Below are 141,121 nucleotides of genomic sequence, written 5' to 3'. Positions count from 1 at the left end.
GTTATCATGTGACAAGGTAAGGGTGGTATAGAGAAGACATCCCTTTCTGGTAAATGGCCAAGTCCATATTATGGCAAGAGCAGCAGTCAATGCGGAACATCTCAAGAACTTTGGACATTTCTTCAAGTGCAGTCGCAAAAACCATCAAGCGCTATGATGAAACTGGCTCTCATGAGGACCGCCACAGGAAAGGAAGACTCAGAGTTACCTCTGCTGCAGAGGATAAATTCATTATAGCCTCAGAAATTGCAGCCCAAATAAACACTTCGCAGAGTTCAAGTAACAGAGACATGTCAACTTCAACTGTTCAGAGGAGACTGTGTGAATCAGGCCTTCATGGTCTTATTGCTGCAAAGAAACCACTACTAAATGACATCAAAAAGAAGAAGAGACTTGCTTGGGGCAAGACACACGAGCAATGGACATTAGACCCGTGGAAATCTGATCTGATGATTCCAAATTTGAGATTTTTGGTTCCAACCGCCGTGTCTTGATTAGACGCAGAGTAGGTGAACGGATGATCCCTGCATCAGATCAAATTTTATTTTTCACATACACGTGTTTAGCAGGTGTTATTGCGGGTGTAAGTGAAATGCTTGTGTTTCTAGTTCCAACAGTGCTGTAATATCTAACAAGTAATATCTAACAATACACACAAACTAAAGTATAGGAATGGAACTAAGAATATATCAATATCTGGACGAGCAATGTCAGAGCGGCATAGACTAAGATACAGTAGAATAGAATAGAATACAGTATATACAGTTGAAGTCGGAAGTTTACATACACCATAGCCAAATAGATTTAAACTCAGTTTTTCACAATTCCTGACATTTAATCCTAGTAAAGATTCCCTGTTTTAGGTCAGTTAGGATCACCACTTTATTTTAAGAATGTGAAATGGCAGAATAATATTAGAGAGAATTATTTATTTCAGCACATTCCCAGTGCGTCAGAAGTTTACATACACTCAATTAGTAATTGGTAGCATTGCCTTTAAATTGTTTAACTTGGGTCAAACGTTTCGGGTAGCCTTCCACAAGCTTCCTACAATAAATTGGTGTGAATTATGGCTCATTCCTCCTGTCAGAGCTGGTGTAACTGAGTCAGGTTTGTAGGCCTCCTTGCTCACACGTGCTTTTTCAGTTCTGCCCACACATTTTCGATAGGCTTGAGGTCAGGGCTTTGTGATGGCCACTCCAATACCTTGACTTTGTCGTCCTTAAGCCATTTTGCAACAACTTTGGAAGTATGCTTGAGGTCATTGTCCATTTGGAAGACTCATTTGTGACCAGGCTTCAACTTCCTGACTGATGTCTTGAGGTGTTGCTTCAATATATTCACATAATTCTCCTTCCTCATGGTGCCATCTATTTTGTGAAGTGCTCCAGTCCCTTCTGCAGCAAAACACCTCCACAACACGATGCTGCCACCCCTGTGCTTCATGGTTGGGGTGGTGTTCTTCGGCTTGCAAGCCTCCCCCTTTTTCCTCCAAACATAACGATGGTCATTATGGCAAACAGTTCTATTTTTGTTTCATCAGACCACAAAACATTTCTCCAAAAAGTACGATCTTTGTCCCCATGTGCAGTTGCAAACCATAGTCTGGCTTTTTAATGGTGGTTTTGAAGCAGTGGCTTCTTCCTTGCTAAGAGGCCTTTCAGGTTATGTCAATATAGGACTTGTTTTACTGTGGATATAGATACTTTTGTACCTGCTTCCTCCAGCATCTTCCTCCAGCATCTTCACAAATCTTCCTCCAGCATACTTTTGCTGTTGTTCTGGGATTGATTTGCATATTTTCGCACCAAAGTACGTTTATCTCTAGGAGACAGAATGCGTCTCCTTCCTGAGAGGTATGATGGTTGTGTGGTCCCATGGTGTTTATACTTGCGTACTATTGTTTGTACAGATGAACGTGGTACCTTCAGGCATTTGGAAATTGCTCCCAAGGATGAACCAGACTTGTGGAGGTCCACAATTATTTTTCTTAGGTATAGTTTCTTTGGATTTTCTCTTGATGTTAAGCAAAGAAGCACTGAGTTTGAATGTAGTCCTTGAAATACATCCACATGTACACCTCCAATTGACTAAAATTATGTCAATTAGCCTATCAGAAGCTTCTAAAGCCACATAATTTTCTGGAATTTTCCAAGCTGTTTAAAGGCACAGTCAATTTAGTGTATGTAAACTTTTGACCCACTGGAATTGTGTTGCAGTGAATTATAAGTGAATTAATCTGTCTGTAAACATTTGTTGGAAAAATATCTTCAGTCATGCACAAAGTAGATATCTTAAATGACTTGCCAAAACTATAGTTTGTTAACAAGAAATTTGGGGAGTGGTTGAAAAACGAGTTCTAATAACTCCAACCTAAGTGTATGTAAACTTTCGACTTCAACTGTACATATGAGATGAGAAATGCAAAATATGTAAACATTATTAAAGTGGCCAGAGAGGGACACAGTTCAGAGGATTCATGACAGGAACCTGAAAATACTAAGGTAACACTTTACCTAGAACCTACAGGTAGACTGTATGTCTTAATGCATTGAGACTTTTCACAGGAATGTAGTATAGGAACCAGGATATAGAATGAGACTGGTAGCTGCAAGAAGCCTAGGGGTTAGAGCATTGGGCCAGTCACTGAAAGGTTGCTGGATTGAATCCCTGAGCTGACAAGGTAAATATTTGTCGTTCTGAACAAATCAAATAAAATAACGTTCACATACACATGGTTAGCAGATATTAATGCGAGAGTAGCAAAATGCTTGTGCATCTAGTTCTGACAGTGCAGTAATATCTAACAAGTAATCTAACAAATTCAGAACGACTACCTTATACACACAATGTAAGGGGATGGAATAAGAATAGGTACTGTATATATAAATATATGGATGCGCGATGGAGGTGCGGCATAGGCAAGATGCAATAGATGGTTTAAAATACAGTATATAGATATGAGATGAGTCATGTAGGATATGTAAACATTATTAAAGTGGCATTATTTAAAGTGAGTAGTGGTACCTTTATTAAATCAATTTCTTAAAGTGGCCAGTGATTTGAGTATGTATGTTGGCAGTCTGATGGCCTTGAGATAGAAGCTGTTTTTCAGTCTCTCGGTCCCAGCTTTGATGCACCTGTACTGACCTCGCCTTCTGGATGATGATAGCGGGGTGAACAGGCAGTGGCTCGGGTGGTTGTTGTCCTTGATGATCTTTTGGCCTTCCTGTGACATCGGGTGGTGTAGGTGTCCTGGAGGGCAGGTAGTTTGCCCCCGGTCATGCGTTGTACAGACCGCACCACCCTTTGGAGAGCCCTGCGGTTGTGGGCAGAGAAGTTGCCGAACCTGGCAGTGTTACAGCCCGAAAGGATGCTCTCGATTGTGCATCTGTAAAAGTTTGTGAGGGTTTTAGGAGACAAGCCAAATATCTTCAGCCTCCTGAGGTTGATGTATCTTCTTCACCACCATGTCTGTGTGGGTGGACCATTTCAGTTTGCCTGTGATGTGTACGCCGAGAAACTTAAAACTTTCCACTTTCTCCACTACTGTCCTGTCGATGTGGATAGTGGGGTGCTCCCTCTGCTGTTTCCTGAAGTCCACAATCATCTCCTTTGTTTTGTTTTGTTGACATTGAGTGAGAGGTTATTTCCCTGACACCACACTCCGAGGGCCCTCACCTCCTTCCTGTAGGTTGTCTCGTCATTGTTGGTAATCAAGCCTACAACTGTAATGTCTTTTGCAAACTTAATGATTGAGTTGGAGGCGTGCATGGCCACGCAGTCATGGGGGAACAGGGAGTACAGGAGAGAGAGAACGCACCCTTGTGGTGCCCCAGTGTTGAGGATCAGCGGGGTGGAGATGTTGTTTCCTACCTACCTTCACCACCTGCGGGGTGGCCCATTAGAAAGTTCAGGCTTAATGATGAGTTTAGAGGGTACTATGGTGTTGAATGCTGAGCTGTAGTCAATGAACAGCATTCTTACATAGGTATTCCTCTTCTCCAGATGGGATAGGGCAGTGTGCAGTGTGATGGTGATTGCATCATCTGTGGACCTATTGGGGGTAAGCAAATTGGAGTGGGTCTAGGGTATCAGGTAGGGTGGAGGTGATATGACCCTTGACTAGTCTCTCAAAGCACTTCATGATGACAGAAGTGAGTGCTACAGGGTAATAGTCATTTAGTTCAGTTACCTTAGCTTTCTTGGGAACAGGAACAATGGTAGCCATTTTGAAGCATGTGGGGACAGCAGACAGGGATAGGGATTGATTGAATATGTCCATAAACACACCAGCCAGCTGGTCTGCGCATGACCTCAGGATGCGGCTAGGGATGTCGTCTGGGCCGGCAGCCTTGCGAGGTTTAACAAGTTTAAATGTTTTACTCACGTCGGCCACAGAGAAGGAGAGCCCACAGTCTTTGGTAGCGCGCAAAGAAGTTGTTTCATTTGTCTGGGAGCAAGACACTGGTGTACGCGACGGGGCTGGTTTTCTTTTTGTAATCTGTGATTGTCTGTAGACCCTGCCACATTCGTCTCGTGTTTGAGCCATTGAATTGCGACTCTACTTTGTCTCTGTACTGACGCTTTGCTTGTTTGATTGCCTTGCCGAGGTGCCAGTGTGGTTCCCACCGTGAAACATGGATGAGGAGGTGGGATGGTGTGGGGGTGCTTTGCTGGTGACACTGTCTGTGATTTATTTAGAATTCAAGGCACACTTAACCAACATGGCTACCACAGCATTCTGCAGCGATACGCCATCCCATCTGGTTTGCGCTTAGTGGGACTATCATTTGTTTTTTAACAGGACAATGACCCAACACACCTCCAGGCTGTGTAAGGGCTATTTGACCAAGAAGGAGAGTGATAGAGTGCTGCATCAGATGACCTGGCCTCCACAATCCCCCGACCTCAACCCAATTGAGATGGTTTGGGATGAGTTGGACCGCAGAGTGAAGGAAAAGCGGCCAACAAGTGCTCAGCATATGTGAGAACTCCTTCAAGACTGTTGGAAAAGCATTCCAGGTGAAGCTGGTTGAGATAATGGCAAGAGTGTGCAAAGCTGTCATCAAGGCAAAGGGTGGCTACTTTGAGGAATCTCCAATAAAAAATATATTTTGATTTTTTAAACATTTTTTGGTTGCTACATGATTCTATATGTGTTATTACATAGTTTTGATGTCTTCGCTATTATTCTACAATGTAGAAAATAGTCAAAATAAAGAAAAACCCTCGAATGAGTAAGTGTATCAAAACGTTTGATTGGTAATATATATGTATATATACACACTGCTCAAAAAAATAAAGGGAAAACTTAAACAACACAATGTAACTCCAAGTCAATCACACTTCTGTGAAATCAAACTGTCCACTTAGGAAGCAACACTGATTGACAATAAATTTCACATGCTGTTGTGCAAATGGAATAGACAACAGGTGGAAATTATAGGCAATTAGCAAGACACCCCCAATAAAGGAGTGGTTCTGCAGGTGGTGACCACAGACCACTTCTCAGTTCCTATTCTTCCTGGCTGATGTTTTGGTCACTTTTGAATGCTGGCGGTGCTTTCACTCTAGTGGTAGCATGAGACGGAGTCTACAACCCACACAAGTGGCTCAGGTAATGCAGCTCATCCAGAATGGAACATCAATGCGAGCTGTGGCAAGACGGTTTGCTGTGTCTGTCAGCGTAGTGTCCAGAGCATGGAGGCGCTACCAGGAGACAGGCCAGTACATCAGGAGACGTGGAGGAGGCGTAGGAAGGCAACAACCCAGCAGCAGGACCGCTACCTCCGCCTTTGTGCAAGGAGGAGCAGGAGGAGCACTGCCAGAGCCCTGCAAAATGACCTCCAGCAGGCCACAAATGTGCATGTGTCTGCTCAAACGGTCAGAAATAGACTCCATGAGGCTGGTATGAGGGCCCGACATCCACAGGTGGGGGTTGTGCTTACAGCCCAACACCGTGCAGGACGTTTGGCATTTGCCAGAGAACACCAAGATTGGCAAATTCGCCACTGGTGCCCTGTGCTCTTCACAGATGAAAGCAGGTTCACACTGAGCACATGTGACAGACGTGACAGAGAACGTGGAGAACGTTCTGCTGCCTGCAACATCCTCCAGCATGACCGGTTTGGTGGTGGGTCAGTCATGGTGTGGGGTGGCATTTCTTTGGGGGGCCGCACAGCCCTCCATGTGCTCGCCAGAGGTAGCCTGACTGCCATTAGGTACCGAGATGAGATCCTCAGACCCCTTGTGAGACCATATGCTGGTGCTGTTGGCCCTGGGTTCCTCCTAATGCAAGACAATGCTAGACCTCATGTGGCTGGAGTGTGTCAGCAGTTCCTGCAAGAGGAAGGCATTGATGCTATGGACTGGCCCGCCCGTTCCCCAGACCTGAATCCAATTGAGCACATCTGGGACATCATGTCTCGCTCCATCCACCAACGTCACGTTGCACCACAGACTGTCCAGGAGTTGGCGGATGCTTTAGTCCAGGTCTGGGAGGAGATCCCTCAGGAGACCATCCGCAACCTCATCAGGAGCATGCCCAGGCGTTGTAGGGAGGTCATACAGGCACGTGGAGGCCACACACACTACTGAGCCTCATTTTGACTTGTTTTAAGGACATTACATCAAAGTTGGATCAGCCTGTAGTGTGGTTTTCCACTTTAATTTTGAGTGTGACTCCAAATCCAGACCTCCATGGGTTGATACATTTGATTTCCATTGATCATTTTTGTGTGATTTTGTGTGACATTCAACTATGTAAAGAAAAAAGAAAAAGAAAGAAAAAAGAAAAAAGTATTTAATAAGAATATTTCATTCATTCAGATCTAGGATGTGTTATTTTAGTGTTCCCTTTATTTTTTTGAGCAGTGTATATATACATATATATTTAGATGTTACTGTCCCCACTACAACAAAAGATAACATTTATCCTTGAAACATTAAATTGAAATACTGTAGAATTCCATTAATTCCTATGGAGGACTGCTCTTATTAGGGAGTGGCAATATGGCCACCAATGGTGGCTTCAAAGCCTCTCAATGACCAATACGTGGCATCAGCAATCCAGGGTTTATATACATCATTGATTGAATTAGAGAAGTGTCTTGACCAGGGGTTTCCCAAACTCGGTCCCATCATGAAGCTTTGATTATTTGAATCAGCTGCGTAGTGCTGGGGCACAAAAAGTGCTGTGAGGGTGGGATCATTTGGCCATTTGATTTAGAATTTTAGGACCCCTTTAGGGTCCTATCTTTTTTTATGTATTTGTTAAAATATTGAATTTGGTCTTTACTACGACAGCCCATAGAAACTCATCAAATAACACATTCATAAATGGATAAAAAGACAGTCAAAAAATATATCATAAGGAATAGGGTTTTGAAGTGTCTGTCCTATATCTAGGAGATATAAGAAAGCTTAGGAAATATATATATATATATACTGAACAAAAATATAAACACAACATGCAACAATTTCAATGATTTTACTGAGTAAGGAAATGAGTCTTTTGAAATATATTCATTAGGCCCTAATCTATTGATTTCACATGACTGGGCAGGGGCACAGCCATGGGTGGGCCTGGGAAGGCATAAGCCCACCAGCTAGGGAGCCAGGCCCACCCACTGGGGAGCCAGGCCCAGCTAATCAGAATGAGTTTTTCCTAACAAGATAGAAATTCTCCTCTTCATCAACTGTCTGGGTGGCTGGTCACAGACAATCCCACAGGTCAAGAAGCCAGATGTGGAGGTCCTGAGCTGGCGTGGTTACACGTGGTCTGCGCTTGTAACGCCGGTTGGACATGCTGCCAAATTCTCTAAAATGACATTGGAGGCAGCTTATGGTAGAGAAATGAACATTAAATTCTCTAGCAACAGCTCTGGTGGACATTCCTACAGCCAGCATGCCAATAGCATGCTCCCTCAAAACTTGAGGCATCTGTGGCAAAACAATTGTGTTGTGTGACAAAACAGCACATGTTAGAGTGGCCTTTTATTGTCCCAAGCATGATCATGATGATCCCAAGCATGATCATGCTGTTTAATCAGCTTCTTGATATGCCACACCTGTCAGGTAGGTGGATTATCTTGGCAAATGAGAAATGCTCACTAGCAGGGATGTAAACAAATTTGTGCACAAATTTTGAGATAAATAAGCTTTTTGTGTGTATGGAAAATTTCTGGGATCCTTTATTTCAGCTCATGAAACATCGGATCAACACTTTATATGTTGCATTTATATTTTTGTTCATTATATATAATATATGTTGTTTTTTTTTACACATATTTAACCCCTTAATTTTGTTGGCACAAAACTACCTCCATATTTTCATTCATTTGTATGGGTTACCTTTAGACAATGTTTTCGTCACCGATTTTCGGGATGTCTCCTGGTCTGACTAACAGCGCTGTAGCTCTGCCAATTTCCACCGCAGATGTGGAAGGGAGACATGGGCGGATCTGGTGGATTGAGACGCAGCCCATACAAAAAACATATCTCTAGCTTAAACTGACTGGATGGGGATTTTGTATTATGTTGCTTAGATTGACGCACCGGTGCGTCAATAGACTCTAGGGGTAACTTCCTGACAATTCCCAGTGTCTGATAGGGTGCAGTAGTCACTGCTGCTGTTCACGTTGCTGTACCAGGCACTCTCCCGCTCCAGAGATGTGGTGCTGTGCAGCCAACACCCCGAGTCTGCTTCGATGGTGCTCTCTGGCTCACTCAGAGACACACTCTTCAGTGGGCCTCTGGGTGCCGGGAGTGGTGACCTCAGAGATACAGCATAAGCAATGCCCAGGAAAAGCGCATCAGACGCTGGGTTAGACAGGTTGTCGCTGGGGCCCTCCTGGATCATGTGATGGGGCACCAGTGAGGAGTGGTCATCATCCCGGACCGGTATGGTCTCAGTCAGGGTGTCGATTTGCAAGGTTTCCTCTGTCTTGAATAAGTCTGCCCCAGAGCCTGGGGTCACAACCCAGCTCTACAACCACAATCACCACAGAGTGTGTTAGTGTAATGTTCACGTCTCGTTGAGAAGTATTAAATGCATCAAGGGTGACATAAGTCTTTCTTACCCTGAAGTCCCCCTCGCAGTCAGCGTAAAGGGACTGGAAGTATGGTGCTGGAGTTGGGATGAAGGTGGATTTATTCAACCTGCAATATATGAGACGTATCCACACCCCATGAATTACATGATAAAAGACATGCATCTGTTCTTCCACCCACTGTAGATGTCACCAAAGGTAAGGTAATCCAAACATACCTTACAATTGGAATATAGCACAGAATTAGCAGTACTGGAACCAGCACACATAAGATGGCAGTAAATGTGTTTGTTGGAAATTCTCCGACTAAGGGGACAAAGAACATTGTAACAGCATTAGCCTGTAGAAACACAGCACAGGCAAGGAGTGGGCTCAAATTGTTCTAGTAAAGTGCCTAATGTCTTGACGGAACCATACCTTTTTGTGTGGGATCAGTCCTCCAACGAACCTCCGTTGCCCATTCACTCCACTGGCCTTGATACTGTTGTTGGTTGGGGATGGACCTCACGTTTACAATGTACTCTGTGTCTGGCTCAAAATTTTCATTGTTCACTGAGATGTTAGTTGAGTGGCAAACTTCGACAACCTGTGGGGGAAAATACGAGGAAATAGATCCATTTATTCTCCGGCTTTATTTTAGAAACATCTTTAGCCGTATTTGAGTGTCTTACTTTGTCTTGGTGGCCACTTCTGTAGAAGCAGAGTTGATACTTCAGGTTGTCAGACAGAAGATTGCCAAATTGTAGATATTTCTCATAGCCACTCATCCAGGTAACACGGTGTTGACTTGACATCCGGTTGACGGTGAGATTGAATGGTGCATTGGGTTTGACTGGGGAGAGAAAGACACTTATGTCAAAGATTTGGGATGGAATTAAAGTGTCCACAAAAAGAAAAGCTTCCCACAGCCGGTCTGCTCAATGGGCAGCATTAAGCGGTCGTCTACGGCAGCAGGTTGACGAGGGCGGCATTTTCGGAGCTAAACTGACACAAGACGCACCTCCAACAACAACATTTAAAATCTCACATAATTCTGCCCAAAAACAATGACAATTTCTCTCAACCAGTGGCATATGTGTTTTTTAGGTGAGCGCTGATGCCGCCCTGTGATAAGCAGTGTCCATTCCCAGCGCGCCTATCCAGGGTGCTGTTGGAGAGAAGCATCGCTGCGCCGCTCCACCAACGTTACGCAAAAAAATAATCTCACATAAATTATGTAGCAGATATAGGATATGGTTGAAAGAGTATGTAGACTTTTCTTTAGCTCACAGGCTGGAGATAAAATGTATGACAATGTAATAAGATGGACACTTTTTTACATCGTGCAGGTTTCTCTGATCAAATAGCCTAACCTAAATGACGATAAATCAAATAAAAAATGTGCTGTCATGTTAACAAACAACATCTCCTAAAAACAGGACAGGTCAAAGTAAAATGGACAATATGTCATGGACAATCACAACTGTTGTCCAGGAGTTTCACCCCATTGTCATGATCAGTGGTTTCAAGTTTGTATCCGTATCCAACTTTTATTCAGAACCACAAAATTAACCTGATGTCAACGCCCTGGAAAATATGTAATTGAAACATATGAAAAATACCTTTTCACTTTTCATTCAAGACCTAAATTGAACCTAACTTCAACGTCTGGAAAATACGTCTTTATGACATCTTTTCAACTTAATTTTGCCTACTGGGACTATTCTAGTTTTGGGGGGCAGCATTTTTTGGTCTAGCCTAGGGTGGCAGAATTGCAAGGACTGGCCGGTTATGCTTTACTTCACAGTGCCCTTATTACTGTGTACTGATTCCTGTAATTACAGTGTACCAAGTATTGTCATTATTCATTATTACGCTGTAGTTACAATACTTGTTATACTGTAATTACTTGAGTTAGTTGCACAGTAATAATGACACTGTCAAAGTAAAGTGTTACTTAGCTTCCCGAACCAACAACTTCAACAAGTAGCTATGCTTGTCAATTAAAGTTTGCATATGGGTAGGCATATCACAAAGTCATGTTTTGTATTGTAATTCCGTAATAAGCACTTACTATGCTTTACTGGCATGTATTCCTTATCCAGCAAGGTGGCGCTTACATGTCCATTGCTTCTGTTGTGATAGAGAGTGATCTTAAATCTTGAAGTGTCAAAAAAAAAATCGGACTCCTCATCAGGATCTGGATCAACGTCAGGATCTGGATGGGAAGTGTCCAATGAACAGGAGTAATAGCCATCGGTTGTCTTCAGCTTCCCACTGTGTAATGAGTGGAAGTGAACAGGAAACAAATAAAGCGGGAAACAATATGAAGTCATAACATATCATTTACACACATTGCCTCAGTGTGTACTGTGTATACTATACAGTGGTTCTTAACCTGGGGTACATGGCCTATCCACAGGGGGTACTTGGGAAGAATAATAAGAACATAGCCCACTGCTAAAATGCACATGAGGGGTTACTTAGTCGGTACTCCAGGCAGAGCAAATGTGGTAGGGGGGTAGACTAGGGGTACATTAACCAAAAAAGGTTGAGAACCACTATACTAATACATTTAAATGAATGTACTCAAGTTTTAGCAATACGAAATAGTGGGGGTCTCACCCATCAAATACCGTCCCGAAAGAGAGGTCCTCAATGCGCAGCCAGTAAGAGGACTGGTCTGTATGAGCAACCTCTGGCAGGATGCTCAGGGAACAGTTAATGGTGAACAGGTAATCACTTACACAGTCAAGGCTATATTCATGACCTGGAAGAGTCCACATGAAATACAACTGTATAAGCACTGAAATCACACAATGGTGCTTTACACCAGGGTTTCCCAAACTCGGTCATGGGGCCCCTCCTGGGTGCACGTTTAGTTTTGAAAGCTTAATGATGAGTTGGTTATTTGAATAAGATGTGTAGTGCTAGGGCAAAAAAACTAAAACGTGCACCAAGGGGGGGGGGGGGGGGGGGGGGCTCAGGACTGAGTTTGGAAAACCCTGCTACACTAACCACAATATCCTTATCTCGCACACCACAGAGAAATACACATTTCACATACAAATTCAAAAACAATATGTAAAATATATAAATGACGTGTTTTGATGCACTGTAGGATTAAACAGAGGTGTGACCAAATTAATACGCTTCCTTACCAAGAAATACAAAATGTATTTAGCAAAGAATGAATTACATGTGTGTTACATCACATTTATTTCACACAGAATCTGTAATGGCTTGCAAACCATTACAGACTACACACAGACACCCTCAACTTACAATAGTCATCAGTCAATATTACATTTATTTGATAATATGGTAATATTTTGTTTCTCATATTTAAAGTTGATCATTTATTCTCCAAATTGTTTAACTGTAAACCCATGTCATTTGTTGTTATATATATTTTTTTTTAAAGATTTACTCTTGTTCTTGATCAGTGGAACTAAACCTGACACATGTGATGGTGATAAGTGAGTTAATTAACACAAAGCTTACAAAAAAGAGGCGAGTTCAGCAGGACACATTTTGGAATGTTCAGATAGAAATAGCTTACGTAGAACAAACATGCATCTCTGCCATGTAGAACAAAGGAATCATGTCTGCTCTATTCATGGCATTTCTGTCTGCAACATTCGACAACGTTTAGCAACTGAACGTGGCCCAGGTGTGTGCCAGGTTTTTCAAAAGGGTATGTCTTGTAGGCTTCTGCTAATGTGGTGTTATACAAGCAGTAGAACTGTTTATCAAGTTAGATCAATGTTCATTGTAAATGAGGTGTTTACCTGTTGTGGTATGATTCCCATTCAGGCAGACGATACTGTAAGACAGGACAATGGTGAGGAGCAGCCACATACTTCTGTATTCCCTGGGACACGTCTGTTGTTAACATCGATCAGGTATGGCATTACGTTGCTCTACTTTGACCTGACCTGGTCTTGTACAAAAAGGAGCTTGACTGAGGTCTCTATGACAAAACAACTTGATGCCTGAAACTGAAAGTGGGAGGAGGATCCAGATTGTGACTTTATTCGGATAGCTATCACCCGCCGCTGTTGTATGAGGTGGAGGATGTGTTTTTTTTTTTTTTTATAAGAGCAGTTTGTGGGGGACTTGAAGAGTTGATTAAGTGGGTGGTGTGCTCTGTAACCGTCATTCAACTTTAAATAGATTCAACACTAACATACAGTGTAAAATGTGTAGAGCAAAGAGCTATTGAGTTGTCAGATGATTGACAGTTGCCTGCTTTAATTAAGAGTTTATCATCCACTTTGTTTAAATAATATCTATATTTAATTAAATAAAAACAATTCTGTTGACCTTTGACATTTAGTTTGGTTATAATGGTAATTAACTGTGTGATCTTTTTTGTAGGCAAGCCTGATATTCCTCTATTCTTGGTGGGAATTACATAAACAATAATAACATTGATCATACTGTCTGTACAGTATACACTTACATTCAGTCTCTTACCAATAAACAAACTTCTGTAACTATCCATAGTAATTGCAGTGAGGGGAGTGTTCGTGTTCGAATGACTGTGATCTGTATCTTTAATCTATTCTTGTCACCACAGTATCTTCAGTCTCTTCTTGCCATCTCAGCCATCATGCCATGCCAAGTCTGCTTGTTTGTGAAGATACAAAGACGATATTGGATGAAAAAAAAGCACTCATAATTGTGTATTTATATATTTTCATATGTATATGGCACTGGATAAGAGGAACGAGCACATATTGTAGTAGAAAAAAAGATATAGAATAAGAAGGAGATGTTTGCGCTCTGTAGAGAGCGGGGATGTGTGAGTGAAATAGCGTGAGTAAATGTGTTTTTGTGGTGGTGCATGATTCTACACTGAACAAAAATATGAACCTTTACATGTTGGTCCCATGTTTCCTGAGCTGAAATAATTGTGTTTTATTTCATTTCACCAGGTAGGCCAGTTGAGAACAAGTTCTCATTTACAACTGCGACCTGGCCAAGATAAAGCAAAGCAGTGTGACACAAACAACAACACAGACTTACACATGGAATAAAGAAACATACAATCAATAACACAATGTAAAAAAAAGATCTCCCTCGCCCTCCATTTGGCAAGTCTGACCATATTTCTATCCTCCTGATTCCTGCTTACAAGCTAAAATTAAAGCAGGAAGCACCAATGACTAGATCAATAAAAAAGTGGTCAGATGAAGCAGATGCTAAGCTACAGGACTGTTTTGCTAGCACAGACTGGAATATGTTCCGGGATTCCTCCGATGGCATTGAGGAGTAAACCACATCAGTCATTGGCTTCATCAATAAGTGCATCGATGACGTTGTCCCCCACAGTGACCGTACGTACATACAGTGCCTTGCGAAAGTATTCGGCCCCCTTGAACTTTGCGACCTTTTGCCACATTTCAGGCTTCAAACATAAAGATATAAAACTGTATTTTTTTGTGAAGAATCAACAACAAGTGGGACACAATCATGAAGTGGAACGACATTTATTGGATATTTCAAACTTTTTTAACAAATCAAAAACTGAAAAATTGGGCGTGCAAAATTATTCAGCCCCTTTACTTTCAGTGCAGCAAACTCTCTCCAGAAGTTCAGTGAGGATCTCTGAATGATCCAATGTTGACCTAAATGACTAATGATGATAAATACAATCCACCTGTGTGTAATCAAGTCTCCGTATAAATGCACCTGCACTGTGATAGTCTCAGAGGTCCGTTAAAAGCGCAGAGAGCATCATGAAGAACAAGGAACACACCAGGCAGGTCCGAGATACTGTTGTGAAGAAGTTTAAAGCCGGATTTGGATACAAAAAGATTTCCCAAGCTTTAAACATCCCAAGGAGCACTGTGCAAGCGATAATATTGAAATGGAAGGAGTATCAGACCACTGCAAATCTACCAAGACCTGGCCGTCCCTCTAAACTTTCAGCTCATACAAGGAGAAGACTGATCAGAGATGCAGCCAAGAGGCCCATGATCACTCTGGATGAACTGCAGAGATCTACAGCTGAGGTGGGAGACTGTCCATAGGACAACAATCAGTCGTATATTGCACAAATCTGCCCTTTATGGAAGAGTGGCAAGAAGAAAGCCATTTCTTAAAGATATCCATAAAAAGTATCGTTTAAAGTTTGCCACAAGCCACCTGGGAGACACACCAAACATGTGGAAGAAGGTGCTCTGGTCAGATGAAACCAAAATTGACCTTTTTGGCAACAATGCAAAACGTTATGTTTGGCGTAAAAGCAACACACCATCCCCACTGTCAAACATGGTGGTGGCAGCATCATGGTTCGGGCCTGCTTTTCTTCAGCAGGGACAGGGAAGATGGTTAAAATTGATGGGAAGATGGATGGAGCCAAATACAGGACCATTCTGGAAGAAAACCTGATGGAGTCTGCAAAAGACCTGAGACTGGGACGGAGATTTGTCTTCCAACAAGACAATGATCCAAAACATAAAGCAAAATCTACAATGTAATGGTTCAAAAATAAACATATCCAGGTGTTAGAATGGCCAAGTCAAAGTCCAGACCTGAATCCAATCGAGAATCTGTGGAAAGAACTGAAAACTGCTGTTCACAAATGCTCTCCATCCAACCTCACTGAGCTCGAGCTGTTTTGCAAGGAGGAATGGGAAAAATTTCAGTCTCTCGATGTGCAAAACTGATAGAGACATACCCCAAGCGACTTACAGCTGTAATCGCAGCAAAAGGTGGCGCTACAAAGTATTAATTTAAGGGGGCTGAATAATTTTGCACGCCCAATTTTTCAGTTTTTGATTTGTTAAAAAAGTTTGAAATATCCAATAAATGTCGTTCCACTTCATGATTGTGTCCCACTTGTTGTTGATTCTTCACAAAAAAATACAGTTTTATATCTTTATGTTTGAAGCCTGAAATGTGGCAAAAGGTCGCAAAGTTCAAGGGGGCCGAATACTTTCGCAAGGCACTGTACCCCAACCAGAAGCCATGGATTACAGGCAACATCAGCACTGAGCTAAAGGCTAGAGCTGCTGCTTTCAAGGAGCGGGACTCTAACCCTGAAGCTTATAAGAAATCCCGCTATGCCCTCCCATAAACCATCAAACAGGCAAAGCCTCAATACAGGACTAAGATTGAATCGTACTACACCGGCTCTGACAGGGCTTGCAAACCTTCACAGACTACAAAGGGAAGCCCAGACGAGAGCTGCCCAGTGACACGAGCCTACCTGACGAGCTAAACAACTTCTATGCTCACTTCGAGGCAAATAACACTGAAACATACATGAGAGCACCAGCTGTTCTGGAAGACTGTGTGATCACGCTCTCCGCAGCCAATGTGAGTAAGACCTTTAAACAGGTCAACATTCACAAGGTTGCAGGGCCAGACGGATTACCAGGATGTGTACTGCCAGCATGCGCTGACCAAATGGCAAGTGTCTTCACTGACATTTTCAACCTCTCCCTGTCTGAGTCTGTAATACCAACATGTTTTAAGCAGACCACCATAGTGCCTGTGCCAAAGAACACTAAAGTAACCTGCCTAAACGACTACCAACCCTAAACGACTACCAACTGCTTTGAAAGGCTGGTCACGGCTCACATCAACACCATTATCCCAGAAACCCGAGACCCACTCCAATTTGCATGCCGCCCCAACAGATCCACAGATGATGCAATCTCTATTGCACTCCACACTGCCCTTTCCCACCTGGACAAAAGGAACACCTATGTGAGAATGCTATTCATTGACTACAGCTCAGCATTCAACACCATAGGGCCCTCAAAGTTCATCAGTAAGCTAAGGACCCTGGGACTAAACACCTGATAATGGAATTTACATGTTTAAATTACTGATTTAGAATATTCCACCCTGAAACTGTCACGGTGAGTGAATGAGGACCCAAAAGCGAATTAACTTAACAGAGCTTCTTTAATAACCAAACATAGGTAGGTTCAGACAGACCGGCAGATTCCGACAGGACAGGACAAGGTTACAGCAAACAGGACGATAGTCTGGTTCAGGCATGAAACACAACAAACAAGAATCCGACAAGGACAGGAACAAAAACAGAGAGAGATATAGGGACCTAATCAGAGGGAAAAAGGGAACAGGTGGGAAACGGGGTGACGAGGTGGTTAGGAGGAGACAAGGCACAGCTGGGGGAAAGAGGGGGAGAAAAGGTAACCTAACAACGACCAGCAGAGGGAGACAGGGTGAAGGGAAAGGACAGAGACAAGACACAACATGACAGTACATGACAGTACCCCCCCACTCACCGAGCGCCTCCTGGCGCACTCGAGGAGGAAACCTGGCGGCAACGGAGGAAATCCTCGATCAGCGCACGGTCCAGCACGTCCCGAGAGGGAACCCAACTCCTCTCCTCAGGACCGTACCCCTCCCAATCTACGAGGTACTGGTGACCACGGCCCCGAGGACGCATGTCCAAAATTCTACGGACCCTGTAGATGGGTGCGCCCTCGACAAGGATGGGGGGGGGGGGGGGAAGACGAGCGGGGGCGCGAAGGACGGGCTTGATGCAGGAGACATGGAAGACCGGGTGGACGCGACGAAGGTATCGCGGAAGAAGAAGTCGAACTGCGACAGGATTAATGACCCGAGAAATACGGAACGGACCAATGAACCGCGGGGTCAACTTGCGAGAAGCCGTCTTAAGGGGAAGGTTCTGAGTGGAGAGCCAAACTCTCTGACCGCGACAATATCTAGGACTCTTAGTTCTACGCTTATTAGCAGCCCTCACAGTCTGCGTCCTATAACGGCAAAGTGCAGACCTGACCCTCTTCCAGGTGCGCTCGCAACGTTGGACAAAAGCCTGAGCGGAGGGGACGCTGGACTCGGCGAACTGAGATGAGAACAGCGGAGGCTGGTACCCGAGGCTACTCTGAAAAGGAGATAGCCCGGTCGCAGACGAAGGAAGCGAGTTGTGGGCGTATTCTGCCCAGGGGAGCTGTTCTGACCAAGACGCAGGGTTGCGAAAAGAAAGACTGCGTAAGATGCGACCAATAGTCTGATTGGCCCGTTCTGCTTGACCGTTAGACTGGGGGTGAAAGCCGGAAGAGAGACTGACGGAAGCCCCAATCAAACGGCAAAACTCCCTCCAAAATTGAGACGTGAATTGCGGACCTCTGTCCGAAACGACGTCTGACGGAAGGCCATGAATTCTGAAAACATTCTCGATGATGATTTGTGCCGTCTCTTTAGCAGAAGGAAGCTTAGCAAGGGGAATGAAATGAGCCGCCTTAGAGAACCTATCGACAACCGTAAGAATAACAGTCTTCCCCGCTGACGAAGGCAGTCCGGTGACAAAATCTAAGGCGATGTGAGACCACGGTCGAGAGGGAATAGGAAGCGGCCTGAGACGGCCGGCAGGAGGAGATTTACCGGACTTAGTCTGCGCGCAGACCGAACAAGCAGCCACGAAACGACGCGTGTCATGCTCCCGGGTGGGCCACCAAAAACGCTGGCGAATGGAAGCAAGCGTACCCCGAACGCCAGGGTGGCCGGCTAACTTGGCAGAGTGAGCCCACTGAAGAACGGCCAGACGAGTAGGAACGGGAACGAAAAGAAGGTTCCTAGGACAAGCGCGCGGCGACGGAGTGTGAGTGAGCGCTTGTTTTACCTGCCTCTCAATTCCCCAGACAGTCAACCCGACAACACGCCCCTCAGGGAGAATCCCCTCGGGGTCAGTGGAGGCTACTGAAGAACTGAAGAGACGAGACAAAGCATCAGGCTTGGTGTTCTTAGAGCCCGGACGATAAGAAATCACGAACTCGAAACGAGCGAAAAACAGCGCCCAACGCGCCTGACGCGCATTAAGTCGTTTGGCAGAACGGATGTACTCAAGGTTCCTATGGTCAGTCCAAACGACAAAAGGAACGGTCGCCCCCTCCAACCACTGTCGCCATTCGCCTAGGGCTAACCGGATGGCGAGCAGTTCGCGGTTACCCACATCATAGTTACGTTCCGACGGCGACAGGCGATGAGAAAAATACGCGCATGGGTGGACCTTGTCGTCAGAGAGGGAGCGCTGAGAAAGAATGGCTCCCACGCCCACCTCTGACGCGTCAACCTCGACAACGAACTGTCTAGAGACGTCAGGTGTAACAAGGATAGGAGCGGATGTAAAACGATTCTTGAGGAGATCAAAAGCTCCCTGGGCGGAAACGGACCACTCAAAGCACGTCTTGACAGAAGTAAGGGCTGTGAGAGGAGCTGCCACCTGACCGAAATTACGGATGAAACGACGATAGAAGTTTGCGAAGCCGAGAAAGCGCTGCAGCTCGACGCGTGACTTAGGGACGGGCCAATCAATGACAGCTTGGACTTTAGCGGGATCCATCTTAATGCCTTCAGCGGAAATAACAGAACCGAGAAATGTGACGGAGGAGGCATGAAAAGTGCACTTCTCAGCCTTCACAAAAAGACAATTCTCTAAAAGGCGCTGGAGGACACGTCGAACGTGCTGAACATGAATCTGGAGTGACGGTGAAAAAATCAGGATATCGTCAAGGTAAACGAAAACAAAGATGTTCAGCATGTCTCTCAGGACATCATTGACTAATGCCTGAAAGACAGCTGGAGCGTTAGCGAGGCCGAAAGGAAGAACCCGGTATTCAAAGTGCCCTAACGGAGTGTTAAACGCCGTCTTCCACTCGTCCCCCTCCCTGATGCGCACGAGATGGTAAGCGTTACGAAGGTCCAACTTAGTGAAAAACCTGGCTCCCTGCAGGATCTCGAAGGCTGAAGACATAAGAGGAAGCGGATAACGATTCTTCACTGTTATGTCATTCAGCCCTCGATAATCTATGCAGGGACGCAGAGACCCGTCCTTCTTCTTGACAAAAAAAAACCCCGCTCCGGCGGGAGAGGAGGAGGGGACTATGGTACCGGCGTCAAGAGCTACAGACAAATAATCTTCGAGAGCCTTACGTTCGGGGGCCGACAGAGAGTATAGTCTACCCCGGGGGGGGGGTGGTTCCCGGAAGGAGATCAATACTACAATCATACGACCGGTGTGGAGGAAGAGAGGTGGCCCTGGACCGACTGAACACCGTGCGCAGATCGTGATATTCCTCCGGCACCCCTGTCAAATCACCAGGCTCCTCCTGTGAAGAAGAGACAGAGGAAACAGGAGGGATAGCAGACATTAAACATTTCACATGACAAGAGACGTTCCAGGAGAGGATAGAATTACTAGACCAATTAATGGAAGGATTATGACAAACTAGCCAGGGATGGCCCAAAACAACAGGTGTAAAAGGTGAACGAAAAATTAAAAAACAAATGGTCTCACTATGATTACCAGAAACAGTGAGGGTTAAAGGTAGCGTCTCACGCTGAATCCTGGGGAGAGGACTACCATCCAGGGCGAACAAGGCCGTGGACTCCCTTAACTGTCTGAGAGGAATGTCATGTTCCCGAGCCCAGGTCTCGTCCATAAAACAGCCCTCCGCCCCAGAGTCTATTAAGGCACTGCAGGAAGCTGACGAACCGGTCCAGCGTAGATGGACCGACAAGGTAGTGCAGGATCTTGAAGGAGAGACAGGAGTAGTAGCGCTCACCAGTAGCCCTCCGCTTACTGACGAGCTCTGGCCTTTTACTGGACATGAAGTGACAAAATGACCAGCGGTACCGCAATAGAGACAGAGGCGGTTGGTGATTCTCCGTTCCCTCTCCTTAGTCGAGATGCGGATACCTCCCAGCTGCATGGGCTCAGCACCCGAGCCGGCAGAGGAAGATGGTAGTGATGCGGAGAGGGGGGCGACGGAGAGCGCGAGCTCCTTTCCACGAGCTCGGTGACGAAGATCAACCCGTCGCTCAATGCGAATAGCGAGTTCAATCAAGGAATCCACGCTGGAAGGAACCTCCCGGGAGAGAATCTCATCCTTTACCTCTGCGCGGAGACCCTCCAGAAGACGAGCGAGCAAGGCCGGCTCGTTCCAGCCACTGGAGACAGCAAGAGTGCGAAACTCAATAGAGTAGTCTGTTATGGATCGATTGCCTTGACATAGGGAAGACAGGGCCCTGGAAGCCTCCTCCCCAAAAACAGATCGATCAAAAACCCGTATCATCTCCTCCTTAAAGTCCTGATACTGGTTAGTACACTCAGCCCTTGCCTCCCAGATTGCCGTGCCCCACTCACGAGCCCGTCCAATAAGGAGAGATATGACGTAGGCGACACGAGCAGTGCTCCTGGAGTAAGTGTTGGGCTGGAGAGAAAACACAATATCACACTGGGTGAGGAACGAGCGGCATTCAGTGGGCTCCCCAGAGTAACACGGCGGGTTATTGATTCTGGGCTCCGGAGATTCGAAAGCCCTGGAAGTGGCCGGTGGATCGAGGCGGAGATGGTGAACCTGTTCTGTGAGGTTGGAGACTTGGGTGGCCAGGGTCTCAACGGCATGTCGAGCAGCAGACACTTCCTGCTCGTGTCTGCCTAGCATCGCTCCCTGGATCCCGACGGCTGAGTGGAGAGGATCCGAAGTCGCTGGGTCCATTCTTGGTCGGATTCTTCTGTCACGGTGAGTGAATGAGGACCCAAAAGCGAATTAACTTAACAGAGCTTCTTTAATAACCAAACATAGGTAGGTTCAGACAGACCGGCAGATTCCGACAGGACAGGACAAGGTTACAGCAAACAGGACGATAGTCTGGTTCAGGCATGAAACACAACAAACAAGAATCCGACAAGGACAGGAACAAAAACAGAGAGAGATATAGGGACCTAATCAGAGGGAAAAAGGGAACAGGTGGGAAACGGGGTGACGAGGTGGTTAGGAGGAGACAAGGCACAGCTGGGGGAAAGAGGGGGAGAAAAGGTAACCTAACAACGACCAGCAGAGGGAGACAGGGTGAAGGGAAAGGACAGAGACAAGACACAACATGACAGTACATGACAGAAACCATATAATTGTACGAAATTGATTATAGTCAGTAAAGTTATAATTAATGATGTGTGTAGTTTTAGTCAGAATTAGGGTAAAACAATATATCTGTACAATATATTGTTTATAGTATCTTAAACACAGACTGTCTGAGCAAAATTCGGTGCCGACCTTGGCTAGGGGCCACTGAGAGATTTGGGAGAGGGCAGGGAGTACTTCTCACGGCCTCCCTAATCTTGGAGGAGGACAGGGAGTGCTTCTCACGGTCTCCATAATCTTTGTCGGCTGGGTAGTGATACAGTATGTGTGTAGGATACATACTGTTCGTGTGTATGTATGTGTGTATGCTATCTACTGTTTGTGTGGAAGTATGTGTGCCACTATAAAATGGATGTCTTTGTATTGTGGACTTCAGAACGTTCTCGTGAATAAACTGTACTGACCTTTCGCATAAGCTGAGTCTTTGACTAATTATTATTAAACCCATGGTCTTACAAACCCCGGGGATTGGTCAAAGCTATTGATTGATTGTTATTATCATTGGGATTGAAAATTCCCCTGATGTAACCGCATTCAGAGGTGGAAGAAGGATCGGACCAAAGCGCCGCGTGGTAAGTGTTCATGATGATTTTTTTAAACAAACTGAACACTGAAATACAAAACAATAAATGATGTGAACAAAACGAAAACCGAAACAGTACCGTGTGGCCCAAACACTCACACGGAAACAAACACCCACAAACCAAAAGTGAAACCCAGGCTACCTAAGTATGATTCTCAATCAGGGACAACGATTGACAGCTGCCTCTGATTGAGAACCATACTAGGCAGAACTCAAAACCCCAACATAGAAAAACACACATAGACTGCCCACCCAACTCACGCCCTGACCATACTAAAACAAAGACTAAACAAAGGAACTAAGGTCAGAATGTGACACCTGACAGCTTGGTCCTTCGAGACAGATTTCAATACCTGTTTTCTGTCGTCCCATGGGAGCGGTACACGACAGAAAACAGTGACGAAATCCAACCAACATTGAATTCTCAGCTGCAAGATACGGTCAGTGATCTTTATTCAGTAGTTTGGGGTTAAATTCTAAACTTACAAAAAATGTAAGCATTGATCAAGATAAATGTGAGGGAGGATTTTAACTGTCCATATAATCTAATGTAGAGAAAGTTTATGACAAAAGTATCTATGTTAGTGTTGGCGGCACTGGGTCACAGATCTAATTAAGACATTTCGAAGTACAATATCGAACAGTAAGACCTAAAAGTAAAACGGGTTGAAGTACAGTAACCGGAAAACGTAATGTAGAAGGCGAAATATAATAATACAAATCATAAGGGACATAATTTGTATGAATATAGATCCCCTGTCGAAATACGTTTTGGAGAGGATAGTCGAGATCTACCGGAGGCGCGCAAAATAGGTCTGATTATTCCAAACAGGAGGAAGGAGGTTATACCCATAGAAAGTGAGAATACATATTACAAAAGAAATGTAATAATTGAGTAAGTACACACATCGATTGTGAGAATAAGCATAACAGTAATTGAATAAACATGGGTGGTAAATCCTCAAAGGAGGTCCCGGAATTAACCAGGGACGAGAGGTATATGCAGTCTGAGGATAAGAGGAATGGGTATTATGGTCTGAAATGGAGACAGAAATACGGGTTCATGGGGCGTCTAGATGTGGACAAGCTGGAGGTTTAAATAGAACAGATGCATGAAACCTGTGGTAATAACATCCAGAGACAACAATCAGAAGGTTTGGATACAGCCAGGGTGTGGCTGTCAGAGGCCCGGAAAAGAGTAGAAGGTAATAATAGAAGGGTTTAGGAGAGATATGGAGGGACTGACCGAGAGTTTTAAACTAAATACAGGAGAATTGGAAATGGCTGTCCAACCGATAGTGGGGAAAGACTGGGCAGCAGTGAGGGGAGCCTGGGTTCCAGGGCAAGGAGGAGAACCGGTTTTTACCATGGGCAGGAGATGGGGATTATGCAGACAAATTGACACAGCTCTGTAATAATCTTAGGGACTATTACCGTAGACATGCAGACTTTTCAAAGATACATGAGTGTAAACAAGGGGATGGGGAAACTGTTAGCCAGTATTTATAGAGAATGAGAGACGTGTTCAATGCTAATAGTGGACTGGTAGATCCTAGACAGGGAGAGGACGGACCTTACCACCAACAGTTAAAAATAGCCTTCTTGAGTGGTATGAAGCCTGACATTTGCCAAATCATAAAAGAGACTCTGATAGGGTGGGGAACAGCCACATTAGCCAAAGTAAAGAGGTATGCTATACACCATGAGCATAATGGCAAGGAAAAGAAAAGTAAGAAAGAACAGACAGGAGCAGAACATTTGATCGCCACTCTTGGGGAAATTGCAGGAAAGAGCAGGAAGGCTTTTAAAGCGAAAGGGGGAAACAGGGAGAGTAGAAAGTGGATAGAACCCGAGGACAGAAAGTGCTACAACTGCAATAAAACAGGCCACATGGCAGAGGATTGTAAGGCCCCACCAAGGAACAGTAGACAGAGACAGTTTAGGGAGAGACGGAAGAGGGAACGTAGGCGAATGAGAGAGCGAGAGGAGTAGTAGGAGCAAAAAGGCAAGTGTAGAGAATCGGTGAGAGAAAGTTACAAGAAGGATATCAGCAGGGAAAAAATGATGTGCGTGTGAGACCTAATAACTTATCAAAAGTCATAATAGTAATTATTCCTAAATTCTGAGTAGGAGATAGAGAGAGTGACAAGAGTCAAGAGAGGAAAGGAAAAGAGAAGATAAGGGGACATACAGAGAGAAAGAGAGAGGCAGAGACAATGAGAGAGAGAGTAAGGAGAATCCTCGCTGGGGAAATGCTTGGACCTTTAAATTAGGGCTATTTTCTGGGAATTGTCTCGGTAGTAATGCCTGATTTTATGACTACAGACAATTATAAAAAATAGTTATTAGCGTGGAGTCTCTATCATTTCAAAAAGTGCTGGTGGTCCAACAGTAGATTTCTTGCCTACCATGTGTGAGACTCAGGTTCATATCTCAGCCTAAGCAAACTAGTCAAGTAGTAGGGAAATTTCATAGATTTAAAGTACAGTATTGTGTCCAAGGGTAGCGCATGTTCAATTGAGTACATATAACCATTGAGGAAATGTAAAACTAATGATTGGAGAGAGTACAATGGAATTATCATTATTATTAGGTTTTGTTTGTAGTCAACGTTTGGGTTTCTGAATCGGGATAGTATAATGAATGCTGACCAAGTGTTTTTTTCTGGGAAAAGGAGTGATTCATTGTCTCTCTTTGGAAATGTTTTCTGAGGGCTGTAATCTTGAAGGGAGTGAGTGAGATAGAGGCATATTTCTACTACATTGAAAAGGTCTGGAAATGTTTTGTTTGTTTTTAACCTAGGGGTTTGAGGAGATTTCCATTTTTCCTAGAGAGACGATATCTTAAAGGGGTACACACACATATGGAATTTTAAAAGTTTTATTTTCTGAATTTCAATTAAACACGGGAATTATTTTTGATAAAGGAATGTTTTGGGAACCTGGGATACAACATGTAGAAAATGTTTGATGTTTTTTCTTTAATTTGTCAAATATAGTAAGAAACATTACTGTGAAAGGGTGGTATGACTTTTGACCTCTATCATGGCTTTCCTTTGTGGTCTGATCAGCCTCATGGGAGGGCCATTTGGAAAATGAATTTAAGGTAATTTGTAATACTGATTTTAAGGTGGCTTAAGTAATGTTTAGAAATCTAGCAAAGTTTTATTTTCCTTTAGGTAGTCAGCTGTTGTTGTATGCAGTGTAAGACATTTGACACTTAGAGATTACTACCATAGACGTGATTTTTCTCAAATCCATGAGTTCAGACAGGGACACAGTGAGGGAGAGACTGGGAGTGAGGAGTGAGGAGCAGGAGACCTGAAGCATTACGAAGGTTAGAATCTCATAATAAGCCAGGATTGAGAGAAGACAGAAGTGACACAGAATAATTAGAAGACGATGAGCAGATGAGCAGAAAGACGTTGTGGCCTATGTGATAACGAACTACTTACATTTTTTTTTATAATAGATAAATATAGCAAATGGGTAGAAGCGTTCCAAACTTACTTGGCGGACACGATTATGGCTAGTAAAATATTAGGTCAAGATATTATCCCTAGAGTTGGTTTACTAAGATATATGTCTTTAAATAATGGATGACATTCTAGCTAATCAGGTAGAAAAAAATAGAATGCCAGAGTTAGGGACCAGAACAGGTAGACCTAGAAGTTGAAGATATACAGTGGGGCAAAAAAAAAAAGTATTTAGTCAGCCACCATATTGTGCAAGTTCTCCCACTTAAAAAGATGAGAGAGGCCTGTAATTCTCATCATAGGTACACTTCAACTATGACAGACAAAATGAGAAAAAAAATCCTGAAAATCACATTGTAGGATTTTTAATGAATTTATTTGCAAATTATGGTGGAAAATAAGTATTTGGTCACCTACAAACAAGCAAGATTTCTGGCTCTCACAGACCTGTAACTTCTTCTTTAAGAGGCTCCTCTGTCCTCCACTCGTTACCTATATTAATGGCACCTGTTTGAACTTGTTGTCAGTATAAAAGACACCTGTCCACAACCTCAAACAGTCACACTCCAAACTCCACTATGGTCTGATGGTTACTGATGGTTCTTGTCATTAAAAATCCTACAATGTGATTTTCTGGATTTTGTTTCCGCATTTTGTCTGTCAGAGTTGAAGTGTACCTATGATGAAAATTACAGGCCTCTCTCATCTTTTTAAGTGGGAGAACTTGCACAATTGGTGGCTGACTAAATACTTTTTTGCCCTGCTGTACACATACAAGCACTGCTGCTCACACACACAGAGTTAGGAGAAGAACCGAGTACCAACAGGGTCCGGGTATTACCTCCTTAACGAAGATTCCCTATCCCGACAGTTCATCACTGTGTGTGCCCCTAGAGGTGTGAGTATGGGGTGGTACCTAGCAGATCGACTAAGGGCAAGAGAGGGTTGGCGGTTTTTGGGAAGAGTAGGGACTCTGAGCTGCATCATAGTCTTGGTAATCTTTCTGATACATCCAGATCCACCACCTGCCGGTACTAATTATATGACGCTATTGTCATTGATAAAAAGTAAAAGATAAACTATATAATACACTGATGAGTGTCTTACAGAATAAGGAGTCAAAGAATGGCTGAAAGGTAATCGTTGATGTGACTGACTTAGGTTTGGAAGTACAGAAGAAAAGTGTTAACCTAACAGCACCTATAACTGATGTAGGGTGGGCTCATACCAGCAAAGGATGCATATGACAGAAACTACCAGAAAGGGTTGTTAGGAACTAGTGCCCCGGTGTTATTGGTCCAACCAGTTCGAGTTAGTCATCAGAGGCCAGTTATAAGTGGCTAAAGTAGGCACAGGAGGAGTTTTGACCAGGATGGGAGTAGCTTTGTCTAGATGGATGCTATTGGCATCCTCAGGGAAGTTACAAATTAATACAAAGCTATGAATCAAATAGGTGAAGACTTTACCACTACGTTCTTTTGGTGGTTGACAATAAATAAAAATGTGGATTGGATTAATGACATCTATTATAATCAACAGAGATTCGTGAATGATACTGTGGATACAGTAAAGGGGTTCTCTAACCAATTATCCGCCACCTCCCTCATGACCTGGTAAAATAGACTGACTCTCGATATGTTAATTGGCAGAAAAAGGCGGGGTATGTAGAATGATTGGGGTTCATTGCTGTACGTTTATTTTTTAATAACACAGCTCCAGACGGATCAGTGACCAAGGCCCTGGCTCGTGACAACACCACCCTCTGCAACTGGATCCTGGACTTCCTGACAGGCGGCCCCCAGGTGGTAAGGGTAGGGAACAACACATCCACCACGCTGATCCTCAACACAGGGCCCCCTTAGGGGTACATGCTCAGTCCCCTCCTGTACTCCCTGTTCACTCATCACTGCACGGCCAGGCACAACTCCAACACCATCATTAAGTTTTCCGATGACACAACAGTGTAGACCTGATCAATGACAATAACGAGACAGTCTACAGGGAGGAGGTCAGAGACCTGGCTGTGTGGTGCCAGGACAACAACCTCTTCCTCAACGTGATCAAGACAAAGGAGATGATTGTGGACTACAAGAAAAAGAGGACCTAGCATGCCCTTATTCTCATCAACAGGGCTGCAGTGGAGCAGGTTGAGAGCTTCAAGTTCCTTGGTGTCCACATCACCAACAAACTAACATGGTCCAAGCACACCAAGACAGTCATGAAGAGGGCACGACAAAACCTATTCCCCCTCAGGAGACTGAAAAGATTTGGCATCGGTTCTCAGATCTTCAAAAGGTTCTACAGCTGCACCATTGAGAGCATCCTGACTAGTTGTCTCACTGCCTGGTATGGCAACTGCTCGGCCTCCGACCGCAAGGCACTACAGAGGGTAGTGCGTATGGCCCAGTACATCACTGGGGCCAAGCTTCCTGCCATCCAGGACCTCTATACCAGGCAGTGTCAGAGGAAGGCCCTAAAATGTGTCAAAGACTCCAGCCACCCTAGTTATAGACTGTTCTCTCTGCTACAGCACAGAAATGGTACCGGAGCGCCAAGTCTAGGTTCAGGAGGCTCCTAAACAGCTTCTACCCTCAAGCCATAAGACTCCTGAACACCTAATCAAATGGCTACCCAGACTATTTTAATTACTTGTTACTTTTATTTCTTATTCTTATCTGTATTTAAAAAAAACTGCATTACTGGTTAGGGGCTCGTAAGTAAGCATTTCACTGTAAGGTGTTGTATTCGGCGCATGTGACTAATAACATTTGATTTGATTATATCTGGCACTCTCTTAGGTTCTTTCCCCAGTCAGTATTGTTCCTGTGTTTATGCGTAGACTCTACTGTTATATTGTCTTGTTCCATGTTTGTTGTTTTATTAAATGTTTCACCTGCACCTGCTTCTCGACTCTCAGCGTCTCCGTTACTCTCTGGATTGGAGCGTCTGCTAAATGATTCAAATGTAAAAAAATTAAAATGATCCAGTTCTCCCATGAGCTGCATACTCACCAGACATGTCACCCATTGAGCATGTTTGGGATGCTCTGGATCAACATCTAAGTTCCAGTTCCCGCCAATATCCAGCAACTTCGCACAGCCATTGAGGAGGAGTGGGACAACATTCCACAGGCCACAATCAACTCTATGCAAAGGAGATGTGTCGTGCTGCATGAGGAAAATGCTAGTCATACCAGATACTGACTGGTTTTCTGATTCATGCCCCTACTTTCTTTTTTAACAGTATTGGTGACCAACAGATGCATATCTGTATTCCCAGTCATGTGAAATCAATAGATTAGGGCCTAATGAATTTATTTCCTAACATAAACTCAGTAAAATCTTTGAAATAGTTGCATGTTGCATAATCTATTTAATTCAGTGTATATAGAAGATAAGTGCAGATACAGAGCTCCTGGTCATGTGTCAAAGTTGGTCATATCTGACTATCATCGAGTTTGTATATACACATTGGCACACATAGTGAACACATAATGACAGTGTTGTGTTAGTTCACCTGTTACATCACTGAGCTATCTAAAGAGTCATACTGTGTATATATAGAGAGAGTTGGGCCAATGTGGTTTCAGTCTGATAGTTGCGAGCGAGCCACTTTCACCTACATAGACATTGCTAAGTGATAATTGATGCTTCTGCTTTGTGCTGTTTATTTCTGATAGTTTTCAAAACCTATGAAGATGTCCAGTAAAGATAGATTTGTTGACACCACAACACAGTACAGACTTAGATACACATTATCCTGAATGCTAATCAATAACAACGTCTGCTAAATTCACTGCTCGGTTTTGCTTGTTCACAGCAGGTCATTTCATATGGAATTATCAGACACGCTCTCGTATTGTTACGTCACCAACATTTCGAGAATAAAGACGTTTACATGGCAGCCATTCTAAAACCTAACCGAACTCCCTCTTTATACAGCTCTGATCTAAACTTGTGAATTGACTACTTATTTTTAAGGATAAGAGTTTTTCCTGACCATGTGACCTCACCAGGAAATACTCCTGTCCTAAAGTGTGAGAGATTAATAATTGGCAATAATAGGTAATACACCTTTTTTTAAATATAGGCAAGAAAAATAGACGAATATCCTCACCATACAGCAAGCAAACTGGGATAACTAATATAACTTGGGCCTAAAGTAACCTAAGTTTGTGAGCAACTTTCACTAATCAAGTGACAAGTTTGTGGCAGAGGAACAGTAGAGGTTATTAGGAAACACTTTTATCTCACAGGAAGATGCTTATAAATGTCTTCAGTCATCATTGCCAATATTATTGTCAGTTCAAACGAAACATCATTAACACAGGAAGTGTGTTTCTTTATTGAGAGGAAAGGCATCTTTTTACTCCGCAGACAACGTCTAAAGTTAGTGTTGGTATAAGGTTTCACTTAGAAACAGAATAGATAGGCTACATCAGAAAACATGTTTTGTGGTCAAATTAATTTACCACAGGGCTTAACTGTGGCCTATTCTTATATCTGTGAAACTCAATTGCTCTCTGCGTTCAGCAATACAGTAAGTGCTGAAAGATTGACTGTTATCGGTATCAAAATGACTTTTGTAACTGTTGTGCAAGAGGAGAAATCATGAGTCATTGGTTTTATCTACATCTGAATCTGTTGGATGTAGTGTTTCCAGATCAGCAGTGAAGATTGGTATATTCATTAAGTTCTTTTACTAAAAGTATTTCCGTCCTTGACTGCGATAAAGAGACCAAAAGGAGATAGTGGGGAGAGAAGATACTAACTTCCTGTACAAAAAAAAACATCAACACAGAGTAATGGGTTTACAAGATGTTTTATGCCATGGCTATAATTTAACACATTTAACACATTTGTCCCTAGAAATGTGTTCATTTACAGGTAGAAATGCATTCAACATCCACTGAAGTAGCTAGCAAGTTTACTAGATAGCTACAGTAGTTGCATTGATAACCAAACAAACAGACTTGCTTGTTTAGATCATTGGTTCTCAAAGGCCTTTTTTTTTTACGGAATACAGTCTGGCTTTAAATTTTCTCTTGAAAGTTATAATAGTAGAATGCACAAGGTGTAATTTTGAAATTGGGTAATGCATCAACAGTTTTCCTCTTGTCAAACCAGTCTTTGCATACCTTAGAGAGCTATAATGTGTCAGAAATGTCCAGATCAACTAGCCCATGTCAGCTAGGTTTTTTAGACCATACATTCTGTTGTAATGTTTGAGTCAGTCAAATATCACATGAATGCACATTAGACATGGCAAAATGTATAGAATTGCATGAAAAGTAGCTTTAAAACTGCTAAATGTTCTCTGCATCCCATGAGAACATTTGTATAATTTCAGGAAATAGACTTCAAACTTGCAAAATGTTCTCTCCACCAACAATAGGGGTGTGAATAGTTTGTGTCATGAACAGTGCTTATGCCCATAGAAATAGACGTGGCTGAAAATCGAATTCATCAATGCCAATAATGTTTTCAATTCGACTTTTGCCTTCAAAAGCAGCTCAAACATGTTGAGGATGAACTATAGCCATTGAACGCTACCGTGCTGATATACCATGCATTACAGGAAAATCATGCACGCTCTAAATTGTCCTTCAAGCCAATCAGAAACAAGTATTTAACAATGCCGTAGTATAAAAATGATTAATCAACATGACAGTTTTAAACATCAGTAAATATTCTATCAATAACAATTTATGGCAAATTCCACATCATTATCTTAAATAGAGTCTCTTTGCAGCTTCAGGAATCCAGACTAATTTCCTGGTGGCACCGGTGCTACTTACATTTTCAGCTGGTGGCACCAGCCCATAATTTGGTCGTACCAAACTTGTTGCAGCATCACGCAATAGGAAAAAATGACCAGCCATTTTAAAAAGACGTTCACAGTGCTACTGAGATGATATGATTCAGAAAATAAGTTATTTCAACTAACATTTAAAAAAAAAAAGCCTTTTGTGAACTAACGCTCGCACTTGACTCTTGTCCCTCATACTAGCTCTGACTTTGCTGATAGCTACTTTATTGAGGGAAAAATGTATTTACCTACTATGACTGTGACACAGTATGTGGTTGTCCCACCGAGCTGTCTTAAGATGAATGCACAATCTGTAAATCGCTCTGGATAAGAACGTCTGCTAAATGACTAAAATGGAAAATGGAACATGGAACATGTCCAAGCAGGAATGCATGATCAATATATTTTGACATGCACCCTAAACCAATGATTGTCATGAATGGGTTGACAATTAGTCTATTGTTGCTATATTTTACTCTCAAAATAGGGCTCCAGAACTGCACATTTCTTCTGTTAAATAGATATACATTTGCTTACATCTATTGTGTGTACAAACATCACATAGGCTAATTCATTTGTAAACTCAAAATGCATTAGTTAGATAGCTAAATATAATATGCCGGTAGTTAGTTGTGTAATTGATTAATCTAACAGTAATTGTAATTTCCTAAAAACTTTGCAGCATACCCAATCATTTATATATAGGCCTATGCAATCACCGCAAATGGCAGATGTGTGCTTCCCGCACTCCACTCCGTATATCTCAAAGATATAGCCTACCAGATAGTTTGGTTAAAAACTGTGCTTAAACAGCCAATATTGAGACTTGAGAAATAAATGTAATACCTTTCAGAAACCTTAGACCCTCCTCTCTCCAATAGCCCCAACAGCTTCTACACTTTTATTTTCACGCAATTGAATTTTGAAATGTGACAATCAGAATGCATTTTGCTCTCCAACTAACCTACTTGGGAGCAGCAAGGGAGAAACAAGCACAGGGCAGACCTGACTATTTCATTCAGGGATCAGAAAAATGGTGCACTTTAGATTTGACCAAATCGTGGTTTTTGCCGCCCCCCAAACAGAACGTTTTGAGAGAAGTGAAGTGACCAGCTAGAAATGGCAGCTCGCACCGATGCAACCAATTAAAATGGAATTCGCAAAGCCAAGTCAAAGCCCAGATAACAAATGTTGTTTCTGGGAACGTTTTTGGGAAGGTTATTTTTTTAAGAACCAAAGGAGAACCTTTAGGGAACGTTATGGAAACGTTCGCTGGGAAGATCTCAAAATGCGACTAAATGGTTGCAGTCTAGAGCCCTGCGGCTGTCATGTTACACTGAGTATGCAAAACATTAAGGACACCTGCTCTTTTCATGACATAGACTAACCATTTGAATCCAGGTGAAAGCTATGATTCCTTATTAATGTCACTTGTTAAATCCACTTCAATCAGTGCAGACGATTCCTGTGTGTATCAAGAATGGTCCACCGTCCAAAGGACATTCAGCCAACTTGACACAACTGTGGGAAGCATTGGAGTCAACATGGGCCAGCATCCCTGTTGAATGCTTTCCACACCTTGTAGAGCCCATGCCCTGACGAATTGAGGGCGTTCTGAGGGCAACAGGGGGGGTGTTCCTAATATTTGGTATACTCAGTGTATATTGCACATATGAGATTATGTGGAATGTAGAAAAAAATGGAAAACATGAATACGTTACACTTTGATAATGTGGAGCGGAGCCTTAAGACTGCAATCAATATTAAATAAATGAATTGGACATATTTCTTATACATATTTCTTATAAAAATGTTTCAGTTCAAATATGATCAAACAGCCTGCACAAAACAGGTATGCTGTGCAACATTGTCATTCTAGTGGTTACATCTACCAGACATCTAAGCACAATATATAATTCAGAGGACCCAGTTGCTGTTTTTCAGATAACATTTAGTAATATGTGTTCCTTATTGAGACTGAATCATAACCTATACTCAATGACGTTGATTAGTTGTTACGTATTTTTCGTAAAATCTAAAAAATACTTTTTGTAATCTCAGGTGTTGAAAAATATCAAACACTTATCCAATACTACCTGGAATGCACATTGACAATTAATACTGTGATAGAACTGTAATGGTAAGCCATTAAGGCTCTGCTTCTGCTTGATTGAGTTGTCCACACTTGGTATCACTCACAAGCCAGTTTGCCATCGAAGGAGGAGAGCGTGATGGCGAAGGCCTGCAGGGGACACATAGGGAAGCTATAGTCCATGGAGAATACGTCCTCTGCCACCCGACCAAACTGCATCACAATGTAGTCCTCTGGAAGGGAGTGTAATTGTCCCATAGTCAGCAGGGTGGTGGGGAGTTGGATAGCAGTACATCATAAAAGGGTTAGTTGGCATTGGGGGCGGGTGAATGAAGTGAATTAAGGCATTTTTAAGGCACTACATGCAGAAATATAGAAAGGGTATTCTAAGACAGTTTATAGCCAATCAGGCGGCCTAAAGCACCTCTATTTCTCAGCAAACAATGGCTCTATCTTACCGTTGTCAGGGTGAACGATTTGGAAGTTTTTGACGGAGGCCTGTGTGACTCGGCCGTGGAAATTGAGCACGTAGGACTGTGTCTGTTCATTCCAGCTGGGGGACTTGTTCATGAGGCACACTAGGTTGTCAGTGTTACCATTCTCATAGCGGGAGAGCAGAGACTCTATATCCTGAGAGATAACAGTAGATGAAGGAGAGAGTGGTAAACAGACTGTCCGTACCATATCTTTATTTATATAGGTACTCATTCTATTCTCTTATTCTATTCTGCATCATATGTATTGGTTTAGTGGCCTGGTGAATTTAACCTTAGGTCTCAATCTCGTGAGTCTTAGGTGTCGATAAACATACACTTTTTGGACGAATGCACACTCTCTCATCATTCTCCATCATGCCAGGAATAACCACCGTCATTTTCCTGGGGCCTTTGAAACCTAGAACATTCTTCTCCTGAAAGACAAAAATACAGAAGAGAAGGTTAGTTATTGGTCAGATTTATTTTTTATCAGGAGGCAAACGCCTACAGTAAATTAAGAAAGTCATTGTAAAGATGTAAAATTAGGTTTGACTCACATAACAGATTGCGGCAAGCTCTTGCCGAACTGAGTCACACTCTTTGACGAAAGGCTTCTTATCTGGGTTATCCCCGTCGTCAAACACTGTGAATTTGGTGCCTAGCACATTTGATCTGAAAGAGATTGATCATACGATTTACATAGTACTGTGAAGTTAAACAGAAGAACGGGACAGATGGACACAATAAATAAACAGACAGACAGACAGAATGGAAAAAAATACTAAACTAAATGAAAAGTTGGTCACACATTTTTTTTTTAAATGTTTAATGTATGGTTGAACATAGATCGGTTGGGGGTTAGTTACCTTAGTTTGCCTATATAACTGTCTGTGTCTCTGGAAAGTTCTGTTGGATCAATGGAAATGAGATAATTGGAGGTTTTGCACTTCTTCCTCTTCCTGCCTGCCATTAAAAACACCTGAGAGAGGTAGAGAGAAAGAGGGGTATTAAGGGAGGACGGAGGGAGGAATCAAGAATGGACAATGAGAAAACAGCAGTTACATGAGTGCAATTATTCTGATGATCAAACTGACATAAAGGCTGGCCAATCATATACAGCACAAGGAAAGACTTGCAACAAGAGCATTCACATTGGCCAGCCATGTATTCCATTGAACATTTTCTTTAGCACCCTTACCCTCTTCCCATCCTCCTTCTCCATATGGAGATAGTAAGTGGGGTACATTCCTTTCTCCACGCCCCGCCTGTCCCGAGTGATTCTGCACTGGATTGTTGTATCTCTAGGGGCTGGATGGAGGGCAAACTTTTCAAGATCTTCAACTGAGACAGGAGTTGTCACCTGAGAGACAGAGACAGGAAGGAAACGGGAAGGGTAGGGAGAGGGAAGGAGAGAGAAGAAAGAGGAAGAGATGGGAGGAAATATGTTGATCAATGATTTTTTTTCAGACATAAATTGTCTGAATGAAAGAGATATTTATAAGTTAATGGCTACCATATCTAGGTTAAAGGGAAAATGGTTCATTTCTAAAATGGACAAACACTGTTCTTTTAGAGTGATGTTTTTATCTTACTCTTCCAATGTTGTCGTCGCTGTCTGAGGTGTCCTGCTGCCTGTAGTTGGAGTTAAGCAGTGCGAGATTGGCTTTCTCAGCTTTTTTTGTCTTTTTTTGAGTTTTCTCTTTTTTCTCTCTTTCAAGAATTTCATCTTCCTCCCTCTCATTGTCACTTATTTGGCACCTTGCTGTAGCAGTGGAAACAACATATTCAAAGTTATTTCATGTAAACAAAAGGGAAACTCTTTGCAGTATACCGGAAGGTCAGTTTAGTTTATACCGGTAATTGTACACTGAACAAAAATATAAACACAACATTTGCCTCATGCAGTGCGACATATCTCCTTTGCATAGAGTTGATCAGGCTGTTGATTGTGGCCTGTGGAATGTTGTCCCACTCCTCTTCAATGGCTGTGTGAAAATGCTGGATATTGGCGGGAACTGGAACACACTGTCGTACACTTCAATCCAGAGCATCCCAAACATGCTCAGTGGTTAACATGTCTAGTGAGTATGCAGGCCATGGAAGAACTGGGAAATATTCAGTTTACAGGAATCGTGTACAGATTCTTGAGACACGGGGCCTTGCATTATCAAGCTGAAACATGAGGTGATGGCAGTGGATGAATGGCACGACAATGGGCCTCAGAATCTCGTCACGATATCTCTGCGCATTCAAACTGCCATCAATGAAATGCAATTGTGTTCATTGTATGTAGCTTACTGCTGCTCATACCATAACCCCACCGCCACCATGGGGCACTCTGTTCACAAAGTTGACATCAGCAAACTGCTCGCCCACACAATGCCTTGCACACTGACTGCCATCTGCCCGGTACAGTTGAAACCAAGATTTATCCGTGAAGAGCACATTTCTCCAGCATGCCAGTGGCCATCGAAGGTGAGCGTTTGCCCACTGAAGTAGGTTACGACCAAGACCCTGGTGAGGACGACGAGCACGCAGATGAGCTTCCCTGAGACAGTTGCTGACAGTTTGTGCAGAAATTATTTGGTTGCGCAAACCCACAGTTTCATCAGCTGTCCGGGTGGCTAGTCTCAGCCGATCCGGCAAGTGAAGAAGCTGGATGTGGAGGTCCTGGTCTGGCCTGGTTACATGTAGTCTGCGGTTGTGAGGCCGGTTGGACGTACTGCCAAATTCTCTAAAATGACGTTGGAGGCGGCTTATGGTAGAGAAATTAACATTCAATTCTCTGGCAACAGCTGTGGTGGACATTCCTGCAGTCAGCATGCCAATTGTACTCTTTCTCAAAACGTAAGACATCTGTGGCATTGTGTTGTGTGAAAAAACTGCACATTTTAGAGTGGTCTTTTTTATTGTCCACAACACAAGGTGCAACTGTGTAATGATCATGCTGTTTAATCAGCTTCTTGATATGCCACACCTGTCAGGTGGATGGATTATCTTGGCAAAGGAGAAATGCTCACTAACAGGGATGTAAAACCAAATTTGAGAGAAATAAGCTTTTTGTGCATATGGAACATTTCTGGGATATTTTATTTCAGCTCATGAAATACGGGACCAAACCTTTACATGTTGCGTTTATATTTTTGTTCAGTATACCTTGCAAACGTATGACTCACATGTGTTGAGGTGTTGTTTTTTCTTGGGTGTTCCTGGGATGGGGCTTTTTGACCAATCCTTTCTCTCACCATCACTGTCCCATTCTGGCGTCTCAAACTCTACTACGGAATCTATCTGAATAGCTGGAGACTTAGTGATAGTGTTTGCTGGAAATTGAGAGAAATATAAAAATATGGTAATGCTGAAAGATAGTAATGAAATGTGTTATAAAATATTTTGTGTTGCTCTGCATATCGTGTAAAGTATGTAGCTACAGCATCCAAATAACTTTGCAGTCACATCAACTTTGTTCTGAATATGTTGTGTTTTTCTGGAAAACATATCTACTAGTTAGTCACAGGAAACAGATTAAAGCAGCCAGATCTCTTATGTCTTTACAGAACATGAAGAGAATGAGTTATACAGCACATGACTTCGGGTACTTTTTAAGGTTAGTCCAAGTGCATTGCTGATAGTTCTAGAGTACATCAGTTTGATAGGACGACAACAAACGTGCTTGATCAATGGGTTATAGACATACACCTTGCCCTCCTGAAGAGGATCAGAATACCTGGGTCTATCTGGCTCGGTTCCGTACCTGATGCCCACTGAACAGGGCAGTCAGGCTATCGTGAGCCATTTACTGTTTGCCCTTTCATAGCACAACAGTGGCTTTGGAGCCAAAGTTACGTCTCAAGGGGCAAGGCCTACAGATGCCTTTAGCTGTAACTTACATTCTTCTATAAAACACAAACCAATGACAAAGCCTTCAAAACCAAGCCTTCTGAGCAAGCATTTGTAACCATGTCTGTGCACATCTCATATACGGTGGCAGAGGTTATCATCACACATTCAGCATTGTGTATGACATTTGTATCTCTTACCCTCTTGTTCATCAGTCTTGTTTTTTTTCTCTTTACTTGGGGTGTGTCCTTTCAATTTGTCCTTTTTTGTTTTTTTCTCTCGCTTTTCCTTCTCTTTCTCTTTCTCCTCTCCCTTATCCTCATTCTGTTCTAACTCTAAAACATAAGACAGAATAGTATTTTTTACTACATTTTGAGGAGGACCATCTTTCTATTCCTCCTTGAGGAAGCCTCCTCTGACAAACAATCACAGATACGCACACACACACAGCAAACACACAGCAAAAATACACAACACACGCACACATGACACACACAGGATATTGTGTGTGTGTGTGTTGTGTATTTTTGCTGTGTGTTTGCTGCTGTTTTTGCTGTGTGTGTGTGTGTGTGTGTGTGTCATATCTCATAGGATAAAATGATCTCACGTTTTGCTTGCGCCTTCTCCTTTTTCACACCTTTCTCTTTCTTCTCCTTCTCTTTCACTTCTGCTGGGCCTTCATTTTCTGTACTAAGTTTAGGCTTTGGCTGGCTGTCAATTTCCACGTCCATAGTTTTGGCGATGATGGGTTTCTCGGGGGGCATCTCATCTGTAGCATCAGTGGTTTTTAGGCTGAGCTCTCCCAGAGTAATTTCCTCCAGTGGGTTATCATGGGCTTCTTCAGCTGAAGAGTATAACATGGCCATTACAAGTCAGGCATACAGTACTAGATGGTTATTGGTAAATGAGGTACAACTAATAGTTCTCGCCTACATCTTGACAGAGGTTGTAACCATTCAACAATATTTTATTCTTGATAAGAATGGTGTCAATATGGGGATATGTATTTGTAAGGCTGATAATGCAGCCAACACAGTTGTATGACTGTTCTGTGGTTCAGTATACTGTATTGTGAGAGTACTATACATTAAGTGTTCATATCACCAACCATTTAAGGAGTTGTTGCTCTGGGATTGAGTAATCAACAAGTCTGTGTCATCTGCTCCAGTCTTCTGCTTGCTTTTCTTGGGTCGAGCGTCCCTATTGGCTGTGACCATTTGGGTATCGGCCCTCCTTCTCTGCTGCTTCTTCATCAAAAGTGAACGCTGAGGGAGATTCTGGGCTTAATCTTAATTCCAAGATTGCATCAATGTTCTGCCTCTCCATCGGGTTCAAAAACACAACAACCACTTGCATCACTTTCAAAAGCAGTTTACCTATTTCTTTGAATAGCCTATATGAAAATGTTAACTAAGAGTTCATTCTTATTGTAAGATTGTCATGTTTCATCTATACCACTAAATGTAAAATGTTACATTGTTTCAATATTCACAATTTAAACCACACATTATTTTCTTTCGAATAGGTTAATAAATAGAGGTTTATATAGACTAGTATCTAGAGAGACTGGTTGCTTTTATTTGGCTTATACACTGGATCTGTAGACCACATATTTGGTGACATTTGCCTTTATTACACAATATTGTCATGAATGTCAGTTTAGAGGAAGTCATCTGAATTATAGTATCATTTTGATTTCCTTACCTGATTGTCCAGCTTTAGTTGACGCAATTCTGGGTCCTCCATGGCTAAAGTAATTGTACTGTAAATAACACTCCAATAGGACCGCTAATGACCGTCTGCTGAGGAGAAGATACCACACTATCTAAATAGATTTACCAGGACAAATGTTCAGCCTGCAGACCAATAATACAACTAATACACACAGACAGATTCTCAACGTAAAAACATGAAACGTGTTTCATTCTATCTCTCTCTCCCTGTCTGACATAAGCATATGCACCTGCATGCAACAGAAGGTAAAGTGGATTAAGAGGGATAATGTTCTTAAACTCCATGGCATAGCACATGCAGTATGAACTGGTGAGTGGTGACAGAGCTGACCAGTGATAAATAACATTGAGTCATTGAAAGAGTCATGTTTAATGTGTAAGAAGAAACATAAATGCATTAAAAAAAAACTTGCATAATGTGTCATGCATTTGATATATAACTTATTTCACAAACATCTATACGAAAAGTAGGCATATTAATTGATTGTAGCCTATTATTAATTTGCTATAATGAAGCAAAGACATCCCTATAGGCTATTGGTCTTCTATTTCTATGAGACTTCAAACGAATTACATTGCTACAGCGAAAAGTATGTATTTCAAGCTTTTGTGCTTGAATGCATTATAAGGGGGCTTGAGTTTATTATACTGTGCGCGCAATGCATTGGGAAATCTTTACTGTTGGTGCGCCACCGGAAAAATAAAAAAAAACGGTGTTGCTAGGACACGTTAGAGTAAACAAAAAAAGTGTCATCTAGCATTTTTTTGCTGATGCAAATTAGTTTCAAATCTATTAATTTATATTTAACCAGAGAAATGAATTTGGCTGGGAAAATAAAGGTAAGAGAGGGTCTGACCAACTAATGTTAGCTTTGCTAGCTAGCTAGCTGTCAACTGAAAGAGCTTGGACATTTAGCTTTCTAGGTACAGTAGCAAGCTAGCTAACTGTTAATGTAGCTGTATGCCCCGAATTCATTGCTACTCAATTGGGGGCATTTTTCTTCCATTGCTATATTGTAGATACATCTTAATTTAGTACTTTTTTTTATAGGAACCTGACCCCCTGAACCCAAAAGTCTTGCTATGGTAGGGGGGCACGTACAGCCGTATTCAAGATTTTTCTGCAAACTAACGTTATAGGCTTACAATTCGATTGAAATCCTCTATTTGTGTGTGTTCACAGGGCAGATGTAAGCTACAGTGACATGGAGGAAATTGAAAACACCAAGGCCATACCAGAGCTAGAGAGGTCTCTATCCTTGTTTGTGGCCACACACACACAAAATCCCTGACATTGTGGTTAACTGGTTACTTTTTACTCAGAACTCTATGCTGTGTGCTGGGAGTAAACATTCCTGAGCCGAGGAGGGGAGTCCTGCTGGAGCTCTATGTCCACACAGTGCTGTTCTGTAGAGAGAGCAACTTCAACAGGGAGCAGACATCTGTCCTCCTCTCCATCGTCAAGAGCATGCATCAGGCTAACACTGGTAATGGGCTACTGCTCATAGTTTGGTCTTGTGCTGTTTTAGGAAGAGGAAGACAGTTTTATGTCAGCAGCATTGACTCTGCAATGTTAATAACTTTGCATTTCTTTGTTCAGAAACTCCACTCAACAATATGGGCCATTGCTATGCATACTGCAGTGAACTTCTGCTCTGTCACTCTGTCGGGGTGAGTTTGTGTATCCGAAGAGGCAATACTGTTTATTCCCACATGTTCTATTTACTTTACAATCTCCCCAATGTATGAATTGTAATTCAGTCTTGTGTTTTGGACATTTTCATGGACAAACTGTTACATTTCACCATTATTCTATTGTTTTCTACCTGCCACAGAGGCCTCCCTTCAGTATCAGCCTGTTCAGCTCTGAGGACGTGACCCAGATCTTGAAGTATCTCCTTAACACCTATTTTAGACATTACAATCTGTACAAGTACATATTCACCCCTCAGGTAATCTCCACACATTAGATATCTGGGAGCCATATATTTTTCTAAATAACACACACACATGTTTTTTTGGGGCTAAACTGTAACTTGAAGTTAGTGTTTTGCTCCTTGTCTCTTAGGTTAGATTGGATATGTCTTTTTCCTACTCTGGGATGCCAGACGAAGACCCTGTCACTGAGACTGACGCGGTATCATCAGGTCGGTGTTATTGCGCAAGCTCTGAAATATCCACCATACCCATGTGATCAGGGGAACAGTATGAATTCATGTTTTATCTGCGTGCACCAGATGGGTACGGCAAGAAGGAAAACGAGCCAGAGACGGCAGAAGGGGAGCAGCCCATTGAAGCAATGAACACAGGTCCAGAGGTGGCTAATACAGGTATTACATGGTTGCTCATGCAAGGCACCTGTATAGACTAGAGAAATTGTGTTGTAACACGCTTGTTTCTCAATATCGACACTTCAGTTGCAACTTGTGAAATTTCCTGTTTGTAAAAGTGTCTCTTTTCTCTATTAGATCCATCGCCCAAGTCAGAGTTGAGGACGATAATACAACAGGAAATGAGAGAGGAGATGATACATATGTCAAGGCAACTAGAGCAACGATTGAAGGAAAGTGCAGATCGGCTAAATAGCGCACTGACTTCACTGGAGACCAATCTCCAAGGCAAAAAGTAAACATCAAAGCCTGATTTTTATCTATGCATTTCATTCTGTTCTTTGCACATGCTGTTCTTTGCACTAAAAACACGTTAGTCAAATTTGAGATATAGGTTATTTGTGGGTGTCTGTCAGTAAAGAGGTTGATTGCGTAATCATGCTTTTGTTAACTCCTTTAAACACAAAATCAACACACAAATATTACAAAGTAAATAGGTTACTTTCATTATCAATAAAACATTGGTCTTTCACAGTTGTACAATTATTGTAGGAATGGAATGCCATTTTAATTCAGGCAAAGGAACACTTAGTTGAGTAAATCTCAAACTGGACTGAAAAGGAATGCTATTGGTTACAATAATTGCCGTATTGCACTAAACACCAAACACAGAAAGGAAACTAATCTGACTGGGGTAACAGTTATTTCGTCATTTCCTATACCCTTAACTCAAACTATTAGTGGAAATTGGAAAACTATATTTGGAATGTTTAATGTTTCTTCTGCAATCACTAACTTTCCGCTATGTTATTTTAGATTCAGTAAGAATATATGATTGCTAAAATACAGGTTTAGGTAGCAAATAGAAGTAAACAATGAAAAAAAGAATGTTATGTCAACTCAATAGAGAATGTCATAGCAATAAAAAAAAAAAAAACTTTTTCAAGCATTAACTGCACCATCGGTATGGATTTATGTTCACCTTTTTTGCCCTATGTGTACAATATAGTGCATTGAAGTGGCTTTGTCACTTTTGCTTCCTAAAACCATTGCCAGCTGATTTGAGTAATCTCAAAAGGCACTCTCTTGGACCCTAAAATTAACACAAAATTCTCATCTCTGGATCCACAACGATCTCAAATTCCACTTAACCATAAATAATAATGAGCCATTATTCGCATTAAGGCGAACATGGTCACCGGATCATGAATTCCTCATCCTATGTAACGAGACCTAGCATTCACAAAGAAAAAATATGCACACCAAAATGTCAAACCTGTTAAAGCTAATGCGGTTACTAGAACAAGTATGATCTTTTAAGTTTCAAAGTCCTCTAAACCAAGAAGCATTATTTTAGCCGTATTCTGGAAGAGGGCAGCCCTGTTTTGCTGCTCCCCTTTCTTAACCCAGTGTCCATAGATCCTGAAGGCGCAGCCGTCGATTAGTTTGCGCACTCCCTTCAAGGAGTAGGGGTCTCTGGCCAGGACCTCCCGCGTCAGTGGCCTGGCTCTGCGGTAGCGACAGTACATGCGGATACAGGCTAGCACACTCAGGATCAGTACCTACAGGAACATGGAAAGGGACGTGAATTAAAACAGACACATTAATACTTCACAACATCCCAGAAGATCCCCATCTTCCAGTCAAAGCACGAATCCAATTGGATGCAATGGAAATCTAATTCTGGCTCAGCGGTTTATTTTACGGTCACTGGAGCCAAATAACACAAAATACATCGAAACTTACCCTGAATGTCTTCCGGGGACTGAAGTGACGCACCTCGTCCCTTTGGTACTGCCTAAAGAAGGAATGAGCCAAGGCTTGTTCAGCGTTGAGACGGACAATTGGGTCCACCACCAGCAACCTGGTAATCTAACAGTTGTGAAAGAGAGAACAAGAGAGAAGTCCTAAAACAATGCCAGTCGGAGAAAGTGTATCAATGTTCATATTCAACATATTCTTTGATGACATATGGTATTAAAATCCACCTTGAAATATACAAAATCAGCCCATGAATCATAGATCGGAACTAGAGACAGGATGAGGTCTCACCAGATCTTTGACGGTGTCAGACCGGTCATCCCACTCTGGGGAGCTGAACTGGTAACGGCCCTCCATGATCATTCTGAGCATCAGCAGCTGTTTGCGGTGCCAGAAGGGTGGAGAGCCAGCCAGCAAGGTGAACAGAATCACCCCACACGCCCAGCTAACACACAGAAAACCAGATACAGCGTCAGGAACAGAATCTTCACGGATTCATAAAATAGTTTGGTGCTCTTATATTATAAATAACAAAATGTTCTTAGGACTATCTGATTACTGAAAGTGATAATTTTAAGACTTACAGGTCAACTTCCTTCCCATATCCCTGATGCGTCTCATCCATGGAGCATTTCAGGATTTCAGGTGCCAAATAACCTGGTGTCCCACAAAGCTCTAGCCGTTTGGAGAGAACAAAGAAAGCAATTACACATTTGAGCTATGTGGGCAATTAATGGATTTTGTCTTCAACTTTTTATTTTGTTGATGAGAGTGTAAATCCAAAATGCAACGAGTTCATTTCATTCTTCCCTCTCACCTCTCAGATTCTTGCCTGGCTGAAGCTGGACAGAGAAGCCAAAGTCAGAGAGTTTGATGTGTCCCTGGTCATCCAGCAGAATGTTTTCAGGTTTCAGGTCCCGGTGAACTATGTTGAGGGAATGGAGGTACTGGACAGCTTCCAGGAGACATCGCATCATACACCTGAGAGAGAGGGAGAGAGAGAGAGAGGGAGGGAGAGAGAGAATTGAGAAGATCTGGAGTGTATTTCTGGCTTGGGTTATAACGGACCAAAATCTAGACACTCACCTAGTTTCCTTCTCACTGAGAGTGACCTTCTCTGTCAGGTAGTCGAAAAGCTCTCCACTCCTCATGCTGCAAAAGGAACAATAACGATAGAAAACTCTTGAGTAGGTCGAAGACTACGAAAAGACAGGATAGTTCAAACGCATCACAAAACACAGCTACACATGTAATAATATATTAGGCTATATAAATGCATACTTACAGGTCAAATACCAAAAATATGAAGGTTGTTGACTCATAGGAATCAATGAGAGTGACTTGGAGAAAGAGAAATAAAAGTCTATCATTAGCATATTGCATTTCAAGAGACACAAGTAAGCTATTTTAATGCCCTTCGGTACATTGGTGAAGGTAGTACAAACTCACTGATAGAGGAGTGTCCTTTGACCATGTTGAGAACCTGGATCTCCTTCAGTGTGGAGCTCTTCACCTCTTCCAGCTGCTGTGCGGTCATCTTCTCAGCTGTGATCTCTATAATCTTCACTGCCAACTCCTGCCCTGTGTGCTTGTGCACACATCTGCGCACCACACTACTCACACCTCTGCAAGGACAAAGAAATAGATATCGTAAAGTGTCAATTCAAATTGGCTGAGTAGTCAGGCCAGATGAGCCTGATCTGTGTTTGCCACATGGGGCAATTAATATCATAATTTCTTCCTGAAAACCAAATTGCACAATAAATGCAGTATTTTTAAGTAAAAGACAGACAAGTTATGGCATTGCTGTTTGTAAACAGCTACATTTTCTGGGCGAGTGATCATAATCTTCGGGCAACTGAAAAGTACTCCTGACTAAGGGAGAAAAAAAAAGGTTTTGTGATAGAGGCACCAAATTTCACACACAGCTAGGGCATGTCTAAATAAGTATTTTTGGCTACAGTCCCAAAACAGATTTGGTCCATTCCCCCCCAGCTCCATAGACGGGTTGATTGTTTAGCAACAGAACCGACGCATGCACAACTATGGGGCAAAACAGACAGGGTGGGCTTAGAATGTTGACAACATGTAAACAATATTTAGTCTCCAATGTTTATTGAAAACATAAATACATTTGCACAATGAGCATTTGTGGTCCATCAAATACATCTTAACAGGTTAGCTAGTTAGTGCATTTTAGTCACATTAGCATTGACATTAAAATCAGTCAACTCCTAAAAACAAGGCATGGTATCATGAACAAGATTAAACTACAGTGCCTTCAGAAAGTATTCATACCCCCTGACTTACTCCACATTTTGTTGTGTTAAAGCCTGAAATCAAAATGTATTAAATAGATTTTTTTCCTCTCACCCATCTACACACAATACCCCGTAATGACAAAGTGAAAAAATGTTTTTAGAAATTGTTGCTAATTTATTGAAAATGAAATACAGAAATATCTAATATACATACATATTCACACACCCGAGTCAATACTTTGTAGAAGCACCTTTGGCATCGATTACAGCTGTGAGTCTTTCTGGGTAAGTCTAAGAGCTTTCCACACCTGGATTGTGCAACATTTGACCATTATTCTTTTCAAGATTCTTCAAGCTCTGTCAAATTGGTTGCAAGATAACCATTTTCAGGTCTTGCCATAGATTTTCAAGTAGATTTATGTGTAACTCGGCTACTCAGGAACAATAACCGTCTTCTTGATAAGCAACCCCAGTGTAGATTTGGTGTTGTGTTTTAGGTTATTGTCCTGATGAAAGGGGAATTCGTCTCCTAGTGTCTGGTGGAAAGCAGACTGAACCAGGTTTTTTCTAGGATTTTGACTGTGCTTAGCCATTAGTTGTTTTTTTATCCTGAAAAACTCCAGTCCCCTTTTTATTTATTTAACTAGGCAAGTCAGTTAAGAACTAATTATTATTTACAATGACGGCCTACCCCGGCCAAACACGGACAATGCCGGGCCAATTGTGCGCCACCCTATGGGACTCTGAATCACGGCCGGATGTTAAACAGCCTGGATTCGAAGCAGGAATTGTAGTTACGCCTCTTGCACTGAGATGCAGTGCCTTAGGGCTCCCGAGAATACCCATAACATGATGCAGCCAACACTATGCTTGGAAATATGGAGAGTGGTACTCAGTAATGTGTTGTATTGGATTTTCCCCAAACATAACACTTTGTATTCAGGACAAAAAGTGAATTGCTTTGTTACATTTTTTGCGGTATTACTTTAGTGCCTTGTTGCAAACAGGATGCATGTTTTTTTATTCTGTACAAGCTTCCTTCTTTTCACTCTGTCAATTACAGTGGCAAGAAAAAGTATGTGAACCCTTTGGAAATACCTGGATTTCTGCATAAAATTGGTCATAGATGAAGATCAAATCCAATTATAAGTCCCGACAATAGACAAACAGTCTGTTTAAACTAATAACACTCAAACAATACGTTTTCGTGTCTTTATTGAACACACTATGTAAACATTCACAGTGCAGGGTGGAAAAAGTATGTGAACCCTTGGATTTAATAACTGGTTGACCCTCCTTTGGCAGCAATAACCTCCAACCAAAAGTTTTCTGTAGTTGCAGATCAGATCTGCACAACGGTCAGGAAGAATTTTGGACCATTCCTCTTTTCAAAACTGTTTCAGTTCAGCAATATTCATGGGATGTCTGGTGTGAACTGCTCCCTTGAGGTCATGCCACAGCATCTCAATTGGGTTGAAGTCAGGACTGACTGGGCCACTCCAGAAGGCATATTTTCTTCTGTTGAAGCCATTCTGTTGTCAATTTATTTCTGTGTTTTGGGTTGTTGTCCTGTTGCATCACCCAACTTCTATTGAGCTTCAATTGGCAGACAGCCTTACATTCTCTTGCAAAATGTCTTGATAGACTTGGGAATTCGTTTTTCCGTCGATGATAGCAAGCTGTCCAGGTCCTGAGGCAGCAAAGCAGCCCAAACCATGATGCTCCCTCCACCATACTTTACAGTTGGGATGAGGTTTTGCTGTTGGTGTGCTCCTGCCTTTTTTTCTCCACACATAGTGTTGTGTGTTCCTTGCAAAGAACTCTTGGACCAGGTCTCTCTTAAAAAATTAGATTTTATCTCAATGAGAAAAACATATATGAATAAGGTTGAATGAAAATATAATAGCTTCATGCCACATTGGCTTCAGAAAACGCCAGAAGCTTCTGTTTACCACAGAAAGCATTTGATTATATCCGTTTTCCTCTACCTTTCCTGGCTGGCAAAGTATCAGGATGTTGAAAACTGAATCTGAATGCATCTGAGAAGTTGAATATGTTTAACTTTGAACATTTCTCTGACAAGAAATTTACGAAAGTGCGAACCCTGTGCCATTGGTAGGTTATAAAACTTTTTTTTTTTACCCTTTCACATAATACATTTTTTTTTAACACTTCATACAAAAGACATCAACATAATGAGATATGTCAAGATATAGTAGAGATGAGTGAGGAATAAGTGCAGATAGCTCAAATAAACATGGAAATGAAAGTATCAATTGCCGAATTTAGGGTTAGGAGTTTATCACAGAAACATGTGTTTGATGTATTTAATACCATTCCACTTATTCCACTCCTGTGGAGTATATACAGTGGGGCAAAAAAAGTATTTAGTCAGCCACCAATTGTGCAAGTTCTCCCACTTAAAAAGATGAGAGGCCTATAATTTTCATCATAGGTACACTTCAACTATGACAGACAAAATGATAAATTGTAGGATTTTTAATGAATTTATTAGCAAATTATGGTGGAAAATAAGTATTTGGTCAATAACAAAAGTTTCTCAATACTTTGTTATATACCCTTTGTTGGCAATGACAGAGGTCAAACGTTTTCTGTAAGTCTTCACAAGGTTTTCACACACTGTTGCTGGTATTTTGGCCCATTCCTCCATGCAGATCTCCTCTAGAGCAGTGATGTTTTGGGGCTGTTGCTGGGCAACAGGACTTTCAAGTCCCTCCAAAGATTTTCTATGGGGTTGAGATCTGGAGACTGGCTAGGCCACTCCAGGACCTTGAAATGCTTCTTACGAAGCCACTCCTTCGTTGCCCGGGTGGTGTGTTTGGGATCATTGTCATGCTGAAAGACCCAGCCACGTTTCATCTTCAATGCCCTTGCTGATGGAAGGAGGTTTTCACATGTATCTCACGATACATGGCCCCATTCATTCTTTCCTTTACACGGATCAGTCATCCTAGTCCCTTTGCAGAAAAACAGCCCCAAAGCATGATGTTTCCACCCCCATGCTTCACAGTAGGTATGGTGTTCTTTGGATGCAACTCAGCATTCTTTGTCCTCCAAACACGACGAGTTGAGTTTTTACCAAAAAGTTATATTTTGGTTTCATCTGACCATATGACATTCTCGCAATCTTCTTCTGGATCATCCAAATGCACTCTAGCAAACTTCAGACGGGCCTGGACATGTACTGGCTTAAGCAGGGGGACATGTCTGGCACTGCAGGATTTGAGTCCCTGGCGGCGTAGTGTGTTACTGATGGTAGGCTTTGTTACTTTGGTCCCAGCTCTCTGCAGGTCATTCACTAGGTCCCCCCGTGTGGTTCTGGGATTTTTGCTCACCGTTCTTGTGATCATTTGGACCCCACAGGTGAGATCTTGCGTGGAGCCCCAGATCGAGGGAGATTATCAGTGGCCTTGTATGTCTTCCATTTCCTAATAATTGCTCCCACAGTTGATTTCTTCAAACCAAGCTGCTTACCTATTGCAGATTCAGTCTTCCCAGCCTGGTGCAGGCCTACAATTTTGTTTCTGGTGTCCTTTGACAGCTCTTTGATCTTGGCCATAGCGGAGTTTGGAGTGTGACTGTTTGAGGCTGTGGACCGGTGTCTTTAATACTGATAACAAGTTCAAACAGGTGCCATAAATACAGGCAACGAGTGGAGGACAGAGGAGCCTCTTAAAGAAGAAGTTACAGGTCTGTGAGAGCCAGAAATCTTGCTTGTTTGTAGGTGACCAAATACTTATTTTCCACCATAATTTGAAAATAAATTCATTAAAAATCCTACAATGTGATTTTCTGCATTTTTTTCCCTTCATTATTATAAATGTAAAATCAGTCAGGTTTGAGACCAGGTCACAGCACAGTCTCTGCTGTATCCCTGGTCATACGTTATGTGGTTAATTGTATGGATAAACGGCAACATTGTGTTGCCTTCTTCATTGACCTGTCGAAGGCCATCGATACTATTGATCACTCACTGCAAATTTAGAGGCTTTCATCAATTGGCCTAGACCAGGCTCCGTGTAACTTGGCTGTGTATAACAAATACAACTCAGTGTATATCCACTGATGGTGTTAAATCGGACATAACAAAAAAAAAGTGTCCCACAGGGGTCAATTCTTGGTCCAGTACTGTTCACTAATTACATTAACAACATGAGTTTGTCTGTTAAAAAAAAAAACAATCCCTGCGCTTGTATGCTGATGATCCTGTTGTGTATGCTATTGCCCCCACGGTTAAGCAGGCTCTTTCTGAACTGCAGCCTGTCTTAATGCTTTACAACAAACCTTTATTGAACTGAAATTAGTATGGAATGCAGGTAAAACCAGGTTGTTTTCCAGAACACATAAAAATGTCTCTGTTGATTTAAAATCGGTTTTCAAGTCCGGGCCACTCAAGGACATTCAGAGACCTTTCCCAAAGCCAGTCCTGTGTTGTCTTGGCTGTGTGTTTGGGTTTTTGTCCTGTTGGAAGGTGAACCGTCACCCCAGTCGGAGGTCCTGAGTGCCCTGGAGCAGGTTTTCACCAAGGATCTCTCTGTACTTTGCTCCGTTCATCTTTCCTTCGATCCTGACTAGTCTCCCAGTCCCTGCCACTGAAAAACATCCCCACAGCATGACGCTACGACCGCCATGCTTCCCCGTAGGGTTGGTGCCAGGTTTCCTCCAGACGTGACACTTGGCATTCAGGCCAGAGTTCAATGTTATTTTCATCAGACCAGAGAATCTTGTTCCTCATGGTCAGAGTCATTTAGGTGCCTTTTGACAAACTTCAAGCAGGCTGTCATGTGCCTTTTACTGAGGAGTGGCTTCCATCTGGCCACTCCACCATAAAGACCTGATCCGCCGATTGCTCAGTTTGGCCGGTCGGCCAGCTCTAGGAAGAGTCTTGGTGGTTCCAAACTTCTTCCATTTAACATTTATGAATGATGGAGGCCACTGTGCTCTTGGGGACTTTCAATGCTGCAGAAATGTTTTGATACCCTTCCAAAGATCTCTGCCTCAACACAATCCTGTCTCTGAGCTCTATGGACAATTCCTTCGACCTAATGGCTTGGTTTTTGCTCTGACATGCACTGTCAACTGTGGGACTTTATATAGACAGGTGTGTGCCTTTCCAAATCATGTCCAATTAATTGAATTTACCCCAGGTGGACTCCAATCAAGTTGTAGAAACATTTCAAGGATGATCAATGGAATGGATGCACCTGAGCTCAATTTCATGTCTTATAGCAAAGGGTGAATACTTATGTAAGGTTCTAAAAACCTGTTTTCGCTTTGTTATTATGGGGTATTTAGTGTAGATTAATGAGGAAAAAATATGTATTGAATACATTTTTAAATATGGCTGTAATGTAGCAAAATGTGGAAAAAGTCAAGGGGGTCTGAATACTTTACAAATGCACTGTATATAGACCTGTGGTGCTTACACCCACAAAGCGCTGACTGGCATGTTACGTGTAATTGAATAAGGCTTCAGCGAATGAAAAGCACGATGTGAGATGTCAAAACAGAGTCGACAGAAAGAGAAACCATTTGAACTAAATGCCTTTGTGAGACCATTCAACCTTTACAAACAGCAAGTAAAGGTCTAAATAATGACGTTATAGCTATAGTGCCAATGCAGATGTAACTTATTTTACTCTAGGGCACCAGTTTTGCAAAATGGCTGCTAACCAGCTCCAATGGACAGGATTCACATGGCCATATGTCATAAATAATTGGTACATAAAGGCCAATGATGGCTTAAAATGCTTGAGGTAGTGTGGAGAACACAAGAAAATGGCCCAAGTATGCCAGATATGTATCCTTTAAAATGCCGTCATAGCCCCCCCTTGAACATTGTAAGCCAGCATTTGGGGCTGTGCATTACAAAATGGCAATTTGAGGGCACCTTTTGACCACTATTCTGCATACATTTTAAAGGATACATATCTGGCATACTTGGGCCATTTTATTGTGTTCTCCACACTACCTCAAGCATTTTAATCTCAAATTCAGTTTCCATCACTTTGTCTCGATTTCACATTCACTTTAGATGTCCACACTCATCAAGAATTTGGTAGTTGATTTCAGCAGAAATGGTGGCTTTTAGCATCGTTTTTTCATCTTTACAAACCGGATAAAAATGTATAACCAGAGCATCGCCATACCCTAGCTCAACACCAACAATTTTTTAAAAAGGCTACAAAAATCATTCCAATCCTAATTAAAGGGCAAATGCAGTTTAGCTGACTTTAGGACCATGCGGACGCCTGGGAGCAGAAGGGAAGGCTGTTTGTATGGCTGGCTGGCTTTATGGGAGCTCATCGACACAACTGTAGGGATCAGCGCAAGTTTTTCTCAAAACAGTGCATATATGGCTGCAGTAGACGGCTTTGGCTAGGTAACTGCTGTTTGACTTGACATTAAACTAAACTAGAGTGTTAATCCCAGTGCTGAGCTAGTGCATGGCAGCTAATTCTTGTATGACGTGTTTGGAGAATGAGGTGAAATAAGCTACAGCAAGGTGATAATGGCTGCAGTCAATTCTGCTTGTTTTTGCAGTGCAGTAAATAAGCTTAATTTATACACTTTGCCGTACCCTAGGCTTATCTGAAATGACGTCACTGAGCCAGATCCCTTTGCTCCACGGATTAAGGTAGAAACACAATTACACTACTGCTATTGGGTTTATTGGATATATTTACTTAATATTTTCTAAAATGTATGTATTACAATTGTTATGATGGTTATTTTATTCAGTCTTCATCCATAATCTTTGGTTACACAACACCTGCTCTTTCCATGACATAGACTGACCAGGTGAATCCAAGTGAAAGCTATGATCCCTTATTGACTTGTTAAATCCACTTCAATTAGTGTAGATGAAGGGGAGGTAACAGGTTAAAGAAGGATTTTTAAGCATTCAGACAATTAAAACATGAATTGTATGTGTGCCATTCAGAGGGTGTATGGGCAAGACTAAATATATAAATGCCTTTAAAATGGTGACTGATAGTAGGTGCCAGGCGCATCAGTCTGCGTGCTTCAAGAACCGCAGTGCTTTTATTGTGTTCTCAACACCATCTCAAACATTGTAAGCCATCACTGAGCTGTGTCTACCTATTACTTATGGAGATATGGCCATGTGACAAAATCTGTGATGGCACTATAGCCAAGAACACGTCTTAGGCCGTGTCCCCGTAAAATGTGACACTTAGCCGCTGGACTATAATGTGCTTAGGATCTATTCTTGTGTGAAGTGTGACTTAGTAACTCACCTGCCAATCACCTCTTTCGGGTCATATTTCTGGTAGAACTCCTTGGCTCCCACCCAGTCAGGTAGTTCATCTCCAATCACTATATCTCGAGTCATGGTGACAGCTTAATCTATAACATGATCAGAACATTACCGTGTTATTGCTACTTGGACAGGATGCTCTGAGAGCTTTGACAAGATAATCAAATTGATCAAGGGTGACAGGCTACATTTAGCTTGAATTTATCTAATGCACAACAAATTGGTATATTATATACAGCCTGAGACATTTGTGCAAACTCGTGTAAATGTTCCTTACAAACCAGAATGTTGAATAAAATTAAATTTAGCGTGCTCTACCGGTTGTCTGTGCTGTTTGGCCTTCTGCTACTTAAAATTTGAGACAAAATATCCACAGGAAAGTATGGTTTACACAACTTTTTAGAGAGCAGGTAAATATATGGTTCTTTTGGCACCCAGGTAAAGTTAGTTTTATATAGGATATTCGCTTCTCTCATCAATAGCTATTGAACCAAGCATGCCATGACAGTGAACATTGTATATTCTGAATCCGTTGAGGATGGAGAACAATCCTCACATTTGAAGATTTAAATCTGAATATCCAATATAAAACACATTTTACCTAGCTGCCTAACACATACCTACTGGCGCTATAAAAAGTTGGGTAAACCATACTTTCCTGTGGATATTTTGTCTCAAATTTCAAGCAGCAGAAGGACAAACTGCACAGACAACCGGTCATTTATATGACTTTGCACACAAAACATATCAGGCTATATAACATACCAGTCAAAAGTTTGGACACACCTAATCATTCCTGGGTTTTTCTTTAATGTTGCTATTTTCTACATTGCAGAATAATGGTGAAGACATAAAAACTATGAAATAACATGTGGAATCATCTAGTAACCAAAAAGTGTTATAAACAAATCAAAATATATTTTATATTTCAGATTCTTCAAAGTAGCCACCCTTTGCCTTGATGACAGCTTTGCACAATCGTGGCATTCTCTCAACCGGCTTCAAGAGGTAGTCAATGGGAATGCAATTCAATTAACAGGTGTGTCTTGTTAAAAAGTTCATTTGTGGAATGTCTTTCCTTCTTAATGCATTTGAGCCAATCAGTTGTCTTGTGACAAGGTAGGGGTGGTATACAGAAGATAGCCCTATTTAGTAAAAGACCAAGTCCATATTATGGCAAGAACAGCTCAAATAAGAAAAGAAAAATGACAGTCCATCATTATTTTAAGACATGATGGTCAGTCAATGCGGAAAATTTCAAGAACTTTGTTTCTTCATGTGCAGTCACAAAAACCATCAAATGCTATGATGAAACTGGCTCTCATGAGGACCGCCACAGGAAAGGAAGACCCAGAGTTACATCTGCAAAAACACTACTAAAGGACACCAATAACAAGAATAGACTTGCTTGGGCCAAGAAACACAAGCAATGGACATGAGACCGATGGAAATCTGTCCTTTGGTATGATCAGTACAAATTTGTGATTTTTGGTTCTAACCGCCGTGTCTTTGTGAGACGCAGAGTAGGTGAACGCATGATCTCCACGTGTGTGGTTCCCACCGTAAATCATGGAGGAGGTGTGATGGTATGGGGTGCTTTGACAGTCAGTGATTTATTTAGATTTCAAGGCATACTTAACCAGCATGCATACCACAGCATTCTGCAGCAATACACCATCCCATCTGGTTTGCGCTTAGTGAGACTATAATTTGTTTTTCAACAAGACAATGACCCAACACACCTCCAGGCTGTGTAAGGGCAATTTGACCAAGAAGGAGAGTAATGAGTGCTACATCAGATGACCTGGCCTCCACAATCACCTGACCTCAACCAAATTGAGATGGTTTGGGATGAGTTGGACCGAACAGTGAAGGAAAAGCAGCCAACAAGTGCTCGGCATATGTGGGAACTCCAAGACTGTTGGAAAAGCATTCCAGGTGAAGCTGGTTGAGAGAATGCCAAGAGTGTCCAAAGCTGTCATCAGTGGTGGCTACTTTGAAGAATCTAAAATGTTTTTTATTTGTTTAACACTTTTTGGGTTACTACATGATTCCATGTGTTATTTCATAGTTTTGATGTCTTTACTACTATTATACAATTTAGAAAATAGTAAAAATAAAGAAAAAACCTTGAAGAGTAGGTGTGTCCAAACTTTTGACTGGTACTGTATATATACACACACCAATTAAATTGTCTATTACAGCCTGATTAATCAGACTAAGTTGCCACTAGCTGAGTTTCTCAAATTCACGATATGTTCAAGTACAGAAACGATGGAATTCAGCACCCATAACCGGTTTAACTCAACTATTTATGATGGAGTTGAGCAGCAACTAGTTTGGACGGACTGGATCTCCGATGTCACATAAAATTACGTTTTTATTAAAAACTACAGGTTTTAATACCCCCCAAAATAGCCCACACTTAATACGACATTGTTCTACGTAATTGCGGTCTATTCTTTAAGGTGCTGAAATCAATAGTTTTTTATTTAAAACATAATTTCATGTGATGCCGGAGATCCAGTCCGTCCACACTACTAGTCGCAGTTCAATTCCATCACAAATCGTGGAGTTGTGTTTAGTCGGCTACAACAACCAAATAAAAGCTTGCATTTACAAAGGACAAACATAGGTACAAGGAAACCATTAAATAATTGAATTTTTTACAAGTATCGACTGACAGCGACTCGATGTAGTCGGACTCCAGCCAGCCCACACAACTCTATCGTATGTAGAGTTCGGTAAACTCGGCTAGGTTGCCACTTGCCAGTTACTGTAGCTACCTCTAGCCGGATGATGTAGCTAGCCGGCGAGTGCTGTAACTTGGCAAAACATGTATGGCAATACACCCCCAGCAATTGACATAGATACTTACTGTAGCTAGCTACACATAAGAAGACAACATATTTTAATTTTGACCGATTTGATCACAGCAAGGTTAACTAGCTGCTAACGTTAGCTTAACTAGACATGTCTAACTAGCTGCACACGTTTAAATTGGTTCACGCGGTAACGTTACTTACCAAATGCGATCAAACCACAAGATTGATAGAAGATAAATAGTGTCGAGCATCCGACTGACAATACTACCAAACTGAAGGGCAACTATGTCATTGCAAATATTTCCAGGGTTTCTAACGTTAAGCTACCATCTTGATTGTTTACATTCTTACCTCCTTTACCTACCTTACACATGAACAAAAATGGTTCTTCTTCAATGGGATTTAACTGCTGTTGGCATCCAATGTTAATGGAGCATTACCGCCACCAGTTGGACGGAGTATTGAATGAGAAAATACAAAAACATTGCGGGAAAACGACATCAAACAAAATACCAAATTAGGCACACCAACTAACAAAAATCGTCCAGCTGCATTCACAATGATTTCAACGTTTCTTAAACTTCTTCTCCGCGAACAAGTATTTACATACAACAATGCATATGAAGGGGCTGTAGACTGTAGTGCCATCATGAGGACATAGTGAGGCGTGGCATGGACTAAACATTATTTCACATAATTAATCGTATAACATTGGGATAGTTATTGAATAATGACTAAATGTGTATCGCATGCATTCTATTCGGCATTTAGGTAAATACACAGTAAAAAAACAGCGAGAAACGGACTACAGGACCTTTGATTTTAATAAAACTACTTTCTCATCGGTACACTTACCGTGCCGTACAGGAAACTGCTTAAATAATTGCTGTCGTCATCTCCGGTTAGTGACTATGTTTTACAAATTAATTTTTTTGCTGGTGAAGATTTGTGATAGTTGGTAGTGATCTTTAAATAAAAACATGTGATTGCATGTAGTAAACATTTCAAAGTGATTCGAGTGCATAGGCCGTATAACTCGAATCTGCTTGCCGGGTAACGTTAGCATTCATTACAATTGGCATTAGCCTGTTAGCTAGCTAGATTCTTTCAAACGTTAGTTATACTAGCTAGTAAAATATACACTGTATAAAAATGTATGTGGACACCCCTTCAAATTAGTGGGTTCGGCTATTTCAGCCACACCCGTTGCTAATTCGGCTATTTCAGCCACACCGGTGTATAAAATCGAGAACATAGCCATGTATTCTTCATAGACAAACATTGGCAGTAGAATGGCCTTACTGAAGAGCTCAGTGACTTTCAATGTGGCACGGTCATAGGATCCCACCTTTCCTTCAAGTCTGTTAGTAAATTTTTTTGCACTGCTAGAACTACCCTGGTCAACTGTAAGTGTTGTTATTGTGAAGTGAAAATGACTTAAGGGCAACAATGGTTCAACTCCATATCATAATGCACATAATTTTGGAATGAGATGTTCGACGAGTATGTGTCCACATACTTTTGGTCATGTAGTGTACGTTAAGCATGCAACTACTGCTATTTAGGTAGCTAACATGGATAGCTACTCTGCCAAGTTTTGGATGCCCACTTGCAGGTTTACATATTCCACACTTCAGAAATGGGATAGCTAGCAAGTTAGCTAGCCGGACATTCTGGCCTTCATTGAATTGGCATATACAAATCTGAATTAATTTGCCAACTTGGGCAATTGTAAGCAATCCACATCAATTATTTGTAGTTGTATACCAAATAGTAGATAGTTTCAGTATCATTTTCTAAATTAAACTTCAAAAGTTGGTGACACAATGACAAAACCCTGGTGTTGACACGGGGAAGTGATTAGTCTTGTCATCATAAATATCTCTTCATAGGCAGCTGACAAATGAAGTTGTTCAAATGAAATGCCCCCTTTTCATCGGCTTTGTGTCCTAAAACGGCTATCACGCTTTTGTTGCAGAAGCAGCAACCATGTCTGGCACCGGGGGAGGGAAGCGAGCCTCAGGTGGGGACAGCTCCCCTTGTCCACCTGAGAAGAAGTGTAAAAAAGAGGAAAAGACCACCACCACTCTCATTGAGCCCATACGCATTGGGGGAGTGTCCTCTACGGTTAGTCGTCATCTTTTTGTACCCCACAACTGGGTCTTGTCTGTGCTTAACCATACAGGAGGGATGATTTAATTGATCTTCTTTATTATCACGTGACGTCTGCAGGAGGAGATGGACATGAAGGTGATCCAGTTTAAGAACAAAAAGCTGAGTGAGCGTCTGGAGCAGAGGCAGACCATGGAGGATGAGCTGCGGGAGAAGATCGAGAAGCTGGAAAAGCGACAAGCTACTGACGATACCACACTGCTCATTGTGAATCGCTACTGGTCCCAGGTACGTACGTTCTACAATCATTTGCTGCCGTGAAGGAACATAGACATATTCTCAACTTAAAGTGTAACCCCCACCACACACACAGTCTATTACCCTCTTTCTCTAACTTCCAGTTGGAAGAAAATGTTCACGTCCTGCGCCAACGCATTGACCCCACGGTGGTCGCGGCACCCCCCGCTACTCCTGTTTCTACCCCTACCCCGATGGACGCGGATGGCATGATGATCCTACCACCCCCTCCCTCAGCCCCACTCCCAGTGCCAGAACACGAGGAGAAACAGCCTCCACCACCCGACGGTATGGAGATAGCTCGTGAACCACAGCAGGACTCGACAACCGGTAAAGAGGATTCCTGCTCTCTCTCTCAACCTTTTTCATCTACGCATATCTAGCCTCTGATCAGAAGTAATGATACCTCTTAGTCCATTGCGTTGCTGCCGGTAATAACTGGTGTGAGGAATGGCAACATCAAGCACTAAACCTTTCTGTCACTTATCACTTACTTGTAGGCCGTCTTTGTAAATACGAATTTGACTTGCCTAGTTAAATAAAAAAACACATCCTAAGTCTTCTCATCCTGACTGTTTAGCCCCGCCGCCCACTACTACCCTCAGTGAGAGTACCAAAGCCTTGCTCTCCACTTTGGACAACAGCAGTGAGGAGGAGCTCAGCCTGCAGCTGCGTGACAGGATGCAATTCAGCAAGGAGGCCGCTGCCTGCATGGTCTGCGTCTTCGACAGGCTGCACAGCCGCATCGACGGCCTATGCACCCAGATCCTGTCCTCAGGTAACTATTCAGACTCGCTTATCATGAATCTGGAGTTTTTCACTTTCTGTTTGTAGCATCATGTGGGTTCTACATTTAGCATAATTATGTAGAGGGGTTCCCAACTATGACATTCACTCTGGTCCCTAGTGGGACATTCACTCTGTTCCCTACTATGACATTCACTCTGTTCCCTACTATGACATTCACTCTGGTCCCTAGTGTTACATTCACTCTGGTGCCTAGTGTTACATTCACTCTGGTGCCTAGTGTGACATTCACTCTGGTCCCTAGTGTGACATTCACTCTGTTCCCTACTATGACATTCACTCTGTTCCCTACTATGACATTCACTCTGGTCCCTAGTGTTACATTCACTCTGGTGCCTAGTGTTACATTCACTCTGGTGCCTAGTGTGACATTCACTCTGGTGCCTAGTGTGACATTCACCCTGGTGCCTAGTGTGACATTCACTCTGGTGCCTAGTGTGACATTCACTCTGGTGCCTAGTGTTACATTCACTCTGGTGCCTAGTGTGACATTCACCCTGGTGCCTAGTGTGACATTCACCCTGGTGCCTAGTGTGACATTCACCCTGGTGCCTAGTGTGACATTCACCCTGGTGCCTAGTGTGACATTCACCCTGGTTCCTAGTGTGACATTCACCCTGGTGCCTAGTGTGACATTCACCCTGGTTCCTAGTGTGACATTCACCCTGGTGCCTAGTGTGACATTCACCCTGGTGCCTAGTGTGACATTCACCCTGGTGCCTAGTGTGACATTCACCCTGGTGCCTAGTGTGACATTCACCCTGGTGCCTAGTGTGACATTTACCCTGGTGCCTAGTGTGACATTTACCCTGGTGCCTAGTGTGACACTTACCCTGGTGCCTAGTGTGACACTTACCCTGGTGCCTAGTGTGACACTTACCCTGGTGCCTAGTGTGACACTCACCCTGGTGCCTAGTGTGACATTCACCCTGGTGCCTAGTGTGACATTCACCCTGGTGCCTAGTGTGACATTCACCCTGGTGCCTAGTGTGACATTCACCCTGGTGCCTAGTGTGACATTCACCCTGGTGCCTAGTGTGACATTCACCCTGGTGCCTAGTGTGACATTTACCCTGGTGCCTAGTGTGACATTCACCCTGGTGCCTAGTGTGACATTCACCCTGGTGCCTAGTGTGACATTCACCCTGGTGCCTAGTGTGACATTCACCCTGGTGCCTAGTGTGACATTCACCCTGGTGCCTAGTGTGACATTCACCCTGGTGCCTAGTGTGACATTCACCCTGGTGCCTAGTGTGACATTTACCCTGGTGCCTAGTGTGACATTTACCCTGGTGCCTAGTGTGACACTTACCCTGGTGCCTAGTGTGACATTCACTCTGGTGCCTAGTGTGACATTCACTCTGGTGCCTAGTGTGACATTCACTCTGGTGCCTAGTGTGACATTCACCCTGGTGCCTAGTGTGACATTCACCCTGGTGCCTAGTGTGACATTCACCCTGGTGCCTAGTGTGACATTCACCCTGGTGCCTAGTGTGACATTCACCCTGGTGCCTAGTGTGACATTTACCCTGGTGCCTAGTGTGACATTTACCCTGGTGCCTAGTGTGACATTTACCCTGGTGCCTAGTGTGACACTTACCCTGGTGCCTAGTGTGACACTTACCCTGGTGCCTAGTGTGACACTTACCCTGGTGCCTAGTGTGACATTTACTCTGGTGCCTAGTGTGACATTCACTCTGGTGCCTAGTGTGACATTCACTCTGGTGCCTAGTGTGACATTCACTCTGGTGCCTAGTGTGACATTCACTTTGATCTCGTGTTAAATTCCTGTAAGTCGCTTTGGATAGAAGCATCTGCTACGTGGCAAATGTAATCACTAGTTGAGTAACCATAGTGACTGTGTTGTCTTTGTCAGCGTGTGAGGATGACAGCCAGGAAGAGATGCTCCGTCTGAATCGTACTCTGCTAGAGGAGAATGGCAGACTGCAAGACCTGGCCTCTTCCCTGCAGGGCAGACACCACAAGATGTCTATGGAGGTATGTTACCTCACCCTGTCATGTATAGTGTGTGTGTGTGTTTGGTATGCCCACATCTCCATAGTGTCATCTTTCAAGCTTTTGTATCCTCCTCAATGTGAATGTCTGCTAGTTCTCATCGGTGGTAATACATGGCGATTTGTGTGGACTCATCCAACCAATTTCATAATCACATTTTTGCTCTCATCTCTGCTCCTCTTTAACAGTACAACGAGCTTGTGGATAAGGTGACAAGCTCGGAGACCAAGGTGTCTGAGATGGAGACTGCTGTGGAGGATCTACAGTGGGACATTGAGAAGCTCCGTAAGAGGGAACAGAAGCTCAACAAGCATCTGGCTGAGGCATTGGAGCAGGTGTGTGTAATTTGTGTGCGTCGGTGGGTGTGTACTTAATTTACTTTGTGTGTGTAATGGAGCAGGTGTGTGTGTAGTTCTAGTGTCTTGTCATCGCTGATGTCACTCCGTTATGCATCGATGGCCAGCGACAAGGCTGAAGCAGCAGAGCATGCCGTCCATTGAATACCAGTTGTGGGGGGGGGGTTATTGATGTCCTTCTGTATGTACATGGGTAAAATAATGTCTTGATGTTTTATTGCGGAAATGAGGACTGTAACCACGTCAATATAGCTATTGTAATATGTCTGGGTTTGTGTACTAATGTATGGGCCAAGTTCACTAAACCATCTCTGATTGTTCTGTCCAGTTGACCTCGGGCTACTACACCACTGGCAGCTCAGGGGGGCTACCCGGTGGCCAGATCACCCTCAATATACAGAAGGTGAGTGCAGACTATTGTCCAACCATCCTATTGTCCATTCATCTTTGAGCTTCCCTTCCATCTTGTTTTGATACGTTGTTGTTTCCAACCCTGTCATATTTATTTTAATTTTATTTAACTAGGCAAGTCAGTTAAGAACAAATTCTTATTTACAATGACGGCCTAGTGCCCAAAGTGATACAAATTAACTCCAATATTGTAATTGTTATATCTGTTAGTTTGAGAGCCTGAATGCAGAGTTGGAGCAGAACCAGGAGCTGGCCAACAACCGCATGGCAGACCTGGAGAAACTACAGCAGGAGCTCCAGGAGGCTGTCAGGGAGAGCGAGAAACTCAAGGTACAACAGCATCCCCCTCTGAGGGAATACAAGACAATACGCTGTGCATTCTGTTATGTCAGCTTAACAAAGGAGATGCTCACTATTCAGACAGTCATCAGTCAGATGTCATGTCAAGGATGATTATAATTGTAGAATAGACACAGTGGCTTCAGAAAATATTCATTATCCTTGACTTATTCCAAATGATGTTGTTCCAGCCTAAATTCAACATTGATTAAAACATAAACATCACCCATTTATCTACACACAATATCCCATAATGACAAAGTGAAAACATGTTTTCAAATGTATTCAAAATTCAATGACACTCCAAATTCAGCTCCGGTGCATCCAATTTCCTTTGATCATTCTTGAGATGTCACTACAACTTGATTGGAGTGCACCTGTGGCCAATTAATTTTTTTGGCCAAAGCATGTCAGAGCAGAAGCTATACCATGAAGTACAAGGAACCATGAAGTACAAGGAACTGTCCATAGATCTCTGAGATAGAATTGTGATGAGGCATATATCTGGGGAAGGGTATAAAACAATTTAGACAGTGTTGAAAGTTTCCAAAAGCGCGGTGGTCTCCATCATTGGGAATATATGGCCGTCCGATTAAACTGCGCAACCGCAAAGAAGGATCTTGGTCATGGAGGTGACCAAGAACCCAGTGACCACTCTGACAGAACTACAGAGTTCCTTGGCTTAGATGGGAGAACCTGCCAGAAGGACAACAGACTCTACAGCGCTTCATCAATCTGGGCTTTGATAAAAAAGGCACACGACAGCACACCTGGAGTTTGCAAAAAGGCTTGTGAAAGACTCTGAGAACATAAGGCAAAATATTATTTGGTCTGATGAGACAAAAATGTAACTCTTTGGCCTGAATGCAAAGCTCTATGTCTGGAGAAAACCAGGTACAGCTCATCACCCGTCTAACACCATCTCTACCGTGAAGCATGGCGGTGGCAGCATCATAAGGATGGTAAGGATAGAGGGAACAATGAATTGAGCCAAATACTGGCAAATCCTTGATGAGAACCTGCTTCAGAGTGCAAACGACCTTAGACTGGGGCGAAGATTTATGTTCCAACAGGACAATGACCCCAAGCATAAAGCCAAAGCAATGCTGGAATTGCTTCAGAACAAAAATGTGGAAATTGTTGGGTGTGTTAGGTTCTAAACAATGTTCCAAGTTTAACCCAGAATCTAACAGGTGGAACAGCTTAATCCCAGACTTGAATCCCATTGAACATTTGTGGAAAGACTTGAAGATTGCTGTTCACCGCCGCTTCCCATCTAACTTAACAGATCTTGTGAAAATCTGCAAGGAACAATGGGAGGAAATCCCGAAATCCAGATGTGCAAAGCTGATACAGACATGCACAAGAATATTCAAAGCTGTAATCGCTGCCAAGGTTCTTCTACAAATCATTGACTCCGGTGTCAATTACAGATTTCTTTATTTCCTTCTCAAGAAATTAGCAACATTTTCGAAAAACGTGTTTTTACTTTGTCATTATGGGGTATTGTGTGTAGATCGGCGAGAAAAAATATACATTTAATCAATTTTGGATTTGGGCTGTAACACAACAATGGGGAATAAGTCATGGGGTATGAATACTTTCATAAGGCACTGTAAACACTTAAAACAATTATAAACACTAACATTTGTTTTATGTTATGATCACTGAATGTATACTCTGTATGTCATTTCTTGGCCAATGTTCCCTTGTTTGTTTGCTCTATCCCAAATGAATTGCAGTCATTTAGTTTTTCACCATGTCCCAAGGTGTCTTACAGTGTATGGGGGGGGGGGGGGGTTAATTCACTCACTTAACTACCTTTTCAGTTGGACCTGAAAAATATTCCAGAGGATGTGGTGAAAGAGACCGCGGACTACAAGTGCCTGCAGTCCCAATTCTCCCTGCTCTACAACGAGTCTTTGGGGGTGAAGACCCAGCTGGACGAGGCCCGGGCTCTGCTCCTCACCGCCAAGAACGCCCACCTCCGACAGATAGAGCACATGGAGGTCAGGAGCACTGATTTTGCAGAGAGCGGCTATTTAGAAGAAGGTTTTTACTTGCAATGATTATGATCATGGTTCATTTACCTCCCTTAGTTGAATGGACTGATTGTCGCTCTGCATAAAATAATCTGACAAATTACTGAAGTGTAGGAGGGAGCCACTGATTTTAAAGTAACAAACATTTCAGCGTATCAGATCTGGGTTCAAATAGTATCCCCCCACCCCTGCTTGGGGTACCAGGTGGATGGGTTTTGCAATTTTGGGACTATTCCATTGTTTCCATTGTGCCAGGCACACTCAATCAAGCGCAGCTAAAGTATTTGAAAGAAAACAAATACTATTTGAACCCAGGTCTGGCATGTATATCATGAATACGCTAGGAATATATGTGGTTATAAAGGTATTTTGTACAGCCCGGGTTACAGCGGCCCGGGGAGCTGACTAGCTCTGCATTCCACAATGGTGTGTCATTGCCATGGCTACAGTGCCTTGTGTTTGGGCAAAACATGACCAATTTGGTGTAAGCAGAAACAGACAGGCTCTCTTTATATGTTTGGAAAGTGGATTGTGTCACAATCAGTAAAAACTGGCCAAAACTAGTCAGGATGGTTTTGTGTGACGTTGCCGTTGGACTGCCGCCAACAAAAGCTGTGGCGCTTGTCATCTGTTCAGAGTGACGAGCTGTCCCTACAGAAGAAGCTCCGCACAGAGGTCATCCAGCTGGAAGACACGCTGGCCCAGGTGCGCAAGGAGTACGAGATGCTGCGCATCGAGTTTGAGCAGAACCTGGCGGCCAACGAGCAAGCAGGTAACGTCTCATCTCCACAACACCTCTCACTCCCGAGGCTCGTTTCTATCATTAACAGTTTCCCATAGAAAGCAAAAGTTTCTCAGTGAGAATCTTGAATGGATGATTGTCAGTCTTATTCCTTTTTTTCCCCCCACCCTCTAACCAAGGATGTTGACTGTGTTTGGGATGAATGTCCTATCCTGTTATCACTATCCATATTGCTCACTAGTTTGGCGATACTTCACAAGTTTAGCACACGCAGACTACAGTCAGACAAAACAGAGGGTCTGACTGAAACGCACGGCCGTTGTTTCCTTATCAACCCTTCTGTCCCCCTTTGATCTTTCCCTCAGGCCCAATCAACAGAGAGATGCGCCACCTCATCAGCAGCCTCCAGAACCACAACCACCAGCTGAAAGGTGACGTGCAGCGTTACAAGCGGAAGCTCCGAGAAACACAGATGGAGATCAACAAGGTAGGGCGGCGGATCCTCTACATGAGACCAATAGACTTTCTTCTGAATTTTGATGCTGAGCCACTTGCGTGTGCTCGGCGGCGCAGTACAGTCATATCTGACTAAGATAATAACATGGTGTCAGAAGTACTTCATCCTCGTCAAATATAAGACGGGAGAGATTATTTCACAAAAACTAATGGTCCTTGAGTTGTGTTTGAGTTTAGAGTGACCGAAAGTAGCAAACCGCTAACTGCTTTCTCTTGTCTCTTCGTTGAGCAGAGCAACCCAAGCGGATCCGTTGCTATGGATACTCCGACTCAGAGCTGCAATGAGCAGAGTGAGCTGAGTGCAGGGAGCAGCTAATGGATTTAGTATTGGAGGAAGTTATTTCTGGTTTCGGGCAGGGCCTTGAATTTGCCAGAATCAATCGGCCTGGATAGGGTAGTGCTCGCTTAAAATGAATCCCCTTGCAAGGCTCTACTCTGGACCCTTATTATAGGCTAACTAGAACCTTGAGTTTGCCCTGGTGAGGTGGTTCGGTCATGTGGTTCAACAAAACTTGAGTTGCACAATATTTGGTTAGTAGATGAGGATCAACGTGACTTATTTGAATCATGATATTTGCTATGAAAATCAGTGATCCACACGATTGATGTCCCAAATCCATTTTCTATCCCTGCCTCTATGTCAGTTGCGGTGTCAGAGTGGTGACACCGGGCTTCTGTCGTTGGAGGAGCCGGTGAGCGACAGCCTGGAGGTGAAGAAAGAGGAGGATGAAGACCAAGAGGAGGAGGAGGAGAGGAGGAGGGAGCTGGAGAGACAGCGGGCCCGGGAGAGAGAGAGAGAGACTGAGAGGGAACGAGAGAGGGAGCGAGAAAGAGAGCGACAGCGCAGCGAGGAGTTGAAGAGGAAAGATTCGGACACCCTGAAGATGCTGAGGGCGGAACTTAAGTATGTTTTGTTTTTGATTATAGAACCCACAACTCCCGTTTGTCATATTATGCTGAATAAAGTAGGGGTGTGCAGATCTGTTCATACTCGTATTCGTAATTCGATCCGTTTTATCACACTTGATACTCGTTATCAGATTTACTTGTGATCGGAAAACCTGGAAGTGACCTTTAAATGCAGGTAAGGCGTATACCACAAGTGCACATTACTGTACTATCACTCAGAGTGCATCTCAGAGCACATCGTTATGTTCCTTCACACATTGTTCAAAGTTAAGAAATGATCCTGACAGCTGAAAATGCATATGATTGACTGACTTAGTCCCATTCAATTATCAACAAAATAGACTAATATATAATGCGTGGATGGCTACTGCTGCCTGCATTTATTCCAGACTCAGATTTAGTTGAAGGTCATTTGCTTGCCCCGTATTTTTTATATATTTTTTGCTTTCAAAAGGAGCAAAAATGTTCTCTCCCTACACTTATGCCACAACATTTGTACCATGAAAATGAACTATCTGCATTTGTCATTTTCAAATGTGAAAATGCCTGGGCGAGGAACAAATTATAATAGCAAGCAAGCATGGGCTTAGCTCGCGACATAAAGACAGAGGGAGCGGCGACTTGTCCAGTTATGGCAGCAGGCTCAACCCACACCCCGCCCGTTTCTTGACAGACAGCCAAACTAGCCAATTGAGTAGTACAATTTATAGTACACAACGCTTCATCCACACTGTTTGAGAGATGCGTGCTGGCAGCTGAGAATGACCCTGTCCCCCCCCAATCACTGATAATTTCAAAAAATACTCATCATAATCCTATTCAGAAAATTCACCATATCTGTTAAGGTACTCGTTTTGTCCGATTACTCGGCACACCCCTAAAATAAAATATACTCTCATATAGTAGAAGACCTTAACACATTGTCTCATTCTAAAGTTAGGTAGTGCTAACTCTTCTACTGTTCATTCTCCTTTTCACTCAGGAAAGCCCAGGAGTCTCAGAAGGAGATGAAACTACTTTTGGACATGTACAAATCAGCTCCCAAAGAGCAGAGGGACAAAGTGCAGCTTATGGCAGCAGAGCGCAAGTCTAAAGCCGAGGTTATATTTTTAAAAATCAAGAATCTCACATGTAAAGTTAAATGGTATTTGTTGGGTCCTGCTACTTTGTATGTCTTGTATTCTGTATTAAAAAAATTGAATTGTCTATAAAATCTTGGTCATAAAAAATAAATAAATAATGAGGTGGTAGAGTGCCTATGTGTTTGTCCATGTGTTACATCTAAATCCCTCCCCCCGCGTCCCAGGTGGATGAGTTGCGGGTGCGTGTTCGAGAGCTGGAGGAGAGGGAGAGGAAGGAGAGCAAGAAGCTGGCTGATGAGGACGCTCTCAGGAAGATCCGTGTGGCAGAGGAGACAATCGACCACCTACAGAAGAAGCTCACTGCCACCAAACAAGTACTGTATATCCACTACAAAATCAAAGCTGTTGCAGAGTTGTTGAATATGTTAAATGTCACAATTGCAGTGGGTTTGCCTTGGCTTTGCCATTGCTTTTTATTTTTTTTTACCAGGGATTTCAATGGAATTTCATTTCTTAAGCAATCTCAATGCCGATAAGTGAGGTGTTACGATGCTATTCAGTGGTATTTGAATTAGATTAGATGAGGTGTCATTGTGAAGTCAGTTGATACATGTTAGTTATAATTACATTGTGTGATCCGTTCGGGATACATTGCAAGGTAACACTGTGTGACCTAATGTGTTTTCGTCCGCCGTATTGTACCAGGTCTCTCTCTCTCAAAGAGATTTGACCTCAATTAAATTAAACTACATAACTGACAGTAAAATGGAAAAAAACTAAACAAATGCCAACTCTATTCCAACCCCCCCCCCCCCCCCCCGTACCGCTCCATTCTGTCCAGGAGGAGGAGGCCCTACTGAGTGAGATGGACGTGACGGGCCAGGCCTTTGAGGACATGCAGGAGCAGAACAGCCGGCTGATGCAGCAGCTGAGGGAGAAGGACGACGCCAACTTCAAGCTGATGTCGGAACGCATCAAGTCCAACCAGATCTACAAGATGCTGAGGGAGGAGAAGGAGGAGCTGGCTGACCAGGTGCTCACCTTCAAGACCCAGGTGAGAGCGACTGTGGAGGATGAACTGTCAGCATCGCATGTGTTTATTTTCAGGGCAACTTACAAAGCGGTGGATGTAAAACAGGTGCGTAACTCATTCATTCGGCAAGGCAGACTGTTTTATTTATTAAGAGACCCGTGGGTCAAAAAATAGCATATCTTGGGCTGCATGTTGTTCATTCCTGATGACTATTGAAATAAAAAAATAAAAAACATTTGATTGTAGTCCTGATAATGCTTGTGTTTCTGAGCTAATGAGGAAAAAGGTCTGATTGATTGGTTCCCCTTGCTGTCTGTCACAGGTGGAAGCCCAGTTATTGGTTGTACAGAAGCTGGAGGAGAAAGAGGGCATCCTCCAGAGCTCACTGACCAATCTGGAGAAAGAGTTAGGAGTTCGCATACAAGCACTAGAACTCAACAAGAGGAAGGTAGCAAAACAAATCACTTACAATTTTAAACTCCCCTTCTTCCACAGTTACCTTACCAATACTACTACTCATAGTACTACTACTTTTACTATTGGTATTGTAATAATATCACAAAAAGGAATAACAATACCACTGTTATTAAGGACAATAGTATCTGAGTGTCTCTTGCTGCCCCTCCATCTCAGGCGGTGGAGGCAGCCCAGCTGGCTGAGGACCTTAAGGTGCAGCTGGATCACACCCAGTCCAAGCTGAGGAAGATCCAGGTATCTGTGTCTGAGAACCGCAACGCCAGAGAGAGGGAGTTGGGCAACCTCAAAAGAGCGCAGGTACACACAACTACTGACAAGTCTGTCCTTTCCACATATGTATCCTTTATTTAACCAGGTGAGTCTCATTTTGTAAACGTGAATGCTCCCCCCGAGGGAGCCCTGATGTTAATTTGTCAAACCCCTAAAAGCCTTCTGTGGGAAAGGGTCATTTTGAGTGTGAATGTTAACTGTCGTTTTAGTCTCCTAAAGTATTCGACTGTGTCTGGCTGACTTATAGGAGGACCTGTCCAGGCTACGACGAAAGCTGGAGAAGCAGAAGAAAGTGGAGGTGTACACTGATGCTGATGAGATCCTGCAGGAGGAGATCAACCAGTACAAGGTAATTCAACAAATACACACATCCTGATGGCCCGGCCTTGCTTTTGTTCGATCAGTTACATGTGAGAAGGTTCACATGTTGCGGTACATGGGTGCCACTTTATTTTACAGCGTTAACTGTACATTTTCTGTACTCCACACCTGGCAGGCGAAGCTGCGTTGTCCGTGCTGCAACACCCGCGACAAGGAGACGGTGCTCACCAAGTGTTTCCACGTTTTCTGCTACGAGTGTCTGAAGACGCGCTACGACACCCGACAAAGGAAGTGCCCCAAGTGCAACTGTGCCTTCGGGGCCAACGACTTCCACCGCATCTACATCACTTAACTGCTGAGGAAAAGAAGAGAACAGGGATAAGGGAGGGGAGGAAGAAAATAAAATGGATGGAAGTGAGTGTGGTTGGAGAGCTTAGTTTTGTCTTTGCTTTCTCGAAGGACTTTCTTATATTGCCTCATTGCCGGTTGGTGCTAGTGACCAAACAGATAGTTGTGACTGAGTGAGAGTCTAAAAACCGAAGTGCACATACCAAGGTATTCATACTTCTGGATACTCTGTTTTTGTTTTTCTGTCACATCTTTGTTTTTGATCAGGTCTTGCCCATGTGGTAATTAACTTTTAACTAGGTCGTTGTCGTGGCCCTGTATGATTTGTTTACACTACCGTTAAAAGTTGGGGGTCACTTAGAAATGTCCTTGTTTTTTGAAAGGCAAGCATATTTTTTTTTGTCCATTTTAAAATAACATCAAATTGATCAGAAATAGTGTACATATTGTTAATGTTGTAAATTACTATTGTAGCTGGAAACAGCTGATTTTAAAAAGAATAAAAAATGATTATGTAATATCTACATAGGCGTACAGAGGCCCATTACCAGCAACCATCACTCCTGTGTTCCAATGGCACGTTGTGTTAGTTAATCCAAGTGTATCATTTTTAAACGCTAATTGGTCATTAGAAAACCCTTTTGCAATTATGTTAGCACAGCTGAAAACTGTTGTTTTGCTTAAAGAAGCAATAAAACTGGCCTTTAGACTAGTTGAGTATCTGCAGCATCAGCATTTGTGGGTTCGATTACAGGCTCAAACTGGCCAGAAACAATTACCTTTCTTCTGAAACTCGTCAGTCTATTCTTGTTCTGAGAAATGAAGGCTATTCCATGCGAGAAATTGCCAAGAAACTGAAGATCTCGTACAGCGCTGTATACTACTCCCATCACAGAACATTGCAAACTGGCTCTAACCAGAATAGAAATGGGAGTGTGAGTCCCCGGTGCACAACTGAGCAAGAGGACAAGTACATTAGAGTGTCTAGTTTGAGATACAGATGCCTCACAAGTCCTCAACTGGCAGCTTCATTAAATAGTGCCCGCAAAACACCAGTCTCTATGTCAACAGTGACGAGGCGACTCCGGAATGCTGGCCTTCTAGGCAGAGTTGCAAAGAAAAAGCCATATCTCAGACTGGCCAATAAAAATAAAATATTAAGATGGCAAAAGAACACAGACACTGGACAGAGAAACTGCCTAGAAGGTCAGCATCCCAGAGTCGCCTCTTCACTGTTGCTGTTGAGACTGGTGTTTTGCTGGCACTATTTAAAGAAGCTGCCAGTTGAGGACTTGTCTGTTTCTCAAACTAGACACTAATGCGTCCAGCTACAATAGTAATTTACAACATTAACAATGTCTGTACTGTATTTCTGAGCAATTTGATGTTATTTGAATGGACAAAAAATGTGATTTTCCTTTAAAAAAACATTTCAAAGTGACCCCAAACTTTTGAACGGTAGTGTACATTGACTTCCCCAGAATCGTCCTTGACAAACACCTGTATATGTGCTTGTTTCCAGTATTCTAAGAAAAGACCACTCTGAAGAATTGAGATTCAATCTCTGGATGCAAGTCTAGTTGAGTTGTATACAAATGCGACTCAATTCAGTAAAAATGGACTTTCTTTCATTATCGTAACGATCACGTTATGTTCCTGTGCAGAGATTTCACCAGATAATACTGCAGGGCTTTGACATAAAAAAAAAAATTGCCACTTGTCCTTCAGACAAGTAGGACAGATTTGTTTTTTTTTTTGGTCAGAAAGCTCAAGTCACCAAAGAGTGATACTTAAAATTGTCGTATGATTCAAGGAACCACTTTACAATATAAAAATGACCATTGTTGCTACCGTATAGAGAATCAGACAAATGTAGGCTACCCTCTGCATTATGGGCTTCTTTGCATATTCAAGCCTGTCTCAAAATAGAACACTGCCCCTTTTAGATGCACCTGGAGGATGATTGGCAACCCTTAAATAGCCCCCCAAAATATTGCACAGTTACAATTCCAACCGAATACTTTTTGTCTTTAATAAATAATTGACTAATTTAATGAATCGGGAATCAAATGGCTACAGTAGGTTTCTTAAAAGAACGGTAACTAACGAAGACATGTTTATAACATTGTAAGGCTGAAATATTCAGGTTTCAGTGGAGGTTTATTGACCGCACTGTTCAACCAATCCAATAAATGTGGAGGAAGAGGTGGTGTTCCAATGGTGTTAGATTTATTCCTCAACTTCCAATAATAAATACATTTCAGATATGCTATCCCCAAAATAATCATTTGGTTGTGTTTATGAAGGTCTTTGCTAACATTAGACTGAGTTTTTTATTTTATTTTTTAAGAACACTGTAGCATTTTCATTCATTTATTTTACTGTAGGCTATCTGTAAAAATGAGGGGGAAAAAACCACAAAGCACCACAATTGAAGTGTTGTCATCACACAGAAATCCATTATAAGTACGTTTTGGAAGGTCTTATACAGCGCGGTGCAGTCCAAATTGTGTTTTTCCTGTGTTTTGTATCATTGTACAACAGTTGATGAAACAAACACTGTAAAAGTGTGAACAAAATTGATAAGTTTTATTTTCTGATAGTTCCTGCTTGAAAATACAATATACACAGGACCTTCAAATCAGTCTGTTTGCAAGAGTGGGAGTTTCTGCTTGCCTGGTGACATCACCAGGTGGGAAATTGGTTAATAAATCAATAACAAAGAGTTCCAAACCTCTGCTAATAATAGCAGTTCCTGCCCCACTTAGACCACTCCCACATTGTTCCCTCCCCACTTAGACCACTCCCATGTTGTTCCCTCCCCACTACTTAGACCACTCCCACATTGTTCCCTCCCCACTTAGACCACTCCCAGACAGTCTTAATTAACAAAAAATCTTGCTTGAGAAAGTTTTTTGCGAAAAAATATTGTTGTTCATTTTAATGGAAAACTGTTACAGTAAGGTACTTGTTATCCAGAAATGATTTGATGTTGATATAAACATGGCTGAATTGGAACTTTTTAAGAAAAAAAAGTGACAAAGAAAATGTATTTCAAAAGAACAGAGTAAAATATTTTCAGTTTTATTTTATTACTTAGAAGTTGTTGCTTAGTAGCCTCGGCTATGCTACCTCCAGTACTCTGTGTGGAGTGCATGGAACAGCGTTTTTGGTTGGGAAAAGTTATATTTTGAAATAGAGCTCATCTCGGTTATTTGGCAAATAAAGGTCTTTCTGATAGATAAAAATGACCTGCAAGAACCTGTAGGATGATTAGAAAATGCTGCTTTTTTGGTTAAGCTTAGTTAATTACAAACGCTTCAATGTTTCTCTGTCTCTCCTCGGGCCCAAGCACATTGGCACACATGCAGGTGATTGATGTGCACAACATTACATTTCCAGGATTATCATGACCGTACCTGTGTGCTGACCAACAATTATATAACTGGGCAAATAACTCCCTAACCAGCAAGGAATATCAACACATTTGCACATGTGGCACAGATAGATCTGCTCAAAAGCACATTCTTATTCAAATGATTTTTGTTGATCTTGTGATTATTATTTTTACATGTCTTTTTTTAACACAACATCTTCTTCTTGTCTGACACATTTATTTACTTGCCCCGGACAATCTGAAAGTCAAGCCTCACTATTGTCAATAGGAATCATTCGACACAAAGTAGGCCGTTTTTAGTTTGTCTCAGAATCAGCACAGAAAGGAGTGTTAAGGATCACCTTGGGCTAGATCTTCGTGTGTTAAGCCAGTTATGACCAATCCTGTTGCTACCACCTAGTGACTCAGTCACACACAACATCTGCAGGTTTTAGTGCCTCATTCCTGATGACATCATTTCAGTGGAATAGTCAGCTCATGAGTGTCATACTAAGTGGGCTGTCCCATCCAAGTCCTCCAAGACTACTTTGTTAAAGTTTACTTGTACATTAGTCACAAAACATCTGTTACAACCATATAATAAGCCTTTAATGGAACCTCTGAACACCATTTCCTCTGTTCTGATGATGTTAACAGTATAATGAGAGCTTGGTAATGCGTTTGAAGTTCGCTCCTGTGAGAACTAAAATCATAACTGGCCTCAAAAAACCACAGTGAGACTCTGGTGATCTAAAGTCAATGGCAAAAAACATGTTATGTATTGGTTCAAAATAAGACCTCTATAATATTTTGATGTAATGTTGTGTCTGGGTATTGGGATTGGTATAAATGAGTAGAGTGTGTGGGCTCTGATTGTGTGATATGAACATACATGTCATTCGGAACATACTAGTGATCATTTTGTATTTCACAGTGTAGAAGTTGTTTTCCTAGTAAAAACTTGAACTTGTGCATCATGAGTTGAATGTTGAATACATTTCCTCATCTTAGGGTTTTCTGACCTCTTCTCAACATTTTGGGGAGGTCAATAATGGGAAAGCATTTGATCTTGCTAAAAAAAGCAGAAGTATCAAATGTACACGAGTCTGTGAGTGTTGCAGTTCCCACTTGTGCGCCTAACATTTGGTTGCCCAATACTGTATATAGGAGGAGGGGTTTTGCGTTGTGTTTTTACAGATGTTGCTCCTTTCTGAGGATGATAAAAAAAAAAAAGCTCCTTTGACAGTCAAGTGTTACATTTGCATACAACCACACAAAATAATATATACCATACATGTATACAACAAATATGAGATGGTGAGATAAAAAATAAAAATAAATTAAGTAAAAAAGAAAAAAACACAAACAGTTCCAGAACCTACTAATGTGAACCAAGATGAGAATCCCCCTATGTAATTGTATTAATGTCCCTGTAGTGTTTCTCAGAAAAATACCACTTTGCATCACAAAAGTTCCTCTTCTGTGAAGTTTTAAACAACCCTGAACGTATTCAACCCCAGTGTAAAGTGCTTTTCTTCACTGCTTATGGGATCCATATGCAACTGCCGGATACTTGTATTTTTTGGCAGTGCTCAGTGAATGACGTGACAGGCGTGGTAATAACAATGAGAACACAATTAATTCCAGATCTTTACAGACTTTGCACTCCGAAGTTGGCTAAGGGAAAATCAAAAAGGGTGCGGTCATGGTATTTTAGTTCTGCTGGTTCAAATATACATATTGTGAATGATCATTGACATTTTTCGCTTTACTACAATAAACGAAAGTAAAATGTTTTATCATTCTAAAGTTTCCTGCCTGTCCGGACGGCAGTACTCAGAATGTGAGTACAGTACATAGGAAATGACTCATAGGAGTTGAACTGTTAGCGTGGGTGTGTACTCTATTAAAACAAGGCTCAGACTACTCCGGGTGACTCATTGTGAGGCTAGCTTTTCCATGGTGAAAAACAAAACGGGCTTTTCATCAGATGAACTTTCGGGAATTTCGTTTATACAAGAAACATGGCTTCAAACATTATCTGTGCGCTTTGTGGACTTGTCATTGCGACTGTAGCGAACCTAAACGGCGCGAACGGGCAACAAAGTAAGTAAAATATGTTTAATTGAACTTGTATGGATATAGATAAACTTGAATCATATTAAGTATTATCTTTTGATCTATGTAACGCAAAGACAAATGCTTATATACTTTTCGATCTCAATACTATATTTTAAATGCGAAGAGACGTTATTTCATCAAACTTTTAATCGCATGGGAATTCGTGTTTCATTGACCATCATGGAATCATCGCATGGCTACTCAAATGGAGTCTGATAAAAGAAAGGGTTGCTTATGGAGTTGCTTCCTCTACCAGCTGCCTTCTCACCGGTTCCGCATTCCAATCGCCTTATTTCACTCCGTCCATGCCCATGGGTGAAAAGGACAGACCTGATTGATGGGGACACTTATAGTTGGCAAATCATTATAATTTCTTTCCTTCCTTGAGGGGTAAAAGTAAAGTAAAATTGTGGACTCTTGACAATATAATTCTTCCCATTCCCAGCACAAAAATAATTCCTTTATTGAGGTTATTTTCTAGGGTGGCTCTTATTGCTGAGTGGACATCAGACAAAACTGTGTTATGTCTTAAATGCATGTGAGACTTTTTCGTTATTGACCAGGGCAACAATATAGCTAATGCTGAAATGGGGTTTCATCCAGGCCCCACGGGTGAATTTAGGATTTTGCAGGTGGTGATGCTGTCACCCAAAATGTGTTGATTGCTTATGTTCACACATCAATTTTATCATTACCAGTCCTGGAAGTCAGACACAGATGAGAAATCCACAGCAATTCCCGATAACATGCACAATCTGCTTCTTCATGAATAGTATTTTACCATGGAAACTCCAACTGATTGTTTGATACTGTAGATTTAAGGCAAGTGTTGACTTGTCTCCAATTTCCTGCACACCTTTTTGTCTTACATCATTGTGCCACTCAGTTCTGACCTTTATGCTATTGTTTCATTTAGTTTCAAAGCAGCTGATGGGCAATTCCACGGAACACCACTCCGACGCTGATTTTTTCACTTTCAAATGTATGCCAAGCAAAAGCCGTTGATGCACAAGGACAACATTGTACATTGAACCATTTACATACAACATTTCACAACAACACATTTACTGGAAGAACTGTGCAGATGCAAAGTTTGGTAACAGAATTGCGGCAAAATTTCCCTCCGTTTTTTTATGCGACCAAATTTTCCAGAAACTGTTAAATATCTGCCCTGAATTAAGATTCAAAGATATCTGCAGAGCGAATGGGGTATCAGCTATTACATGACACCTTGAGTTAGAAAAAAACTATTTTGGTTATTAAACTTTAGTAAGTGAAGTGGATTTACACCCGTTAACAGAATTATGGTAATGGATTTATATCATGGCTCTGTACTACACAGAAATGCAGAATTATGCATTCTCTTCATGTTGATGTATCCTGAAAAAGGTACACAAAGGTAGAAATACGCAATATCATCCGTGGCATATATGGGTAATATTCTACACACTAGCTATTATTCTAAAAAGATCCGCCCCCAAACAAGACCCAATTTGGTTGGTCCGGACCAGACCAAATCTGAACCAATCATAGACGTCCATGTTTCACAAGTTTGGACATCACAGTACAGCACAGTAAAGTACAGTACAATACAGTACAGTAAAGTATAGTTCAGTACAGTACATTATAGTGTCCTCTACTCTGTGCTCTACTGTACTGTACTATACTTCTCTTTACTCTATTGTACTGTACTCTACTGTAAAACATAAACGTCTATGATTGGTTCAGATTTGGTCCGGTAACAAACCATTTTCTCAAAGTACATTGTCCATGTGGTTTATATGCTGAACGACAAAGTCACAAATCACTGGCTAGACCTCTAACCACTTGTGTGGCCTTCGAGCTCAAGGAAGAGGAAACTGTAGGCTTTATCGCATTGATACTCTACATCACTTCAATGAGTGAAGCTATTGACGTGGAGATGTCAAACCTGACAAGCAGTGTCAGAGTAACCCTAACTCTGTAAAGTAACAGGTTTTTCATCACATGAACTATGTTAAGTGCTGTGATCACTACATTGAATTTACCATCAGGCTTTATTCTTTACCGGGTGGAATTAACATTGCAGACCCTTTATTCCGTACTTAATCACCTTAGATATAAATTGACACATGCCCCTTCGAAATAAGTCTGGTACTGCTGTCTGTGGGTTCTCTAAAAGGATATGAGGTTTCCGGTGTAGTGTCTCTCAGGGGACACACTGTAGACATTTTCTATCCAGTCTGTGTCTTGTATGTCTGTCAGTTCACTGCTGTTATGGTAATGTTTACTCCCAGTCTCACCACACCTTCTCTAGAAGTCAAACACACCAAAACAATGTGTCAGAACCTCATCTTGATAACACACATCCTGCCATTCACACACAGCGTCTCACCATGCTTGTGCACGCAAAGCCAATGAGTAATGTTGATTTGCATATTAAGTGCATCAGTACGAGAAAATCAAAGGAATTCCCCAACTCATTTCATAAGAAGAGGAAGCACAGTTTCTCGGATCTTCTCTATTTCTTTGGACTTGATGTCATACGATTTCTTTATCATTGGGCAAAAACAATTCCTTTCTCAGACCGCGGACTAAGTGCATACCTTTTTATTGTCAGGTTGTAAAAACATCTACAATAAGATAAATCATATTTAGGTTGCTGTCTAAAGACTATTCAGGCAGATCCGTTGTTCTCTCTCTTCCAATAGTTCATTTGTTTTGGTGAGGTAGAGGAACATTTCCCAATGAGCAAATTGAGTCACAAATTGTTGTCATTCAAACGGGTAAAAGCTGTAAGAGAATTAAGCATTGTCTCTCCATTTGATGTTTTTCCTCACAGACCTATGCAGTAGTTCAGAGTTCTGGAGTTCGGACATAGACCAATGCGTATCCTGCTCATCGTGCAAGCAGTATCCAAAGACCCCTTCGTGTAACACTTGTAAGTCAAATCCTTAGCTAAGGAACATTCAACCTTTATATCCTACAACTAAATCATGCCCATGCTTAATTGTATGCCTTCGACCAATATGTCCCCTTTCAGGCACATTTACCAAGGAAAGATCTGATGTCTGGAGACTGGCAGCCATTTCCAGCTTCTCTGTGCTGGCAGTTATTCTGGTCGCTGCAGTATTGATCATTGGAGTCATGGTGCATCGACGCAAGGCACAGAAGAGGCCCCTCCGTGGTAGGGCTCACGGCTACCATCTCATGATAAACTAACATTGTCAGTCATGAAACGTATTGTAGCACAATGATAGAGGCACACATATGTCTGTAGCATTAAGACACATTGACCTCTTTGGGTTCTGGTGAAAATACATGAAAGAACATCAGCATCGTCTTCTTGTTCTGCAGAACCCATTGAAGAGACAACGGGACCTCTTTACCAAGCGTAAACATTTCAGTAAGTGCGCGTTCCTCAAATGTGTTGATGTGATAACGGCTGTCAATTATTATGCATAATTACATATGGAAGTAGCCTACATAAGTGTATGTCAATATTTCTGTACGAGGTGTAATTATGTTTTGAAATAATGGGGATGTTCAGAGGGAATTAACTAACAAATCTCTCATTACTTCCTCAGCCTCATCTTCCTTCTGACATTGATGTGACAGAACCAAGGGAACATCTTTGGATGACCAACCGAAACAGAATCATTTTTTGTACTATGGATAATACTCTGACCACAGGGTATTATTTGAGTGGAGTTTGACCATTTAATTTATTATACTGTTAGTAAAGATGTGTTCACATACACTCAGTGTGTTACGGAACGGAGCTCTCACAAAGAACTGTGTTAACAAGCGCTGTCAATCCCCTACCTTGTCTGCAGTCAGACTGTACTCTGAGTAAGACAATGTAGTTAGTAAAGAGTATCTCTCACAGCTCTTTTTGAAATGAAATGATGGCCTTTGAGTAGTGATGCTAGGTTGAGCTTGTCTAGATATTCCAATAATCTATCTATCGATAAGTAAGTTGTTCAATCCATAAGTAGTTTAAAAAACAGTAGTGAACATGAGACACATCTTGAATGATGTGGATTTCCAACCGTTTCTGTCAATGCTTGAACACCTGTTGTTTTATTGTAGCTTATTAGGACGAATACCAACTACCGAACTGCCTCGACTTGCCATCAGCAGGACAAAAGTGAATACAGCACAATCGTGCTTCCTGGGCCAGGTTTCACATACTCTACTTCTATAAGAGTAACGTTTCCATTTAACATCCTCGTGATAATGAAAAGTAAAAGGGAAATGTTAGATTATAAATTCATGTTGGGCACATTTTGGCAATTTGAATGTACTTTTAGGGCAATTTATCCAGTCTGTGTTTCCATGTAGGAACTATATGCACTTAGAGCTAGTTGTTTTTTAACTCATCATTTTTAAAGGAGTAGAATTATTTTAACAGTATCGTGCACTGTACTCTCTAGGATCTTCCAATCAAAAGAGGCAAAGGGGAAAATAAGTGAACTGATTATGAAACTGCGTATTGGACATTCTTACATAGGTCATTTAACCATTATACTGTAGTATGTGTGTATGCAGGATAAGTAGTATAACACAGGGGCTTGCAAACTGTCGTGATGGAAAAGTTCAAGGTGGTCCAGAATCCTGTGGGAATGTGTTTGTATAGTTCAGGGATGGGCAACTTTGATGGGGGTGGGGGCCACAAAAAAAATCTGAACACATCATGAGGGGCCACTGTTGTGCCGCCACCCAATTCTACACATCTCGCAATATGGTGGAGAGAAATGTTTGCAGTTTTAATTATATCTAACTGAGACTGACTAACAAAATCAATGCCCCCCCCCCCCCCCTGGGTGGTAATTTGACCACGATTACTACAAGTTTAGATGGCTGAGCACTAGACTAATTTACCAATCTAAAAAATGTTAGCTGACATGGACTAATTGAGGAACAAGAAAAACTGCTGATGCACAACCAAATTTCTAAATGGCACCTTGTGTATTCTCCTATTCTAACTCTCAACAGTAAGTTGAGACCCTGACTAAGCCCTTCCACCTGTTGCCAATCCCTGGTATAGTTTATACTGTTTTTTTCTTATTTTTACAATTAAATCCATTCCCGATGGACAAATAGGGAAGCCTTAGCGTTGTGCTCTCCACAGTTGAAACAATGGAGATGAGTCAATGCTTGTGTGACATTTTTTTTTTAACACTATTAGACACTGACTGCCAACCCAGGAAGGAACATTGCAATTTAGGGAAAAACAAACTGAACCCTATTGAAATGTATAACCATGGTATAACTGTGTACTCATCTTCAAACTAACTCAGAGCACAATTTTAGGGCTTGTGTGTCAGGATAATGTGGGTGGCTGAATATGACTTAATTCATATTACTGACAATATTACTTTCTTATCAATATTAAGTGGATATGTATACCAGCAGCAAGAAAAGGGTCATTGGACAATTTTTATACAGATATTGTTTTCATATATATTTATTTAGAATTATATATTTTCTAATGTTTATGTGGTAACAGCTAAATGTATGAATAAATACTGACGAAGGGACACCTGTAAAGTTGTTTGTAAAACCTCTGACACCAGCTGACCAATTAGATTTGTTACTGAGCAATCATTTAGGGCTCCATTCAATCTATCGGTGAAGTGGTAAAGGTCAATGGCAGTGTAAAGGTCATTTCAGATTGAGCCGTCATATGCAGCATTTACCATGAATGCAGTCTCCGCTGACGCGGAAACATAGCCTTTAAATTTCAACGCTAAACTTCCGTATTTGGATTGAATATTGCCCTAGTGAATGTACTTTTCGTCTGTTTGGGTTGTGTACATGAGTTAGTGTAGTAATAAGCATTGTTACAAATGAACTGACTTTTGTGTTATATAGAATAAAATTATGAATCCCATAGATTTGTTGATGTATAAACTTTATGGCCTTAGATTCAATCCGTAGCGCAGAAGAGCCACGCTATAGCACGATTGAAATTTAAAGGCAATAATCCCGCAGTCACCTTCACCGTAAACGTTGCATATGTCAACTCAATCTGAAATGACCTTTACATTTAAATTGTGCTATAACACGAACACTCTGCTCTACGGATTGAATCTCGCAAAGTTGTTCAACAACTGTCCAAATGCACACATTTTGCACTACAACCATGTACTGTGTTGCATGGATAGAGGCTTTGGTTTGGAACCAGGTACTATTGTGTATGAGACAGGCCTTGGTTTGGAACCAGGTACTATTGTGTGTAGGAAGCAGTACGTTTTGGAACCAGGTACTATTGTGTGTAAGAGACAGGTGTTGGTTTGGAACCAGGTTCTTCATAAAAATAAACTTGTTTAAAACCAAGTTTGAAAAGGACATGAACTCAAAAAAATGACCAACACAACATATTTTAAGTCATTTAATTTGAATAAGTGATTTGTTAAGTTTCTAATTAGCTAAGTTCATAGTACTAACAAGGAAGTAAAAATCTACATCTCAAAGTGACAAAATATATACAAGGTTATATAAATAAAATATTTCAGACTTGAGTTTTCAAACACTAAATTCAAATCAAATGTGGCATATGCTTTTTAATTATACTATAGCCAATTTAACAGTAACTTCATGTAAAGGACATTCTTGCTATGAATGTACAGAGAACCCAGCTAATGTTTCATTTAAAATATTGACAAAACTGTGGGAGATGCACATGACACATGTAGTCATGTCACAAAATGAGGCGTACATTAACAAGTGCCAGAAGAGATCATAGTAAATCTGACACCTTTCCGCTTGCAAGGTTTAAACGGAGATCAACTGGCAACATTCTCTACATGCAGACCATTTCAAATGTTCACGGCTTAAAAATACATGTTGCAATTTCATGTAATTAGGGTATGAGAGCCGAATTACAGAAATGAACCATAATGTATTTATTGCCAATTCAAATAACACACAAAAAAAAAAAAAGACGGTCTCTGTTTAGATGTTGGTAAGTCTGCCATCACCATGCAAGCTATTCTAAGTGTACAGTAGTTCTGACTTCTGCAGTAACCTTTTGTGTGAGTTGTAGAATCTCTGTGTCAGGATGGCCATGTGGTTTGTCTTCTGAATCAAGTAATATAATTTGACCCAGTGGACAAGCATGTCTGATACACAACAATGAGAAAAAAAAAATGTTAACCACAAGATGTGAACTTACTAAAATAACATGTATTGGCAAAATGAGCACTAAACATTTCTAAAATGGCAACCTATTGCTTACAATATTGGTAGAATGGGGAGAACAACTTGCATGCATCTCGACTGCTCACGTGCAATTAGAATGAGGTGTTGGGAGCTGACGCCTTATTAACAATGTGCTCATGATACAGGCCTAGAGAACTATAAAAGTTGTAATTATTACAGTGTATTGTAGCTATATGCTATAATTACTCTTAAATAAACTGTGATAGCTTTAAATATCAGTTTCAGGAATTGGCAAGGCTCTTTGATGAGGTATTTTATACACCTTACCGGTCCCAAAAATATTTACAATTCATAATATATGAAATACAAGGCATAAAGAAAGCAGAAGAAAAACACCTTGTGGTGTACTGATACAACACCCTCAAACAAAGGCCCTCCGTTGTTTTAAACCTAAAAAAGGGCCTCTGCTTCCTACTTGTGTTTTCCAAAACATTTGACATTACAGTGTGAGTGAAAAATAACTGTTTTGTGTATGATAGGCACCTTATTGTTTTCTAAACTTTTTCTGCTAGGAATAGTAAACCAAAGATAATTGCACGTTTATGTAAAGGTTAAGTTATGACCAGAAATTGCTGATTCCAAAGACACCAAAACCATTTTGCAAAATAGTGGTCATCAACACCTGCTTCTTGATAAACGTTGAGGTCAACATGGTTGAAGTTAGCAACCAACGATATTGACTTTGCTAACACTTAAAGCTTGTGATAGGTGAGTGGTTAGAACAAGATTCCGTAGATTCATCTCCACCTTTTCAAAGAAAAAAAAAAAAATCCATAATACCATTTCAACATAAATAAAATAACCATTAAAATGAAAGAAATAGGAGACTAGGATTTCACGCCACGATAATGCTACACTTTTGACTTATATTCTAAGAACTAGCACTCAAACGTGTTTTTAAAAGTTTGAGAAGTCAAAAGCATGCGTATGGTATTGCAACATTCATGCAATTTTTAAAGGGGGGGGGGGGGGGGGGGGGGGGGATTATGGACAAAAGGCTACAATTCTTATTTTAACAGGACATGGGTGAGAAATGGCGCATGTAAAAAAAGAAACAAGTCATGCCCAAACCAGACACCGATGATCTACAATGCTTTGCACGTCAGATATTTTCCTTTTAAAGATGAAAAACCTGAGTGCTAGCAGGACCATTATCCTGGGTTTATGCATTCCTACCTGTATTGGAGTTGCACCAATTGAGAATAATGGAATTATAGATTGAGGAATTTCCATAGTCGCTACATAGTTTTTTTTTTTTTTTTTTTAAGAGTCAAGGTTCTCTTTACATGTTAACATTCATTGAAAACTGTGATCTATCAAAGTATACACAGAAAAATAAATCAAAAGAACAGGAATAAATTATTAAATACGTCCATTTAGCATACAATGCCTCATACATGAACCCAAATATTATCATTATTAAAACCATATTTGATTTCATGATTTCAGTAAATACCTTTGATATCATCCTCTGGGTAGGACTAGAGGTCATCTCCTTTAAAGCGACAGGGTTGTCCTTATTGAAACCACATCACAAAAGGTCAATTGACCACATCTCTCTAACCTATGGCAACACTGAACAGGATTCAAGGGCAAATATACAGCCCACACTTTTGATGAGCACAGCAGAGAAATTAACCTACGGAGGCACAAAACACAGTAATAGATAGCAAGAGGAAATAAATCATGTCCTATAGTCCTCACTCCTGTAGCGCTAAACGATTCAATGGCTTTGTGCAAACATTCAATCCAATCTGGGACTTTTTAGTGTCACAATCCCTACTAGAGGTAAGATCGGAATTCCTTCCACGAGTCCAAAAGTGTATGACCAAAACAAAAAAAATGAAACGTTTGTGAGGCAGCTTTGAAGAGCTCAGCATCAAGACTAAACGCTGTCTCTACTGGGGCTTTGAGGAACACCCGTCACTTTACAATTACTGATAGGGGCCCAGGGGAGACTAATATAAGAAGTATTCCACTCTACAATGGTCTGAGGGGTTGAAGAAAACCCTCACCTTTTGAATCCCGACTCGACTCAGAGAAAAGAACCCATGTCCAAGTCCATGAAACTGTTAGCATCCATGCTGAAGGAGGACTCATAAACCTGGGCACCGCTCTGGTGCATCTTTTGGTGGTGGCGCAGATTTGACTTGCTGGAGAAGCTCTTGTCGCACAGCAGGCAGGAGAAAGGCTTCTCTTTGGTGTGCATCCTCCGGTGGCAGATGAGCTGGGTGGACACGCGGAAGGCCTTGCCGCACTCCAGGCACTGGTAGCGCTTGGGCTCTGTGTGGATGCGCCTGTGGTTCTTCAGGGCCATCAGGTTAGTGAACTCCTTCTGGCACACGGAGCAGAAGAAGGAGCCCGTTTTGTGGCTGTTCTTGTGGTTGAGGAGGGAGCCGGCGTGGCGGTAGGTGCGGCCGCAGTGCTCGCACACGTGGCTCTTCACCCCTGTGCAGTGAGCCTCGTTGCTCTCCTGCTGGTCCTGAGGGTCGGGCATGCCCCCGTGCATGTGGGCAAACGCTGGTACCAGCTTGGGCAAGCCCTGGATCCCCACGGGTTGGTCCAGTTCCGAGCCCCAGCCTAGGTTGTCCTTCAATTGCATGCTGTGTTGTTGGTAATGCCCCTGGGCCCGGTGGTGCAGGTCCTGGTGTTGCTGGTAGCTGGCCGGGTTGGGGAAGCTCTGATGGCAGGGACTGCAGACCAGGGTGCGTTCCTTGGAGTGCACCTCCATGTGACTCTGCAGGTGGGAGACGAGACAGAAGGTCTTGCCACAGTCTGGGCAGCAGTGGCGCTTCATCTGGGAGTGGACATGGAGGGCGATGGGGTCGGGGAAAGTCTGGAGGCACAAGGTACAGTGGTGGAGGTTTTCGGAGTGCGTCTTTTTATGGTTGAGCAGGGAGCCAGAGTGGCGGTATGAGCGTCCACACAGGTCACACCTGCAGTAGAGAGACATTAAAATCCCTGTTCATTAAAATAATTTACCTTGGGCATTAATTGGCAAAGAAAACCTTGCTTTTACTAATCGAATATAAACAGAGGAAATAATTACAGATTTACCATAAAACTAAACAAAAAAATAGCCATTAAAACCATGAAAACAGAAGGGAGAAGACAAAAAAAAGGGTGATCATTCTAATAACAACCATGAAGAAGTAGGACTTACATAACGAGTTGATTATGAGACAGTAACTCACATGAAGCACTTGTCTCCACCACCATCTCTGTGATAGCTGTCACCAGCTTTAGCCGAATCATCCTGACCCCTGCTCTGGCAGCGGTGCCTCTTCAGCCCAGACTTGCCCTGGAAGCTCTTGCCACATTCTGGGCAGCTGAAGTGGCTGGCCACCCTGGTGTGGACTTTCTGGTGGTTATGGAGAATACTGGCCAGCCGAAACGCCTTCCCGCAGGTCAGGCAGACATGCTTCTTCTTCTGTGTGTGAATTCGTGTGTGGTTGCGTAACGCCATGGGGTTAGAGAAGGGCTTAGAGCAGAACGTGCAGCTGAAGTGGCCGGACTTATGGGTGTTTTTATGATTCAGGAGACTGCCTGCGTGGCGGTAGCTGCGATTGCAGATGTTGCAGGTGAATGGTCGCTCCTCTTTTTTCAAGGACATGCTCGTTTGTCCATCACTGCCCTCTGATGAGTTTGCCAGTGACCCACAGGTATGGGCTGTGAGCTGGTCTGCAGATACAAATATCAGTCTGCACTGCTTACATTTAATGTTTCTAGCGCGCCTGCGACCACTTCCCCTGACCCCTCCAGGCATATCCTTTCGGAGGTGTGCACAAATATGGTTAGACAACTGCTTCTTTCCCCGAAAGGCCTTACCACAGTGTTGGCAACTGTGTTTTTTAACTGAGAAGTGGATGCGCAGGTGGTTCTTCATAGCCAGTTGGTTGGAGTAGGTGTTGTTACAAACAGAACAGTAGTATTCACCCGTCTTGTGAGAGTTCTTGTGGTTGACCAGACTTCCTGCGTGCCGATACGTTCGCCCACATTGGTCACAGGAGTAGGGGCGAGGGTCGCCTGCCCCCTCTGATTTGACCTCAGTCTGAGACGCTGTAAGAGCCCCTTCCCCCACACTGGGTTTCTTTAGGTTGACGGTTGGCCTACGCTTTCTGCGGGTGGTGGTGGCGGCTTGATTGGCAGGTGCATTTAACGAGTGCATTCCTCCCTCTGACCCGCTCCCATTCATCTGCATGAGGGCTTGAATCTGATTGTTGAGCTCCTGTATTTTGGCCTTGTTCTCCTTGTGAATTCTTAGGTGGTTCAATAGCTGCTTCTGTATCTTGAATGCCTTCCCACATTCATTGCAAGTATGCCTAGACGAGGGGACAAAGAGTGAGGATAATCCTGTTTACAAAGCACAGAACATTTGAGCATGAATGAAGTTATGACAAGACACAAAATACATCTATGGCAATAGCAATTTTATAGGCAATATATCCTTGGATTCTTCTACAAGTACGTAAGCACTTGTAAAAGAAAATGCTTGCTGTTAGGGCAGGGTCCAATCACCATTTGTTGGCATTTAGGCAAATTCAACTATAACAGTGTAATAACCTAAACCTTGGTATGTAGTAGTACAAATTAATTGGGTCTACCACATGTGTACAATGTAGCTTCTCTGGTTATATACATGATATGTCAAATTACATGGACACTTATCAGTCGAAGACAACTTTTTTCTGTGTTAGCAATTACGTTGAGCAATTACCTCTTAACATCAAAGTGGGTCCTTTGATGGTTCTTAAGGGCCAGTAGATTGTAGAAGCGCTTCTGGCAAACCATGCAGCGGAATACTCCCGTTTTGTGGGACTTTTTATGGTTGAGAAGGGAGCCAGCATGTCTGTATGCTCTTCCACACTGATCACACTTGTACTGGCGATCACCATCGTCTAAATCCTCTTTCATGGGTCCTAATTCTTTACGGTTGACAGAGTTGCCCATTTCAGTTCTCTCATTACTAGATTCACTTTGCCCATTTGCTGTACATTGATGTGTCTCAAGATGATGGTAACTGGTGCAAAATGTACCACAATTTCCACAGATGATGCTGTCAACTTCCTCTTTGTGCCTAGCTTCATTACTATTGTCCATATGTACGTGTTTAGCGTCATCTGCCTGTGCTTTATGGTGCGAGAGCTGATGGGCAAGCATGTCCTGCTTCTTGGCAAAACTCTCTCCGCAAGTACTGCAGATCATCAGACCCCCATCCATCTGCTGTCTCTCTCCAGGGTCCTCCTCTTTTTCAGCCTCAAGGGAGGACATGGAGGAGGGGCCGGAGCTTGTAGGAGTGTCATGGGATTGAGTGTGGCCACGAAGATGACTCCTCAGAGCCCTCATGCTTGTGTAGCGGTTCCCACACACTGAGCACTGATAGAGCTCTCCGTCATCATCTTCATCATCCTCCTCGCCATCACCACCATTTAACTGCTCCCCATTCATGACTTCCTGGAAGTTGTGTTCACCAAAGTACCTATGCCCAGGGCCGCCATTCAGTCCCTGGAATTTTATATGATCCCCTGGATTTCCCATGGAGCATTGGCCATTTGTGTCCTGGAAGGTTAGGTTACTGTCGCAATCATTTGACATGGCCTCCTGCTGCTGTTGTAGCTGGGGGCATATGTGAGACTTGATCCCTGCGATGTCTGCAAATGTTTCGCCACAGTCGGCGCACATGTGCCTCTCCATCAGGTGTTCGTCGTGAGGTAGGTGCACCGTTCTTTCCTGGGGAAAGGTGGAGTCATACTGCTCGTGGAATGATCCTCCATTGTCGTGTTCACCCTTGTTCTCCTGAGCGAGCGCCATCATACTGCTAGCATCACCATCCTGAGAGGAAAAGCAGGCCTGCTGGTTTTCCAGTGTCAGGGGCTCGGTAGACAGCCAGTCTCCTTCAGAGCTGAGGTTGAAGGAGGACGGATGGGCCCTGTGGATGCGGATGTGGCTGCGGAGGGCAGCCATGTGTGGGTAAGTCTTGCGGCAGATGGAACACTGATAAATGCCCGTCTGATGAGACCGCTTGTGGTTGATGAGGCTCCCTGCGTGCCGGTAGCTTTTGCCACAGACCTGGCACTTGAAGCGGCGCTCAACATTTTCTGTAACTGAGGACTGTTCTGCCTTCCCTAGATCATCAGCAGAAATCTCAGAATCCAAGATTGAGGGCTCTTGCTGAGTGTTCAAGATGGATTCGTTACTGGAGTGGTCAGAGTATATTTGAACATTGTTGATCTGCTCCCCCTGATTATCCATCGATGGAGTATTGTTTAGAGGGGGGGAATGAAAGTTTGAGTCAGGAGAATGAGTGACACTATGGTCATAAGTGCCATGATAACCCTCAGATGAACTTTGAATGTGCCCAAATGACATAGAGGAAGAATTATGCATTTGGATGTGTTCCTGGAACTCATCATCATTAGGAAACATCACTTGACACAGGTGGCAGAAATGTACAGCAGCCTCCCTGTTTGAGGGGGAAAACTGCTCTTGTGCTGTGCCTGTGTAAGTGACTTCCGTGGAACGGGTATCTGGCCCACTTCTGGACTTATGGGTTCTCTGGTGACTATGGAGGGCAGCAAGATTATTGAACTGTTTGAAACAGATAGGGCACTCAAACATCCCTACTTGGTGAGACTTTTTATGATTTATCAGGCTTCCATGGTGTCTATATGACTTTTCACACTGATCACATTTGAAAGGTCGATCCCCTGCCTCATCAGAGCCTAGGTTTTCACTGTAATTTGCTGAGATGGGGATAATCTCTGCCCCCTCCCGACGAAGGCCATTATCAGATATAATATCCATCCTTGTGTCTTGCTGGTCAGCCACAAAGACCAACTGCTCATGAAGGTCTTCATTATCCTCAATTTCATCTCTATTCTCAATTGGAGAATATTCTGCAGCTGCCCTCCTACCGGCTCTCCTCTTCGACTGCCTGGATAGATGGACCTTTTGATGGGTGGCCAACTGAGTAGCTAACCTAAAGGCCTTCCCGCAATCCATGCAGGAGTACTTCTTCTGAGATGTGTGGATGCGCAGATGGCTCTTCAGGGCCAGAGGGTTTGAGAGCTTCCTAGCACATACTGGACATTGAAAAGAACCCAACTCATGTGTTTTCTTATGGTTAGCGAGGCTACCTGCATGCCTGTAACCCCGCCCACATTCATCGCACTTGAACTTGCGATCTTCCTCTTGCTGGGAGTGACTATCCATGTGTTCCAGAAGGCTTGGCATGTTGGAACACACTGTGCCACAGTGTTTGCAAGGGAAGCCTTTGGTCCTGCCAGGCTCCTGCATAGCCATTACAGGATAGTACTGCACATATTTGAGCAAGACAATTGTGGGGAAAATACATCAGATTCCCAGCTCCTCCGTATAACAAGAGCTTATCTATTGTACGGTCCAAATAGGAAGGCAACACAATAATGTGATTGGATCATTTAGTACCACTCCATTGAATATGAATTTAATTTATGGGGTAGAAAGGCTGCAGGTACACCATGAGGGCTGTGGGAAAAAATGTAAAACAGAACTGATCATTTGGCATAATATGCAGTCAATGTATTATTTATTTATCAATGGGATAATCACGGCCTACTAATGCAATTGGCACAAACTTTTATTCAAAATGTAGTTTACGGATGCCATTATTAATCAACATGTTAAAGGGGTCAGTGGGTAGCCTAGCGGTTAAGAGCGGTACGAAACCTCGTGCCGATTAGGTGAAACATCTGTCGATGTGCCCTTTGAGCAAGGAACTTAACTCTAATTGCTCCTGTAAGTCGCTCTGGACAAGAGCATCTGCTAAATGATAAAATGTTAAAGGCTTGGTGTGAGACTTAATATTGAAACCAGGGTTGTGTCTCATCTGGAAGTACACAATTCAAGCAGGCAATGATACATTAGAGATGAAGTAGACCAGATTACTGTAAACTGGACAGTTGTGGTTTGAAAAAAACCGCTTCAAATTATTACGGATTTTGAAGAACCATAGGGTAGTTTATCACAGATTGGAATGTGGCTAATAAACAAGGCCTAATATATTTAACTCCGCTCAAATATCGTGTTAATCGGTTCAGTAACGCAACATGACAAACTCTCCAGATGCAGCTACATACAGTGTACAGCAGCAATACTTTTCCTGTTTGGCCTAGCGACATAAAATGTCGTTAACGTTACCGTGAACTGAATTACCAATTGTCTTACTTATTTACATGCAATTTAAATGTATACATATCCGATTTGACTAAATTTAGCAATTTAACTAGTTTGTTACTTGCTTGCTAGCTCGGCCTCAAACTATCCCAAAAATATTTTGTCCGATATAAGTTGAAAGTGGCTAGCTAGCTAGCACACACAGCAATAACCTAACTAGCGCGACAGCCAGCCGCATAGCTATGTCAATAATGTGGAAAAACAATACCTTGGTCAAAACAACTTAAAATGTCAAATGGTTGAATTCCAGTAGCTACATTTCATGCGTTAGGTCAAAACACGCACCACTATGGAAAAGCTGTTGTTTTGCGAGCAATCCAATGCTGGATACAATAACTGCTAGGTAACGTTAGCAAGTAGCATCATCATGCTTAGCTAGCTAAACAAACATTGCAGCAAAAAGCGATACTCTGTTTTACCATCCATTTGATTCGTGCGTCCTGTCAAATATATTCTGTAGTTTCTGATGTAACCTATGGCATTTAAATCCAGGACAATGTTTTTCCTCACCACAAAGCTAAAATGTTATTGATAATGGACAAGTCTTCCTCAATTGTCTTTTTTTCCTCCTTCATTCCATTCCATTACACATTCTTCCTGCTCTTGTTGCTAGGAAACAGGATATGTGTACCACTAAAATAAGTCCCCCTTCGTCGTTCTGTCATACGCACATAACTGTGCGTTCTCTACAAAACTATTTGTGGATTTGTCATGTAAAATTATAAGATGGACTGGTACGTAAACTGAAATTTAAAACACTTCTTAGGTGGCTAAAACGTTTTCCATCCCAATTAGGCACTAGCTCATTCAAAAATTAACAACCCATCTGCGCGACATCAACCATCCATCCAAACATTTGGCAAAACAGGAGCGTGCTATTTAATTATTTCCCCTCTCAATAGAACACCTCTTACCTGCAGTTCTTCAAAATAAAGCCATTCATGCGGTTCTCCGACAACTTGCTAACTGTAAAATACACTACAGTTGGTCAAATATGAGAAAATCCATAAAGCCAACGTTTAATATTTACATGAAATTGTGACCCACGCAAGTGCTGCACTGTTGCACGCTCGAGAATAGCGCTCTCGTCATGGTCCTAAAGCCGTCCTCCTCCACCAACACCAATCATAGGGCTTCACTGTAAACGCAGTTATTGGGGCTTTATATCTGGACATTTTAACTGATCCCGAATGCCCGAAAGAAGATAAAAAAGGTAAGCAATCGTTTTAATATTATAATACACATTTATTCCAAATACAGATGCGGAGCCATCTCATGCGAGGATGACCCCAGAGGGCGAATGAGCTTGTTCAGCCGGTCCTAAAGCCAGCCATTTTGAGTTTAGCACAAGTACGCTAAAATCGCTTCAATTGCCCATTTTTGTTGAATTATTGTCTCCTGATATATGCGCCCCAGTAATAATTTAACTTGGAAAACGCACGTTATTTTTTCAAAGAAATTAGATTTATTTGAGATCCATGTTTTTCATGCCAACTTCCTTTTATAACAAGCGTTTAGTTTAATTGTCCCTGAGGTCCTAATGCCAGCCATTTTGAGATTTATCCCTCCACATTATTAATGAAACGTTGCTTCACTAGTTTCCCACTGCTACCCAAGTGCCTTTGTCATGTCCTCTCAGCCAGTACAAATTATATTTGAAAACATTATATAAATGATCTTGGATTGAGTTTCAATCTGCTCACTATTTTATGATTGTAAAATTATTACTGCCTACTGAACATTTCCCAAGCTTGTTTAAGAAATGCATGACTGAATGTGTCATCTTCAGATTCACTTATGTCTTTTCCTTATATTCTAATTTCCTTAGCATCACAAGCATATAACTTAAAGGATGGCCTCTCCCCAGCCTGGCAGCCCACCACCTACAGAGCAAGACACCCCCCTTGCTGAACCGAGTGAGGAGAGCATAGAGCTGGAGGTAGAGGAGCCCCCTGTAAAAAAGAGAGGCAAAGGCAGACCTCCAAAGAAATCCAAGCATTCTTTCAAATGCTCTGCCTGCCAGGAGGCTTTCAGTAGCCCCGTGGCTCTCCGGAGCCATAAGCTGTCTGCCCACAGTAAGGAGCAGCAGGAGCAAAAACAGCACACATGCTCTCAGTGCAGCAAAACGTTCCCCAGCAGAGCCCAGCTCTCCAAGCATCAGCGCTCTCACTCTGCTCAGCGCCCCTTTCAGTGCGATCAGTGTCACAAGGCTTACAAGACCCCAACGGAGCTACGCAACCACAGCCGCTCCCATACAGGGGAGAAGCCTTTTGTCTGCACTGAATGTGGCAAGACCTTCATGCAGGCCATATGCCTGCGTATTCACATGACGCAGCACAGCGGCGAGCGGCCATATTCTTGCCCCCATTGCTCCAAGAGCTACCCCACTCTGTCCAAGTTGAAGGTGCACTTGCGCTCTCACACGGGGGAGAAGCCCTATTTTTGTGCCGAGTGCGGGAAGAGCTTTGCCGACCCCTCTGTTTACCGGAAGCACAGGCGCAACCACCAGGGCCACCGGCCCTACTCCTGTGATAAGTGTGGGAAGACGTACACTGAGCTGAAAGACCTGAAGAACCATGAACGGTCTCACACAGGAGAGAAGCCCTACCTGTGTTCAGACTGCGGCAAGGCCTTCTCCCGTTCCTCCTCCCTGGCCTGTCACCTCCGCATTCACTCCCAGAGCAAACCTTACCAGTGTGAGCAGTGTGGCAAAGGCTTCACTCAGCTCTCCTCCTATCAGTCTCACCTGCGCACTCACTCGGGTGAGAAGCCATTCCTCTGCCCGCAGTGTGGGAAGATGTTCTCAGACCCCTCCAGTTTCCGCCGGCACCAGAGGGCCCATTCAGGGTTCAAGCCCTACCCCTGTGATAAGTGTGCCAAGAGATTCCGGCAGCCTGCCGACCTGGCCGTGCATCAGCGGGTGCACTCCGGGCAGCGGCCCTACAAGTGTCAGAGCTGCGACAAGGCGTTTGTGGCGTCCTGGGACCTGCGACGTCACATGCTGGTGCACACAGGGCTGCGGCCCTTCTCCTGCACGGAGTGCGGCAAGTCCTTTGCCGAGCGCTCCAGTCTCAACAAGCACCGAAGGGTGCACTCTGGCGAGCGCCCATTCAAATGTGACCTGTGCTTCAAGTCGTTCGTGGTCTCCTCCAGCCTACGGAAGCACGAGCGCACTCACCTGGCTGAGAGGCCTGCGCTGCTACCGCAGCAGGCGGTACCCGAGACAGTTGCAGCAGTCTTCCTCGCTCACACCTCCCTCCCCCAATTTTCCTGTTCACACTGTGACGTCACCTTTGGGACCTGGGAGGAGGTTCAGGCCCATGAGGCTCTTCACACCGTTTCCCCTCTTTCCACCACCGTGGCCCCCCTGCCCATGGGCCCACACGTGTGCGCCACCTGCCGGGAGGAGTTTGTACTGCTGTCTGACCTGCAAGCCCACGAGAAGATGCACCCCAAACCGCGACCCCACGTCTGCGACAGCTGCGGCAAAGGTTTCCTCAACAAAGCCGGGTTGCGGAAACACCAGCGGATCCACTCGACCAACCGCAACCACGTCTGCCCCCACTGTAGCAAAGCCTTTCTGTTTGCCGCCTATCTCCGCAAGCACTTACGCACCCACCGCGACCCCCTGCCCACCTTCCCCCTCTCTGACACACACATTGCACACACGGAGCCTCTTCCCTCGCCACCTCCACCCATTGAAGTTTCCTCGTCCACTCTTGAACCTGGTGCAATTTGTCTGACTATACCGGTGACGATTCCTGTGACTGTTCCTGTAACCTTTCAGACCACGCCCATGTATATCGATAAGGAAGACCGACTCTGAAAAGACTGTAACTGTTTGTGTGGAATGAATTATGACTCAACAGCCAGATGCCTTGAATATTTTTAACAATAGTATGGTTATAAAACAAGCTTAATTCCCATCCTTAAACAAAGGTTATTGATAGCCTATTGATAACAATTTGAAATAATGAGACTTTTCACTTTAAATTGCCCTCAACTGTCTTGTGTGTAGGATGACATGTATTTGTGATTTAAAATGTGTTATTTATGCTATATAACGTACATTATGTTTTATACTATACGATACCTGACATCTGTCATCAACTTATTTCAAATTTCATTGTCATGATTTGTTCATAAGAATGTATTGTTTTGTGTCATAGGCTATACACTGAGTATACCAAATATTAGGAAGACCTTCCTAAATTGAGTTGCACCCCCCCCCCGTTTGCCCTCAGAACAGTCTCAATTTGTCAGCCATGGACTCTACAAGGTGTCGAAAGCGTTTCACAGGGGATGCTGGCCCATGATGACTCCAATGCTTCCCACAGTTGTGTCAAGTTGGCTGGATGATGGGTGGTGGACCATTCTTGATACAAACGAGAAACTGTTGAGAGTGAAAAACCCAGCAGCGTTGCAGTTCTTGACACAAACCGGTACACCTCACACCTATTACCATACTCTGTTCAAAGGCAACTTAAATATTTTGTCTTGCCCATTCACCCTCTGAATGGCACACGTACACAATCCATGTCTCAAGGCTTAAAAATCATTCTTTAACATGTCTCCTCCCCTCCATCTTCACTGATTTAAAGTGGATTTAACAAGTGACATCAATAAGGGATCATAGGTGTTCTTAATTTTTTGTGAACTCAGTGTATATTGATTAGTGTGTAGGCTAAACTACTAATCTTAATTCCACGGTTAGGTCATTTATGTCTAAACATAGGCTATAACATTGTTTGAGTCATGATATTAAGTCATGTTTTTTTCCCCCCATGGACTGTTGGGTATTTTGATTTCTATTCACTTCTCGTAATTTTTGCGATGGAATATGTAAGTAAACAATTGACTTAATAGCATTGATGGACTGAAGTTGCTTTCCTGTGAAATGGCTCTTTTTATGAAAAACCTGAATGCCTAAATTGACCTGTTGGAGAAGAATCATCATGTTTTATGCCTAATAATATGCAATTACATATGACATACATTGAGGGTATATGATAACATTATATTACAGTTAGACTCAAATACATATAACAGTTGCCTATGGTATCATCAAAAGTATGATGATAACAGAGAATAGAACCATATTTTCAACCAAAACACCTTACACACAGACTTTTATACAAACAATAGTTTAAAAAGGGAGGGTCACTGAGGAAAAAAGAGAAGTACCATTGGGTTGAGTCAGCAGAATAAAAGGTGAGACATGGTAACACTGATGCTGATGACAATGCCATTTTACAACCTTATAAAAGGTTTTCAACTGACATACTATGAAGTTCATGGAAATTCCTTTTAACGGTAAGTTGGCATCTCCTATTATTGCAGCAGCTTTATGTCAAATACACCAGGGAAATGTTTTGAAATTAAAGTATAGTTGTAACCAGATTTTAATATTTACTGTAATCTTACAACATTTCTTTTAACGTTGAATATTATTGCTGACAAAATAAATGTTTATTGCTCTGCAATGCAAATATGTGAACATCTATCTTGATACATTGCCTGATGTGGTACCTTTCTTCTCTTGCTAGATCACTGCTACAGTAGTTTCATAACAAAGACGAGCGGAAATAATGGCAGCCATCGTAACAGGGCTCATCCCAATCCTCCGCACGGCAGTGGACACCACCACCACCTACAAGTGCCGCTCGCTGTGGTTTGGCTTCCTCTGCATGCGCCTGGTGGTTCTGTTCGTGGCCGAGATGCCCTGGTTCAAGCTGGACTCGGACTTCAGCTGTAACACCACCCAGGACATGTGCACCCGAGGCTGCTTCAATCAACACTTTGACAAGCCTGTCATGGTGGCCTGGAACTTCTTCTTCATCCTCCTCATCATGTCTGTCCTCCTCATGGAGCTCTTTGCCTCCCACCTCCGCTCCGCTGCCCAGAAGAGGAGCTCCCGGCAGAGGAAAACTACCGGGGAGTTGGAGGCCCAGGGGAAGAGTGTCAGTGTGCCTGAATCTGAACCCCCAGGGAAGATGGTGATTGACCTCCACAAAGACAGGGGCACTGTGGGCTTCTATCTGCTCAGCACCGTGCTGCGTATTATGGTGGAGGTCTGGTTTGTCTATGTGCTTCTGTCCTGGAACCTACCTAAAGTAGATGAAGGACCATTCAAGTGTAAATCAGGTATCTGCCCAGAGATACATATTTGCTTGGTGAGGGCGGCACCAGAGAAACGTATGTCTATCTATGCTTTAGCCTCTGTTTCAGGCCTGGTCATTGTAACTTCTGTCTGGTTCTGTTTGTACTCTATTTTCCACTACCTCTGTAAATGTTAAGCCTGCAGGGAACCCATACTGCACTGTTTTAACTATAAATGTGTAATGTGTAGGTGTAACATTGGATTTACTGTTTTCATTTTTTTTTAATCATGTGTCATGTCTGTGCCAGCTTAAAAGGCTAATAATGCTAAATAATCTGTCCAAGTTTCCTACATTTTCATTCTTGGCAGCAGTTTTTACTGTTCAAACTATGTTTATGGGTGTAGAAACACCTATCTGATGGTGTGTCTGAGTCAGGCATTTCTAGTGCTTTCTGGTCAGGGTGAAAATACATGCTAAGCTAGAGAAGGAGTGATACAGTGCCTTCAGAAAGTATTCACACCACTTGACTTTTTCCACATTTTGTTGTGTTACAGCCTGAATTTAAAATGTAGATTTTTTTTGTCACTGGCCTAAACAAAATACCTCATAATATCAAAGTGGAATTATGTTTTTAACATTTGACAAATTAATAAAAAATTAAAAGATTAAATGTCTTGAGTCAATAAGTGTTCAACCCCCTTGTTAGGGCAAGTCTAAATATGTACAGGTGTAAAATTTTGATTGGCAAGTCACATAAGTTGCATGGACTCTATCTCTTTGAGCATAAAGTTATTAATTACACTTTGGATGGTGTCAGTACACCCAGTCACTACAAAGATACAGGCATTCTTCCTAACTCAATTGCCGGAGAAGAAGGAAACCGCTCAGGGTTTTCACCATTGAGGCCAAAGGTGACTTTCAAACAGTTAAAGAGTTGAATGGCTGGGATAGGAGAAAACTGAGGATGGATCAACAACATTGTAGTTACTCCACAATACTACCCTAATTGACAGAGGGAAAATAAGGAAGGAGGAAGGAAGCCTGTACAGAGTACAAATTTTCAAAAAGGCACACACCTGTCTATACAAGGTCTCACAGTTGACAGTGCATGTCAGAGCAAAAAACAAGCCATAAGGTCAAATTAATTGTCCGTAGAGCTCCCCGAGACAAGATTGTGTCGAGGCACAGATCTGGGGAAGGGTACCAAAACATTTCTCTAGCATTGAAGGTCCCCAAGAACACAGTGGCCTCCATCATTCTTAAATGGAAGAAGTTTGTGGGAGAAGGGCCTTGGTCAGGAAGGTGATCAAGAACCTGAGAGTCACTCTGACAGAGCTCCAGAGTTCCTTTGTGGAGAGGGGAGAACTTTCCAGAAGGACAACCATCTCTGCAGCACTCCACCAATCAGGCCTTTATGGTAGAGTGGCCAGACGGAAACCACTCCTCTGTAAAAGGCAGATGACAGCCCGCTTAGAGTTTGCCAAAAGGCACCTAAATGTCTCTCTGACCATGAGAAACAAGATTCTCTGGTCTGATGAAACCATGATTGAACACTTTCGCCTAAGTGCCAATTGTTACGCCTGGAGGAAACCTGCCACCATCCCTACGGTCAAGAATGGTGGTGGCAGCATCATGCTGTGGGGATGTTTTTCAGGGGCAGGAACTGGAAGACTGGTCAGGCTTGAGGGAAAGATGAACGGAGCAAGGACAGCCGGACAATAACCTGAAACACAACACCAAATCTACACTGGAATTGTTTACCAAGAAGAAAGTGAATGTTCCTGAGTGGCCGAGTGACAGTTGACTTAAATCTACTTGAAAATCTATGACAAGACCTGAAAATGGTTGTCTAGCAATTATCAACAACCAATTTGACAGAGCTTGAAGAATTTTGTAAAGAATAGTGGGCAAATGTTGCGCAATCCAGGTATGGAAAGCTCTTAAGAGACTTACCCAGATTCACAGCTGTAATTGCTGCCAAAGGGGCTTCCACAAAGTATTGACTCAGGGGTGTGAATACTTATGTAAATTAGATATTTATTTATTTCAATTTCAAGACATTTTCTAAGAACATGTTTTCAGTTTGTCATTATGGGGTATTGTGTGTAGATGAATACATGTTGAGTGCAGCCTGTAACACAACAAATTGTGGAATAAGTCAAGGGGTATGACTACATTTTGAAGGCACTGCAGGTACAAACCCATTTCACTTGCTATGTGCCATCGCAGTTCTGACATGACGTTCTGATAGTGTGCATAGATAAGAACATTTGATTTACAAATAGAATGAACAAGTACAATATCGACAGTTAATGCTATTTTAAATAATATATTTCCAGATGTAGAATGTTTTGTTAGATACATTAATTAGTCAGATTTGTGTATAAATAGGCCTCCCCAGAAGTCGGTAGGACTTGAATAACTTCCAAGGATATCAGGCATAGTCAGTAGCCACCAATCAGTGTTGGTGCTTTTCCTTCAGTGAAATAGACATGTTGCTGTTCTTCATGCTGTACAGCAGTGCAGCACCCATGTCTGTTAGAGACTGAAGCGGAGAGAGATATGAAGGAGGGAGATTAGCAGGGTAGACTAGAGGAAGTTAGGGGGTAATATTTGGATAGGAGCATGAGATTGCGAAGGTAAAATAGCATGATTTGTGTATCTGAATTGTACGTTAGATATTACCATAGAGGCAATTGTAGTCTGGGCGAAAATATGTTGTAATGTTCATATCAGGGTTCTATATCAATGGATATGTTATACATTACCTGCAGTGTATCAGAACGTATGGATTGTCTCTAAGATGGGAAAAAAACTATGACAATTAGTCTTCAATTACTAAACAGAATGTATTGAAGAATGCACCACCATCTTACACAGTTTCTCTTTCACAATCATCTCAATACTGCACACACAGACCTACCCTTGTGTAGTTTTGTAGGCTGTTGTGTATAGGGTTCATGGTTTTAAGCCATTTTGAATAAATCAGTTTGTCTTCTGCACTTCTATCATACTCTCTGAAAAGGTAAAGGACAAGCATGTTGTCACGTATACACGAATACAAGTTGACAAATGCCCATGTACAGCAGAAATGACCAGCCAACACACAAGCACAAACGTGCGCATGCTCATACACATATTTGCACTCTCGCTCTCACCCACACACACAAAAACAGGCCTTGTTCACTCATGTGAATCCGGCTGTCAGTCTCACTCACTAATTAGCGCCCATTCTGAGGCTCTGCCTCCACACACACACACGCAGGCACGCGCATGCACGCACGCAAGCACAGGCACACACACACACACACACACACACACACACACACACACACACACACACACACACACACACACACACACACACACACACACACACACACACACGTTTTGCTGTCCGTCAACCTTCTCACTAAATCATTCACTCACAGGGCTCTCTCCATCAGTTCCCTCTGTGTCTCCCCCTCACTCTTTGCGTCTTGGAAGCGGCCCCTGACAGCTAGAGCGGCGCTGGCCTGGGATGAGTTGAGCTGAATGATGGCTAGAACTAGAGAGGAGAGGACCACTGAGCTGAGAGGGAGAGGAGAGAGGTATACAGTGTTAGGCTACTATCATGACTCCTAACATGGTTGTCATCATCATTATTCTCCTATCACATTGTTTTGCAAATGGAGTGGATTGTGATGTGTAAACACATTTCTATAATTCTTTGACTTGAACTAGTCTTTCTGGTAGATAAACTGGCAACAAAAGGCATTTCTGAATTCACATGTCATGAACGCTGGAAAACGCTTGAGTGAGTTCTGGACGTGTCCCATTACCTGTCATCCGTCACCTCTTTATCAGCCGTCAGCACTCTGAGCATACTGTGTCCATCCTTCTGTCTGTATCTCAGCTGCAGCTGAACAGACACACGGCCACCTGCCACTGGGGCTGACACTAACCGTCAGAGAAAGAAAAAAATGTTACAAATGTATTCCTCTGTGAACTTGGTCCCCAGTCCTTAAATCTTTGACGGGTCCTTCTCCTCATCCCTCTGTTCTCACCCTCTCCCTGTGAGCCGTGTTCCCTCGCTCCAAATTGAAAGGTGATTTCTGTGTCTGATGCCACATTGCCCACCTCTCTGGTCGCCCTGTTCCCAGCCTCCCTCTCTCCTTTCACACACCTGGCGGAAGAGCGAATGAGGCCGAGAGATGAAGGCCTTTTCCAGTCAAATCAGGGATCTCTGTTCAAATGTGTCGCTGGTGTGACAGTGCTAGATTTCCCATTCACAATTTATGATTGTCAATTCACCCCCCCAAAAAATGATTGAGGATGAGCATGCAACTGGGGTTCCTAAGCATTTTAACCACTTCATTTTAAATACAGATGGTGACGTACATACACAGTACGAATGCATTATACATATACAAACATCTACCCACACACACACACTATATTTGAAAATACACATGAATATACAGATGTTTAATTCAACACTTACAGTGTTGTGGGGAGCAGCAAAGTGACACTACAGTGCGTCGCTATCGTCCTGTTCTCAATAATCTCCTCAAATTCAGTGTATAGTTCATGTGGACTTGCTATCACCACCTAGGGGGAAAGGGTGACACGTACAGTACCATATTAAAAAACACATATTGAACAATGGACTCTGATCACATATGGGCCAAATAGGATTGTAGCTCAATGACATACACAGCACAAAGGAGAGAAATACAAGATGATTTGTTGTATCACATACCTTTCCGCTTGTGCAGTCTGCTAGTCTCCCCAGCTCATCAAGTCTGCAGTCTGTCCCCTCGATAGCCAACACTGATACCGTCACCCTAGGAGAGAAAGGGTTACATACTGTAAGCGCTTGCTTATAATATTAAATAACTGAAAATCACTTATGACAACACCTAAAAGGCTATCAACATAGTCTGTCAGAAAATGAGCTATTTCAAGGTAAAATAGGTTCTCCACTGTGATGCTCAAATAGAAGTGAAAATGTAGCTAGTGAAGACAGTACAGAGTTGCACCGACCCCTGGCTAGCAGCATACTCCCCCAGGTCGTGGTAGAAGATAGTGGAGGAGAGGCAAGGTCGAGCATCAATGCCCTCCACCTCCAGATTCCCCAGGTCTGTGTTGGCCTTTCCATCTGTGCAGATGATCACCTGGGAAGAGGGCAATACATTATATTGGTACTACACCATAAACAAAACAGATACAGTATGTATTCAGAGCACTGGAACTATGGGACTGACTGACCTTTGACCCTGGTTGCCGAGAAGCCATCGCTATGGCTACAAGAGAAGCAGGACCTAAAGCCGTGGCACCACTCTCAGACAATCTTTTAATGAAAAGAGGAAGTGACAACATACCATTATTTAATACAATTATGACTTCATTGGACCAGTTTGAATGAGTCCATGGCTTATTTGCTCTTGGACCACATGGGCCCTTGAATTAAAATGTAGAGTTTGTTTTTATTGCCCCTTTCAACATCACCCTAGAATCTCTCTCTGTAGACAGTCCCTGGTCCTGGAGAGGGGTTGTGGGCTGGGGAAGCTGAACGCTGCTTCCTTAAGGTATTCACTGTCAATCAACTCCGCACCCCGCAAAAAACGTGAGGTGAACTCGTCAAATCCATGCAGAGTCACCTGTCAAGACAAACATCAGTGGATGATCTTAAGATACAGATCAAAACAACTTCAGATTTACACCCAACTATTGGACGAATGCATCCAAATATTGAATCCAAATCAGTGAATATGAAATGTCACACACAAAACATAGATTTGATACCTACAGCCCCCCCCCCCCCCCCCCCCAAAAAAAATGTTTATGTAAAGAGCATGAAAACACAATTTCATTAGATATCAACATGCATAAATAGTCAATCATGTCAATGTGAAATGGGTGTAATATTGAACCTGGTTGTTGAACGTGATGAGTCCTACTCGCATGTGGGGTTGTGTTTCACTCAGCTTCCGAACCCTCTGTAACACTGCTTCCTGAACAAACTGGTTTAAAATCCGCATTGGTGTTATCATTGCCAGCATGTACACAACCACAGAACATTATCAATTCTAGCAAAGCAAATGATTGTGAATCTGCCACTGCACATTTCATTTACTGGTAGTTACTACGATCATCACAATATCTCACAAATGTATCCACTCATGCCCATTTAAATAATCAAAGATGGTTGACCTGAAGACGTGACCTGTAGATTGGCTGTTTTCCTTCCAACACCTGGCACAAGAAAAATAGAGAATTTCACAGTATATACTGTGGCCAGTAGAAATGGTCAGAAATACAGCTTCAACCAGCACTGAATGTGAAGCTACTTAAAACAGAAAAATATGGTTTTTACAGAACAAAATTGATTATAGAGGTATCCCTAATCACATTTATTATAATCTAACTGTACAGAGCCTGGGGAAAACACTAACAAATAACACTAATGATCTTGTGTTCAAACCTGGGAGGTGATACTCATGGACGCTGAGATGTCGATACAGAACAGGAGCAGTGTGTCTGTAAGGGCCAGGGCCTTGTCACCAGGGGTCAACAGGAAGACACTGTCCCGGCAACCGAGACAGATGGCAGATGAGGAGGTAGGTGGTTCCAATGATGACTGGCAAAAATAGCAGACATTCACCTGTAGAGCAACAGAGGGATGATGGAAATGCAGTTGTTTGAGAGAAATTGTACCTTCAGTAGTCATGAATTACAATGCGTAGTAGGTGTAACTTCACTGAGATTGACTGTAGGTCTACCATTATTGTTGAATAATTTGGAAGGCAGGAAGTTAGAATCATAACAGTGATTACCGCTTGACCACTGTGATTATTTTATCATATTGCGTAGGATTCATGTTCGAAGAGTGTGTGAAAGGTCAAACTACCACATTGTCATATAAGGAGTCCAGCACAGAGCCACACTGGGAGCAGCAGGTGGGCTCTCCCTCTATGGTGAACACTGTGATTGGACACACGTTGGTCAACAAAGACAAGCAAGTTAGACTGTGACATACTGAGAGACAGTATAAAAGTCAGGAGTATCACACAGAGAGACAGTGAAAAGTCAGGTCAAAGGCATTGAGTATCATATACCAAACATTATCTCAGAATGATAGCAGGAATAGTCCACTAACCGTTTTTCTCTGATATCAGCTCCCCCAAACTGACTAGGATCACATTTGGATTCCCCACCAATGGTTCCCTTGATCCTGTGTAGTAAATGGCCATTAGTAGTTGCAATTGTGCTTTGTATCTTTATTCATGAGCGCCTACATTTTTTCTTTTCAATGAGGAATTATCTAATGAGCTGTGAAGATACTGTGTACTAATGGATGTCCATAATGAAACAGGATTTACTGGAGGATGAAGAGGAGGACTTTGAGGAGGAGACAGAATCAGGCAACAGAACTAGGTATTCTGGACAGGACTTCATAAAGGAAGGTCTTGGTGGCAAGGCTGGAGCTAGAAGTAGAGAGAATCATGTTTTTTAACTCTGGTTGTAGCCATAGTCTTCATCACATCTTTAGCATCACACGCAAGACTGTTTGTTTTGTTGGCATCTTAAGATGTGAATTACATGAATGGTGGTATGGTCTGACAATGCTAGCTTTGAGCCTAAAAATGAATGTCTCTTGACAGGACATTAACTAGTTACCTGACTTCTGTGCAGATCCACTGCTGCCGGTGGTGTTTGGATGCTTCATCTCTTCCCCACTGCCTTCTGGGATATTGTATGAGTAGTCTGGATCCCATGGATGACTCCCAATGTCTGGTTCCTTCTTTGGAAGGTCATAGGGAAGCCTCTGGCTATTGGAAGGGAGAAGGGAAGGTGGGCCTGGGATTGGCTGGACGCAAGCAGGCGATTGAGATCGCATGAATGGGGGGAGCAGAGCTGGGGAAGGTGGAAATGGACACAATGTTAGCCACAATCTCAAGAGTTCACTCATGACTTTTGAGACACTGAAATTGAACTGTATATCCTAAAAATGACATTATACATTGAATTCCCCAGTTCAGTGATGCTAGGAAAACCTGTCCATTGAGCTGTTTGAGATGTGAGCTGTTGGGGCGAGCCTGGAACATTCCCTCCTCTTCTAATATGGAAGGCTGAATTCTCATACAATGGCAAGGGGTTGGGAGCTGTCTTCACCTCACCATTTTTAAAACATTTCTCAGTGATTCTCTGTTCTGGAGAGTGGTGTTGTTGTTTTTGTAGTTCTGGGGAGGGTGCTGGAGGAGGAGGGGGAGGACTGCGGGGACGGATTCTGTTTGGGGGAGGAAGGAGAGCTGGGAGAGATGAGAGACAGAGCATTGTTAATGTTAATGTCTACTACACAGGATTCATTAATGAACTGGCAGGACAGTGTTTGGGCAGCAACGGGCATTCAGACAGGATGGGGATTCACTGACAGGGCATTCACTGACAGGGCATTCACTGACAGGGCATTCACTGACAGGACATTCACTGACAGGACATTCACTGAGAGGACATTCACTGACAGGACATTCACTGACAGGGCATTCACTGACAGGACATTCACTGACAGGACATTCACTGAGAGGACATTCACTGACTGGACATTCACTGACAGGACATTCACTGAGAGGACATTCACTGACTGGACATTCACTGACAGGACAGTGTTTGGGCAGCAACAGGCATTCGGACAATGTTAGCAAGATTTAATTTGAAGTGTGTCTGAAAAATTATAACTCACCTGAACGTTTAACTGCAATTTGTGGTTTCGTTTGGACTTCCCTCTGATAGGTTGATGGAGGGACATAAACAAACCCACTGGCAAACTCCATTCGTGGTCCTACCACCTAAACAGGGATAATCAACTAGATTCAGCCGCAGGCCAATGGTCAGGACACAGGAACATAATTACAAATAATTTGTACACTGCAAATTGACCCCAAGAAGACCAAACAGATATGATATTAGACTAAAACATAATAATTTCAAACCTTACTTACATTTGTATATGATCACATAACTCTCTATTATGTGTGTGAAAACTTTGGAACTGATTTGATGGTGTTTTTACAGTCTTTTATGTCCAACAACAATTTAAAAATCCCCTCAGCAGCCTATATGTGGATATATATGTATATATATATATATATATATATATCCACACAGTTCCAGTAAAACGTATGGGCACACCTACTCATTAAAGGGTTTTTATATATTGTAGAATAATAGTGAAGACATCAAAACTATACAATTACGCATATGGAATCATGTAGTAGCCAAAAAAGTTGAAAAGTCTAAAACAAATCAAAATATCAATAAAAAACAAACAAAAACACATAAAAAACACATTCACTTCCCTTTTCCCCCTACTATTGCCTTGATGCCAGCTTTGCACACTCTTGGCATTCACTCAACCAGCTTCACGAGGTAGTCACCTGGAATGCATTTCAATGAACAGGTGTGCCTTGTTAAAAGTTCATTTGTGGAATTTCTTTCCTTCTAAATGTGTTTGAGCCAATCAGTTGTGTTGTGACAAGGTAGGGGTGGTATACAGCACTATTTGTTAAGTCCATATTATAGCAAGAACAGCTCAAATAAGCAAAGAGAAACGACAGTCCGTCATTACTTCAAAACATGAAGGTCAGTCAGTTTCTTCAAGCGCAGTCGCAAAAACTATCAAGCACTACGATGAAACTGGCTCTCATGAGGACTGCCACAGGAAAGGAAGACCCAGAGTTGCTTCTGCTGCAGAGGATACGTTCATTAGAGTTAACTAGGTGAACGGATGATCTGTTCATGTGTGGTTCCCACCGTGAAGCATGGAGGAGGAGGTGTGATGGTGTGTGGGTGCTTTTCTGGTGACAATGTCGGGATTTATTTAGAATTTCAATGCACACTTAACCAGCATGGCTACCACATCATTCTGTAGCGATACACCATCCCATCTGGTTTGCGATTAGTGGGACTATAACTTGTTTTTCAACAGGACAACGACCCAAAACACACCTGTAGGCTGTGTGGGCTATTTGACCAAGAAGGAGAGTGATGGAGCGCTGCATCAGATGACCTGGCCTGCACAATCACCTGACATCAACAAAATTCAGATGAGTTGGACCACAGAGCGAAGGAAAAGGAGCCAGCAAGTGCTCAGCATATGTGGGAACTCCTAGAAGACTGTAGGAAAAGCATTCCGTATGAAGCTGGTTGAGAGAATGCCAAGAGTGTGCAAAGCTGTCATCAAGGCAAATGGTGGCTATTTTGAAGAATCTCAAATATAAAATAAGTTTTGATTTGTTTCACAATTTTTGGGGGTTGTAACATGATTCCATATGTGTTATTTCATAGTTTTGATGTCTTTGGCAGCAATTACAGCTGTAAGTATTTCTGTGCACGTCTCTAAGAGCTCTGCACACCTGGATTGCACAATATTTGCACATTATTCTTTAAAATAATTATGTTCTGTCAAGTTGATTGTCGATCGTTGCTAGACAACCCTTTTCAAGTCTTGCCAAAGATTTTGAGCCGATTTAAGTCAAAACTATAACACAGCGACTCAAGAACATTCAATGTCATCTTGGTATGAAACTCCAGTATATATTTGGCCTTGTGTTTTAGGTTATTGTCCTGCTGAAAGGTGAATTTGTCTCCCAGTGTCTGTTGGAAAGCAGACTGAACCAGGTTTTCCTCTAGGATTTTTCCTGTGCTTAGCTCGATTCCGTTTATTTTTATCCTAAAAAACGACCTAGTCCTTGCCAATGACAAGCATACCCATAAAAGGACGCAGCCACGGCCATGCTAGAAAATATGAAGAGTGCTACTCAGTGATGTGTTGGATTTGTCCCAAACATAATGCTTTGTATTCAGGACATAAAGTTAATTTCTTTGCCACATTTGTTGTAGTTTTACTTTAGCGCCTAATTGCAAACAGGATGCATATTTTGGAATATTTTTATTCAGTACAGGGTTTCCTTTATTCACTCTGTCAGTTAGATTACTATTGTGGAGTAACTACAATGTTGATCCATCCTGAGATTTCTCCTATCAGCCGTGTGTAACTGTTTTAAAGTCACCATTGGCCTCATGGTGAAATCCCTGAGCGGTTTCCTTCCCCCCCGGCAACTTAGTTAGGAAGGACGCCTGTATCTTTATAGCGACTGGTTTTATTGATACACCATCTAAAGTGTAATTAATAACTTTACCATGCCTTGGTTTTTGTTGTTGAATCTATGTTTGATATTCAATGCTCGACTGATGAACCTTACAGATAATTGTATGTGTGGGGTACAGGGATGAGGTTGTCATTAAAAAATAATGTTAAACTCTATTATTGCCTCCCGAGTGATGCAGCGGTCTAAGGCACTGCTTTGCAGTGCTTGAGGTGTCACTACAGATCCATGTTTGATCCCAGGCTATGTCACAGCCGACCATGACCGGGAGACCCATGAAGTGTCGCACAATTGGCCCAGCGTCGTCCGGGTTAGGAGAGGGTTTGGACGAACGGGATTTCTTTGTTCCATTGTGCTCTAGCAAGTCCTTGTGGCGGGCCGGGCACCTGCAAGCTGAATCCGGTCGCCAGCTGGATGGTGTTTCCTCTGACACATTGGTGCGGCTGGCTTCCAGGTTAAGTGAGCAGTGTGTCAAGAAGCAGTGCGGCTTGGCAGGGTTGTGTTTCGGAGAATGCATGGCTCTTGACCTTCGTTTCTCCTGAGTCTGTAGGGGAGATGCAGCGATGGGACAAGACTGTAACTACCAATTGGATATTACGAAATTGGGGAGAAAAAGGGGTAAAAAAAAAAAAAGTTTTTACTCTTACTGCACACAGAATGAGTCCATGCAACCTATTATGTGACTTGTTAATCTATTTTTTACTCCTGAACTTATTTAGACTTGCCATAACAAAGCGGTTGAATACTTATTGACTCATGATCTTTCAGCTTTTCATTTTTTATTAATTTGTAAAACTTTTGAAAAACATAATTCTGCTCAGACATTATGGTGTATTGTGTGTAGGCCAGTGACAAAATATCTCAATTTAATCCATTTTAAATTCAGGCTGTAACACAACCAAATGTAGGGAAAGTGAAAAAGTGTTAATTCTTTCTGAAGGTACTATGTATACAGAAAACTTGGGGTGCCAAATAAAATCATAGCGGGCCAAATTTGGCCACCGGGCCGCCAGTTGGGGTACCCTAACCTAAGGTAAGGACACGGACATTAAAACACATCAAACCAGTCACCAGGATGTAGACACTTCTATCACATTGTCAAACTCTTTTTTCTAAGCCTTTGTATGTCATTGTGATCTTGAATAAATCTTAATTTATTGCATCCGATGCAAGCTAGTTACAACTAGATTAAAACACTGATACAAACACACCCGTAGGATTAGTCCCTGACAATGCTATCACTGTCCATGTAGCAGTACCAGTCAAGCTCCAGAAGACATATTGGTAACACAGTAACTAATGTTAACACAGCTCTGTGGAAAGAACGGTCAAGTACAGGATAAGATTGCATTCAATGAGAGCTTACTCCGTTATACAAATGAGTCTTACTTACGTATGCAAAGCCTCGTGAACAGTGACGGTTCAAACTTGAGTTACTCCCAGTCTGAAGTGTTAGGAGTGAGTGAGTGATGACATCACTCATTCTCTGTGTTATAATGTAAAAAAAAAAAAAACCTGTTTAACAAGTTTGTCCAATGGAGTGTATACATTATCTAACATGGAATGGAAACAAAACACACGCACACAGCACTGTAGTACAGTCAGTGTAGAGATTGCAGTGGACATTGCGTTGTTCCACCTTGTGAATATTCATGTTTGTAAATGTTTATGTTCAGGGAGGGTATCAGCACAGATCAGACAGGTTTGAACATTGACCCTAACCACATACAGCACCAGTCAAAAGTTTGGACACACCTACTCATTCCAGAGTGTTTCTTCATTTTTAGTATTTTCTCCATTGTGGAATAATAGTGAAGACATCAACACTATGAAATAACACATATGGAATCATGTAGTCACCAATACACAAATCAAAATATATGATATATTTGAGATTCTTCAAAGTAGCCACCCTTTGCATTGACTACAGCTTTGCACAATCTTGGCATTCACTCAACCAGCTTCACGAGGTAGTCACCTGGAATGCATTTCAATGAACAGGTGTGCCTTGTTAAAAGTTCATTTGTGGAATTTCTTTCCTTCTTAATGTGTTTGAGCCAATCAATTGTGTTGTGACAAGGTAGGTGTTACGGTGAGTGAATGAGGACCCAAAAGCGAACTAACTTAAACAGAGCTTCTTTAATAACCAAACATAGGTAGGCTCAGATAGACCGGCAGATTCCGACAGGACAGGACAAGGTTACAGCAAACATGACGATAGTCTGGCTCAGGCATGAAACACAACAAACAAGAATCCGACAAGGACAGGAACAAAAACAGAGAGAGATATAGGGGACTAATCAGAGGGAAAAAGGGAACAGGTGGGAAACGGGGTGACGAGGTAGTCAGGAGGAGACAAGGAACAGCTGGGGGAAAGCGGGGGAGAAAAGGTAACCTAATACGACCAGCAGAGGGAGACAGGGTGAAAGGAAAGGACAGAAAGACACAACATGACAATACATGACAGTACCCCCCCACTCACCGAGCGCCTCCTGGCGCACTCAAAGAGGAAACCTGGCGGCAACGGAGGAAATCCTCGATCAGCGCACGGTCCAGCACGTCCCGAGAGGGAACCCAACTCCTCTCCTCAGGACCGTACCCCTCCCAATCAACGAGGTACTGGTGACCACGGCCCCGAGGACGCATGTCCAAAATCCTGCGGACCCTGTAGATGGGTGCGCCCTCGACAAGGATGGGGGGGGGGGGGGGAAGACGAGCGGGGGCGCGAAGAACGGGCTTAATACAGGAGACATGGAAGACCGGGTGGACGCGACGAAGGTATCGCGGAAGAAGAAGTCGAACTGCGACAGGATTAATGACCCGAGAAATGCGGAACGGACCAATGAACCGCGGGGTCAACTTGCGAGAAGCCGTCTTAAGGGGAAGGTTCTGAGTGGAGAGCCAAACTCTCTGACCGCGACAATATCTAGGACTCTTAGTTCTACGCTTATTAGCAGCCCTCACAGTCTGCGTCCTATAACGGCAAAGTGCAGACCTGACCCTCTTCCAGGTGCGCTCGCAACGTTGGACAAAAGCCTGAGCGGAGGGGACGCTGGACTCGGCGAACTGAGATGAGAACAGCGGAGGCTGGTACCCGAGGCTACTCTGAAAAGGAGATAGCCCGGTCGTAGACGAAGGAAGCGAGTTGTGGGCGTATTCTGCCCAGGGGAGATGCTCTGACCAAGACGCAGGGTTGCGAAAAGAAAGACTGCGTAAGATGCGACCAATAGTCTGATTGGCCCGTTCTGCTTGACCGTTAGACTGGGGGTGAAAGCCGGAAGAGAGACTGACGGAAGCCCCAATCAAACGGCAAAACTCCCTCCAAAATTGAGACGTGAATTGCGGACCTCTGTCCGAAACGACGTCTGACGGAAGGCCATGAATTCTGAAAACATTCTTGATGATGATTTGTGCCGTCTCTTTGGCAGAAGGAAGCTTAGCAAGGGGAATGAAATGAGCCGCCTTAGAGAACCTATCGACAACCGTAAGAATAACAGTCTTCCCCGCTGACGAAGGCAGTCCGGTGACAAAATCTAAGGCGATGTGAGACCACGGTCGAGAGGGAATGGGAAGCGGCCTGAGACGGCCGGCAGGAGGGGAGTTACCGGACTTAGTCTGCGCGCAGACCGAACAAGCAGCCACGAAACGACGCGTGTCATGCTCCCGGGTGGGCCACCAAAAACGCTGGCGAATGGAAGCAAGCGTACCCCGAACGCCAGGGTGGCCGGCTAACTTGGCAGAGTGAGCCCACTGAAGAACGGCCAGACGAGTAGGAACGGGAACGAAAAGAAGGTTCCTAGGACAAGCGCGCGGCGACGGAGTGTGAGTGAGCGCTTGCTTTACCTGCCTCTCAATTCCCCAGACAGTCAACCCGACAACACGCCCCTCAGGGAGAATCCCCTCGGGGTCAGTGGAGGCTACTGAAGAACTGAAGAGACGAGATAAAGCATCAGGCTTGGTGTTCTTAGAGCCCGGACGATAAGAAATCACGAACTCGAAACGAGCGAAAAACAGCGCCCAACGCGCCTGACGCGCATTAAGTCGTTTGGCAGAACGGATGTACTCAAGGTTCCTATGGTCAGTCCAAACGACAAAAGGAACGGTCGCCCCCTCCAACCACTGTCGCCATTCGCCTAGGGCTAACCGGATGGCGAGCAGTTCGCGGTTTCCCACATCATAGTTACGTTCCGACGGGGACAGGCGATGAGAAAAATACGCGCATGGGTGGACCTTGTCGTCAGAGAGGGAGCGCTGAGAAAGAATGGCTCCCACGCCCACCTCTGACGCGTCAACCTCGACAACGAACTGTCTAGAGACGTCGGGTGTAACAAGGATAGGAACGGATGTAAAACGATTCTTGAGGAGATCAAAAGCTCCCTGGGCGGAAACGGACCACTTAAAGCACGTCTTGACAGAAGTAAGGGCTGTGAGAGGAGCTGCCACCTGACCGAAATTACGGATGAAACGACGATAGAAGTTCGCGAAGCCGAGAAAGCGCTGCAGCTCGACGCGTGACTTAGGGGCGGGCCAATCAATGACAGCTTGGACCTTAGCGGGATCCATCTTAATGCCTTCAGCGGAAATAACAGAACCGAGAAATGTGACGGAGGAGGCATGAAAAGTGCACTTCTCAGCCTTCACAAAAAGACAATTCTCTAAAAGGCGCTGGAGGACACGTCGAACGTGCTGAAGATGAATCTGGAGTGACGGTGAAAAAATCAGGATATCGTCAAGGTAAACGAAAACAAAGATGTTCAGCATGTCTCTCAGGACATCATTGACTAATGCCTGAAAGACAGCTGGAGCGTTAGCGAGGCCGAAAGGAAGAACCCGGTATTCAAAGTGCCCTAACGGAGTGTTAAACGCCGTCTTCCACTCGTCCCCCTCCCTGATGCGCACGAGATGGTAAGCGTTACGAAGGTCCAACTTAGTGAAAAACCTGGCTCCCTGCAGGATCTCGAAGGCTGAAGACATAAGAGGAAGCGGATAACGATTCTTAACTGTTATGTCATTCAGCCCTCGATAATCTATGCAGGGGCGCAGAGACCCGTCCTTCTTCTTGACAAAAAAAAACCCCGCTCCGGCGGGAGAGGAGGAGGGGACTATGGTACCGGCGTCAAGAGCTACAGACAAATAATCCTCGAGAGCCTTACGTTCGGGAGCCGACAGAGAGTATAGTCTACCCCGGGGGGGAGTGGTTCCCGGAAGGAGATCAATACTACAATCATACGACCGGTGTGGAGGAAGAGAGGTGGCCCTGGACCGACTGAACACCGTGCGCAGATCGTGATATTCCTCCGGCACCCCTGTCAAATCACCAGGCTCCTCCTGTGAAGAAGAGACAGAGGAAACAGGAGGGATAGCAGACATTAAACATTTCACATGACAAGAGACGTTCCAGGAGAGGATAGAATTACTAGACCAATTAATGGAAGGATTATGACAAACTAGCCAGGGATGGCCCAAAACAACAGGTGTAAAAGGTGAACGAAAAATCAAAAAAGAAATGGTTTCGCTATGATTACCAGAAACAGTGAGGGTTAAAGGTAGCGTCTCACGCTGAATCCTGGGGAGGGGACTACCATCCAGGGCGAACAAGGCCGTGGACTCCCTTAACTGTCTGAGAGGAATGTCATGTTCCCGAGCCCAGGTCTCGTCCATAAAACAGCCCTCCGCCCCAGAGTCTATTAAGGCACTGCAGGAAGCTGACGAACCGGTCCAGCGTAGATGGACCGACAAGGTAGTGCAGGATCTTGAAGGAGAGACAGGAGTAGTAGCGCTCACCAGTAGCCCTCCGCTTACTGATGAGCTCTGGCTTTTACTGGACATGAAGTGACAAAATGACCAGCAGAACCGCAATAGAGACAGAGGCGGTTGGTGATTCTCCGTTCCCTCTCCTTAGTCGAGATGCGGATACCTCCCAGCTGCATAGGCTCAGCTCCCGAGCCGGCAGAGGAAGATGGTAGTGATGCGGAGAGGGGGGCAACGGAGAACGCGAGCTCCTTTCCACGAGCTCGGTGACGAAGATCAACCCGTCGCTCAATGCGAATAGCGAGTTCAATCAAGGAATCCACGCTGGAAGGAACCTCCCGGGAGAGAATCTCATCCTTTACCTCTGCGCGGAGACCCTCCAGAAGACGAGCGAGCAAAGCCGGCTCGTTCCAGCCACTGGAGGCAGCAAGAGTGCGAAACTCAATAGAGTAGTCTGTTATGGATCGATTGCCTTGACATAGGGAAGCCAGGGCCCTGGAAGCCTCCTCCCCAAAAACAGATCGATCAAAAACCCGTATCATCTCCTCCTTAAAGTCCTGATACTGGTTAGTACACTCAGCCCTTGCCTCCCAGATTGCCGTGCCCCACTCACGAGCCCGTCCAGTAAGGAGAGATATGACGTAGGCGACACGAGCAGTGCTCCTGGCGTAAGTGTTGGGCTGGAGAGAAAACACAATATCACACTGGGTGAGGAACGAGCGGCATTCAGTGGGCTCCCCAGAGTAACACGGCGGGTTATTGATTCTGGGCTCCGGAGATTCGAAAGCCCTGGAAGTGGCCGGTGGATCGAGGCGGAGATGGTGAACCTGTTCTGTGAGGTTGGAGACTTGGGTGGCCAGGGTCTCAACGGCATGTCGAGCAGCAGACAATTCCTGCTCGTGTCTGCCTAGCATCGCTCCCTGGATCTCGACGGCTGAGTGGAGAGGATCCGAAGTCGCTGGGTCCATTCTTGGTCGGATTCTTCTGTTACGGTGAGTGAATGAGGACCCAAAAGCGAACTAACTTAAACAGAGCTTCTTTAATAACCAAACATAGGTAGGCTCAGATAGACCGGCAGATTCCGACAGGACAGGACAAGGTTACAGCAAACATGACGATAGTCTGGCTCAGGCATGAAACACAACAAACAAGAATCCGACAAGGACAGGAACAAAAACAGAGAGAGATATAGGGGACTAATCAGAGGGAAAAAGGGAACAGGTGGGAAACGGGGTGACGAGGTAGTCAGGAGGAGACAAGGAACAGCTGGGGGAAAGCGGGGGAGAAAAGGTAACCTAATACGACCAGCAGAGGGAGACAGGGTGAAAGGAAAGGACAGAAAGACACAACATGACAATACATGACAGTAGGGCTGGTATACAGAAGATAGCCCTATTTGGTAAAAGACCAAGTCCATATTAGGGCAAGAACAGCTCAAATAAGCAAAGAGAAACAACAGTCCACCATTACTTTAAGACATGAAGGTTAGTCAATATGGAACATGTCAGGAATTTTTGAAAGTTTCTCCAAGTGCAGTCGCAAAAACCATCAAGCGCTATGATGAAACTGACTCTCATGAGGACCGCCACAGGAAAGGAAGACCCAGAGTTACCTCTGCTGCAGAAGATAAGTTCATTAGAGTTACCAGCCTCAGAAATTGCAGCCCAAATAAATGCTTCACAGAGTTCAAGTAACAGACACATGTCAACATCAACTGTTCAGAGGAGACTGTGTCAAACCGGCCTTCGTGGTCGAATTGCTGCAAAGAAACCACTACTAAATGACACCAATAACATCAACCTTTTCACATTAAGCTTTTTTGTTGGGGCAGGATAATTAACGAAAAGGCAACTCAAGTTAACTTTGATCGCTTTTGTTAGAATTTTTACATAACAAAATGTGACAATTATTTTGCATGCAACGAGAGGTACCGGATCCGGCCAAATAGGTTCCGGAACAAAACAGTCCAAAACGGAGAGGTGCCAGATCCTGTTCCGGTAGGATTCGGCTCAAATTAAGCACTGCTCACTACCAAGTTCCAAACTACCTCTGGAAGCAACGTCAGTACAATAACTGTTCGTCGGGAGCTTCATGAAATGGGTTTCCATGGCCGAGCAGCTGCACACAAGCCTAAGATCACCATGCGCAATGTCAAGTGTTGGCTGGAGTGGTGTAATGCTCACCTCCATTGGACTCTGGAGCAGAGGAAGCTCGTTCTCTGGAATGATGAATCACGCTTCACCATCTGGCAGTCCGACAGACAAATCTGAGTTTGGCGGATGCCAGGAGAACACTTATTTTGTTCTTGTGCATTTTGCTATGTTGTTATTTGCCTCATGACTCCTGCATACTTTGTTGACTACAAACTTTCTTTACCCAACCATGGGACAGACTATGTTTGTTCCCACACTCGGGACTCTGACTCTTTATTGGTTTACACAGACTTTTAAAAAAATCATGTTACCTGATGAAATTGCTGTACAATATGATCTTGTTGCCATCTGATGCACATTCAGATGTCATAAATCAGCACTGCAGAGCTCTCCCTGTCCTATGACGTGCCTTGATTGTATTACTGTTGATGATATCTGGAAATGTGCATGTACACCCTGGCCCATCTACTGTGCTAGCCCCAATTCTGACTTGTACTCTGATTCACTGATATCTGCTCTCGTAAAAGCCTGGGTTTTCTGCACGTTAAGACTAGAAGCTTATTACCTAAAATGGATCATTTGAAAGTGTGGGTTCACAACTCCAATCCAGATGTGTTGGTCATTACTGAGATGTGATTAAGGAAGAGTGTTTTGAATGCTGATGTTAACCTTTCTGGTTATAACCTTTTTTGGCAAGACAGATCTTCCAAAGGTGGGGGAGTGGCAATCTTTACCAAGGATCACCTTCAGTGCATGGTTGTCTCCATCAAGTCTGTCCCCAAACAATTTGATTTGCTGGTTTTAAGCATTACACTTTCAAATAGCTCTTTGTTGATAGTTGCTGGGTACTATCGTCCTCCATCAGCACCAGCCTGTACCCTACCTGCCCTAAGCTCTCTCTTGGTCCCTTACACTAAGTCTGAATTTGTCCTGCTTGGTGTCCAAAACTGGGACATGCTTAAACCACAAAGAGCAAAGAGAAACGACAGTCCGTCATTACTTCAAAACATGAAGGTCAGTCAGTTTCTTCAAGCGCAGTCGCAAAAACTATCAAGCACTACGATGAAACTGGCTCTCATGAGGACTGCCACAGGAAAGGAAGACCCAGAGTTGCTTCTGCTGCAGAGGATACGTTCATTAGAGTTAACTAGGTGAACGGATGATCTGTTCATGTGTGGTTCCCACCGTGAAGCATGGAGGAGGAGGTGTGATGGTGTGTGGGTGCTTTTCTGGTGACAATGTCGGGATTTATTTAGAATTTCAATGCACACTTAACCAGCATGGCTACCACATCATTCTGTAGCGATACACCATCCCATCTGGTTTGCGATTAGTGGGACTATAACTTGTTTTTCAACAGGACAACGACCCAAAACACACCTGTAGGCTGTGTGGGCTATTTGACCAAGAAGGAGAGTGATGGAGCGCTGCATCAGATGACCTGGCCTGCACAATCACCTGACATCAACAAAATTCAGATGAGTTGGACCACAGAGCGAAGGAAAAGGAGCCAGCAAGTGCTCAGCATATGTGGGAACTCCTTGAAGACTGTAGGAAAAGCATTCCGTATGAAGCTGGTTGAGAGAATGCCAAGAGTGTGCAAAGCTGTCATCAAGGCAAATGGTGGCTATTTTGAAGAATCTCAAATATAAAATAAGTTTTGATTTGTTTCACAATTTTTGGGGGTTGTAACATGATTCCATATGTGTTATTTCATAGTTTTGATGTCTTTGGCAGCAATTACAGCTGTAAGTATTTCTGTGCACGTCTCTAAGAGCTCTGCACACCTGGATTGCACAATATTTGCACATTATTCTTTAAAATAATTATGTTCTGTCAAGTTGATTGTCGATCGTTGCTAGACAACCCTTTTCAAGTCTTGCCAAAGATTTTGAGCCGATTTAAGTCAAAACTATAACACAGCCACTCAAGAACATTCAATGTCATCTTGGTATGAAACTCCAGTATATATTTGGCCTTGTGTTTTAGGTTATTGTCCTGCTGAAAGGTGAATTTGTCTCCCAGTGTCTGTTGGAAAGCAGACTGAACCAGGTTTTCCTCTAGGATTTTTCCTGTGCTTAGCTCGATTCCGTTTATTTTTATCCTAAAAAACGACCTAGTCCTTGCCAATGACAAGCATACCCATAAAAGGACGCAGCCACGGCCATGCTAGAAAATATGAAGAGTGCTACTCAGTGATGTGTTGGATTTGTCCCAAACATAATGCTTTGTATTCAGGACATAAAGTTAATTTCTTTGCCACATTTGTTGTAGTTTTACTTTAGCGCCTAATTGCAAACAGGATGCATATTTTGGAATATTTTTATTCAGTACAGGGTTTCCTTTATTCACTCTGTCAGTTAGATTACTATTGTGGAGTAACTACAATGTTGATCCATCCTGAGATTTCTCCTATCAGCCGTGTGTAACTGTTTTAAAGTCACCATTGGCCTCATGGTGAAATCCCTGAGCGGTTTCCTTCCCCCCCGGCAACTTAGTTAGGAAGGACGCCTGTATCTTTATAGCGACTGGTTTTATTGATACACCATCTAAAGTGTAATTAATAACTTTACCATGCCTTGGTTTTTGTTGTTGAATCTATGTTTGATATTCAATGCTCGACTGATGAACCTTACAGATAATTGTATGTGTGGGGTACAGGGATGAGGTTGTCATTAAAAAATAATGTTAAACTCTATTATTGCCTCCCGAGTGATGCAGCGGTCTAAGGCACTGCTTTGCAGTGCTTGAGGTGTCACTACAGATCCATGTTTGATCCCAGGCTATGTCACAGCCGACCATGACCGGGAGACCCATGAAGTGTCGCACAATTGGCCCAGCGTCGTCCGGGTTAGGAGAGGGTTTGGACGAACGGGATTTCTTTGTTCCATTGTGCTCTAGCAAGTCCTTGTGGCGGGCCGGGCACCTGCAAGCTGAATCCGGTCGCCAGCTGGATGGTGTTTCCTCTGACACATTGGTGCGGCTGGCTTCCAGGTTAAGTGAGCAGTGTGTCAAGAAGCAGTGCGGCTTGGCAGGGTCGTGTTTCGGAGAATGCATGGCTCTTGACCTTCGTTTCTCCTGAGTCTGTAGGGGAGATGCAGCGATGGGACAAGACTGTAACTACCAATTGGATATTACGAAATTGGGGAGAAAAAGGGGTAAAAAAAAAAAAAGTTTGTACTCTTACTGCACACAGAATGAGTCCATGCAACCTATTATGTGACTTGTTAATCTATTTTTTACTCCTGAACTTATTTAGACTTGCCATAACAAAGCGGTTGAATACTTATTGACTCATGATCTTTCAGCTTTTCATTTTTTATTAATTTGTAAAACTTTTGAAAAACATAATTCTGCTCAGACATTATGGTGTATTGTGTGTAGGCCAGTGACAAAATATCTCAATTTAATCCATTTTAAATTCAGGCTGTAACACAACCAAATGTAGGGAAAGTGAAAAAGTGTTAATTCTTTCTGAAGGTACTATGTATACAGAAAACTTGGGGTGCCAAATAAAATCATAGCGGGCCAAATTTGGCCACCGGGCCGCCAGTTGGGGTACCCTAACCTAAGGTAAGGACACGGACATTAAAACACATCAAACCAGTCACCAGGATGTAGACACTTCTATCACATTGTCAAACTCTTTTTTCTAAGCCTTTGTATGTCATTGTGATCTTGAATAAATCTTAATTTATTGCATCCGATGCAAGCTAGTTACAACTAGATTAAAACACTGATGCAAACACACCCGTAGGATTAGTCCCTGACAATGCTATCACTGTCCATGTAGCAGTACCAGTCAAGCTCCAGAAGACATATTGGTAACACAGTAACTCATGTTAACACACCTCTGTGGAAAGAACAGTCAAGTACAGGATAAGATTGCATTCAATGAGAGCTTACTCCGTCATACAAATGAGTCTTACTTACGTATGCAAAGCCTCGTGAACAGTGACGGTTCAAACTTGAGTTACTCCCAGTCTGAAGTGTTAGGAGTGAGTGAGTGATGACATCACTCATTCTCTGTGTTATAATGTAAAAAAAAAAAAAAAACTTGTTTAACAAGTTTGTCCAATGGAGTGTATACATTATCTAACATGGAATGGAAACAAAACACACGCACACAGCACTGTAGTACAGTCAGTGTAGAGATTGCAGTGGACATTGCGTTGTTCCACCTTGTGAATATTCATGTTTGTAAAAGTTTATGTTCAGGGAGGGTATCAGCACAGATCAGACAGGTTTGAACATTGACACTTACCACATACAGCACCAGTCAAAAGTTTGGACACACCTACTCATTCCAGAGTTTTTCTTCATTTTTAGTATTTTCTCCATTGTAGTGCATAGTGAAGACATCAATACTATGAAATAACACATATGGAATCATGTAGTCACCAATACACAAATCAAAATATATGATATATTTGAGATTCTTCAAAGTAGCCACCCTTTGCATTGATTACAGCTTTGCACAATCTTGGCATTCACTCAACCAGCTTCACGAGGTAGTCACCTGGAATGCATTTCAATGAACAGGTGTGCCTTGTTAAAAGTTCATTTGTGGAATTTCTTTCCTTCTTAATGCATTTGAGCCAATCAGTTGTGTTGTGACAAGGTAGGGGTGGTATACAGCACTATTTGTTAAGTCCATATTATAGCAAGAACAGCTCAAATAAGCAAAGAGAAACGACAGTCCGTCATTACTTCAAAACATGAAGGTCAGTCAGTTTCTTCAAGCGCAGTCGCAAAAACTATCAAGCACTATGATGAAACTGGCTCTCATGAGGACTGCCACAGGAAAGGAAGACCCAGAGTTGCTTCTGCTGCAGAGGATACGTTCATTAGAGTTAACTAGGTGAACGGATGATCTGTGCATGTGTGGTTCCCACCGTGAAGCATGGAGGAGGAGGTGTGATGGTGTGTGGGTGCTTTTCTGGTGATAATGTTGGGATTTATTTAGAATTTCAATGCACACTTAACCAGCATGGCTACCACATCATTCTGTAGCGATACGCCATCCCATCTGGTTTGCGATTAGTGGGACTATAACTTGTTTTTCAACAGGACAATGACCCAAAACACACCTGTAGGCTGTGTGGGCTATTTGACCAAGAAGGAGAGTGATGGAGCGCTGCATCAGATGACCTGGCCTGCACAATCACCTGACATCAACAAAATTCAGATGAGTTGGACCACAGAGCGAAGGAAAAGGAGCCAGCAAGTGCTCAGCATATGTGGGAACTCCTTGAAGACTGTTGGAAAAGCATTCCTTATTAAGCTGGTTGAGAGAATGCCAAGAGTGTGCAAAGCTGTCATCAAGGCAAATGGTGGCTATTTTGAAGAATCTCAAATATAAAATACATTTTGATTTGTTTAACACTTTTTTGGTTGTAACATGATTCCATATGTGTTATTTCATAGTTTTGATGTCTTTGGCAGCAATTACAGCTGTAAGTATTTCTGTGCAAGTCTCTAAGAGCTCTGCACACCTGGATTGCACAATATTTGCACATTATTCTTTAAAAAAATCATGTTCTGTCAAGTTGATTGTCTATCGTTGCTAGACAACCCCTTTCAAGTCTTGCCAAAGATTTTGAGCCGATTTAAGTCAAAACTATAACACAGCCACTCAAGAACATTCAATGTCATCTTGGTATGAAACTCCAGTATATATTTGGCCTGGTGTTTTAGGTTATTGTCTTGCTGAAAGGTGAATTTGTCTCCCAGTGTCTGTTGGAAAGCAGACTGAACCAGGTTTTCCTCTAGGATTTTTCCTGTGCTTAGCTCTATTCCGTTTATTTTTATCCTAAAAAACGACCTAGTCCTTGCCAATGACAAGCATACCCATAAAATGACGCAGCCACAGCCATGCTAGAAAATATGAAGAGTGCTACTCAGTGATGTGTTGTGTTGGATTTGTCCCAAACATAATGCTTTGTATTCAGGACATAAAGTTAATTTCTTTGCCACATTTTTTGTAGTTTTACTTTAGCGCCTAATTGCAAACAGGATGCATATTTTGGAATATTTTTATTCAGTACAGGGTTTCCTTTTTTCACTCTGTCAGTTAGATTACTATTGTGGAGTAACTACAATGTTGATCCATCCTGAGATTTCTCCTATCAGCCGTGTGTAACTGTTTTAAAGTCACCATTGGCCTCATGGTGAAATCCCTGAGCGGTTTCCTTCCTCTCCGGCAACTTAGTTAGGAAGGACGCCTGTATCTTTATAGCGACTGGTTTTATTGATACACCATCTAAAGTGTAATTAATAACTTTACCATGCCTTGGTTTTTGTTGTTGAATCTGTGTTTGAAATTCAATGCTCGACTGATGAACCTTACAGATAATTGTATGTGTGGGGTACAGGGATGAGGTTGTCATTAAAAAATCATGTTAAACTCTATTATTGCCTCCCGAGTGATGCAGCGGTCTAAGGCACTGCTTTGCAGTGCTTGAGGTGTCACTACAGATCCATGTTTGATCCCAGGCTATGTCACAGCCGGCCATGACCGGGAGACCCATGAAGTGTCGCACAATCTCTCCATTGCGCTCTAGCAAGTCCTTGTGGCAGGCCGGGCACCTGCAAGCTGAATCCGGTCGCCAGCTGGATGGTGTTTCCTCTGACACATTGGTGCAGCTGGCTTCCAGGTTAACTGAGCAGTGTGTCAAGAAGCAGTGCGGCTTGGCAGGGTCGTGTTTCGGAGGATGCATGGCTCTTGACCTTCGTCTCTCCTGAGTCCGTAGGGGGGAGATGCAGCGATGGGACAAGACTGTAACTACCAATTGGATATTATGAAATTGGGGAGAAAAAGGAGTAAAAAATAAAAAATAATAAACGTTTTTACTCTTACTGCACACAGAATGAGTCCATGCAACCTATTATGTGACTTGTTAATCTATTTTTTACTCCTGAACCTATTTAGACTTGCCATAACAAAGCGGTTGAATACTTATTGACTCATGATCTTTCAGCTTTTCATTTTTTATTAATTCGTAAAACTTTTGAAAAACATAATTCCGCTTTAACATTATGGTGTATTGTGTGTAGGCCAGTGACAAAATATCTCAATTTAATCAATTTTAAATTCAGGCTGTAACACAACCAAATGTAGGGAAAGTAAAAAGGTGTTAATTCTTTCTGAAGGTACTATATATACAGAACACTTGGGGTTCCAAATAAAATCATAGCGGGCCAAATTTGGCCACCAGTTGGGGTACCCTAACCTAAGGTAAGGACATGGACATTAAAACACATCAAACCAGTCACCAGGATGTAGACACTTCTATCACATTGTCAAACTCTTATTTCTAAGCCTTTGTATGTCATTGTGATCTTGAATAAATCTTAATTTATTGCATCCGATGCAAGCTAATTACAACTAGATTAAAACACTGATGCAAACACACCCATAGGATTAGTCCCTGACAATGCTATCACTGTCCATGTAGCAGTACCAGTCAAGCTCCAGAAGACATATTGGTAACACAGTAACTCATGTTAACACAGCTCTGTGGAAAGAACGGTCAAGTACAGGATAAGATTGCATTCAATGAGAGCTTACTCCGTCATACAAATGAGTCTTACTTACGTATGCAAAGCCTTGTGAACAGTGACGGTTCAAACTTGAGTTACTCCCAGTCTGAAGTGTTAGGAGTGAGTGAGTGATGACATCACTCATTCTCTGTGTTATAATGTAAAAAAAAAAAAACCTGTTTAACAAGTTTGTCCAATGCAGTGTATACATTATCTAACATGGAATGGAAACAAAACACACGCACACAGCACTGTAGTACAGTCAGTGTAGAGATTGCAGTGGACATTGCGTTGTTCCACCTTGTGAATATTCATGTTTGTAAAAGTTTATTGTCAGGGAGGGTATCAGCACAGATCAGACAGGTTTGAACATTGACACTTACCACATACAGCACCAGTCAAAAGTTTGGACACAACTACTCATTCCAGAGTTTTTCTTCATTTTTAGTATTTTCTCCATTGTAGTGCATAGTGAAGACATCAATACTATGAAATAACACATATGGAATCATGTAGTAACCAATACACAAATCAAAATATATGATATATTTGAGATTCTTCAAAGTAGCCACCCTTTGCATTGATTACAGCTTTGCACAATCTTGGCATTCACTCAACCAGCTTCACGAGGTAGTCACCTGGAATGCATTTCAATGAACAGGTGTGCCTTGTTAAAAGTTCATTTGTGGAATTTCTTTCCTTCTTAATGTGTTTGAGCCAATCAATTGTGTTGTGACTAGGTAGGGCTGGTATACAGAAGATAGCCCTATTTGGTAAAAGACCAAGTCCATATTAGAGCAAGAACAGCTCAAATAAGCAAAGAGAAACAACAGTCCATCATTACTTTAAGACATGAAGGTTAGTCAATATGGAACATGTCAGGAATTTTTGAAAATTTCTCCAAGTGCAGTCGCAAAAACCATCAAGCGCTATGATGAAACTGACTCTCATGAGGACCGCCACAGGAAAGGAAGATCCAGAGTTACCTCTGCTGCAGAAGATAAGTTCATTAGAGTTACCAGCCTCAGAAATTGCAGCCCAAATAAATGCTTCACAGAGTTCAAGTAACAGACACATGTCAACATCAACTGTTCAGAGGAGACTGTGTCAATCCGGCCTTCGTGGTCGAATTGCTGCAAAGAAACCACTACTAAATGACACCAATAACATCAACCTTTTCACATTACGCTTTTTTGTGGGGGCAGGATAATTAACGAAAAGGCAACTCGAATTAACTTTGATCGCTTTTGTTAGAATTTTTACATAACAAAATGTGACAATTATTTTGCATGCAACGAGAGGTACCGGATCCGGCCAAATAGGTTCCGGAACAAAACAGTCCAAAACGGAGAGGTGCCGGATCCTGTTCCGGTAGGATTCGGCTCAAATTAAGCACTGCTCACTACCAAGTTCCAAACTACCTCTGGAAGCAACGTCAGTACAATAACTGTTCGTCGGGAGCTTCATGAAATGGGTTTCCATGGCCGAGCAGCTGCACACAAGCCTAAGATCACCATGCGCAATGCCAAGTGTTGGCTGGAGTGGTGTATATCCTTCCTGTTTGGCCCTGTCCGGGGGTGTCCTCGGAGTGGGCCACAGTGTCTCCTGACCCCTCCTGTCTCAGCCTCCGGTATTTATGCTGCAGTAGTTTATGTGTCGGGGGGCTAGGGTCAGTTTGTTATATCTGGAGTACTTCTCCTGTCCTATTTGGTGTCCTGTGTGAATCTAAGTGTGCGTTCTCTAATTCTCTCCTTCTCTCTTTCTCTCTCTCGGAGGACCTGAGCCCTAGGACCATGCCCCAGGACTACCTGACATGATGACTCCTTGCTGTCCCCAGTCCACCTGGCTGTGCTGCTGCTCCAGTTTCAACTGTTCTGCCTTATTATTATTCGACCATGCTGGTCATTTATGAACATTTGAACATCTTGGCCATGTTCTGTTACAATCTCCACCCGGCACAGCCAGAAGAGGACTGGCCATCCCACATATGCTCTCCCTAATTCTCTCTTTCTTTCTCTCTCTCGGAGGACCTGAGCCCTAGGACCATGCCCCAGGAATACCTGACATGATGACTCCTTGCTGTCCCCAGTCCACCTGACTGTGCTGCTGCTCCAGTTTCAACTATTCTGCCTTATTATTATTCGACCATGTTGGTAATTTATGAACATTTGAACATCTTGACCATGTTTTGTTATAATCTCCACCCGGCACAGCCAGAAGAGGACTGGCCACCCCACATAGCCTGGTTCCTCTCTAGGTTTCTTCCTAGGTTTTGGCCTTTCTAGGGAGTTTTTCCTAGCCACCGTGCTTCTACACCTGCATTGCTTGCTGTTTGGGGTTTTAGGCTGGGTTTCTGTACAGCACTTTGAGATATCAGCTGATGTACGAAGGGCTATATAAATCAATTTGATTTGATTTGATTTGATTTGTGTAATGCTCGCCTCCATTGGACTCTGGAGCAGAGGAAGCTCGTTCTCTGGAATGATGAATCACGCTTCACCATCTGGCAGTCCGACAGACAAATCTGAGTTTGGCGGATGCCAGGAGAACACTTATTTTTTTCATGTGCATTTTGCTATGTTGTTATTTGCCTCATGACTCCTGCATACTTTGTTGACTACAAACTTTCTTTACCCAACCATGGGACAGACTATGTTTGTTCCCACACTCGGGACTCTGACTCTTTATTGGTTTACACAGACTTTTAAAAAATTCATGTTACCTGATGAAATTGCTGTACAATATGATCTTGTTGCCATCTGATGCACATTCAGATGTCATAAATCAGCACTGCAGAGCTCTCCCTGTCCTATGACGTGCCTTGATTTTATTACTGTTGATGATATCTGGAAATGTGCATGTACACCCTGGCCCATCTACTGTGCTAGCCCCAATTCTGACTTGTACTCTGATGTCTGCTTCACTGATATCTGCTCTCGTAAAAGCCTGGGTTTTCTGCACGTTAAGACTAGAAGCTTATTACCTAAAATGGATCATTTGAAAGTGTGGGTTCACAACTCCAATCCAGATGTGTTGGTCATTACTGAGACGTGATTAAGGAAGAGTGTTTTGAATGCTGATGTTAACCTTTCTGGTTATAACCTTTTTTGGCAAGACAGATCTTCCAAAGGTGGGGTGGCAATCTTTACCAAGGATCACCTTCAGTGCATGGTTGTCTCCATCAAGTCTGTCCCCAAACAATTTGATTTGCTGGTTTTAAGCATTAAACTTTCAAATAGCTCTTTGTTGATAGTTGCTGGGTGTTATCGTCCACCATCAGCACCGGCCTGTACCCTACCTGCCCTAAGCTCTCTCCTGGCCCCATACACTAAGTCTGAATTTGTCCTGCTTGGTGACCAAAACTGGGACATGCTTAAACCACCTGGCCAAGTCCTAAAGCAATGGGACTCCCTAAATCCTCTCAGATTATTACCAATCCCACAAGGTATGACTCCAAACACCCAGAAAAGGCTACTCTCCTCGATGTTATCCTCACAAATAATCCTGATAGGTTTCAGTCTGGTGTTTTCTGTAATGACCTTAGTGATCCCTGTTTTACAGCCTGTGTTGTAATGGCTGCTCCTGTCCTGATTTGTCATGGACGCTTGCTAAAAACTTTAATGAGCAAGCCTTCCTTCATGAACTGGCCTCTGTAAAATGGTATAGAATCAGCTTGATCCCCTCTGTCAAAAGACGCTTGGACCTTCTTTTTTGATATTTTCAGTGGTATTGTTAACAAAAACGCCCCCATAAAGAAAATGAAAATGAAAAACAGGTTCAGTCCCTGGTTAGACCGTGATCTTGTAGAGTTACTCCACCTCAAGAATTGCATTTGGCGAAAGGCTTGGCACACGCATACTATGGCTGACTGGCTATCGTTCAGGCAAATGAGAAATAAGTGCACTCAGGCTATCCGGAAGGTCAAAGTTAGTTACTTTAAGGAGCAGTTCTCTCTCTGTGGATCTAACCCCAAGAAGTACTGGAAAACAGTTAAAGACCTGGAGAATAAACCCTCCTCCTCACAGCTGCCTATGTCCCTTAATGTTGATGATGTGGTTGTTACTGACAAGAAGCACATGGCTGAGCTCTTTAATCACCACTTCATTAAGTCAGGATTCCTATTTGACTCAGCTATGCCTCCTTGCCCGTCCAACATTTCCTCATCTCCCACCTCTTCTAATGCGACTATCCCCGATGCTTCTCCCTCTTTTCCCCTGCCCTGCTACAAAGTTTGTCCCTGCAGGCAGTCACTGATTCCAATGTGCTAAAGGAGCTCCTTAAACTAGACCCCCAAAAATCATCTGGGTCAGACGGTTTAGACCCTTTCTTCTTTAAGGTTGCTGCCCCTATCATCGCCAAGCCTATCTTCAACCTTTTAAACCTGTCTCTCCTTTCTGGGTAGGTTCCCATTGCTTGGAAGGCAGCGATGGTTCATCCTTTATTTAAAGGGGGAGATCAAGCTGATTCTAACTGTTATAGGCCTATTTCTATTTTGCCCCTTTTATCAAAGGTGTTGGAAAGACTTGTCAATTATCAACTGACTGGCTTTCTTGATGTGTATAATATTCTCTCGGGTATGCAATCTGGTTTCCGCTCAGGTTATGGGTGTTTCACTGCAACCTTTAAGGTCCTCAATGATGTCACCATTGCCCTTGATTCTAAGCAATATTGTGCTGCTATTTTTGTTGACTTGGCCAAAGCTTTGATACGGTAGACCATTCCATTTTTGTGGGCCGGCTAAGGAGTATTGGTGTCTCTGAGAGGTCTTTGGGCTGGTTTGCTAACTACCTTTCTCAAAGAGTCCAGTGTATAAAGTCAGAAAATCTGCTGTCTCAGCCACTGCCTGTCACCAAGGGAGTACCCCAAGGCTCGATCCTAGATCCCACGCTCTTCTCAATTTACATGAACAACATAGTTCAGGCAGTAGGAAGCTCTCTCACCCATTCATATGCTGATGATACAGTCTTATACTCAGCCGGCCCCTCCCTGGATTTTGTGTTAAATGCTCTACAACAAAGATTTCTTGGTGTCCAATAAGCTTTCTCTACCCGTAACCATGTAATGTGGTTTGGTAAGAAGAATTCTCCTCCTCCCACAGGTGTTATTACTATCTCTGAGGGTTTAGAGCTTGAGGTAGTCACTCATACAAGTACTTGGGAATATGGCTAGACGGTGCACTGTCATTCTCTCAGCACATATCAAAGCTGTAGGCTAAAGTTAAATCTAAACTTGGTTTCCTCTATCGTAATCGTTCCTCTTTCACCCCAACTGCCAAACTAACCCTGATTCAGATGACTATCCTACCCAGGCTAGATTACGGAGACATAATTTATAGATCAGCAGGTAAGGGTGCTCTCGAGCGGCTAGAAGTTCTTTACCATTCGGCCATCAGATTTGCCACCAATGATCCTTATAGGACACATCACTGTACTCCATACTCCTCTGTAAACTGGTCATCTCTGTATACCCGTCACAAGACCCACTGGTTGATGCTTATTTATAAAACCTTCTTAGGCCTCACTCCCCCCTATCTGAGATATCTACTGCAGTTCTCATCCTCAACATACAACACCCGTTCTGCCAGTCACATTCTGTTAAAGGTCCCCAAAGCACAAACATCCCTGGGTCGCTCCTCTTTTCAGTTTGCTGCAGCTAGCGACTGGAACGAGCTGCAACAAACACTCAAACGGGACAGTTTTATCTCCATCTCTTCGTTCAAAGACTCAATCATGGACACTCTTACTGACAGTTGTGGCTGCTTTGTGTGATGTATTGGTCTCTACCTTCTTGCCCTTTGTGCCGTTGCCTGTGCCCAATAATGTTTATACCATGTTTTGTGCGGCTACAATTTTGTGTTGCTACCATGTTGTTGTTATGTTGTGTTGCTACCATGTTGTTGTTATGTTGTGTTGCTACCATGATGTGTTGTTATGTGTTGCTGCCTTGCTACGTTGTTGTCTTAGGTCTCTCTTTACACAGTGTTGGGTTGTCTCTCTTGTGGTGATGTGTGTTTTGTCCTATATTTATATTGTATTTTTTATGTATTTTTTTATCCCAGGCCCCCGTCCCCGCTGGAGGCCTTTTGCCTTTTAGAAGGCCGTCATTGTAAATGATAATTTGTTCTTAACTGACTTGCCTAGTTAAATAAAGGTTACATAAAAAACTAATTAATAAATACCTGCCAATAGTGCCAACTGTAACGTTTGGTGGAGGAGGAATAAAGGTCTGGGGCTGTTTTTCATGGTTCAGGCTAGGCCCCTTAGTTCCAGTGAAGGGAAATCTTAATGCCACAATGACATTCTAGCTCATTCTGTGCTTCCAACTTTGTGGCAACACTTTGGGGTGTGCTTCCACTTTTGTGGCATGACAATGCCCCTTTGCAGAAAGCGAGGTCCATAGAGGAATGGTTTGTCGAGATCGGTGTGGAATAACTTGACTGGTCTGCACAGAGCCCTGACCTCAACCCCATCAAACTTTGGGATGAATTGGAACGCCGAATTGCGAGCCAGGCTTAATCGCCCGACATCAATCAATCAAGTGGAGTGGAGATTTTAAGAGTACATGGCCATTTAAGGCCAGATTTTTCTTCAAGATGTACAAATGTTCATAGATGACAGCAGGGTCAAATAATAATCACAGTGGATGTAGAGGGTGCAACAGGTCAGTACCTCAGGAGTAAATGTCAGTTGGATTTTCATAGCCGAGCATTCAGAGGTCGAGACAGCAGGTGCGGTAGAGAGAGAGAGAGTCGAAAACAGCAGGTCTGGGACAAGGTAGCACGTCCGGTGAACAGGTCAGGGTTCCCTAGCCGCAGCCATTGCAGCATAGATACTGGAGACTGAGACAGGAGTGGGTCTGGGGACGCTGTGGCCCCGTCCGACGATACCCCCGGACAGGGCCAACCAGGCAGAATATATCCCCACCCACTTTGCCAAAGCACAGCCCCTACACCACTCGAGGTATATCCACAGATCACCAACTTACTACCCTGAGACATAGCCCACAAAGACCTCCTCCCCACCGCATGAGCCCGAGGGGGCGTAAAACCGGACAGAAACATCACGTCTGTGACTCAACCCACTCAAGCGATGCACCCCTCCTAGGGACGGCATGGAAGAGCACAAGTAAGCCAGTGACTCATTCCTCGTAATAGGGTCAGCGCCCAACCTCACTAATGCTCTTGTGGCTGAATGGAAGCAAGTCACCACAGTAATGTACCAACATCTAGTGGAAAGCCTTCCATAAGAGTGGAGGCTGTTATAGCAACAAAGAGGGGACCAAGGAACCAGGCTCTGAGGGGTGTCCAGTCCTCTTAGTAAGCATTTCACTGTAAGGTGAATACACCTGTTGTATTCGTTGCATGTGACTAATACGGTTTGATTTGATTTGAACTAAATGTGTGCATAGAAGATGGCTTGATCTGTGTTGCTATACAGTGCATTCGGAAAGTATTCAGACCCCTTGACATTTTCCACATGTTACGTTACAGTCTTATTCTAATATTGAATAAATAAAAATATCTACACACAATACCTTATTTCCAGAAGTATTCAGACCCTTTGCTATGAGACTCGAAATTGAGCTCAGGTGCATCCTGTTTTCATTGATCATCCTTGAGATGTTTCTACAATTTGATTGGAGTTCACCTGTGGTAAATTCAATTGATTGGACATGATTTGGAAAGGCACACACCTGTCTATAGAAGATCCGACAGTTTACAGTGCATGTTAGAGCAAATACCAAGCCATGAGGCGAGGGAATTGTCATAGATCTCCGAGACAGGATTGTGTCGAGGCACAGATCTGGGGAAGGGTACCAAAAAATTTCTGCAGCATTGAAGGTTCCCAAGAACACAGTGGCCTCTATCATTCTTAAATGGAAGAAGTTTGGAACCCCCAAGACTCTTCCTAAAGCTGGTCGCCCAGCCAAACTGAGCAATCGGTGGAGAAGGGCCTTGGTCAGAGAGGTGACTAAGAACCTGATGGTCACTCTGACAGAGCTCCAGAGTTTGTCTGTGGCAATGGGAGAACCTTCCAGAAGGACAGCCATCTCTGCAGAACTCCACCAATCAGGCCCTTATGGTAAAGTGGCCAGACGGAAGCCACTCCTCAGTAAAATGCAGATGACAGGCCGCTTGGAGTTTGTCAAAAGGCATCTAAAGACTCTCATGAGAAACAAGATTATCTGTTCTGATGAAACCAAGATAAGCATGGTGGTGGCAGCATCATGCTGTGGGGATGTTTTTCAGCAGCAGGGACAGGGAGACTAGTCAGGATCGAAGGAAAGATGAACGGTGCAAAGTACAGAGAGATTGTTGATGAAAACCTGCTCCAGAGTGCTCAGGTCCTCAGTCTGGGGCGAAGGTTCACCTTCCAACAGGACAACGACCCTAGCACACAGCCAAGACAAAGCAGGAGTGGCTTCGGGACAAGTCTCTGAAGACCTGAAAATAGCTATGCAGCAACATAGCCCCATCCAACCTGACAGAGCTTGAGAGGATCTGCAGAGAAGAATGGGAGAAACTCCCCAAATACAGCTTGTAGCGTCATACCCAAGAAGACTCGAGGCTGTAATCACTGCCAAAGGTTCTTCAACAAAGTACTGAGTAAAAGCTCTGAATACTTATGGAAATGTCTTATTTCATTTTTTGTTGTTGGTGTTGCTAAAATAAAAAATAAAACATTTTTTGCTTTGTCATTATGGGGTATTGTGTGGAGTTTGATGAGGAAAAACAATCTGTTTGATCAATTTTAGAATAAGGCTGTATCGTAACAAAATGTAGAAAAAGTCAAGGGTTCTGAATACATTCCGAATGCACTGTTTAGCAACACTTTGGTGTCAGTATAAAAAAGACACAAACGTTGAGCTTAGTAAAGAATTAGGACTTTTATTTTTCTAATACAACCCAATGCCAGTTGTAGAACTTAATTTACTAAGAATGATGTATGTCCTTCAATCATCTATAATATGCATTATCATACAGCTTTCAGATTTTAGTATCGGCAAACACAAATCACTGTAAACCTGTGGTCTTTCCTGGTCGAGGGTAAATACTAATACTGCTAATTAAATCATTTTAAAGTAGTGACAGAGGCAGCCAAATGTGTCCCTGCCCACAATAACCTGCAAAAGTAGAAATAGCGTATGAAAGAAGTTCATTTATATTGAGCTCAAACCATTTAGGTTAGATTGTAAAATAATTAAGGGAATTGTATGTCTCTCTTTAATAAGGTATTGGTAACATTACACATTTCAGCTTGATGATTATAACATTGTGAGCGTCAACCTTTTATGTTAATTACTTTTTCCCCCTTCTAATTTCAGAGTCAAAACAAAATTCAAATTAATTTTGCACCAAAGTGGATTTTTCCATGAAGACATGCACATTTCATTTAAAAAAAAAGTTGCTGACATAATGCTTGAGAGTTTTGAGAGTGGTAGCATGACATCACTGCACAACAACTTCCACATAATTGGCAGGGTAGAAGCCGTCCTTCCCTCCGTCCAGCATCCCCTTGCACCAACCCTGGTCGTCTTCCTCCTCGACCTTCAGGAACACCTCACCTGGAATAATACAGGTATGGAAACAGACATGATTCTGGATGACACACTTGAGACATTGGACTGGCAAAAGGAACTGTAGTCTTTCAATGTTTTCGACAAAATGCTGAATTGAACTGTGTTTTAAACGGTCATGTCACCTGCTTTAAAGGACAGCTCGTCACTTTCCTCTCCCACATAATTATACAGAGCTCGCACCTTCACTCCTCCAATCATCACACTAGAGGATGGAGGAATGATAGAATGAATAAGGGAGTTCATCTGGAAATGTATTACCATAAAACTTCAATTAATTGCCCAGGCATTTATTTTCTTAAATCAATAAACACAATAAGCTCTTATTAGAACCAAGGCATCTGTTTGAGCTAGGCGTCTATTTTGCAGTGGTGTCAAGTAAGCAAGTAAAAATACCTTAAAGTACTACTTAAGTTTTTTTTTGTTGGGGGGGGGGGGGGTATCTGTACTTTACTATTCATATCTATTTTTTTTTTTACTTTACTTCACTACATTCTTAAAGAAAATCATGTACTTTTTACTCCATACATTTTCCCTGAATACTTAGCAGGACATGAAAATTGTCTAATTCACGCGCTTATGAAGAGAACATCCTTGGTCATCCCTACTGCCTCTCATCTGGCAGACTTACTAAACACAAATACTTCATTTGTAAATGATGTCGGAGTGTTGTCGTGTGCCCCTGGCTATCCGTAAATATAAAAAACAAGAAGATTGTGCCATCTGGGTTTAATAATGTAAGGAATTTTAAATTATTTACACTTTAGCTTTTATTTTTTATACTTAAGTATCAAAAGTATATGTAATTGCAAAAATATACTTAAGTATTTTTAGAACCAAATATTTGTAGACTTCTACTGAAAAAAGTACCCAAATGTCATACTTGAGTAAAAGTAAAGATACCTTAATAGAAGATTACTCAAGTAAAAGTGAAAGTCACCCAGTAAAATACTACTTGAGTCTAAAAGTATTTGGTTTTAGTTATACTTAAGTATCAAAAGTAAATGTAATTATTAAAACATACTTTTAAGTATTAAAATAAAAATATTAATAATTTCAAATTCCTTATATTAAGAAAACCAGATGGCACTATTCTTGTTTTTTATTTATTTACGGATAGCCAGGGGCACACTCCTACACTCAGACATAATTTACAAATTATGCATTTGTGTTTAGTGAGTCCGCCAGATCAGGGGCAGTAGGGATGACCAGGGATGTTCTCTGGATAAGTGGGTGAATTGGACCATTTCTTGCCCTGCTAAGCAATCAAAATGTAACAAATACTTTTGGGTGTCAGGGAAAATGTATGGATTAAAGAGTACATTATATTCTTTAGGATTGTAGTGAAGTAAAAGTTGTCAAAAAGATAAATAGTAAGGTAAAGCACAGATACCCCCCAAAAACGACTTAATTAGTACTTTAAAGTATTTTTACTTAATTACTTTACACCACTCGCTAGAAGTTCTGTTAGCAGCCAATGGCTAGCAGTTTCTTACTGGGGATGAAAAGGGATGCTTGCCATTATTTTTTCTAGTCAGTACTGAATTATTTTATGTAATAAATCAAACATTAAACCTTGTAAACAATTCATGGTAATTCACGGTAACTTTGTAAACAATTAATTTAGACCCAACGTTTGTTGAAATGTATTTGAGACTCAACGTTTAATTGACATTTTACAGTAATCAATTGTAGTGGACATGGTAAAATGTTGGATACAAATACACACACACACACACACACAGCTTACGGTTTATCCTTCTGCCCTTTCTTGTCTCTCTTTTTATTTTTCGGCTTCTTTACAGGTGGGATCCATTCCTGATGATACAGATAAGCGTTAGTTCTTCCTTCTCATTAAACTCTCTCCATATCATTTGATTTCACACAACACATGGTCTGTATACGGTAGTAATCAGAGCTCTCTCTATATATGGCTGGTGGGAATACGCCTATCAACACTAGCAAAGGTCAAAGGTCAACATAATGAGTGACAGTTGTATACCTCAATCGTTGGCCAGTCAGTGGGCATGCCTGGGCCGTGGTTGTTCTTCCACCACCTCAGATCGTCCGCCTCACTGATGGACGTGAGAGTGTGGTGGAGCTCACTGTACACGGTCTTCACACTGACAGACAGAGACAGACAGAATGGGAGAGGATATTAATAAACTGTACACATAGATCATCACAGACCTTTCACAAACACACACACACACACACGACTCTATGCACACTCACACTGACACTCCAACACACACCCACAAACTCACACACTTCATTTGCTCACACACACACACACACACACACACACACAACACGCACACACATTCATGCTGACTCTGTACACACGCAAGCACACACACTCACATACAATCATTATATACGCTGCTGCTACTCTGTTTATCATATACAGTGGGTAGAACAAGTATTTGATACCCTGACGATTTTGCAGGTTTTCCTACTTACAAAGCATGTCTGTAATTTATATCATAGGTACACTTCAACTGTGAGAGACGGAATCATAAACAAAAATCCAGAAAATCACATTGTATGATTTTTAAGTAATTAACTTGAATTTTATTGCATGACATAAGTATTTGATACATCAGAAAAGCAGAACTTAATATTTGGTATAGAAACCTTTGTTTGCAATGACAGAGATCATACGTTTCCTGTAGTTCTTGACCAGGTTTGCACACACTGCAGCAGGGATTTTGGCCCACTTCTCCATACAGACCTTCTTCAGGTTTCGGGGCTGTCGCTGGGCAATACGGACTTTCAGCTCCCTCCAAAGATTTTCTATTGGGTTCAGGTCTGGAGACTGGCTAGGCCACTCCAGGACCTTGAGATGCTTGTTACGGGGCCACTCCTTAGTTGCCCTGGCTGTGTGTTTCGGGTCGTTGTCATGCTGGAAGACCCAGCCACAACCCATCTTCAATGCTCTTACTGAGGGAAGGAAGTTGTTGGCCAAGATCTCGAGATACACGGCCCCATCCATCCTCCCCTCAATACGGTGCAGTCGTCCTGTCCCCTTTGCAGAAAAGCATCCCCAAAGAATGATGTTTCCACACTACGGCGTAGTGTGTTACTAATGGTTTTCTTTGAGACTGTGGTCCCAGCTCTCTTCAGGTCATTGACCAGGTCCTGCCGTGTAGTTCTGGGCTGATCCCTCACCAGCCATATATAGAGAGAGCTCTGATCATTGATGCCCCACGAGGTGAGATCTTGCATGGAGCCCCAGACCGAGGTTGATTGACCATCATCTTGAACTTCTTCCATTTTCTAATAATTGCGCCAACAGTTGTTGCCTTCTCACCAAGCTGCTTGCCTATTGTCCTGTAGCCCATCAAAGCCTTGCGCAGGTCTACAATTTTATCCCTGATGCCCTTACACAGCTCTCTGGTCTTGGCCATTGTGGAGAGGTTGGAGTCTGTTTGATTGAGTGTGTGGACAGGTGTCTATTATACAGGTAACGAGTTCAAACAGGTGCAGTTATTACAGGTAATGAGTGGAGAACAGGAGGGCTTCTTAAAGAAAAACTAACAGGTCTATAAGAGCCGGAATTCTTACTGGTTGGTAGGTGATCAAATACTTATGTCATGCAATAAAATGCTAATCAATTATACAATATGATTTTCTGGATTTTTGTTTTAGATTCCGTCTCTCACAGTTGAAATGTACCTGTGATAAAAAATACAGACCTCTACATGCTTTGTAAGTAGAAAAACCTGCAACATTGGCAGTGTATCAAATACTTGTTCTCCCAACTGTATATCCTGATGCATAGTCACCTTACCCCTATGCATATCAACCCCTACCACTCCAGTGTCCCTGAACATTGTAAATATGGTATTGGTACTGACTCTGAAACTGACTCTGTATATAGGTTACTTACTTTCTTGTGTTTTTTTTAACTAATACTTTTTTAATAGTACTACTGATATCGATTACTGCATTGCTGGGAAAGAGCTTGCAAGAAAAGCATTTCACTGTACTGCATGTGACAATAAAACTTGAAACACACATGCACACACGCACCCACATGAGTGAGGAGAGAGAGAGAGAGAGAAGGAGGAGGCTCCTCTACCTTTCATTGTTGGTGATGTCCAGGTGTCTGTGGATAGACAGGAAAGCCTGTTTGAGGAAGCTGATCCTCTTCCTCTCCTCCTCCTGCGATTGGTCAAAAATGGCCTCCATCTCCTCCATGTAGCGAGGCGCGTAGGACGTTACATCCTCCAACACCTTCTCATATTTCTCGCGGACCTGTCACAACATCAGAGTAGTGATGTCATACCATCAAAACACATCTTGCCGATAAAGACTGTGTAAGCTTGCCACCAAAGACTGTGTCCCAGTCTGCTGTTCCCACATGCTTCAAGAGGGCCACCATTGTTCCTGTTCCCAAGAAAGCTAAGGTAACTGAGCTAAACGACTACCGCCCGGTAGCACTCACTTCTGTCATCATGAAGTGCTTTGCGAGACTAGTCAACAACCATATCACCTCCACCCTACCTGACACCCTAGACCCCACCCCAATTTGCTTACCGCCCCAATAGGTCCACAGATGATGCAATCGCAACCACACTGCACACTGCACACTGCCCTAACCCATCTGGACAAGAGGAATACCTATGTGAGAATGCTATTCATCAACTACAGCTCAGCATTTAACGCCATAGTACCCTCCAAACCCGTCATCAAGCTCGAGACCCTGGGTCTCGACCCCGCCCTGTGCAACTGGGTACTGGACTTCCTGACGGGCCGCCCCCAGGTGGTGAGGGTAGGTAACAACATTTCCACCCCGCTGATCCTCAACACTGGGGCCCCACAAGGGTGCGTTCTGAGCCCTCTCCTGTACTCCCTGTTCACCCACGACTGCGTGGCCATGCACGCCTACAACTCAATCCTCAAGTTTGCAGATGACACTACAGTAGGCTTGATTACCAACAACGACGAGACGGCCTACAGGGAGGAGGTGAGGGCCCTCGGAGTGTGGTGTCAGGAAAATAACCTCACACTCAACGTCAACAAAACAAAGGAGATGATAGTGGACTTCAGGAAACAGCAGAGGGAGCACCCCCTATCCACATCGAAGGGACAGTAGTGGAGAGGGTAGAAAGTTTTAAGTTCCTCGGCGTACACATCACGGACAAACTGAATTGGTCCACCCACACAGACAGCGTGGTAAAGAAGGCGCAGCAGCGCCTCTTCAACCTCAGGAGGCTGAAGAAATTTGGCTTGTCACCAAAAGCACTCACAAACTTTTACAGATGCACAATCGAGAGCATCCGGGCGGGCTGTATCACCGCCTGGTACGGCAACTGCTCCGCCCACAACCGTAAGGCTCTCCAGAGAGTAGTGAGGTCTGCACAACGCATCACCGGGGCAAATTACCTTCCCTCCAGGACACCTACGCCACCCGATGTCACAGGAAGGCCATAAAGATCATCAAGGACAACAACAACCCGAGCCACTGCCTGTTTACCCCGCTATCATCCAGAAGGCGAGGTCAGTACAGGTGCATCAAAGCAGGGACTGAGAGACTGAAAAACAGCTTCTATCTCTAGCCACTTTAAACAATGCCACTTAATATAATGTTTACATACCCTACATTACTCATCTCATATGTATATACTGTACTCTATACCACCTCCTGCATTTTGCCATCTTTATGTAATACATGTATCACTAGCCACTTTAAACAATGCCACTTAATATAATGTTTACATACCCTACATTACTCATCTCATATGTATATACTGTACTCGATACCATCTACTGCATCTTGCCTATGCCGTTCTGTACCATCACTCATTCATATATCATTAATTTATGTATATATTCGTCATCCCTTTACACTTGGTTGTATAAGGTAGCTGTTGTGGAATTGTTAGGTTAGATTACTCGTTGGTTATTACTGCATTGTCGGAACTAGAAAGCACAAGCATTTCGCTACACTCGAATTAACATCTGCTAACCATGTGTATGTGACAAATAAAATGTGATTTGATTTGATTTGTAAGCTTGCCAACAAAGACTGTATAAGCTTGCCAACAAAGACTGTATAAGCTTGCCAACAAAGACTGTATAAGCTTGCCACCAAAGACTGTGTATGCTTGCCAACAAAGACTGTATAAGCTTGCCAACAAAGACTCTATAAGCTTGCCAACAAAGACTGTGTAAGCTTGCCACCAAAGACTGTGTAAGCTTGCCACCAAAGACTGTGTAAGCTTGCTAACGAATACTGTAAGCTTGCCAACGAATACTGTAAGCTTGCCAACGAATACTGTAAGCTTGCCACACACAGTCCCATTGTTTTAACGTAATTTGTCAATGTATTGTGACGTGGAATCTATGTGGAAAATACATTGGATTTGAAAAAAGTAATCGACTGTTGATTTTGAGGGTGACATTTCATCATGGATATCAAATTACAATACAGAAAAACCTTGTATGAAATGTGTTGAATTTGTACATTTAAAACAGATCTTCAAGGTTATATCCACTACCAGAAGAAAAGAACAACAGGCCGGGCAGATAATGGATCTATCTACAGCTACCCTTTCGTCTCCCATTCAAGGTTTTAACCAAGCCCAGCCCAGCCCTCCTTAGCTATGATATTTGTCACTGACTATTTCCAAAGTGCTGTCATGAGAAAGATGGTTGAGAGATCTCCACTTAAAAAACGAAATATACTCAACTGTTGCTATTGAAGTCATTCCAAAGGGTAGGTTTAACAGAGCAATTGAAATGTGACCATACTGTGTCCCTCATATATCATCAATGCCGCTGTTCAGGCCTATATAGCATTTGCAAAGTCATCAACAGCTATTGTTTCAATTCACCCCAGAATTGAAGTAAAAATAGACAATACAATAGGACTAGGTTTTCAAGCCCTGGTTGATTTCAAATTGAATGATATTATGTGATGTTGAATTGTGTTTGGATATCAACACAACCAAATATCAGTATTTGAAGGATATAAATCTTCTGTTTGTATCGTGACAGCTGTGCCAATGACTTAGTCTAGCTTTGATTCCAGTTTGTCTACAAATTCATCATTTAATAAATCATTAATACGTTGTTTTCATGTCTCCATCTCAACCAAAAGTTAAAGTTAAAGAATAGTTTAAAGTGCATTTAAAGTTTCATTTGATTTAGTCCTATTCTTTAAATTAGATTTTTGGTTGAGATGGACACATCAATCCAACATATCAATTATTCATTTGTAGACAAACTGGAATTAAAGCCAGACTAAATCAGTGGCATAGATGGAACTATCCAATCTCCTTCAAATGCTGATATTTGGTTGCGTTGAAAACCAAACACTCTTCAATATCACTTTCATTATGCAATAAGTAGCTTATTAACTTGTCGACAAGATAACAAATGATATGTTGGATTC

General features: G+C 42.8%; 10 protein-coding genes, 1 long non-coding RNA gene and 1 other non-coding gene across 25 annotated transcripts in view; 5 read left to right on the top strand and 7 right to left on the bottom strand.

The window, feature by feature from the left end:
* Window positions 1-8,340: 8,340 nt before the first annotated feature.
* Window positions 8,341-13,021, bottom strand: LOC110492884 (interleukin-21 receptor). Its single transcript, XM_021567356.2, has 8 exons — window positions 12,824-13,021; window positions 11,658-11,802; window positions 11,107-11,309; window positions 9,725-9,885; window positions 9,471-9,639; window positions 9,272-9,359; window positions 9,084-9,162; window positions 8,341-8,989 (listed from the first exon to the last, which is right to left on the bottom strand). Exons 1-8 carry the CDS (start codon window positions 12,891-12,893, stop codon window positions 8,567-8,569), a joined length of 1,338 nt encoding a protein of 445 aa, XP_021423031.2. The 5' UTR covers window positions 12,894-13,021; the 3' UTR covers window positions 8,341-8,566.
* A 20,345-nt stretch (window positions 13,022-33,366) lies between these two features.
* On the bottom strand, window positions 33,367-40,399 carry si:dkey-220f10.4 (tubby protein). The gene is made up of 10 exons (XM_021565150.2): window positions 39,946-40,399; window positions 39,350-39,506; window positions 38,849-39,085; window positions 35,994-36,163; window positions 35,600-35,761; window positions 35,268-35,380; window positions 34,959-35,073; window positions 34,737-34,835; window positions 34,384-34,555; window positions 33,367-34,158 (listed from the first exon to the last, which is right to left on the bottom strand). Exons 1-10 carry the CDS (start codon window positions 39,985-39,987, stop codon window positions 34,025-34,027), a joined length of 1,401 nt encoding a protein of 466 aa, XP_021420825.1. The 5' UTR covers window positions 39,988-40,399; the 3' UTR covers window positions 33,367-34,024.
* LOC118939613 lies at window positions 38,134-38,262 on the bottom strand. Its single transcript, XR_005036646.1, has one exon. It is a non-coding gene; the product is annotated as a small nucleolar RNA SNORA17 (small nucleolar RNA).
* A 63-nt stretch (window positions 40,400-40,462) lies between the features above and the next one.
* ccdc189 (coiled-coil domain containing 189) lies at window positions 40,463-42,892 on the top strand. Of its 2 annotated transcripts, XM_021565149.2 has the most exons (9): window positions 40,464-40,814; window positions 41,026-41,060; window positions 41,158-41,223; window positions 41,298-41,461; window positions 41,575-41,645; window positions 41,810-41,926; window positions 42,043-42,121; window positions 42,212-42,304; window positions 42,443-42,892. In XM_021565149.2, exons 1-9 carry the CDS (start codon window positions 40,746-40,748, stop codon window positions 42,601-42,603), a joined length of 855 nt encoding a protein of 284 aa, XP_021420824.2. In that variant the 5' UTR covers window positions 40,464-40,745; the 3' UTR covers window positions 42,604-42,892. The 2 variants fall into 2 exon arrangements, with proteins under 2 accessions (XP_036802367.1, XP_021420824.2); XM_036946472.1 differs by lacking the exon at window positions 41,026-41,060 and having other exon boundaries at window positions 40,463-40,814.
* phkg2 (phosphorylase kinase, gamma 2 (testis)) lies at window positions 42,741-57,036 on the bottom strand. Of its 3 annotated transcripts, none has more exons than XM_021565147.2 (10): window positions 56,803-57,036; window positions 53,607-53,715; window positions 45,515-45,690; window positions 45,351-45,405; window positions 45,152-45,217; window positions 44,883-45,046; window positions 44,650-44,740; window positions 44,357-44,510; window positions 44,051-44,176; window positions 42,741-43,866 (listed from the first exon to the last, which is right to left on the bottom strand). In XM_021565147.2, the coding sequence occupies exons 2-10, from the start codon at window positions 53,699-53,701 to the stop codon at window positions 43,621-43,623; spliced, it is 1,173 nt and encodes a 390-aa protein (XP_021420822.2). In that variant the 5' UTR covers window positions 53,702-53,715; window positions 56,803-57,036; the 3' UTR covers window positions 42,741-43,620. The 3 variants fall into 3 exon arrangements, with proteins under 3 accessions (XP_021420822.2, XP_021420821.2, XP_021420820.2); XM_021565146.2 differs by having other exon boundaries at window positions 56,816-57,036; XM_021565145.2 differs by having other exon boundaries at window positions 42,752-43,866; window positions 56,653-56,809.
* Window positions 57,037-57,268: 232 nt separating this feature from the next.
* On the top strand, window positions 57,269-70,685 carry rnf40 (ring finger protein 40). Of its 5 annotated transcripts, none has more exons than XM_021565141.2 (20): window positions 57,269-57,352; window positions 58,430-58,578; window positions 58,684-58,851; window positions 58,965-59,190; window positions 59,441-59,638; window positions 61,544-61,665; window positions 61,872-62,018; window positions 62,368-62,442; window positions 62,661-62,780; window positions 64,619-64,798; window positions 65,468-65,603; window positions 65,939-66,060; window positions 66,734-66,993; window positions 67,981-68,098; window positions 68,305-68,454; window positions 68,922-69,134; window positions 69,436-69,561; window positions 69,747-69,887; window positions 70,108-70,209; window positions 70,357-70,685. In XM_021565141.2, exons 2-20 carry the CDS (start codon window positions 58,441-58,443, stop codon window positions 70,531-70,533), a joined length of 2,919 nt encoding a protein of 972 aa, XP_021420816.2. In that variant the 5' UTR covers window positions 57,269-57,352; window positions 58,430-58,440; the 3' UTR covers window positions 70,534-70,685. The 5 variants fall into 5 exon arrangements, with proteins under 5 accessions (XP_021420816.2, XP_021420819.2, XP_021420818.2 ...); XM_021565144.2 differs by lacking the exon at window positions 57,269-57,352 and adding an exon at window positions 57,364-57,504 and having other exon boundaries at window positions 58,965-59,148; XM_021565143.2 differs by lacking the exon at window positions 57,269-57,352 and adding an exon at window positions 57,364-57,504 and having other exon boundaries at window positions 68,925-69,134.
* Window positions 70,686-71,873: 1,188 nt separating this feature from the next.
* LOC110491585 lies at window positions 71,874-81,554 on the top strand. The gene is made up of 5 exons (XR_002468852.2): window positions 71,874-76,011; window positions 78,848-78,946; window positions 79,049-79,192; window positions 79,363-79,411; window positions 79,593-81,554. It is a non-coding gene; the product is annotated as an uncharacterized LOC110491585 (long non-coding RNA).
* A 1,504-nt stretch (window positions 81,555-83,058) lies between these two features.
* Window positions 83,059-92,500, bottom strand: znf646 (zinc finger protein 646). Of its 3 annotated transcripts, none has more exons than XM_021565138.2 (4): window positions 92,361-92,500; window positions 87,950-90,738; window positions 86,427-87,554; window positions 83,059-86,168 (listed from the first exon to the last, which is right to left on the bottom strand). In XM_021565138.2, the coding sequence occupies exons 2-4, from the start codon at window positions 90,532-90,534 to the stop codon at window positions 85,268-85,270; spliced, it is 4,614 nt and encodes a 1,537-aa protein (XP_021420813.1). In that variant the 5' UTR covers window positions 90,535-90,738; window positions 92,361-92,500; the 3' UTR covers window positions 83,059-85,267. The 3 variants fall into 3 exon arrangements, with proteins under 3 accessions (XP_021420813.1, XP_021420811.1, XP_021420812.1); XM_021565136.2 differs by lacking the exon at window positions 92,361-92,500 and adding an exon at window positions 91,866-92,279; XM_021565137.2 differs by lacking the exon at window positions 92,361-92,500 and adding an exon at window positions 91,957-92,279.
* Window positions 92,501-92,514: 14 nt separating this feature from the next.
* znf668 (zinc finger protein 668) lies at window positions 92,515-96,314 on the top strand. 2 transcript variants are annotated; one of them, XM_036946470.1, is made up of 2 exons: window positions 92,515-92,656; window positions 93,273-96,314. In XM_036946470.1, the coding sequence occupies exon 2, from the start codon at window positions 93,299-93,301 to the stop codon at window positions 95,270-95,272; it is 1,974 nt and encodes a 657-aa protein (XP_036802365.1). In that variant the 5' UTR covers window positions 92,515-92,656; window positions 93,273-93,298; the 3' UTR covers window positions 95,273-96,314. The 2 variants fall into 2 exon arrangements, with proteins under 2 accessions (XP_036802365.1, XP_021420814.1); XM_021565139.2 differs by having other exon boundaries at window positions 92,581-92,659; window positions 93,275-96,314.
* Window positions 96,315-96,731: 417 nt separating this feature from the next.
* On the top strand, window positions 96,732-98,162 carry LOC110491584 (gap junction beta-3 protein). Its single transcript, XM_021565140.2, has one exon. The coding sequence runs from the start codon at window positions 97,035-97,037 to the stop codon at window positions 97,740-97,742; it is 708 nt and encodes a 235-aa protein (XP_021420815.1). The 5' UTR covers window positions 96,732-97,034; the 3' UTR covers window positions 97,743-98,162.
* An 822-nt stretch (window positions 98,163-98,984) lies between these two features.
* On the bottom strand, window positions 98,985-124,271 carry LOC110491581 (circularly permutated Ras protein 1). Of its 3 annotated transcripts, XM_036946467.1 has the most exons (23): window positions 124,199-124,271; window positions 120,535-120,627; window positions 110,091-110,183; window positions 106,273-106,378; window positions 105,710-105,841; window positions 105,210-105,446; window positions 104,912-105,016; window positions 104,689-104,763; window positions 104,440-104,513; window positions 104,014-104,193; window positions 103,743-103,784; window positions 103,463-103,552; window positions 103,038-103,189; window positions 102,798-102,879; window positions 102,573-102,703; window positions 102,289-102,373; window positions 102,031-102,137; window positions 101,594-101,712; window positions 101,369-101,486; window positions 100,977-101,117; window positions 100,471-100,564; window positions 100,316-100,345; window positions 98,985-100,092 (listed from the first exon to the last, which is right to left on the bottom strand). In XM_036946467.1, exons 2-23 carry the CDS (start codon window positions 120,622-120,624, stop codon window positions 100,006-100,008), a joined length of 2,370 nt encoding a protein of 789 aa, XP_036802362.1. In that variant the 5' UTR covers window positions 120,625-120,627; window positions 124,199-124,271; the 3' UTR covers window positions 98,985-100,005. The 3 variants fall into 3 exon arrangements, with proteins under 3 accessions (XP_036802362.1, XP_036802363.1, XP_036802364.1); XM_036946468.1 differs by lacking the exon at window positions 124,199-124,271 and having other exon boundaries at window positions 120,535-120,813; XM_036946469.1 differs by lacking the exons at window positions 120,535-120,627; window positions 124,199-124,271 and having other exon boundaries at window positions 110,091-110,375.
* Window positions 124,272-133,010: 8,739 nt separating this feature from the next.
* The window catches only part of LOC110491578 (protein kinase C and casein kinase substrate in neurons protein 3), a 17,283-nt gene continuing 9,172 nt past the window's right edge, over window positions 133,011-141,121 (bottom strand). For both annotated transcript variants that reach the window (XM_021565129.2, XM_021565130.2), the window contains exons 6-10: window positions 137,804-137,979; window positions 135,722-135,842; window positions 135,470-135,537; window positions 133,845-133,924; window positions 133,011-133,707 (exon numbers count right to left, since the gene is read on the bottom strand). In XM_021565129.2, the coding sequence (XP_021420804.1) occupies window positions 133,592-133,707; window positions 133,845-133,924; window positions 135,470-135,537; window positions 135,722-135,842; window positions 137,804-137,979 (561 nt within the window). In that variant the 3' untranslated portion in view covers window positions 133,011-133,591. The remainder of the gene's footprint in view (window positions 133,708-133,844; window positions 133,925-135,469; window positions 135,538-135,721; window positions 135,843-137,803; window positions 137,980-141,121) is intronic.

The sequence above is a fragment of the Oncorhynchus mykiss genome, chromosome 16 (assembly GCF_013265735.2).
Source record: "Oncorhynchus mykiss isolate Arlee chromosome 16, USDA_OmykA_1.1, whole genome shotgun sequence".
Classification (NCBI taxonomy): Eukaryota; Metazoa; Chordata; class Actinopteri; order Salmoniformes; family Salmonidae; genus Oncorhynchus; species Oncorhynchus mykiss.
Note: the sequence above shows the minus strand (reverse complement) of the source record. Positions and strands in the feature narration are given on the sequence as shown.

What these genes read in the sequence shown, in the direction of transcription:
- ccdc189 (XM_021565149.2), top strand. Translation starts at nt 40,746, where the DNA reads ATGCAAATTAGTTTCAAATCTATTAATTTATATTTAACCAGAGAAATG. An exon ending in GCCATACCAGAGCTAGAGAG is followed by an intron (nt 41,224 to 41,297) that starts GTCTCTATCCTT and finishes CTTTTTACTCAG; the next exon opens with AACTCTATGCTGTGTGCTGG. An exon ending in TGCTCTGTCACTCTGTCGGG is followed by an intron (nt 41,646 to 41,809) that starts GTGAGTTTGTGT and finishes TACCTGCCACAG; the next exon opens with AGGCCTCCCTTCAGTATCAG.
- rnf40 (XM_021565141.2), top strand. Translation starts at nt 58,441, where the DNA reads ATGTCTGGCACCGGGGGAGGGAAGCGAGCCTCAGGTGGGGACAGCTCC. An exon ending in CACAGATGGAGATCAACAAG is followed by an intron (nt 66,061 to 66,733) that starts GTAGGGCGGCGG and finishes CCTCTATGTCAG; the next exon opens with TTGCGGTGTCAGAGTGGTGA. An exon ending in AGGAGATCAACCAGTACAAG is followed by an intron (nt 70,210 to 70,356) that starts GTAATTCAACAA and finishes CACACCTGGCAG; the next exon opens with GCGAAGCTGCGTTGTCCGTG.
- znf646 (XM_021565138.2), bottom strand. Translation starts at nt 90,534, where the DNA reads ATGGCTATGCAGGAGCCTGGCAGGACCAAAGGCTTCCCTTGCAAACAC. An exon ending in ACCCACTTTGATGTTAAGAG is followed by an intron (nt 87,555 to 87,949) that starts GTAATTGCTCAA and finishes CCCCTCGTCTAG; the next exon opens with GCATACTTGCAATGAATGTG. An exon ending in GGTGGAGACAAGTGCTTCAT is followed by an intron (nt 86,169 to 86,426) that starts GTGAGTTACTGT and finishes TCTCTACTGCAG; the next exon opens with GTGTGACCTGTGTGGACGCT.
- znf668 (XM_036946470.1), top strand. Translation starts at nt 93,299, where the DNA reads ATGGCCTCTCCCCAGCCTGGCAGCCCACCACCTACAGAGCAAGACACC.
- LOC110492884 (XM_021567356.2), bottom strand. Translation starts at nt 12,893, where the DNA reads ATGTGGCTGCTCCTCACCATTGTCCTGTCTTACAGTATCGTCTGCCTG. An exon ending in ATACATGCCAGTAAAGCATA is followed by an intron (nt 9,886 to 11,106) that starts GTAAGTGCTTAT and finishes TTCTCTCCCCAG; the next exon opens with TCAAACCCAATGCACCATTC. An exon ending in TGCTATATTCCAATTGTAAG is followed by an intron (nt 9,163 to 9,271) that starts GTATGTTTGGAT and finishes CATATATTGCAG; the next exon opens with GTTGAATAAATCCACCTTCA.
- LOC110491581 (XM_036946468.1), bottom strand. Translation starts at nt 120,693, where the DNA reads ATGTATACACTCCATTGGACAAACTTGTTAAACAAGTTTTTTTTTTTT. An exon ending in CCATGAGTATCACCTCCCAG is followed by an intron (nt 103,785 to 104,013) that starts GTTTGAACACAA and finishes TTCTTGTGCCAG; the next exon opens with GTGTTGGAAGGAAAACAGCC. An exon ending in TCTACAGGTCACGTCTTCAG is followed by an intron (nt 103,553 to 103,742) that starts GTCAACCATCTT and finishes ATTTTAAACCAG; the next exon opens with TTTGTTCAGGAAGCAGTGTT.
- LOC110491584 (XM_021565140.2), top strand. Translation starts at nt 97,035, where the DNA reads ATGGCAGCCATCGTAACAGGGCTCATCCCAATCCTCCGCACGGCAGTG.
- phkg2 (XM_021565147.2), bottom strand. Translation starts at nt 53,701, where the DNA reads ATGACTCGAGATATAGTGATTGGAGATGAACTACCTGACTGGGTGGGA. An exon ending in CCGAAAGAGGTGATTGGCAG is followed by an intron (nt 45,691 to 53,606) that starts GTGAGTTACTAA and finishes TTGTCCTTGCAG; the next exon opens with AGGTGTGAGTAGTGTGGTGC. An exon ending in CTCAGTGAGAAGGAAACTAG is followed by an intron (nt 45,047 to 45,151) that starts GTGAGTGTCTAG and finishes CCTCTCTCTCAG; the next exon opens with GTGTATGATGCGATGTCTCC.
- si:dkey-220f10.4 (XM_021565150.2), bottom strand. Translation starts at nt 39,987, where the DNA reads ATGGAGGACCCAGAATTGCGTCAACTAAAGCTGGACAATCAG. An exon ending in AGAAGGAGGATGGGAAGAGG is followed by an intron (nt 35,381 to 35,599) that starts GTAAGGGTGCTA and finishes TACCTCTCTCAG; the next exon opens with GTGTTTTTAATGGCAGGCAG. An exon ending in AATCGTTCACCCTGACAACG is followed by an intron (nt 34,159 to 34,383) that starts GTAAGATAGAGC and finishes ACTCCCTTCCAG; the next exon opens with AGGACTACATTGTGATGCAG.